This window comes from Condylura cristata, unplaced genomic scaffold (genome assembly GCF_000260355.1).
Source record: "Condylura cristata isolate star-nosed mole 26May11 unplaced genomic scaffold, ConCri1.0 scaffold00008, whole genome shotgun sequence".
NCBI lineage: Eukaryota > Metazoa > Chordata > Mammalia > Eulipotyphla > Talpidae > Condylura > Condylura cristata.
The window spans coordinates 22047459-22188924 of NW_004567109.1; the positions used below are offsets into that span (position 1 = coordinate 22047459).

Consider the following 141466-nt stretch of genomic DNA (forward strand, 5'->3'; position numbering starts at 1 on the left):
AGCAGGAGACATCTTCAAGTCTGCCGTTCCCCCAGTTTACAGGTGGGGAAAATGAGGCCAGAGTGGAGATGAATGCGTCTGAGCGGAGATTTGAAGTTTATCCTAAACTTCAGGCAAGATTTCCTTCTTTTTTTAAAGATTTATTTATTTATGCATACAGCTCTGGGGTGCAGGAGCAGTGAGAGGATTCACCAGAGACAGAAAGAGGAGCAGAACAGGAGACATCTGCTGTGCCATGTGGGTCACCTCCCTGGCCGGGGATGGAACTCACACTGCAGCGACTGTGGCTAGCTTCGCAGTGCTGCGCCTTCACCCGTTGGGTGACCAGGGAGGGCCCAGGCAAGATTCCTTTCTGCGGCAGAAGCTGTCTCTTTGGTATCACCCACAGCTAGTACTACCACTGCTCCTGTTTCTATTGTTACCGAGGGTGTTGTTACCACTGTCTAAGAGATGACAGACACACATCATCCCCCTGCAACCACATATGCAACAGTTATTCTCACCCCATTTTACAGATGTGGAATCCAGGCTTAGCGGTAACTTTCCCTGTCAGTAGGTGGCGCTGTTGGGGGAGACATCCAGAACCTGGAGTCCCAGGGCCGGAGGTCAGAGCCCATGTGTCTGGCCTGGGCGGTGAGGCTGCTGGTGGGGGTAGGAGTCGCTGGCCTGCTCTGAGACTTCGCCCCCTCGTAGAACCCAGCTGTCTGTTCCTACAGCCATGAACTGGCCATGTGCCCTCAGCCAGTCCCTCAGCGTCTTGGGACTTTGAGGTCTTGTCTAGGGATGGAAAAGCAACACAGAGTGTCACAGGGTTGGCATAGTGAGTAACAGAGTGTGCTGGTAAGGAGTTGGTGCTGAGTAAAGGCACAATTTAGCCGCCTAATTTCTAAAGTGAGCAGGAGCCTGTGGTGGGGCACACAGGCTGCTTCCCACCCACCATCTTGCAACTATGGCTGCAGTGAAGAGCTTTCAGTTCTCTTGAATTATTTCCAGAAGGTGACGTCGTGGGGAATGAGTGGTGCCTGGGGTCAAGGGCATGGGCACTTAAGCAGGGGAGCAGCTTTCCTTTATGGGCAGAGCTCATAAGGCCTTAGCCAGAGAAGGGGGAGGTGTAGTAGAGAGTACATGGTTTTGGGGGATCTAACGACTCGAGTTCAAGTGCCCCCTCCCTATCTCCCTTTGTTAAGGTGAAGGATGTCCTAAAGGAACTCTGCAGAGTTTTGTGGACTCCACCCCTGAGTCCAGACTCTACCCCTTACTCCAGTGATTGGAAACTACAACTCCCAGCAGTACCAGGGAGAGAACTGCGACGAACTAAGGGCGGAGCTAAGCAGGCATTCTGGGACTTTGGGGAATAAATAGGGCGCCATTTTCTACAGTGCTCTCTTGCTCTGGAAATGGCTCTTGGGACAGTGACTGGGGGCTCTCAGTTTGTTACCAGAGCTCCAAGTCAGCCGAGCTGGTAAGATATTCTAGTTAGCTTGTATCTCTCTCTTTCCCTGGGTTGTTCCTTTTCCTTTCTCCTTTTGTAAATAGACCCATTATTGACCCTTTTGTGTGCATCTGCAGTATAACGGAATTTTAAGCATGCAGGTGAGGCCCCCACAGACAGGCAGGCCAGTTCACACTGGGGTGCCCTGTAATACCTTCCCTGGGACCTTGGGCTGGTTATGGCCCCTCTCTGGACCTGCACTATAAGTGGAGGTAAGGAAGCCACCTACTTTTTTGAGGCTAGTATGAGGAAGAATGGCAGACCTGTGCCAGTGTCCCCCATGGGAGTGATATTGACAATGGGCCCAGCAGGTAGGGGGCTTCCAGGGGACCCCTGGAAGTCAGGCCTAGAGTGAAGCTCCTCCCTTTATGAAGTAGGTGACCTTGGACAAACCACCTGTGCTGTCTGAGCCTCATTCCTCCTCTGAGCTGTCACCTCCCCAGAAAGACCTTCCCTAACCACTTTACCCAAAATGGCGCAACCCACCTCCCATCTGCCCCTTCATTTCTCCCATAGCTCTGGTCACAATTAGCAGTTATTTGCTTGTTCCTTGTCTGTCTCCCCCTTCCAGAATGTAAGGCCCATGAAAGCAGGGTTTTTCTTTTCTGTTTTGTTCCTTGCTGCATCTCCAGGCTCTAGCACAGTGCTGGCATATAGTTGCCACTCAGCAAATAGTTGTTGAATAATGGATGGACGGATGAGCAATGCCCCTGAGGGAATTACTAACTCTAACCCTTCAAGGGTGTTAAGAAATGAAAGGAGACATATGGTCTGCCATATGCCCAGACTAGCACATATTAGGTCCAATCAGTGAGGATGGAACCGCCATGCTGAAGAAAAACCACAGCCACCTCTCAGGCCTGTGGGGAGGCCAGAGGGCTTAGCACATCCACAGTGTGGCTCCCACGGCTGGCTCACATGGCACCTCCTGAGCGTGCCCGGCTCCTTGGCAGGCTCCAAGCCTCCAGCTAATGAGTTTGCACTTGACTGGTGCCTGGAGCAGGCCACACAGCCCAGGCCCGCCTGCCCATCTGAGGTACACAAAGGTCCTCTCTCCCTGCCTGCCTCCTGCCTTTTTGTCAATCCCTAACAGCTGAGGTGCTCACGTCCATGCTCCGCTTTTGCACAGAGGGGCCTAAGGCCCCCCGTGGACTGGGGCAGAGCATTGACTCTAGACACTAGTTCTAGGATCAAGTAAGTCCCAGCTCTGCCCAACTTCCCCGGGGGATCTGGGAGACAGGGCGGTGTCATGATCGAGTCTATGGCCTGCTCGATGGAACCCACCTATGCGGCTCACAGCTGTATGAACCTGGGCAAGTCACACAGCTCACCCTCCTCCCACATGCCCATTTCTTTATCTTTAAAGCAGGAAGAGATTCCAGGAGGGGTTGAGGCTATACAGGAAGCGCGACTCCAGCACATACGTGAGAATGACTGGGGACCCCTATTGTGCCCAACGTCCGCTGTCCTCTCAGCTGGTAAGGCAGGGCTTCCTAGCCACAGCACTATTCACCTTAGGGACAGGGTCTTTCTTTTTGTGGAAGGCCGCCCTGTTCTGTAGGATGTGCTGTTGCTCCCTGGCCTCTGCCAACCCAGTTCCCAGGTGTCCTGACAGCCGTCCATTCCTTGATTTGCCCTGGGAACCCGAGATCCTCTCCCGTGATCTGTATCATTATCAAACGACCTTGGCCTAGAAACACATGCTTTAAAATGCTCCCACCGCCAATAACCTCCCCAGTGTGGAGGACCCAAGTATCTCAGGGAATTCTGTGTCTCCGAGGACATAATGACTTCTCCACGGAGAAGAGCCAGAAGCTGTAGCAGGCCCGAAACTTGAATACCTGGGAAACTTTTGAAATATTTACCCAGTAGCATTTCTTTAGAGCAGCCCATCTTTCTTCTGGAAAACGCAGGCCACAAGCCCATAAGCTTGCTCACATCCTGCTTTGCCCCCCAGGCGCGACCATGTCCTCCACCTCCTTGTGCCCAAGTCAGCCCTCTACACTCTTTCCTGAGCATCCCTTCCCCCCCCCCCCGCCTTCCAGGTCTGACTCTGAGACCCCACCTCCCAAGGTTCTCCCATCCCTCCGTCAGGCTCTGCCCTGCCCCAGACTCCAGAGCCAACCCTGAGCTCACCCACTCTGTCGGAACACACGTCTGCCCAGCATGGCATGGGGTTTATTTATGAGGCTGTCTGTCTGCCCCCAGTCCCGGGAGCCCCGGGGCAGGGCCCTGTCTGATTCATTGCCCGGCGCAGGGGCTGGCCAGCGCTGGGGAGTGTGTGCTGAGCAGTTCTGACGTGGGTTGGCTCGGAAGGAGGCATGGTGAGGTCTGGTTGGCACAGAGGACTGGCCCAAGGGTGCTGGGGACTTACTGATGCCAGGGCTGCTAGAAAAGGCTGGGAACCTTCTCGGTGGTTCTCCCCCCTTCTCAGGCTCACTCACCATTCTCTCCCTGTCTCCCTCCTCCTCCCCTCCATCACTGACTCATTCACTCAGTAACTTCTCTGGCTTATTTATGTATCTGCTGGCTTCTTCATTACACCTTCTCTGGGGGTGGGGGTGGGGTGCTCATTCATTTACTTCTTAAGCCAACAAATATTTCCTGAGTGCTGATATTATGTTCAGCCCTGCCCGCTAGAAGCCCCGGACACCCAGAGAGAAACTGGCCCTCACCCCAGTTCTGAAGACCTGCTACTCAGAGTGGAGGGGAGGGACACAGTCATATACATAGGTAACTGCAGGGCAAAGTAAGAGGGTCTGTGGTGGAGTAACATTCTCTGGGAATGCACAGCAAGTCTCCCTGACTCCAGCTCACACTGTGCCCTGGGTTCAGGGCTGGAGTCCGGGAGACTTGCTGTGCTGGTGTCACAGAGGGGGTGGCATTTGAATAGTGTCTCTGAGACTATTAAAAATTCCTAAATCAGGGCTGGTGACAGTGAGCTTGGTACTTGGGAGGGGAAGGAGGGAAGATGACCTTGGTAGGAAAAGACACCATCTGTAGGACTTGGGGACTGCCTGACTAGGTGACTGGTGAGGGGAGGGAGGGCCAAGGATTGTGTTACCCCCTACCCTTGTACCCATGTACTGATTCACAAACATGCATGCAGTGTCAGCTGTGTGCCCTTTCCCAGGGGCCGGGCCAGGAGACAGAAGTAACACAGACCTTCCCAGAATCTCCCAGAAAGTTTCCCCTTACATCCCAGCTAGAGCTGCAAGCCCGCGCATGCAGCCTGGAGTGCACCAGTGCGTGGTTCTTAAACCTGGGTTTCTAGCCATTACCACAACAAGCAGGTGGGAGGCCACGACCCAGTCCCAGCTGCTCTGGACTACAGTTGGGGTCAGCTTCGCCTGAAGCACGTGGGTGATGTGAATTTCACTATGAAAATCGGGGTATTTTCACAAAAGGAGCAGGGAAATAATAGATGGGAATAGTAGACATCACCCGCTCTAAGGCAGTGAAAGATGATTTGTCTGTAGAACTTTACCATCAAGAGCAAATCCGAAAGGAAGAGCATGAGTTTTATTCTCAGGCACAGGTAGAAGTAGTGTGTGATGTAAGGGGGATTCCTGCCCAACTTGAGGGGAAGTAGGCAGGCCTTTCACTTCTCAGAGAAACCTCTAGAGCACTGGAAAAACAGATTTGGAGGAGGCAAGAATGAGGCAAAGAGGCTGCTTGAGGGACCCAGTGCCCCACCCTCTCTCAGCCTCAGCCGTGGAGGGGATGTGGAAAGTCCGTAAGGCTTCTCTCCTGGTCATCGCCTCTGCTGTCAAATCTCCCTCTGGTTTTGGCTAGAAGAGCATCTGACATTGGATTAGTGTCCATCCTGATAATCCAGGATGGTCTCATATCAAGACCCTTGGCTCGTATCTACAAAGACCCTTTTGTCAAGTTACATTCACAAGTTCTGGGGGTTAGGATGTGAACACATCTTTTCGGGGAGCAACATTCAACCTGCTTAGGCAAAAGAGAAGACCAGGGACAGCATCCCTAGACACACTTGTCTCCTGTGTGATGGGAAAAGGATACCTCAATTTCCCAGCTTCCTGACGATGGGAAGAGACAGGAGGCCACTGAGAGCTCTGGTGGGTCACTTGCCTGTCAGGACCCTGGACAGGGACACAGTGACCCTGAAGGCTCAGCCAGACCTCAGGGGATTTGCCCTTGTAACCCAGGTTGTCTGGAGCTTCCATCAGTCTTTGCCCAAGAAGAACTGACCTGGGTTCCACCTGCTGGGCAGGTGATGGTGGTGAGAACAACAACCAGGGTTTGGAACCGAAAGGCTGACATACTCCAACAAAAGGGTGACAGGAGATAAGGGAGCAGTCCCCCAATGCTCCCCTAATGCTGTGAGGACAGGACACCCTGTTACTAGCTGGTAGGTCCTTTCTTGGAAAGGAAACTCTGTTTGAAGGGGAAAGAGCTGATAAAGGACTGAAGTTTGCCTCAACTTCATTCCCAAAGAGATTGACTTAATCTTATTTGCAAACGGTTCATTTTCCTCTTCACCCCCATATCTTAGTGTAAATAATAAACCTCCTACAATGATAGGTAACTCTTAAATGGTCATGCATATACAATATGTATCATTCTTGAAGTTGCTTTATAAAAACACTCCAATTTTTTCGAAGTCTGTGCAAATTACCTTTAATGTTTCATGCATTATAGCCTTACACATATGACAGTGTATTTTAGGATACTTTATGTATTTTTCAATCTACATGCTATAACTTCTTTAACCAGACCACTGTTGATGGACATTCTGGTAGTTTGTTGAACTTAACTGAGTTAACAAATGTATCCGTCAAGCAATGTGAAACATGCCACTAATATTGGGGTGACAAAGTGCAGTAATTTCTTCCTTTCCCCTGAATTTAATTAATTTTGATCTCCTGAAAATGTGCAAGTAACAAATATGCCCCAAATTGTCAGGCATAAAAATGCACCATCGCCATCTCCAACTTCTAGAGCATTCTGTAAAGTCAGGTGAAGGGCAGCTTGCCAAGACATAGCCCTTCTAGCATGAGTAACATTCTGAACTCTTGATCGTAAACTTCTGGCCACTTTGTACTGTCAGTTGTCACTTCTCAGAGAAGGGCAACAGGACAAGACTCTGCCTCATTGCAACATTCCAGTTGCAATAGCCCTTTAGAAAGGACTGCCTGCATATCTCTGTGGATTGCTGGGAAATGAAGGCACAGAAAGGGCTTACCTGCATTCTTACCTAATGTTTTAATCAGAACCCTTTAGAATGCAAGTGATAGGAGCCTAGATGAACAAAACATAAGCAAAGCAAGGAATGTGCTGATTCATGCCAATGGGAAGAATGGGACCTTTAAATATGGCTGTCTCCAGATGTTTATGCAATGCCATTAAGGCAATCTCTCTCCATCTCTCAGCTAGGCCTGCCTCTCTTTGTTCATTTTTTTTCCCTCTGGGCATTTTTTCACCCATGTAATGCAAGATGTCCATCAGCTGATACAACCCCAAATTTATAACTCGTGATCTCAGAAGTGTTTCCAGAACCTCTAGTATAAGTCCCAATGTTCAATCACTGTGTTTTGGAGTTGGGAGTTCTGGTTGGCCAGGTATGGCTCATGACCCCACACCCCTGCCTGGGCATGTGGGGAAGCTGCCTTACCCACATCACACTGACAGAGCGTGATTAATGGGGGTGATAAGGTTAGACTGATGGCCGTCCATGGCCTCTCTCGTGGTTTCACCTCTTTCTGTAGAGATGATGTTTGCTATTTGGATACAGAATTGGGTATGGCTGGTCTCCAAACCGATAGCTATGCAGAGCTGCTGGGCCCTGCTCAGGCCTGTCTTAGATACCCCCTTCCCAGTCCCCTCAGGCTGAAACAGTGGTGGTGGGGTGCCCATCCAAGCCTACACCTCTGGACTCAGCTTTTCTTTAACCCCTGTGTATGCTGCATGTAGGGTGCACACAAACACAGCTTTCCTAGCCAGCATGGAGCTCCTAGAGGAGTAATACAGTCTGGATTCTGCTGCTACTTGAGCCCTTCTCAACAGTTCAAGACACCCTTGACCTTCGCTCAAGGCCTTTTGTTCAGGACCATCCTGGGAGTCAGGCCATGGACTCTAATTCCCAAGCAGTGGCCGAGGCCTCTGCTGCCCTGGGAAGCCCCTTCGGCCTCAGTGTCTGGTCGGGACCCATGCCGGGTTTGCAGCCTCTCTGCTGGGAGTAGTATCTGTGTGTTCTGGTTTGAGGAGATGTTCTTTGAGGATCTGAGAGTCTGCTGATGAGAGGCCTGGGTCCTGGAAGGAGCAGTTCAGATGTCTGAAGAGCACAGTGTAGCTTGGGCTTCTGAGCAGAGAGGCATCTAGGCCCTTCTGGATCCTCCAAGGGGCAGCCTTCCCTTACCCCTTGCCTTCCCCACGTAGCCTCAGCCGGGACAGCTTCTCCCTGCAGCCTTCATCCATGCAGTTTCCCTACCAGAATCTCCTTTTCTGCCCAGTACACCCCGTTCAAGCTACAGCTGCCCTTCAGTAGCCACTTCACGCCAGCACCGGTTGGCCGTGACTAGCATGTGGAGACACGTTGTGAGGTGTGCGCCTCTCCGGTCAGCATCTCCAGCTCTGCACCTCAGGGCCTCTCTGGAGCCTGGGCAGGCTGTGCTGCCACTGTGTCTGGGAGCTGGCGCCTCCCATGCCTTAAACTAGACCTCAGTCAGTGGCGGTGAGCTGGGTGTAAAAATCAAGTTCCTTTGCTCCAAGAGCAGGAGAGCTCACAGGTCCCTAGTCTCCCTGTGGGATTTAAGTCCACCTGCCCAATGAGGGACCCTGTTTGCTTCCAACACACACTGAATTCAGGGGCCTCCCCATCCTGTCTCACCTCCTTCCTCCTGTGAGCTTTCCTACCATCACCTGCTCTTATGGACTGAATCTTGCCCCCTCTCATTCATTCATATGTTGAAGCCCTGAGCCCCAATGTGAGTGATTTTGGAGACAAGGTCTTTAAGGAGATAATTAAGGTCGAATGAGGTCATAAAGGTGGGGCCCTAATGTTATAGAATTGGCATTCCCATGGGAAGAGGACGAAACACCAGAAATCTCTCACTCTTTCCCCAGGCAGGCACAAAGAAGAGGCCATGTGAGGACACAGCAAGGAGCTGTCTATAAAGCAGGAGGAAAGGTCTTGCCAGGAATGAACCCTGAAGGCACATTGATCTTGGACTTCCAGCCTCCAGAACTCTGAGAAAATGAGTCTCTGTTGTTTAGGCCACCCAGCCTGTGATATTTGTTATGGCAGCCCTCGGAGACTGATACACCTGCCAAGTAAACTAGTTCCTCTCCAGGCCTGATCTCTTGGCCTGCTCCTAGGGAACCCAAACTAAGACAGGTGCTCAACTTCATTATGCATCAGGGGAACACAAATTTTAATCAAAATATGATGCCATTTCATACCTATCAGAATGGCTAAACCAGTGCTGGTGAGTGGAAGGGCTGTGACATACAGCTGATAGAAGTGTGAAGTGATAAGCCATTTCAGAAAAATGGCAGTGTCTAATAAAGCCAAAGATTATATCTTATGACCCAAGAATCCCATCCTTCAGTACCCAGCAGAAATATATATGTTCATCAAAGATCAAGTGTAAAAATATTCAAGGCAGCACTGTCTGTAATAACTTCTAAGTGGAGACAGCCTAAATCCTATCAAAAGTGGAATGATTAAATAAAGGTGGTATGCTCATGCGTTAGACTATTATACAGCAGTGAAAAAGAAGAAACTCTGCTATATGGGTGAATGTCAGAAACACAATATTGCACAGAAGAGGGACTATAATAAGATTTAATTTACATAAAGTTCAAGAGCATAATATTCCTAAATCATAAACTAACATCTTGATGAATTTGCACAACTGGAATACCAATGGAGAAGCTGCTAAATGAAGAAATGGAATATGACAACTATGCCAGAAATCCTTCTCGTATCCTCTTTCACTCCCTGATTCCCCAAGGGAAACCACCTTGCTGACTTCTAGTACTATTAAAACTGTAGAGAAATAGAATATTATGAAAACTACTCTACTTTGGTCATTTTGCTTGTGATATTGTCCACTTTGCTTTGTGTAACTGAAGTTCAATTTACTATTTAAGTCTTGCTGGTCTTTGGAGTAGTTTCCAGTTCAGAACTATCATAAATAGTGTTGCTATAAATATTCCAGTACATATTGTTTGGTAAACACACGTAGGTGTTTCTTTGGGAGAATATACCTAGAAGTTGAATTGCAGGCCGATTGCTACTTTTTATTTCATGTTCCCTCTTCTGCTATCCTGATCTCTACTTAGATCACGAAGGCTGCCTCTAGTTCTCCCTGCTGACAGAAGTCTGTGGGTAGAGATGCTAGTTTTCCTCTATGCTGAGCACGCCTGCCTACGTCAGGTGCCAGGAGGATCTAAGAACTTCTGGAGGCAGTAGGATCAGGTCACAGGCCCTTGAACCTCCTGGCCCAGGTCCCAGCATTTCTGAGGCCAAAGGTATCCCAGAAGAAGGCAGATTACTGAAGGCCCAACCCCTGCTGCCCCATGGGCCAGGTGTAGTTAGGGCAGTGGGTGAGCCTTAGGTCAAGACGGGGCCAGGCAGGGCAAGGCTGGCATGGACATGGCATGGCCCAATCCAGGGTCCTCCGGGGAGGGAGGGTGAGTCGGGCAGGTTCCAGACCCCTCAGCTCACCAGAGTCGGGCCTGACTTGATTCGCACCTGCCTGCTTTTCTCTAGGCCTCTGTGATTTCTTGTGTCAACTCCAGATCATTTTCTTTCTCACCATGCTGAGGATTAAAGGAGGTTGAAGATGTTTATTTAGGGCCAGTGGGGCATTGTCAGTTCATTTTACAGCCAAGGAATTTGAAGTTCAGAGAGGTTAAGAGACTTCTCTGAGTCACACAGGATCTGAGTCTAAGTCCCTCTGTTTCTTAAGACTTTGCTTTTTCCACTTCAGGAAGCTGCCTGCCTTGGGGTTGCCTCAGTGTGTGATTTGAGTGGATTAAGTCAGAACAACTCCCTGTATTAAGTTATATTTCTTTCAATGTTTTAAGTTTCCACCATGAACTTTATTCTTCTGGGTTAAGTAATGTGCTTTACTAAAGGTGTGTAGGGATGAAGAATAAGATATCCTGAACATTTAGTATACAGATGTTTGCTTGGAAAAATTGGAGAGCAGGAGCCCTCACCCAGGCCCTGAGCTGTTTGATAAGTTGGAAACTGAGGCCCAGGAAAGGCCACCAAATCACTTGGACTCACATTAGGGTCCTACCTCAGGCATCCCTCCTGTTCTACCTGGAAGGAGAGGCAGCTGGAGGTCTTAGCGTTTTTCAGCTGTGGTCCTCCCAGGGTCCTGCCACAATCTAGGTGTCTGAGGCTGCTTTTGCACAAGGGAGCTGTGGTCTTGGGCCCTGAGATAAGTGCAACCTCCTGTAACTTGCTGTGCTCATACCCACAGCACACAGAGCCAGCTCCGCGTCCTGACCAGACGCTGTGCACAGCCCTGGGGCTACAGCCGCGACTCCTGCACACAAGGGCTCCTGGGATTGCCCCGGACTTCTGTGGAGCTGCTTTTGAGCCTACACATGTCTCATGGCTTTTAAGACAGGATTTCCTTTGGAGCAAAATTCTCTTGGCTGCCAAGGCACTCAGCGCCCCCATAGCTGCTGTCCCTCTGTCTTGGGTTGGAGCCACTGGACATAGAGCTGAACTGGGATTTGAGGGCAAAGGGTTGATTTGTAAGGTGATTCTAGGCCATCACAAGGGATGTAGGAAGTGCGACAGAGAGGGCCAGAGAGGGATGTCAGTGAGCGCAGCCTGCAGCTGGGCTCGGCCCCCCTGGGGAGCTCTGGGAGTTGGTTTAGAGCCAGCCTCAGGCTCTAAACCCCACACAAGGTGTGAAGGAATAGGGCATTAACCACCTCCCCTGTCCTTACATTGTACTGAGCCCCAGGGAATGAGCTCTGACTGCCTTGGCCTTGAGGAGCTCCTGGGAAACACCTGCAGAGTGCCCAGGGGTGTGGGTGGGGCTTGCAACCCTTTGCAAGAGACCTGAGGAGACCTGAGGAGAAAGCCTAGAGTCAGAGGCCTGAGTCCAGCAAGCTGCTGACTCATCTCCTGTGAGTGTCAGTCTCTGCATCTATAAAATGGGACTAAAAATACTGCTTACCTCCGAGTGTGCGGTGGGATTGCATGCGATAAGTGTTGTGAATGGCCGGGGGTGGTGCTGGTACCGGCATGGGCAGCGGGTGGAGACTGATAAATCGTGCTTTCTCTTCTTTGTCTCCTCCTGGGCAAGGGTCAGGCTGACTCACCCATTCTGGGGCCACCCCGCAGCCCGCTGTGTTCCAAGTACCCTCCTCCTCTGTCCTCATCTCTCTTTATCTTTACGCCTTTAAAATCAAATAGCGGCTGATAGCTGAGCCAGAGCTGAGCCAGACCTGGGTGGGCTCCCGAGACTCAAGAACGCCTCCCGCCTCTCTTTGACCTGGAAGTTCACAGTCCAGTTGGGAAGACAGACAGATGTGTGGCCAGGTGGTAACACGAGCGAGAGTTTTGCCAAGTGGGTGGAAGTTCGTGCGTTGGGACTAGGGCAAAGAGAGAATTTGAGCAGCGAGAGGCGTCGAGGAGCTGCGGGTGGGTGAGGGAAACGATTCTGAGGGTAGAAGGGAGGTGAACAGAGAGAAGTGGGCAGATGTCAGGGCTTTTATTTTGAGGTTCTTTGCAATAGAGGCCCCAGGTCGTACGATCACCCCCAAATCACATGAGGAACTGGAGGCTGAGAGTAGACATATTTGTCCAGCTGCTCTCGTGATGGCGGGGCTGTGATACACACACTCCTTACCCTGAGAGAGAGAGAGAGACAGGGGGCCACTGAACCCAGGACAATGACGTCCTGGGTGTGGGGTGAGCCTTGGAGAACAGGCAACGTTACTCTCACACACCCAACAGCATCCGGGGGCTGGGGTAGGAAATTCACCACTTTCATGATTTTTGTTCAAATTTCATATGAAGTTTGCATCTATGACAGATCCACATTTACTCTTAAAACAAGGTTTATAATGACTTACTAATTCCTAAAATAATTAATAGACCTGTAAATAAAACAAGATGTTCAGAGTTCATACAGCGAGAAGGTCCCACTGCGGCTCAGAGTGAGCCGGGGAAGGGGGACCTCTGCAGTGTCGTGGCCCGCAGACTGATGGGGCCCAGCTGGGGTTGTGAATCCTCTCCTGTGTGATCACACCTGCATGTTTCCACAGTGGCTCTGCCCCCATGCACACTCACACTCCTTTAGCTCCATGCACGAGCATGCACACCAGTGTACACCCAGCCGACGCCTCTCACACCTCACGCACATGTTCTCACACAGAGACGCACACAGCACCCCAACAGGTATATCGCTGGTGCATCCCCACACTCAAAATCACAGGCTTTCTGGCACATCTGCATCCTAACACATGCTCGTGTGTGTAGACACACATACACGCATGTAAATGGTTAAGTACACGCGTGCACACACATGTAAATGGTTAAGTAAGTAAAATCTGTCCGCGCTGGAGATAAGGGCGAGTGGTTAAAGCCGAGAGAGGGGCACAGCCCTGTGTTGTGGGCTGGGAAGATGCTCATGGAGAGAGGAAAGGAGCTTGCAGGATGAGAGATCAAGTCTCTCGATTTCTTATTTTAAACACTTCTAAAAAGTTAGATGTAAAATCTGAATCCATTGAAAAATACTGCATGTTCCCACTCTTGGGGTGGTTACCTAGAAATGAGGAGGCAGGGGGAAGACTTACTTTTCATTCTAGAAGCTCCTGTATTCTTTACATTCTTCTTCTTTTTAGCCACAAGCTTTTGGGAACATATTCTCATACCTTTGTCATTAAAAACAGAACACATTAAGATGTCTCACCCTGTCATTTAACAGGCAGAGGCCCTGAGGAGGCAGCAACCTGCCCAAACTCACATGTGACCTTGCCTGTGCCTCAGCCCTTGACCCCACCAGGGATCCTTCCTCTGCCCCTGTGGCCGGGTGTGCGTGCAGTGCTTCCTAGGCGGGAGTGGGTGGAGAAATGGACTCTGGGTTACAGGCTAATGATGTGCAGCAGAAAGAACACCCCCCAAAGTGGGGAGACACCCCCTTTCCTGCGACTATCACTGTGTGCCAAGCTATCAGTCCTTTATTGCTGGGTGTTCTGGCACCCTCCTTTTAACTTGGGGCTCTTCTCAACAGCCTTGACTCTGCCACTTCCTGCTGCCAAGTGCCATCTTTTGCTAAGTGACCAGTAGTGCTAAGTGACCCTGCGCCTCCTCCTGGCTTCCCTCTGTCTAATTTTTCAGTCAAAAGGAACACACATTTGATTCAAAACCCCTCGGGGCTGCTTGCTGAGGGTGCTGATTGACACTATCTTACTTTGATGGAAGAGGCTGTAGTGTGAAGAGGTCAAGGTCACTCTCTCCAGGGCCATCTGCCATCCTCCTCGGGCAAGCCCACGCCGCCCCCCCCCACGACCGCCCCCACTGCTGCTCTAGAACTAAGTGACTGGGGTGGAAAATTAGGTAAAACATCTCTGGGTCTTAGTTCCCATGATGATATAATAGCACCTTCCCATAGGCTTGTTGAAGGCCCAATTAAAGAGCTTCGGTAAAACTGTGGAAACAATCTCCATCAATGGTCAAATGGATAAACAAATGTTCACGCCTTACAATGGGTTATTATGTAGTCAAGGAAAGGAATGAGGAATCAATACGTGCCACCAAAGGGGTGAACCTTGAAGATTCTTCTAAGTCTTCTTAAAAGTTCACATATTTTATACTTTTATATGGAACGTCCAGAATGGGCAAATCCAGAGAGCCAGAAAGTAGATTAGGAATTTCCAGGCACTGGATATGGGCAGTGCTAAAGGCATGGGGCTGGGGTGGAGGAGCAAGGAAAACTACTTGGAATTAGACAGTAGTGATACTAATTTCATGAATCGACGAAAAACCACTGAACTGCAGACTTCAAAAGGGTGAATTTTATGGCATTCGAATTATATCTCAATAAAAAGAGGTAGCAAAAAATTAAGAATGAATATAATAAGTACATGCAAATATGCCGAGCAGTGTTATTTTATTGGTGAGCCGCTGGACAGGTGTAAATAGGCACTGAGTGGGTGACAGATGCAGTATGGTCCAGCTTTAGGGTGATCTACTATGGAGCCACGAACAAAATCTTGTTTTGAAAATTGCTCAAAGTTCAATGGAGTACCTAGACAGGGCTAGCAGAGGAAGTGCATGGTGTGGCTGTTAGGAACGAACTTCGGGATAACCTTGCCAGGTCAGCCGTTCATCCTGCGTGGAAGATGGGAACCCAGGCTCGGAGCAGGAGCACGATGTGGCTTTCCCACCTTCCTCTGCCGCCGTGTAGGAAGGTCAGAGCCTTAGTTTCAGGTCACTCCTGGGGTCTTCCCTGGCTCAGCCACTTCCTGTGGCTAGGAAGTTCCAGCCACGGTCCAGCCTGCTCCTGCACCACTCCGAGCTGCCCTAGACCTCTGTGACCCTCCTATGTGCAGGAGTTTAGGAGTCTCTGGAGATATGCAGCCTCAGCTCAGTGTGTTACTATGTTCCTGGACTGAGCACACATGGCAGAGTTAGATGACAGGATTGGACCCCGTGGGTGGAGACCCCACAAGACAGATTTGCTTCCTATGCATCCCTGAGTGTGACCTGTGGCTAGGGAGGGCCAGCCCCATGGGAGCCTCTAGAGGAACAGGTCAAGCAGAGGCTAGTGGTGTGGCTGTTCCCCTCAGGTCCTACTCCTTTCAGTATCTGGGGGCCCCAGCCCCTTTTAGTGAAAGGACATGCCTCCCTGGACCTCGATTTCTCCTACTGAGCCAGCCCAGTGTGATGGTTATGACACGCTCCTCTTGGGGCTCAGACTGCCTGCAGCCCCCAGCTCCCCTCCAGGTGCTTTCTGTGCATGGCTCTGGGTACGGAAGTCACCTCTCAGAGCTTCAGTTTTCTCATCTGCAAACGGCACTAACAGCACCCACCTCACTGGTCTTCACAGTGATTAGATAAGTGAGTTCCGGAGTTCAGCACAGGGGTTGGCACACTGCAAGGCTTCGCCAAGCCTTCGCGGCCCGTTGGCCAGCGCTATCGCTATTACTGTTCCACTGGCTGTGAAGAGGCCAGAGGACACGTGTGCGCCTGGAGGTGAAGGGCTGCCCCCTGAGCCCCTGTCTCCCAGTCCTCCACACTCTCTTCCGCACTGAGTGATCGACAGGCTGGGCCGGTGGCGTCCTGGCAGGCCTGTCCTGGCAGCTGCTCCCACAAGGCGAGGCCTCTGAGCTTCGGAGAATTAATTAGGCCACATTCCTCTTCCAGGGCTCCTGGCGGGCCCGCACAGAGCCCCCTTCTGAGCTGCTGAGGGCTCTTGGCTCAGGTCCCTGGCAGGCCGAGGTGAGCCCCACACTGCTCTCCACTGAGTGGGGCTGGGAGGGTCCGGGGCAGCTGGAAGCACTGGTCAGGGAGGGGCAGCGATAAGCCAGCTGCCTGGGTCTCCCTGCTTAGCCACCTTCCCTGGCTCCCCGTCACTCACGTTCAAATTCCTGGCACTGGGTGCTCTTTTCAGTCTGGCCTATGCCTCTGAGTCTCTATGCTCTGGCCAGTGGTGCCTTATGTCCTTACCCTCCACAGTGATGCCTTTTCCCTCACCCCAGCACATGCCAGCCCTACCCACACCCCAAGCCTCCCCCCACCCCCTCCCGCCAGCTCAAAGGGCTGCCCCTAACACGGCCCATCTCCTGTCCTTCACTTTGCCAGCCTGTGAGTTTGATCTTGAGGCTTAAACTTGAAGGGCATTTCGGGGGTGGTGCTGTTCTTCTGGGAGACATTGAAGGGCTATGGTGGGGGTGATAACCCAGACTCTGCCAGGTGCTCACACTTGTCCTGGTGCTCGGGAGGGCACTGCCCATTCCCTGCGCCCTTCACAGCCTTCTTCATGATGCCACCTTCTTTTGCTCCCTCTTCTCAGTCTTCACTTAAGCAGTTCTTGCTGCTTGGAACACTCTCCCCTTCACTTGACTGATCCCTTTGAACTTGGCCCAGGATACCCTCCAGGATTCCTCCACCCCATGGACTCTATCCTGGTGTCAGGTCCCCTATCAGAGTCAGGAGAGCATAGACGCTTAGCGCTAGGTTTAAATCCAGCGCCGCCATATGCTGGCTGTGTGCAAGCTGAGCAAGTTCTAGAGCCTCTCAGTTACTACTTGTGTGACATGGGAATAATAACGACAGAGCTTGCTGCCTAAGAGTGTTGTGAGGAGCCAAGGCATTAATATGCAGAAAGTTCTCACTGAGGGCTCAATAAATGTTAGCTGTGCTATTATTTTTATCTTAATATTTAACAGTGTTTTCCTGAAGGGCTCTCCTCTTGGCCTGTGAGGGCAGAGGCTGTGTCTGTCTTCCTTGCAAGAGTCTCCCGAGAGAGGTGATTATTCATAATTGTTGGATGAATGGATGGCTACATTCCAGTGATTTATTGCCTTGATAGGCAAATAACTTTTCAGAACTGAAAACCCAACAACCTGGTCTCTATTTTTAGTTGGGGGGTGGGCAGGGAGAGAGAGAGGGAGAGAAAGACATTCCTTGGGGTTCTTTTCTGAGTGAAGGCAGGGGGTGAGGCATCCTGGGGGGAGGGAGGGCTGGGTCTGCCTGGACCTGTAGCAGGCCACTTTGCCCTGGATGTGGGGCCCGGGAACCTCTCTGCCTCTGCTTCTGTAACCTAATATATTCGGATGATCCTGTGCCCCCTTCTGGCCTTCCTTGGCCTAATGTTCCAGTCAAGAGGAACACACTTGATTCAAAAAACCTCGACAAAGCCTACGTGTTCATGAAAAAGACAGGAAAAGGAAAAGATGAGCTTCCTCAAATGTTGACACCCTTCCCAGAATTCCATTTTTGCCTCTCGTATTTTCCTCTGCTTTCCCTCGAACTCTCCCCTATCGTCCTCACGCTTCTGGGGCTGCAGCTACCTGGAATGTGACTAGAAGCAGGCACAAACTTGGGGTGCTCATGACCCCCCACCCCTGTGAGTGTTTCATCCTGTCAAGAGAGGCGTGACTGAAGGAGGCCAGAGCAGCCCCTCAAGAGCAGGTCCGCACCAGAGACTCCCAACTCCAAAAAACAAAAATCTAAGGGCTACGATGTCGGAGTGCTTTACCCGCCTCGAGCTTTCTCGCTTCCCTTCAATCATCATTGTTACTAATCATTCTGGTCGCTGATCTTTGAACCCTGGTCAGGGCCATTGGGCTCATGCCAAGGACACTGATGCTTGCTTCCCGGGACTTCCATACACTAGCAACCAGGATCTCCTCATCTTGCCAGGCTCTCCATCCCACCTGCCATCCTGGGGCCGCCCCACCTGGCTGCCCAGCCTGGCCATTGGCCGGTGCGTTTGAGTTTCCAAGGGAACAAGGTCATTTGCTTGGGATGATGGATTGCCAGGGAGCAAGTTGCCCCTAGTGGCAGAATCAGTGGAAATTTGAGAGGGGTGCTCTGGCCTCAGGTCACAGTAAGCCAACAGGCTGACCCCACTCCACCAATTCACTACCTGAGATGCACTGGGGGCCCCTCAGGCCAGTGGTGATCTTGCTTCTCTGCCTCCTGTCTCATTCACTCCTACCCAGGGGCTGGCTTGCAAAGCCCAGTCTGATCAGGTCCCTCTCTGTTCATGGAACTTCTGTGGCTCCCTACGGCCCTTAAGAGAAGGTCCAGACTCCATACTTCAGCTTCCAAACTTCTCTGGCTTCACACCCAGTTGTCCTCTCACCAAGTTCCCCTGCATGGGGTCGTCCGTGGGAAGCCCCTTTGTCACTCCTTCTGTTACCCCTTCACCCCCCCTCTCCCTCTGTCTAGAAGCTCCTCCACAGTTTTTCTATTTACTTGCATCCTACTCATCTGTGAAGCTGAGGGAGTAGAGTCTCGATCCAGGGGTCTTTCTCTGACTGCTTCCCACTGCAGCCTCTCCTCCTAGGCCCCTTGACTCTAAGGTGGCCTCTGTCATGGCACAGTCACCTCTGGTGGCCTGAGCAGGGTTGAACCCAGCACTGTCACTTACAGTTTTAGGGTTCACACCAGACCCTGCGTAGGGAAGGGAGGCTCCCAATTTACAGATGAAAAAACTGAAGCTCAGGAAGAAAAAAGGATTTGCTCAGGGTGATCCCCGAACTTAAGCAGCAGGTGATTATTTCATACACACATGCCTGTGCACACATGTGCCATAGGCTGGCTCATGTCCTGGCATCACCACTTACTTGTTGCGTGACTTTGGGGAGTCAGAGGCCTTTTGGGCATCAATGCCGTAATCTGTAAAAGGGGAGCCCTGAAAGTACCTGTGTTATAGTGTTGCTGTGAGGACGAAATGAGTTATGCTGGGTCAAGTGCCAGTTACAGTGGAAGTTTAATATCTGTCAACTGTTTTCTTCCACGAGGGGATCTGGGCTGACTTCATGGGTCTAGCAAGATCAGAGCAATGTATAAATATTTTTCAGCTGTGGCTGTAGGCCTCAGTTTGCCCCTCCCAGCACGTGCCAGCAGGAGGAACGGGAACAGCTGGCTCGGGAGGGGACTTGGCAAACATGGCAGCTGTGGGTCCAGGTGGCTGGCAGCGGAAGTGTTCCTGGCTACTGGTGAGCTCTAGGACTCAGGTGGCTGCTTCTTGGGCCTTTCAGGGTGGGCCAACCCGGTCCTAGAGCCCTGAAGCTTCTTGGGTCTGAGATGCATTAAAACCGCCTGGCAAGGTCCCACCCAAGGCTCAGGTGAGGCGTGAGGCCAGGCTGTAGTTCCACCCTGGGCCACTAGGGCAGCTCACAGTCTTGGACTTGGTCCAGCACAGCCCTCCTAGAAGGACTGGCTCTAGGCCACCCAGCTCTACTCATGGACAAAGCAGTGGGGGGCAGGGTGGGTTTTGGCACCTGCATACTCTTGGCTCTTTCCACACATGCTTAGTCATCAATTCCTGGCCTGATGGGTATGTAGGACCTGGAACCCTGGGTGTCAGAGCTGTGAATGGTTTGTCTAGGGGTGTGACAGGCAAAAGCCCAGAGAGGATGGGCCGGTAGCCAAAGATGCCCAGCAAAGGTGTGGGGAGTGGAACCCAGGGTTCTGGCCGCCTGCTCCAAACCCTCCCTTCCTGTGTCCCCCTAACTTCCTAGCAGCCCTCACTCCTGCCTCTGCCAAGACAAATGGTATACCAGTGTACCATTTCATTGTTTATTACAAACACGAGTTCACAGGTCAATAATTGTGAATCTAAAAAAATACATTAAAATAAATAATTGGAGTTATCAAAGGTCTTAGAGCAAATAAGTTATATACAGACAGGTGAAACAGAACAGCCCCTCGTCTCTAGGCGTGTCCCCGGGGTATGCGGGTACAAGGATGCTGGGGCAGGACAGTGGGAGGGCAGAGGTGGGGGCCAGCCAGGACACCAGTCCTTGGGCAGCACAGCCTCCAGGGCTGGCTCAGGCGTGATGGTCCACTGTCACACGTCACTCCGGGCTGGTAGCCGACACAGGACAAGTCTCAGGATGGGACCTCTGGGCGAGCGGGCTCTGCACAGTTCCTTCCAACAAGGCTGTGGGGTGAAAGCCAGTGGGCAGGCCGCTCTGCAGGTCGAGGGCTCTCCTGGGCAGTGTGAGGGCATGGAGCTGCTTCGTGGGAAGCGCCCTCACGGGGCGAGGAAGCCAGAGCTTGTGCCAATCCCAGCAGGCCTGGCCCAGGGAACAGGTGGAGGGTGTCTCTCCAGCCCAGGGCTGCCCCTCCTCCTGGCTCCACACAGGTTTCCTTCCCAAGGTTCCTCCAGCTTCCCGATGCTATCTCTTCCTCCACCTGGAGTGTGTGGGCCTGTGCTCCTTCGCTGCCACTTGCTGTTGCCTTGCAAAGCGGATCTTGGCGGTGGACATTTCCCTGGAGATGGAGAAGAGTCAATTTAGTATCTCAGGAGATATGGTCTGACCAAGTGTTCCTGGGGAGTGGTGGAGGCAGTAGGGGCCGGGACCCTTCATCATGGGTAGCACAATTGACCCTGGAAACAAGGTCTGCACTTCCTGGACAGTCTAGGACAGGCCTGGAAGCTTCTCTGCCTACAGGCACAGTTGTCAACACCATATGCTGCTGGAGTGACCAGACAGCCAGGAGTAGGCCAGTGTCTCTGGTGACCTGCCTCTCCACCCCCTTCCCTGTGCTCAGCCTGGCCACCTTGCCTGCACTCAAGCTCTGCCTGTTAAAATTCTCCCCATTGTCCAAGGTCCCGCCCGACATGGCCCAACCCAGACAATGGGGTGCTAGCCGCCCTTTGCACCTGGCCGACACTCTGGCCAGGTCTCTTCCAGGTGGTTTTATCCTGGCCCAAAGTGCTCTAGCCTGGGAGCTTCAGTTCCCCACTGTGAGGCCTTGGGCAAGTGTCTCAACCTCTCTGAGTCCCTTTCGTGGTCTGTCAAATAAAACAAGGCTGAAACTGTTGTGAGTTTAAGCTCAGGTTGACAAAGCAAGTTTTGCCCACAGTGAGTGTTATACACTGCAACGTTTATCTTAATTTTTCTTATTTTTAGTGTACGACAATTCCCAAGTATATGCCTGGCCTGCCTTCCCACCTGTGACCTGCCTCCCCTCTAAGAGGGAGCTCTCTAGGGGCCACTCCGGACTCACACTGACCAACGAGCCTTCAATGACACCAGGAGGGCCTTGGCTGCCTGCTCTACTTCCTTCTCGTCAACTCCTCTAACTACACAGCCTCTAACTTCAGACGGCATTTGCTGTCCTCCTTCCCAACATAGAGCCCCAAGTACCGAGAAGCTAAGCGACAAGCCCAAGGTCACCAAGCCTGGCAGAGCCAGGGTTCTGTTTCTGAAAGTTGCCCCATTAGCGGCCCCATTCTGCTGCTCAGCCACGTGCGGGGTTTCTGCGCTCAGCTCCCGCCGCCGACGCGCCCTCCCGTGCGCCCCTGCTTAAGCTGCTGCTGCTGGTCTGCAGCAGTGGGGCCGGAGAGGCCTGGGTTCTTGGCTCCCTGAATGCCAGCTGTGGGAGAGGTTCCTTTCAGACACAGACTGAATGAACACCCATGGCCCTTCCACAGCCGTGCGCCCTCAAATCTTCTCAAAAAGATCAGACCCAGTAGCAGCAAATTGTATAATGTGGTGCAGGCTCTAGGCTCAGCAGATGCTAAGGGCTGCTGTGTGGCCCGAGGCCTGGGGCAGGCGCCTTTCTCTCTGAGTCTCCCTCCTCTCAGCTGCTCAGTGGGGACCCCCGTCCTGCCCCACATGGAGAACAAGGGGAACATGCAAAGCCCCAAGGAGGCTCAGTCAAGTGGGCCCTCCTCACCTCAGCCGCCGGAGGATCTCTCCCGCCGTGGTCCTTGTCTTGCCAGTCTGGAACTCATCTGCAGGGGACTTGGCCCTGGGGACGGCCGTGGCTTTAGACCTGAACAAACAGCATTGGGGCCCAAGTGAGGGGCTGCCCAGGGCCCCGAGGCCACCTGGCTGCAGGCCCGGCCTACCCCCCCAACCCCCGCCCGCCCTCAGGAGCAGATCCATTTCCACCCCTTGTGCACCTGGCAACCTTCCTTTCCCAGGCGGGGTGGGGACCGAGGAAAACTGAGCTACCGGGAATGTGTTCTTAGCCTCAAAAGAGGCAGCTGGGTGGCTGGCCTTCCCAGAATCTGGCCACCTGCAGCGGAGTGCTGTTCTTTGCAGGGAAACTGAGGTAGGGGTGGAACCTCAGCTTGAGCCCCAAAGGAGGAGCTTCTCGGAAACAATCACGGTCACCAGAGGTTTGGGGTTGCACAGCCACCTTCTGCTTTCCCCCAAATTCTCCAAGAGGAGGAGGGCTGGGATAAAGCCTATCTCTTATACAAATGGGGAGACTGAGGCCAGAGAATTAAGAGATTTGGCAAAGACCCCCAGGAACCTAGGGCAAGCCTAGGATGGTACCAAAGTCTTTCAACTCCAGAAGTTATTTCTTCACCAAGAAAATTCCAAAGTCCCCCCCAAGCCTCAGGTCTGAACTCAAAGTCCAAGCACAAGGTGACAAGATGGAGACTGAAGGCCCAGCTCTCGGGACCAGAGGTGTGGCTCGCCAGGATGAGCCTTTCCCCTCTGTGGGACTGACCGCGGCAGCGACAGGAGAATCCTCCCCCAGGAGTAAGGATGCCAGTGCTCTCATGATTCCCAGAGTCACACTGGGAGGGGCTCAGGCGACTGCCTGGGGTGGCACTCTGAGAAGCCCCAGGCCCAGGGAAGCCTGTGCGTCTGGCCTCTGCGCTCCCAGACTCCATGGTCCCCAGGGGAGGACGAGGCCAGCAGCTCCCTGGCCCCTGCTGACTGGGTGCCCACCTACCAGGGCTTTCGATGGCAGAAGGTGGCACAGGCGGAGTCCCTGGCACTGGAGCACTCGCAGCGCCTTGGCAGGGAGCGGCGCCGGCGTCTTGGCGGGTTTCCCAGGCCGTAAGGAGCTGTCTGTCTGTGGGCAGCCAGCCAGCAAGGTAGTGTTGTAGGGTGGAGAGAGAGCGAGAGCGAGAGGGAGAGAGAGAGAGGGAGGGAGGATTAGATAAACCATGAGCACTGGGGAGCAGAGACTGTCCACGCCGCACGTGATGGCCTCCCTTGCCGCCCGGCTGGCAGTGACTAGTGACTGGACCTGATCTCAAGAAGTGTCTCCCAGGAGCCAGGCGGCCCTGGACAAGACCCCTCCCTTCTCTGGGCCCTCCCCCACCCTCGCTGGCCCTCCCACCCCTTCCAGCATGGGGAAGAGGGGGAGAAAACATGCCCCCCCCAAGCAGGGAGTGGGGGGGTCCTTTCAGCCCTTCTTCTCCTCTCAGACAGCAACAGGAGCTGATGGGGCCAGGCTGGCCCCTGTTCTCAAATTTGGCTCTCAGCTGACCCTGGAGGAAGGGGAGATGCTCCAGCGCACACGAGTAAACACCTAAGCTGCCCCCACCTGGTCACCGCTTGCCGGAAGAGGTGGTGACATACATTTGCTTGAGCTCTGACTCAAGCAGAGCGAGTGTGCATGAGTGTGTATGCACACTCGAGTGTGAGCTCAGGCGGGATGGATTTCAGGCCAGAGTCTGGCCAAGGCATGCCGGGGGCAGGGCGAGGGCTCTGTGGCCGGCTGGACCAGCACCCCTGGGTGCCAGAGCTAATTTTAGACGATGTGGTTGGAGTTGTGATGACTCCAGGTAGACCCAGCACGCAGGGACTGGCAGGGTTCCCGCCCTGAGCGAATGTTTGGTTGCGGATTAGCTCCACACACGCTTACGTGCAGGGCTTCTCTTGCCTTTTGCAATTTGGGGAAGGAAAAAAAAACACACACAAACACACACAGAAACTTCAGCATGAAGTATGCAGTGGCCTGGAGGCAGTGCGGGTGCAGACAGAGCAGGCAGCACCAGGCGGCTACCCCAGCGCTGCCAGGTGACACAGGCAGGCTTCCCGTCTGTCATTTGGGGACAACTGCAGTATCTGCTTCTTGGGGAGGATGGGGCTTCCCGAGATGATAACGCGCGAGCAGTGCTTGGCAGAGTGCCTGGCACAGGGAGACATGGGCGCTGTCGTTAATCATGTTATTCTTGGAAGACCACGCAGAGGAAGCGAGCGCCGCGTCCTCAGACCTGGAGGGAACTTCCACCTCCCACTCGTCCATCCTGTGTGACTTAGCGGGAGGCACCTAACCTCTCTGAACCTCAGTATCCTGATCTGGAAAATGGAGCCAATACTTTCCTACCAGCCTGTTGGACGAATTCTCGGAGATCCCTCTCAATATTGTCCAGGCAGCCCCCCCGTGGGGGTTGAAACAATAACCCCACTTGGGAGAGTTGTCCTGGGCCCGTAGCCTGCCAGCATGCCAGTGCAGCACCCCGTGCCCTTTACCCTAGCAGCCCCGCCTGGGTTCCCCTGCCGCTTACCCTGGAGTGTTCACCCAGATGATGTCCAGGTGGCAGAAGTAGACGCACTCCTTGTCGAGCCAGGAGCTGCAGGAACAACGCCGGGGTCGCAGGTGGGAGCCTCGGGCATGGGGTGAGGGTGCAGGCTGATCCTGGGGGGCAGTGGCCTGGCCCTTGCCTGCATGCAAAGAGGGAGAGGTGAAGGTGGGTCAGCGAGCCTGGCACAGCGGGGGTCGGGGACCGGCTGGGCTCCTCCTCTTGCATAATTGAGGAAGTTGGCACTCGCTGCTCAGGAGCTCTGGGCCAGCCTGGGGAAGCCCCAGCAGCCCAGGTGGGAAGGGCTGGCTGCTGCCCTGTGCCTGCAGCACCTCTGAATTGCAGACCCCTCCGCTCCCATGCTGCCCCGGTGCGTCCCCAGCTGGCTTGCTGGGGACAGGGGGTGACACCAACAAACAGACCCAGGGGCTGCTGCAGCAGGCACGGCCAGGGCAGCTCACCTTCATGCAAGGCCACTAGCAGGACAAGAGCAACGGAGCACCAACCGGTGAGCGCAGCGACCATAGCGATGATGGAGCGGATGAGGGAGCGCAGGGGCTGGAGCGCGCGGGCTGGACGGGAGCGCAGCGTTGCCAGCGTCCTACTGCCAAGCCGAGTGATAGCTTATTAGCTGGGTGCCCTGGCTGCCTCTTATAATACCAGGCGCCGCTCCGCCCCTGCCCGTCCAGCCCTGCCCCGCTGCTGCACCGGCGGGCAGGGAGCCAGGGACACCGCCTCCTCCCCGGGCGCCTGGCCCGCCCCAGCCTCTCTGGTGGAGGGGGGAGGGCGGAGAGAGGGTGGAAGGCCGCTGCTCCTCCCTCTGAGTCTGGAGCACCTCCCCGAGTCCTGAGGCTCCCCTGCAGCTCTCAGTCCCACTGGACTTCCTAAGGCACCCCCAAACTGCCTGGTGCCTCCTCCCCCACTCTCTCTGTGGCTACTTCATGTCTTACCCTGTGCTAAGGATTTAGAGGGGAGGTCCCTTGAGCAAAACCTCCCTCCTCCCTCTGAGGAGACCCTATTACTGCTGGGCTGAGGATACTCCTCTATTGTGTAGGAGATAAAAGGCCTGCTCAAGGCTGTGTGGCCTTGGGCAAGAAAGAGCCATCTCTGGGCCTCTTCTCTCAGTGAAGGACACATCTCACGCCTGATCTCTGGCTAGTCGGGAGCTGCCTCATTCTTACTTCACCCGGAAAGTGTCCACCCCCACCCCTGCTTCCACTGCCCACCTCCGAGTCTGAGGACAGGAGTTCTGGTCCCCTCCAGAAGCTATCAATTGAAGAGCCAGGGTCAAGGACACCCCTCCTGGGCTTCTGTTTCGTTGCTTGCAGAATAAAGCTGGGGATGAGGAGGGGGATATATAGGTGCTATTTTTAAGCCTGTGTGGCTCACAGGATCTCTTGAGACTAAGAAGGTAACTTCATAAACCTTTCTAGAAAGATAGCCGCCCCCCCCACCCCCACCCACAAAACAACACTTGTAAGGCTTCATCTTGGACATCACAAGATGTCTTGACTCATCTCAGCGGCTATTTTCTGCAAAAAAAGGGCAAGATGCGAGTGTTCAGGAGCTCCTCCCTGGGGATTAGCATTCTGGCCCTGGCCCTTCTGCTGACTTAGGAGTCTGGCCTTGCTGGAGAGGGAGCAGGACGCTTTGGGCCCAGCTGGGTGGCTTGTGGTGATGGCAATTACCCTCTGCTCCCTCGTTGGCTCAGAGTCCACTTCCCGCAGACTTCTCTGGTCCCTGCCTCCAGCACGACAGGAAAGGCCCTCTTATTCCCGCATCCCGTTCCTGCAGGCCTGACTCATGACTTGGGCTTATCTCTCCAGCAATCGAGGTCCGGGATTCCAGAGGACGCTGGCCAGGAGCGTGCCTGGCACACAGTTGAGGCCCTCAGAGTGGCACTCTCTGCAGGAGAGGGAGATGACTTAGTAAATACCCGGCTTTGAAATAAGGTCCTCGGGAATCCAGGCTGCCCGATATCTGTTTTCAGCAGATGCTGTTCGTCATCTATGAAGGGGCCATAGGTAACCCTAAGGAACCGTCAACTCTGCTTCTTCCTCAGGCACGTTGAACGCAGGCACGTGTGTGCCACTGCCAGTGGGGGCAAGAGCAACCCTCTGTGCTCTGGGTCAGGTTGCAAAGGAAGAAGAAAAAATCATCCTGATCGCCTACTGTGTGCTCAGCAGGCTTTCCTGTCCTCGCCATCACAACCCCAGGGCATCGCGTGTCACCTGGGCATCGGCCCGTTGCTGCCTGGGAGGCTTGGAGAGGGGCCGCCTGACCAGGCCACAGTCTGCGGAGGCCGCCAGACTTGGTCAGCCCCACAAACCGCGGAGACACCCCTGGCAGAGCTCACAGCCCTCCGCTGGTGGTGCCTCTCTAAGAATTTAGAAGAATATTTCTGGAATGAGGTGAGCAATACCCCCAGTCATTTCTATGAGCCTCTGAGAGAATATAAAAATGGCATTAGGCAGGGTGAGGGTGGTGATAGGGGGTGGATAGAGAATTCAAATTACTGAACCGTGAAGAGAAGAAAGAAGAGAAAGCAGGTCAGCAGGGAGAAGGAGGGGGTCAGGGTGGGGAGGAAAACAAACAGGGAGGCAGATAAAGACAAGCAGGGAGAGGAGGACAAGGAAGCAGAGCGTAGCGAGGAGAAAAGACCTTGGATTTGCCAAAGTAAAGGAGAAAGACCATCCAGATGAGAGCGGGGCTTCCAACCGTCTAATCTTTACACAAACGTGAAGTGCTACCCTGGACGACAATAGGCCAGAGGCTCCGAGTCTGGGAAACATAATAGAAGAATTAAACGGGCCAGGAGACAGGAGCCTGCAGTGTGTGAAAGGAGGTGACGAGAGAGAGCAGGGGCTGCGTCTGCCCAACAGGTCAGGGCGGGAGCTGCGAGGCGACTCGCGTTGCCCAGTCCCTGCCCTCAGCTCCAGGGGGCAGACAGGAGCCCGAGAAATGGAGAGGCTGGCCCGGGGAACCTGAGTGTGCTCAGGTCCCAGGGGTGAGGCCGTTCCGGGAACAACGCTACTCCGCTGGCCAGTGTTGGTTTCCAGGTAGAGAAAATTAAACTGAGTTAAAAATAGCCAGCTCCAGCCCCTGGGTCTTCTAGCCTAGGGCCTGATGGTCACCTCTGCCCCTCCGGCAGGCCCGGCTGGTGGTCTCCTGTGACCCTTCCTCCCCAGCCCTTACCAACTGCCTCAGCAGGGCCTCTGGCTCTGGCCCTGCTATCTCCTGGGCAGGTAAAGGCTGCAGGTCAAGGGCCAGGCTTCTCTCAGGGTCGCTGTCGGAATGTGGAAGGAATGGATTTGCACACCTAAGAATTTGTTCCACTTATGCTTGGTGCTAACTCATTCCACAAAAGAGGTTTGTGTGGGTTGAGGGTGGGGAGGTGGCTGGCAGAAGAGGGCAGTTAAAGAATATTTCGGGGTGAAATGCTGTGCCCGAACTGCCTTCTAGAAATCCTCTTCAAACTTCTCTCCCACTTGGTAGTGGAGATAACGCAGCCTCCAAAGGAGGAGCATCTTGCTGGCGATGGTGTTGGGCCCGGCTGATCTGGTCGTGTTCTTGCCTCTATGCCAGCAGGGCTTGCGGGGGTCCGAGCTGAGCCTGAGACCTGGGGACCCTTCACAAAGAGTTGCCAGGGAAGGACCCCACTGGCAGGAAGTCCTGTTCACTGGGTCGGGGCTAGGACATTCTTTGGTGCACCCCAAATCTCCCTCTGTAACCCCCATATGGAGAGTAAATAGGGTCTCACCAGGTAGCTTCTGGCAGCAGGAATGAGGATTCAATGTCTTGGTGATGGAATGGGTTGGAGCAAGTGCCAGCCCTCCTGTTCATGCGTGTGACCTTGACCTTGTCCCTTCCCTGGCTTCCCTGTAAGGCTTTCCTGCCTTTCCATTGACTGCAAGGGATGCTCTCAAGTCTGCCGGCCTGTGGCATTCAGATCCACCCCCTGAGTTTAGAGCTCTTCCAATTTAAGCTCTGAAGACTCTGGCTTCACAAGTGACTCTCGGCTCTGGCGCCCCCCTTGAGTTCCTCCCCTGGAAAAAAAAAAGTCATTTCCCACTGCCAGCTGGTCCCACCAGGTTTCAGGAAGTTCTGTTTGCAGCCCCGACAGGAAAGGACACAGCGTCTGGGTTGCAGGCACGCTCCGTGCAGGCAGCTTAGCAGAGCGAGCACCTGGAAAGGGGCTGGCAGGGGAGCTGTCTGGGGCCCTCAGGGAATACAGGGGCCTGGGGAGGGTTGAGCCCTGGAGGCAGTCTGAGTTGGGGTGTTGGGACATCCTCATCACTGCTTGCCCCCAGGCTGTGGGTCAAGCAGCCCCCACTTGGGCCTGGGGCCACACAGCCTCAGGGCCTCTTTCCGGTGGGCAGTCTGGGCACCCTGCCATTGGGCACAGCTCACCCTGCGCCAGCAGGGCCTACCGCCACCCACACCCTCGTCCCCATGCCGAGTCTTTGCCAGGGCAGCCTCAGCCCTGAGGGACCAGCTTCCCTGGTCTGCATGGCTTCCTCGGAGGACACCCCTTGTTAATTCTCCTCCTCCCTCCACCTCTGCCTATTTAGAAGGATTTATGTCTCCCACATAAACTGTGCTTTTTTTTTTTTTAAAGGTTTATTTATTTGTGCATACAGAGCTGGGGTACAGGCCAGAGGCTCAGGGGCGGCGAGAGGCTTCACCAGAGACAGAATGGGGAGCAGAACAGGCAGATGGACGAAGTACACTGCTGAGGGGAGCAGCGGGCGGGTCAGGAGAGGTCTGCCACGCCATGTGGCCACCTCCGGGGCAGGTGGGAATCGAACTCATGCGGAAGCGGCTTTAGATTCTCAGTGCTGCGCTTTAACTCTGCGCCACCAGGCAGGGCCCTAAACTGTGCTTTTAAAGAAATAATTCACGTGTCCTGTTTACTATTAATCTAAGGCAATCAGAACAGGGTCAGCGAGGTCCACGGAATGCTGGAATTTCAGCTGAAAGCAGATACGGTTCAGTCAAGGCACCCTCATAGAGGCCCTAGGAGGTTTTTTATTTATTTATTTTTAAGGCCACATGAGTCTTGCTGGACTTCTTGAGTGAGAAAACGAACTCTGGGACTTGACATATTCTGGATCTGAAATTTCTGAGTTCTCACCAAAGTGCAAAGGGCCTAGTCTCCCACATGGCCTTTTTTGGAGCGTGGGGTAGCATGCATTTAGTATTTAATATAACTCAAGCCCTGTGCTAAATGGTTCGTGTCCATTATCTCCACTGACTCTCCCTCAGTGGGGGTAACACGAGTCCCTGCTTTATGAAGGAGAAACTCGAGGCGCATGACTCGCCCTGTGCCAGAATGCAGCAGGGTCAGGATCAGAAAACAGACCTACGTAGCTCCACAGCCCGAGCCACCTAGCCAGTAAGCTCCCGCACGCTTCCCGCCCCTCACTCCCACCCCCGGCTCACACGGAGCATGGCTCTTCTCCAGTGGGCTCCTTGCTTGCTCCTGCCGGGTGGAGAGCCGCTGCAGGCTGGGGTGCCGGGCCCCGGGGAGGCAGTCTCCTCTGCGAAGGGCCTGACTCCCCAGCAGACCTGAACATGGCGCAGTCGCTGGGCTTGCTCATCACCATAGACATGCACAGCGCTTTCATTTTCACCAGATATCACAGCAGTATACCGAGAAGAAGCTGGGTTTATGATTCACACTTGACAAATGAAGTTTTCTAGATAAGATTCTCACTTTGTAGATAAGAGTTCACTCAGGGTCACACAAGAACAAGAAAGGAGGCAAGGCTTTCCCCTTCTATCCATCTGCCATGGGACCAGCAACCAACATCACATATATCCAGTAAACCTCCATCTGCTCACGTTCCCCTATGTCCACCCTCCACCCACCCCTCTGTTTCAGTCTCCCATGTCCCCATCCGTCTGTCCACCTACCTGTCACCTTTCCTCCTCCCTCCCCCCTCTCTTTCCTCCCTCTGCGCCTCCCTCCCTTCTCTCCTCCCATCTATCCTCCTTCATGAAGATGTGTTTAGAAAGATTCCAAGTGTCTAAGCTTGAAGAGTATTGAATGGCCTGTTACATTTGGTTATTTCTCAGAGATGTGTATTTCCCCAGTGAGAAGATGAGCTCCTGGAGATATGGTCTTCTCTGGAATCCCCACCAGCCTGGGCACATGGTCCCTACCCAGTGCTGGGGTAACATGAAATCTACAAGATGGCTTTGTCTCACCAAAGTTTATCTTTGCATGGACACTCCTTCTGAGGAGGGAGGTTCAGGCCCCCTTCCTTGCCCCGCCTGATATACCTTCAAAATGCTTTCATCTTTAAAAAGAAAAATCAGAGATGGGGAGGTAACTTGACTAGACCTACATGAGAAACCGAGGAGCATGGAGGAGAAACAGTCCACAAGAGGTCGCCCTGCCAGCCCATAACAGCTGGACTCTTTCATCTCTGAAGCTTAGGCCCCATCCTTGGGGGGTTGAACCCTAACCTTCTCCTCCATCCCACCGTCACCACCAGCCAAGACATGCAGCTGGTGGTTTTCCAGTCACACCCACTCTGTTGCCTAGAGCCCATGTTTTCCAAGGCGCACCCAGCGCCCCACCAAGAGGCCGCCTTTCCCCTCTGGGAAGGGGTGAGCCACCGGGAGGCCGGGCCATGTAACAGCACAGCACATCATTCTGGAGTTAAATGTCAGCTAAAAATAAGTGCCCAGTGCCTATATCATCAGGGTACGTTGGTGCCCAGCAGGCAGGCAAAGTCTGGGGTTCCTGCTCTGGGTTCAGGCTGACGTTGCTGAGGAGAGGTGTGCCTGGGGTACCTCCTTGCCTAAGGCCTTAGCCAACCTGCCCTGCTTCAGGGATCCTGAACCACAAGTGACCCAGGGGCTTACGGCTGGGCTGTGGCAGGCAGGAGGGCGGTCAGAGCCAGAGCTGCTGCCTGGGGCTGGCTCGGGTGTGGGGCTGAGTCAGGGGCCAGCCTACCCCTGGAATCTCTGAGGCTTGGTGGATCTGAATGTCAGCTTCAAAGCCCTGTGACTCAGGTTCAAATCCTCGCCCCTGCCCCGTGGTCAAATGCCCAGCTCTGTGCTGAACAGAAGCAGTGTGGTAAGAGGGTGGCCACTCGGGGGTCTGTCTCTGTTGCTCAATAGCCACGTGACCCAGGCACACTTAGAGAGACTTTCTTGAGTGCCAGAGGTCACATATGTTGAAGAAGAAAACTCCCACTTCACAGCTGCTGGGAGGCTTTGTGGCAGAGTGCCACAATTGCAAGGTTTGCCTGTGGCTGGATACAGAGGCTCTGTGAGCCTCTCTCCTCTCTCCTCACCCCACTGCAGGATGTGTGTGGGCCTCTGTGTAGACGCATTCCTGGAAAGGAGTGGAGTAGGCAGGTGTGTACAGGGGCATGGGTGTTTACAAAGACTTATGCCATCTGCTCACCATGGGCCAAACCCTTTATAAGTGGTCCCTCCACTTCTCTGGGTTACAAAGTGCCTTCGAGGACATGTGGTTACTATATTGTGCTTCACTCACCCACCTTGACTGAGACACGCCCACAGTGCCACACCAGACATGGAGCGCTTTGAGACTTGGCCATAGTCGTCTTCACCTGAAGACCGAGCTTTCACCGGAAGTCTGATCAGCACTGAAACCTGGGGTCATGCCAAGTGTCTCACCAAGTCCAAGGGCCCATTTGCCATCTGCTTGGGGGTCCGACCCTCCATAGCTGTCTTTCTCCTCTCATGTCATTAAAACTGATTTGGCTGCCCAAGAATTTAACCCACTGGGCTGCAGCTTATTTCACTCCCTGGGTAAACAGAAGACTCTCTTGTCTCTGTCCCTCTGCATAAGCCTGGGCCTCCCATCCTTGGTATACTCTGCCCATCCTTCAAGGCCCATCACAAAAGCTGCCTCCGCCGGGAAGCCTCCCCAACTGCCTCTAAGACATGAGCACTAACTCCCCTGGACACTCGCATCAATGATGCTCAGTGAGAACCACTTCTGATTTGATCTCATCTTGTGTCTCAAGGGGCTTGGGGCCAAGGGCTCTAATTCTGGTGCCAGGCTGAGCTGGGTTTGTACCGCAGGCCCGCCTCTCCTCAGGCGCATCCTCTCCTTTCCGTGAGCCTGTTTCTTCATCTATCAAATGGGTGTCACCTCGGTAACATGGCTCTGGGAGGATGCAATTAGAAGCAGCGCCATGGGCGGCCACTATTCTTACCACTGACACCCAGTTACAGAGCAGAGCGCTCGTCTATCCCACAGCACAAGTATGGCGGAGCCCCGATGTTCCCATGGGACTTGGATTCTCAGAGGCTGGTTGGCTGCCTTGTGGTGGTCAGGCTTCAGGCTCCAGGCTCAGGGCCATTTTCATTCTTCTGCCCCAGCCTCTGTCCCTTCATCTAGGTCATGCTCCCTTAGTATGTGCTGAGGTGGAAAGGGGAGGTCGGAGCTTCTCCCTGGGCCCATTCTTCTGGGTCCCTGCGGCTCCGGATCTGCATCTAGAGCTGAATGGGATGAGATAAAGACTCCACTGATGGAGGTGGCCTGCATGCCCTGTAGTGTGTGCTAAGGGGACGCTGTGGCAGGTAGGACTCTGTTGCCAAATGAGTTTCCAGTAGGGCTTCCAGGTGGGCACATGAGTGCTGTGAAACTGGAGCTCTGTGAAACTGTCTCTGAGCCTGGGCGGCAAGACCAGAGAGGTGGCTCTCAGGCTGGGGAGAGGGGATGCAGGGGCGGGCTGGGGTTCAGTGTCCAGCTGGGTGGCAGCAGGAACGCCCCTCTCCTGTGTGAGCGCTGGCGTCATCCTCCATGAAATGAGGTGCTCTGTAGGTAGCCCAGAGATGGTAAATAGAGAGGTCAGTCCCAGCACAGACAGACCTCTTTAGAGAACCTTCTGGAGCCTCCTGGGAAAGTCTGGTACTCAGCCTGCAGATGGTACTGGGGGACCTCGGTGCCCAGGGAGCTCTTCTCTTGTGCTGCCCTATTACCAAAGGGAGAACCATCTAGTGCCCATTTCCCCATCCTTCTGGAAGCATCCTGGCCTAACTGTGTGCCTAGAAGCATCCTGGCCTAACTAAGCATCAACCATACATGTCCACATCCGGTCTCATGTGTGACACTGCACAGTCTTCAAGCATTAGCACATTCATCACTGCACGAAGGCCTCTTCTTACTGCTCCCATTTTATAGCTGAGCCGCTCGAGGCTAAGGCAAGTGAAGAGGCTTGTGCACAGTGATCCTGTTAGCCTGAAGTGACATGCAGAGGCCCCACCTCACTACTTTTACCCTCATTTTTCAGATGAGGAAACTGAGGGATCTTGCCGGTGTTCATCCACTTGGCAAGGAAAAAGCTGGATTCGAACCCAGGTCAGTCTGAGAACTTGGTCTGAGCCAGAGAGTCCCCAAAATCAGGGCCTGAGGTTGGTCTTAGACCCTGAGTCTGAGCACGTCACGCCCCCCCCCTCCCTGCCCCCACCTCTACCCCAGCCTTACTCCTGGGCTATTAGGAGAGAGGAGGAGGCTGTTTATGCAGTGAGCCTGGTATGGGTGGTGAGGTGAGCAGTGACTCAGGGTGGGAGGCCCCGAGCAGGCTGGCAGGGAGTGGGGGCAGTCCAGGCCAGGCCATTACTGGGGTCCCGTGGAGGAGGAGGTTTGAGGAAGGCAGGGCTGAGTCACAGCAGCGGGATGGGACAGGGAGATGGGATAGTCCAATGACCTCACACTTTCATCCATGCCTGGCAAGGCGCCTCGGGCCCAGGCAGGCCTGGTGGGCCCACCCCAGAAGGATATGCATGCCCGTTCCTTGGCTACCCATAGCCAGGGGCTATCTGCAAGACCAGAGGGTCTCCTGGCAGGCTTTCTGAGGCCTGGTGTCACTGGAAATCCAAAAGTTGCTGGGTTGGAGAAGTAACTATTGTAGGACACAGAACAGAGACACAGAGACAGAATCTTAGCCTACTTCTTACTGCGTGACCTGGGACAAACCTTTCCAGTTCTTGGAGCTTTGACTTTCTTCCCTATCCTGTCTCACAACTGGTGAGACTCTTGTCAGCCATGGTACATCTGTGTGTCCTGGGGAGTGGGAGGGAACGAGGCAGCCAGCCACCACCAACCAGGAGCCCTCGAGAGAGAACCAAGGGCTATATAACAGATGGGCCCTTTCCACCCTCAGATGCACACACCAGGGTCCTGGCTACAAACTGTGAGGACTTAGGTGAAGGTCTTCTGATTTTGCCCTCAGTTTCCCCATGAATTAAATAAAAATAATAAGTCCAGCCTTTCAGAAGGAGGCTGCCATGAGTTACTGAGTGCTTCCACCAGGACCTTGGGCCAGATATTGGAGGAGAAGAGAGCAGAACCCATTCCTGCCCAAACTCCACCACCTTGCCTGCCTGAAAGACATGCCTGGCGCCTTGTGAGGCTGCCCCCACCCACCCAGAAGTCTCCAAGGCTGGGCTAGAGAAAGGATGGGGCTGCCAAGGTCTCACAGCAGCCAGCTGAATGGACCCACCATCCCAAAGGGAGAAGCCTTTATCTCCCCAGATAAGGGTTCCTAAATGGATGTGGAAGGTCTCGTGGCCTCAGACGTGGGTGAACCCTAGGGGTGAGCAGGGGTGGGCCACAGCTGGCCTGGTGCAGGCTGACCATAAAGCAACCATTCTCTGGTTCACCCTCAGCCTGAGTCAGCCAGGGGCTGCGGCCGCTTCTAGTTTCTGAGTTCATCGCTCCCCTCCCCTCCTGCCACCCAGCCTTGGAACCCAGGCCTGGGGCACAAGGCAGGTCGGTAATAACGATCTGGCGATAATGACAGCTGCGTGAGTTGCTGTGCCCACGTGCTGTGCATTCCCTCTGCCTTCATTCATTTGATCCTCCAGACAGGCCTGGAAAGCAGGCAGGACCGAGCCTGGGAGTGAGCTTCAGAGAGGCTGTGGAAGCTGCCTAAGGCCACATGCCAGGAGCAGCAGAGAAGGGTCCCAGGTCCCACAGGGTGCCACCTGGGAGACGGGACAGGGGCCATCCTGGTAGGGGCTCTCCCACCTCCTCATTTTCTGGTACTGACAAGGGCAGACCCTCAGGGCATAGGGAATTCAGTGGCCCCTAAGGAGGCCCAGCCCTGTGGTCCGACCTGGCTAGTGACCCCGGGCTTAGCTTGGCTGCTCTGTGGACTTTGGTGTTGCCCAAGATGACCATGGCGGGTGGAGAGGGAGGTCAGTGGAACCACATTCTACTTTTCCCCCCTTTTCCCAGTCATACTTGGACGCTCACTGGTAATTCCCCCATCAACCGCTGGAGGGCGCCCTTCTGCAGGCACCCAGTTTGTAGGAGAGGGGACTGGAGGTTACAGGTGATGTGGTGAGGTCTCAACGAAGAGAAAGGGCCATGCCAGGAGGGGTCCACGGTGTGCTAGATGCTAGACGCTACAGGCTTGTCATGCAGAGGCTACGCGTAGATTCTGTAAATTTACAGCCCGGGTTCAAATCCTATCTGCACCTGCCAGCAAGTCACTGTCTGTGCCTCAGTTTCCCTCCCTGTAAAATAAGGATGGGGTCTTCATAAGAAGTAGGTGCGACAACTCGTTCCAAGTGCCTCCTACTGCTCCAGGCGCATCCCCAATTAGCAGGTGGGGAAAGCGAGCTCCAGGGCAAGCAGCGCCCTAGGGAGGGATTCCCCCAGCGCTCCCTAGCTCCTGCCCCCTCCCCACTGGATGGCTTCTAGGGAGGGATTCCCCCAGCGCTCCCTAGCTCCTGCCCCCTCCCCACTGGATGGCTTCTAGGGAGGGATTCCCCCAGCGCTCCCTAGCTCCTGCCCCCTCCCCACTGGATGGCTTCCCGTCTGCCCCCTGCCCAGGCCTTCGCGGGGGGTGGGGTGGGGGGGGCAGGGACTCCTCTCCTCTTGGTCTGTTGCCTGTTTCGGGAAAGCCTAGGCTGGGGGCCAGGGGCAGAGCTGCCGCGGGAGCCGGCGGCCAGTGAGGAAGCGAGTTGCGGCTCTGCTGGCGGCCACGCAGGCCCGCCCTCTTCTCGCGACCAATTTTGGGCAAAGCCGCGGCGGCGGCGGCAGCGCGCTACGTGACGGCGGTGAGTCAGCGCGCAGGAATGCGCTGGACGCTTTGTTCCTCCATGTGCGCTCCACGAACGAACGTGCTGGGACCGGGGCGCGGCGGGGCCTGACATCACCGCGGGCTGCGAGGCCACGTGCGCCCCCCACGTCAGGTCCCAGCCCCAGGTCGCTGCTCCCCACCCCCCGCCCCCACGCCTGGCCTCGAGAGAACCTCTGGGGCTGGAGCCTCTTCCTCGGTGCTTCTGGCTCCCTATCTATGGTCGTGACAGCCCAAGCCCCTTCGTGGTGGCGGTGGGGCTGTTCCCTTCCCTGTGTGGGAGAAGGAAAGGGCCGTGAGTTCCAGCCAGCTGGCTGTGTGTTCGCCCAAGCCCCTTGCCCTCTCTGGGCCTGGGCCGGCTCGCCCAGAGTTGTGCTGAGTAGTGAGGGCTCCGGCTTAGATGCACTTTGGAGAGGAGCGCAGGGCCTCGGCAGCTCTGGGAGCTGCGGGGAGCCTCGCAGGGCTCAGGTCAGAGCCATCTGAGCAGACAAGGCTGAGGGGTGGGCACTACCACCTGTGGCAGCAGGCTCAGAGGCGCCAAGTCCGGCCCTAGGCCACGCTGAGTACCACAGGAGCCACAGGGACCTGGAGCGTGGGACTGGGCCCTCCTTCCTGCGGCACGGACCTCTTTCTGGTGCTGCCGCTGTAGCCAGGACTGGGGTGAAGGAGCTCTGAGGCTCCTCAGTCTGTCTGGATGGGCTCCCCCACCCCACACTCTCTCCTTGCCCCCTTTCCTCACCCACCAGGTCTCAGACACCAGCACCCTGCCCCCTCGTCCTCCTAAACCAGTGTCAACAGGCAGGGCTGACCTGGGGGGTCCACTTGGCCTGAGTGTCTTAGGTCCTCCTGGGGGCCGTGGCCGGTGTCCCTCCTGTTCTGGAATTCTTTGGTTTCTGTCCCTCTTAGGCCATATATTCTAGAGGGGGCCGTGGGGATGGTCTCTTCTCCCCAGACCTGGCCTTGCTGAGGCCACCTCTCTCCTGGTGATGCTCTCTTAGTGCCTGCCCGCTCTTGCTACCCTGACTTGGCCCTTATCCAGCCTCGTTGGCCCCCAGTGATGGGCACTGGCAGAAGACGCTGAAGTCCCCACTTAGCTCTGCCCACCCCTCCCTGCATGCTGGGATACCCACAGGCAGCGTAGCTGTCTCCTGGGGACAGCTGACACGCAGGAACTGCCCTGGCGGCACAAGTCCCTGCAGGTGGCACAGCACTTTCCTGGCTGGCAGCATGCTTAGGCCTCTCTGGCATACTCTGTGACAGGGCCTGAAATGTCCCCAGACGCAGAGGTCACCCGGCACAGTGGTTAGGAGCTACATTCTGGGGACCCAGGTGGGTCACCCCACCTCTGATTCCACACCTGTAAGTGGGCTAGGGTCCCCGAGCACCCAGGGGTAGTGGCATGCACACACCTCAGTACATGGTGACCATTGGGTCACGTGTTCTTGTGACTTCCATATTGTCCCCATCAGACCCCCCCCCCCCCGATTTGAGTTGGTAACAACACTCCTACACTCCTATAGGTCGCCAGCCTGGCCCTTTGCAGCTCACACCAGGCCGCGGCAGCCCCGGGAGTGAGACAACCCTGCTGCACAGCCAGAGCGGGCAGGCAGAAGTACCTGATGCCTTAGGAGAGGATGATAGTCTGTGAGGCCCTTGGCCCACAAGTCCCAGAAGCTCAGAGGACAAGGGTGATAGATGTTGGGGTGAGGAGTGTCTGCACCCCCTACCCCATGCCGGCACAATTCCTGGCACCTGAGGGCCCCGCCTCAGCCTGGCACTCCTGCCCAGATTCCTGTGCGTGTGGTTTTCCCTGGGCCTCTCCCTCACGTCCGCTGGCAGAGCATCTCCAGCTGTCTGCATTCCTCTGCTGTGCAGACGGCCACCTCAGGCCAGCCTGGCCAGGACACCCCTGGGACTGGGAGCATGCGTGCAGGCAGAGCGGTGTAAGCACACACCTGCGGGCACCTGCCTCTGCCTGAGCATGGTTGTCAGACGTGTGAGTGGCTGCACCCTGTGTTTGGGTGCAGGGACACCCGTGTGTGCGGGGTGCGTGGGGAGGGGCCCAGGCACCTGTGTCCATGAACACGCATGCAGCCTGAGGGGTGGGGGGCTGTTGTGCAGGAGGAACTCACAGATCCTAGGGGTCCCACTGGCCTGAGGGCAGCGGGGTGCATGCTTCCCGCCCCCAGGGTGGGACCTGAGGCATGTGTAAGCCTCATACGCCTAGTGTGGTCTTGTGCAGTGCAGCAGCACTCAGGCCCCGAGGGAGCTGGAAGAAGCCAGAGAAGGGCATCAGGCTGCGACCAGGCCTGGGGAACCTGCCTGACTAACGGGTAAATCTCCCACCTGTTCCTCTATTTAACGCGCATCATGCCAATCCCAGGAGGGATCAAAATGAACATTGAAGCTTGGAGAGGGCTGGGTACTTGCCCAGGGTCACGCAGCCTGTAAGTAGCGAGCCAACGTTCAAATCCTCATCTGCCTGATCCTAGAAGCTGTCAGGCAGAGCAGGAGAGAGCAAGCTGCTGCAGGCGCCATGTGACCATGGAGACATGTGAGCTGAGCAGCCCAGGACTGTGCCGTTTCCTGGGAGAACAGGAGCCTGGAAGCCCCCACTGAGATCCCTCGTATCCCCACTGCCTCGGCTGGATAACCGCAGTGAAGTGGGTGGCCCCCAGCTCCATCCTGCATGCAGGGAGGCCCAAGGGAATCAAGGGCTCAGTGCACCAGCCTCCATGTCCCAGAGGGAAACTGAGTGAGGAGTGGTCTAGTCCTGGGCCTGAAGGCACGACCCCAAGTGCCCCAGGAAGCCCTGCCTTCGCTGGCTTCTGTGTTGCTGCGGCCTGGCAGGCAGCGCCCTACTCTCGCCAGGCCTCAGTTTCTGCCCCGCCCCAGAGAGCAGGTAGGAAGGGCTGTCCCAGAGCTTCCAGGTGGGAAGTCCTGGGAGGAGGTGGGGCAGGCCTGGCAGGAGGCACCGAGTGGGCAGGCAGGTGAAGGTGAGACTGGGCCAGGCTGGAGTAGAGGCTCGGAGCCGGTTTTCCCAGGCTGTCTGAGTAATCCTGTGTCTATATTTATCTCCTTTCTTGGGTGAGCAAACAGAGGCCGATGCCAGCCTGGCCTTCCACCCCCCACGCCGGCACGTTTCCTTCACCTGCCAGGTGGCCCTGGAGAGTACCACAGTGCTGGCCCCAAGCTCAGCTTGGCCCACGTAGGACCCACAGGATGCTTGAACCCAGTGGCCTCCGTGACAAATCTACTGTCAGTAGTGGCCAGAGAAGATTCACACTGGCCCCTGCCAATGTGGGCAGCGTGGCCACAGCCAGGGCAGTGGTGATGCCTTAGGGGCTAGGGAAGGACCTATTCGACTCAGGAACAAAGGGCCCCTTGTTGCAGATCAGACTTCGGTTCTTCATCCCTGCTTCAGTCTAAGGGGCAGCCCCTCTCCCTCCGGGATCTGAAATCCTTACAGGGGCAGGAAGTGGCCTAGATACAGGCTCTGGACTTGCATCCTGGCACCCTGAGCTTGAACAGATCACCTCTCTGACTCAGTTTCCTTGCTTGTCAGATGAGGCCAACACTTCCACTTTCCAGGGATCAGGAAAGCATTAAGTTAGAGGTGCTATAAACAGAGATCAGTGGCTTTGCGGGGAGGGGCTGTCCCCACCTGCACCTGCCACCCCAGCCTAGACTCATGAAGTGCCGAGGCACACAGTGGGGAGCATAGATGTTTGCATGCATGCACAAACTGAGGAGCACCCTTACCTCTTGGAGGCGCATACAGCCTTAGCCCCAGGATGAATCAGATAAGCTGGCACTTGGGCCCTGGGAAGACTGTAAGGGTCGAACTTTGCTGAGACCCTTCCCAGAGGCAGATGGAGCAGGACAAGTGGTCAGTCGGGCCAACACAATGGCTGACGGGAAGAGAGGCGCATCTTCTGAGACAGGCTCAGCCTGGGCCAGGCCCAGGTTCCATCATCCCTGACCCCACTGCCAGAGGGCCCAAGCCCTGGTCCCGGCCTCTGACCTGGTGGTGCCACCTCCCTGACCTTGGGGAGCCCTGGGCCTGGTGCACGTGCACCGCATTCCTGCTTACTCCCAGGCTGGATTAGGCAGAGTCCGAGGACGTGCCGGGCTGGCAGGCTCACGGGCGGGGCGGCTGCCGGCACTGGGGCTGCCCTCTGCCGGCTCGGGACTGGGCCGCGGCAAGGCCTTGTATGGCTCTGGCAGGTAACTCGGCCGGCGGCACCCATTGGCTGAGCTGGCACTCCCAGCTGGGGCTGCACGGGCCCCAAACCACGGTAACCAGAGCCGCCGGGAGCTGGTGGATTAGCGTGCCCGCCTGCCCGTCTGCCTGCCCGCCACCAGGGCTGCTCTTTTCCTTTCCTAAAAAGGCAGAGCTGGGTAGGAGAGATGGGCAGGGCAGTTGAACTTGGGCCTGGGGGAGAGGAGGGGTGCAGGTGGCTCTGCCGAGGGTTCGGGAATCCTAGCCTGGCCTTAGGCCAAGCTCCTCCAGGCTCTGGACCTCAGGTTTTGTATCTATAAAAGGGGGCTGTGGGCAGCTGGGTCTCTGTAAAGTGGTTGAGGCCTGATGGGACAGGGGGATGATGGCACAGGTTGGGGGGGGGGGTGCCCCAACCCTGGCCCAGGTTCTAGGCTTGTTAGCAAAGAGGTTCAGATTCCCTTTCCATGGGAAGTCAGCCATTTCCCAAGTGTGGAGACCCAGCTTTAAATCCTACTCTTGCTCCTCAACCACTACAGCCTCACCTCTCCGAACCCTCATCTTCCTCCTCTATCAAGAAGAGGTGATGAGCAGCCCCTCCCTTCATCCACGATGCCCCAGGTCTTAAGAGCAGCCACCTTCTGGACCCCTCCTGCCTGCACTAGACTGCCCCCAGCAATCTCCAGGAAGAGTGTGGTCTCCAAGTCCCATGGTCGGGTTCAGGAGCATGCGCAGGAGCTCCAAGCCCTGCAGACCAGCTGAATCCTGAATTGGGGATCAGGCCAGGCTTGGCTAAGGCTCCAGCAGCAACAGAGAACAGCCTAAGTCCCCCACCCCAAGGTTCTGGGTCAGCTGTAACTGGGGTCTGTGACCTTGCCTCTTGGCAGGATGAGATCTTGAATGCAACGCTTTGTCTGTCAAATGGGAGGGAGGTGTGTGCATAGGAAAGTGACTCAGGAGCTCTAGATAGCACCCAAGGGAGAACTGGTGGCCTGAATGGGGACTGAAAGCCCAGCAGGGCAGGCAAGCCTTAGACCCCGAGGTGGGCTTTTAGGAGAGGGCAGGGGCTGACCTTCAGAGAGGTCACATAGCCTCTGATGCTCTCAAGTTCTGGAACTCAGGCCCTGGCCCTGCTGGTCCACCTCTGCTCAGCCCCAGGTGCAGCTGCCCAGCGTGGCTCCGTGGCCCTGCTGGAAGGCAGGCAGGTGCTAGGGAGGACCCACAGCCTGGTCTGTCTCGGGTCCCTATCTCTGGGGAGAAGAGGCAAGTAGTCTGAGACTCAGGGGCCCCCAGGGCTGGAGTGCAGGATGAACAGAAGGGAGGACTTGAGGGCTCCCAGAGGAGCTGCCTGGAAGCCAGACGGGACTGCTGCCCACTTCCCCTCTAACCAGGTGTGCGTCTTTGGCTGACAGGGTCTTTGGAACTTGTGTTTTTCTAGTGGGAACAGTAACTAGCATCTTTCCAGTGGTCGGAAGGGCTACAAATTAGGCTGTGGCATGCGGGACATGGGGTCTGCACAGACACTGTCCCAGGCCTGCTGGGCCTTGGCTCTCCCCGGCCTGGATCCCGGCTCTTCCTGAGCACTCTGCCCGGCGGCTGCTCCATAAGTGGTTCCGCATCTTTCCTCACTCTGTGATGTCAGGCGCCATCTTTGCTCCCGAGGCCTCTTGCAGACCATTATTTTTTTTCATTCCCTGCCCACACAGTGAACTGTTGCTGACATTAGCTCCTCTCCCGGCACTTCCGAGAAGTTCTAGCCTTGAGTGACTGCTATTAAGGCTATTTACAAATATCTCTGGTTGTGGCTGTTAGGCCTAGCTGTGTCACTTGCTTTGGCCAATGAAATGTGAGTGGAGGGATGTTGTTTCCGGGTAGACGCAGTCAGTGGTCAGTGCCAGGAAGCATGGCTCCCTCCTTCCCTCTGCCTCTGGCCCCGGCGCATAGGACAGAGTGTTTAGAGTCTGCATCACCAAGGGCTGCAGTGAGAACTCTGCTGACCCAACTGCAACAACTGGAGGGGGAAGCCAACTTTCGTGCATTCAACTTGAATTTCTGGGGCGCTTGTTTCTGCAGCACGATGACACTGATACACTCTGACTGATACACTCTGACTGATACACTCTGGCTCCTGGCTAGATCCATCAGCTGTGATCTCACCTGCCACCTGCATGACGCATGCAGCACCTGAGACACCAGCTTCCTGTCTCTTCTTCTGCAGGGTGCTCTCTTCCATGGAACCCGTACCTGGGCCCACACTGCCTGCGCCTCTATTGTCTCATTTCTGGAGTAATGAGCTAGGTCAAATCACAACCTTCCTTTCTTGATTTTTATCCCCATTCACTGTCACTTGACCACTGGCCTCTCCCCATTGTCCACCCCTCCTGTTCGTTTCCTTCTGAGCCCTTGGATCCAGTGGCCCATAACCTCACCTCTTCATGTGGCAATACCCCCAACTCCTATTCGCTGCGTCCTTCTGTCCCATGGCCTGACTGGACCCCCACCCTGGACGAGTCTACCTGACTGCCCATCCCGTGCCCAATAGGGCTCCGGGAGACCACGCACTGAGCAGAAGCAGCCCTCAGGCTTGGTGCTGCCTGGTGCCTTCTATTTCCTGGGCTTTCTCCTGTTTCCTGACGGTTCATTCACACATTCTCATGTCTCTGGTCTTCCCGCCCTGCAGCTTCCTCCTCCCCTCTCTGCAGGCGGCCTCACTCTGTTTCAGAGAATATTCCCTGCCGTAAGGCTGTCCACTTGCTGTCACTAAACAGACATGCTGACTTTCCTTTGGGTCCCACAGTGGGAGAGTGTCTGCCTCTCCTAATTGAGCTTGATTCTGACCACATCATTCCCATCAGCCCCCAACATACTCAGCTCTCTTCCTTAGACCTCATGCCCCCTCTAGCTACCGCCCAGCTCCTCTATCCTCACCCCCAGGCTCCTGGAAGGTGTCCAGATTGCTGCCCCACTTTCCTACTCTCTCCTTACTCTTCACCATCACCTCTCCTTCCACTCAGCCCCATCAAACACCCAGCAGCACCCATGAAGGCCTGGAGCACAGTGCCCAGCAGTGCCTGGCCAGCTTTTCCCAAGGCCAGAGGGGACTCCTAGTTGCTGAAACAGACTCTCTTAGGTTCTTAGTGTGAACTTGCAGGCAGTGTTTGACTCAGGCTCCTTGATTGTCCATCCACCTCTTTGGCCCTTGTGGTGACTTCTCCTCCAGGCAGGCCCTTTGCAGTTTTCCAGGAAAGGTCTCCAGGGTGAGTCACAATCATCCTACTCCCGAGCCTTTGTTCTCTCCCCACAGCAGTTAAGGCTGTGACAGAGGATTAATGACATCATTATTTGCTTAAGGATGGTTCCTCCCATTGGAATGGAAGTTCTTCCAGGGCGGGACTGTGTCAGTTTGGCTCAATCTTGTACCCATGGATGGTGTCTCACTGGCTCCCAGCACACAGGGTTGAATACAAAAGGTAGGGACCCGCCTATCTTTTTCATCTTTGTAATCACCCTGTGCATTGAGAGATGCTAAGAGTATTTGAAGGCTTACTCTCTTCAAGCTCTCTTAGCCACCCTGATAGTCAGCACCTCATCTAATCCTCACACCCTAAGAAATGAATGCAGACCCCAAGCCACATGGTGTTGGAACAAGCCTCTACAGATTTAGGAGATGGGGGGCCCAGAGAGGTTCTGTAACTTGCCCAAGATCACATAGTAAGTAACTGTGTCATGACCTGAGTCAGAGGGTAACCCCCTCCCCACCCAATTAAGTCCCCATCCTAATCCCCAGCACCTGTGAATGTGATGAGTCTTTGCAGATGTCATAAAGTTAAGGACCTTGGAGACATGTTTAGAGGAGAAGACAAAGGGGAAGGAGACACCAGAGAAGGCAGTGATGTGGTAGCAGAGGCAGAGATGGGAGGGAGGGAAGCCCAGGGTTTTCCACAACACCCAGACGCTAGGAGCACGCATGGAGAAGATCTCCCCCAGAGCCTCCGGAAGGACCAGATCTGCCAACACCTTGACTTCAGACTTCTGGCCTCCAGAGCTCTGAGAGAAGAGCGCTGTAACTTGACACTATCTAGTTGGTGGTTCTGCGCTGCAGCAACCCTAAGGAGTAAGAAAAGAGCCCACGGCACGTGGCAGCGGCCCTGGTGCCCCGTGGGTGGCCGTGGGCACAGGGCTCCTGGGCTGTGTGACCGCGGCCTAGTCACTTGCCGCCTCTGGGCCTAGTTGTGCTGGAGCTCTGTAGTTAAACTGAGGTGAGAGGCCAGTGCCCAGCTCTGACATTCTACACCCTGAAGAGTAAGTAGGAGTCGAGCAAGCCAGGCTGTGTTGGGATCTTCAAATTTATTCCAACGTGCTGTTTTGTTTTTTTGTTTTTGTTTTTGTTGTTTTTTTTTAAAAAATACGCTCTGGCTGGACATAGCCAGAGCTGTAATAAAGGCAATTATTATACTTGTAAAAACTTCTCATTCACAGTACAGATGTAATTTACAACAAAGGTCACACATCAATACTGAGCATTTTTCTCCTTTTGTACACCACACTCTGTGCTTTAGACCTGCGTGGATTTTTTGTGGATTTTTTTTTTTTTTTGCACTGCTATACACCATACTGACATTGCAAGATGCAAGTGTAGAAACTGGAATTTAAATAAAATTACAGGCAAACTACCCCATCCATGTGTGGCTGCTGTACATATCTACAGTACAATTTTTGGAATGTATTGCCGTTTAAGAACATAGAAACTCTCTACAGACAATGTCACATACAGAATACATACACCTTTTAGAAAAAAGGCAAATATTTATCTTACAGAGAGCATGTATCTTACATTTGCCTACACATTTCTCTTCTCTTCTTAACACTAGATTTAGTAAAGTGATCTGAAGTGCCGAAGCGGTTTGCTAATGGAAAGCAGACTGGATTCACGATACAGAAGCAGAGTTTGTGGAACAGGCCTTCTGGAACTTTCTCCCCTGGTCACGGCTGTTGATCTGTCCCCAAGGATGGTGGCCCAGGCAGAACTTTGCTTTAAGAGGGTTTGTCTGGAGAAAGGACCAGCGAGCAGTTCAGCTCAGACGTATTGCTTGTTCTAGTGTGAAAGGGCTGGATGAGAATGGAGAAGGGGCTAGAAGGATCTGGAAGCTAATTCTTTCCGACTTTCTCCACAGAGGGAGGCAGACGGACTCTGGGTCTAGAAGCTGGAAGTCATGGAAGAGGGACAGTGGGCAGTTGTTGCTGTCAGGTTCCTGGAAAGACTCAGTGTTCAGAGGAGATATGAGCTGTGAGTGGGAGAATCTCTGCGGCAACAGGAAGCAGGGAGAAAGGAGCCCTGGAGAGGAAGAGGGTGAGTCCCAGAGTGACCCCGAGATTGCCACGGGTGAAGTGCGTCCTGCAGTGGGTGTGAGGGACAGGTGGCTCCGAAGCCCCTGCCGGGGGGAGGGTTGGCTCTGACACTTCAGCAAGTTGACTCCTCTCCCCCACCCCGCGCCCCCCAGCAACACCCGAGACTAGAGGGGGCAGCATTAACTAGCCGAGCCATCTCTGCACACCCCAGCAGGGATCAAACTGGAAACTCAGGGGCAGGGGACTGTGGCAAGACCTGGAGCACGGCCTTCCAAGTTGTGAAGGTGTATGTGGGCCGGGGCTCCGCGCTGGGGGAGCAGGAAGACTGGCAGACAGGGTAGAACTGTGCCAGGCCACCCAGCCCCGCTGATGGCATGGCATGGAGTCCCTCCCCAGGACATCCGTGCTGGGCCACACACCCACGCGGTGTGTCCCTGTCTCTCCAGCGACTCCCGCCTCTGCTACCCCTGCTTGTGCCCGTGGGCCCCAGTGACCATGAGGATTTCTCCCTGCGGCCTAGGATGACTAGGTTTCCCAGGAGGGAGTACAGGGAACCCACGTCCAGGAGGTGCAGGGCCAGGCGGAGGGGCATGATCACCCTCAAGGTGAGGGGCTGGTCCAGCAGATGCCCAGCCTGCTGCTTTATAGGTCTGAGGCTGGAAGATCTTGCCCAGAGTATTACAAACCTGGGCTGAAGCAATGCCCTCAGTCTAGCAGCCAGGTGCCAGGGCTTGGGGTACCCAGTACTGGGCAGCCCAGTAGGCCAGGGCTGGAAGGCCAGGGGAGGGGAAGCTCAGGCTCCTCCCCACTTCCTCCCAGCCAGGGAGTGCCAATATGGTTGAGGCAGGACTTGCTGCAGGATGGGTGCAGGTCCTAGAGGTTGGGTCAGAGAGCCAGGAACAGCTGGCTAAGCCCATTGAGCAACCTGGAGCCCCGCCGCCCCCTGGGGCCCCTTCCCATCACCCTCCTCTCTCTCGGCTTAGCTCTAAGAGAGGTTAAAGGAAGTGAACAGGTGGTCTGGCTGAAGACCGGACCTGTGGCCAATTTGGCTACCCAGCAGGTGCGGAGCAGGGGGAGTCCTGAACTAGCAGGAGGCGGAGTTAGGACCAGAGACCCCTGGAAGCACCCCTGCCCTCCCCGCTTTCTTACGTCCTGGCTGACAGCATCAACAGTCAGAAGCGCCCGCAAGGCAGGTGTAGTACCACCCAGTGGAGGCCCAGAGTTGGCTCCGGAGGCCCCGTGGCCAGAGAGTGGCATCAGCTCCCGGTCTGGGTGGGCTCACGTGGTCCCTGTGCTTTCTCCCCTGTAGGACAAAGAATATAATTTCCGGAAGTTTGGGGATAATCCCACTTCTCCCTCAGCAGGGTAAATACGCTTGGGGTGTTCATTTCTGGGCCTATAATTTTTCTTACAAAGGAGTTTTCACCCCAGGAAATGCTGGGAAACTTCTCGAAGGTGGAGAGGGGGATGTGGAAGGAGACAGGCTGGTCTGGGTGGCTTTACAGAAGAATTCAAATTGCTCAGGACTATGAAATAATTCTCTAGGTCCAGCGAATCCGAGGGGCCTGGGACAAGTATAAACATCATCTTAGCCCTCCCTCTCTCTTGCCTTTTATTTTTTTAATGAGATTTAAGCCCACAAACAGGCACAAGAGGGTCCTACCAGGCATGGTGTCAGGACATCCTTGGGACAGTGTGTGTGGGGTCGAGGGGGCCAGTCCTGCTGTACAAAAGGGACTGAGATCCCTGCAAACGTCCAGCAAAGAGGAAACAGCCCTTTCGACCCCAGGGACCGAGCATGAAAGCTGAGCCTTGGCCTCTGGCACGGCCACGCTTTGCACCTTGAGCTGCGCACCCCGGGCCTGGATCCGGCCGCGTCAGCCCTGCGGGCTGCTTCTAGAACAGGGAGCATGGCCTGTGGCAAGCTCAGGAACCAGGAGATGAACCGAGGGCTCCTTTCCCAGCTGGGGCGAGGAGCAGGGGTGCCGTGTGCAGTCACGGGTGGGATCTGGGCACCCACTGGCCCAGCGCCAGGTGGGTCCTGACTCAGACACCGGCCATGTGGGAGCCCTGAGGCAGGCAGCCAGGTCCCACCTTCTACCTGCATCTCTTATTTGTGATGAAGTCCTGGGAAGGCAACATTTTCTTGTTCTTGGGGGAAAGTTGGATCTTTCTGAGCCTGTCCATACAGGTGAGTGGGGTCTTCCTGCCTGGTCCATGTCCCTCTGCCTGGGGCCACTGGGCTTTCTGGGCTGGTGACAGGGCTGACTACTAGCCAGGGTGGGGTAAAGCAACAATAAATAGGAACCATGAAGATCTGTACATAGGAGAGCTTGCGTTTATATTTAATGATATATATTTTAAAATTCTTGCTTTTTTCCTCCCTTAGTGCATGCCCTTTCCCTCTGTGATGGGCTGCCTCTGGCCAGCCTTGGAGGGCAGTGGCCACCACCTACATCCTTTTTCAAAAAAGCACAAAATATTCACAGCCTTAAACTCTTGTGGGTTCTTTTGCATGTGTGTGATGTGTTTTGTTTCTTTTCAAGCAACAGAAAGTATAGAAAAGGCACAGGTAACTGCATACGTGGAACGACGTCACAGATGAGGGCTGAGCAGAGGCTGCCTGGACAGGTGGACAGATGGACAGGTGGCAGAAGGCGCTCACGGGAGCAAGGCGAATTCAGGAAGTTGTCTGGAAACGTCTGTTGCTGAACACCGGAAGCCAGAAGCTGAAGGGGCCGGAGAGAGGCTACGTGTTTGGGGAGCCCCTACCCTCTGGCTGGCGCGGAGATGCCCCAAGCTCCCCACTTCCTGAGGGCTCCGGGGAGCCCTGACTGGTCCTGGGTTCCCCAGAGAGGTTCCTCCTCCTCCGGGCAGGGAAGCGAGTGGCAGCCTCGGCCAGGCAGCCCACGGAACTGCTTCGGTCCAGCGGTGGGACGGCAGAGGCCTTGGGGTGAGCCGCCGTGTGTGGTGACTCCAAGCGGGGGCTCCAGGACGCTGGCCGGTGGCCCTGGGGTGGCCAGGCCAAGGCCTCGGGCGGGGTACAGGGTCTGTGTGTGGGCTCTGTGGGCACCTCAGCCACACGGGGCCCCCAGTCAGGAGGCCTGCCCAGGCTCCTGCTAGTCCTCTCTCTCTCCTTGGGGTAGTCCCTGTCCTCCAGCTCCGAGGAGAGTGTGAACTTGGAGACCTTAGCCACGGGGGACACGGAGGCAGACGAGCTCTCGGTGGGACTCCAGCGGCCTCGCTCCTGGGCCTCCCGGGCCCCTGTTAGGTCGCTGCCGCCCCCTGAGAAGCCGCTGACCCAGGCCGCAGCGGGGCCCGGCAGCAGGGCAGGGTGGGCCCCCGGCCGGGCCTGCACCATCTGGATCCCACCGATGGGAATCAAGGGGCACGGGGCACGGGCCAAGTGCTGGGAGTGCAGAGGGAGGTGGCTGAAGATGTTCTCCTCTGTCCGGGATGGGGAGTGGCCGTGGAAGTCATGGGGGGCGGAGAAGGTTCGGGAGGAGAGAGGATGAGCAGGGCCAGGTGAGCAGGAGGGACTTCGGGACTCGGCCTTCTGCTGGAGTCAGAAAACAAGACAGGGTAAGGCTGGGTTACCTGCCGGGCCAGGGAGAGCCGAGGTCTAGGGGCGAGGAGCGGGCACCTCGGGGCACAGAGGAAGCCCCAGCTCAGCCGTCCCGATCCGCAGCCCAGCTCCCTTCCCGGGTGCTGCCCCTTCCTGACTGTGCTGTCTGGGACAGGCTCAGCCCAGTCCCCAGCCCCCAGCCCCCCACTTACGCCGGCTTCACAGCCTCCCTGCCTCCGGCCAGCACTCCTATCCCCAGAGGAAGGCGCTGCCCTGGCCAGCCCGGGCTCTGCTGCCCTCCAGGCCCATCTCTCTTGGCTGACCACCTCCCTTGTTCCTGGGGTGGTCTGGACCCCACTTTAGCACTGGATGTGAGCTCCTACTCCAGGCTCTTGACCTCCTGCTGCCACCAGGAATTTTAACATGCCCCCAAATTAAAAAACCAAGCCGACATTCCTATATGACACCCTTCTCCGAGCTGCCTCTGAAAGCGCCAGATGGTACTGCTGCTGGGTCCTGACAGTGTGGCGACAGTGAGGCGCTGGGTGGCAAAGCTGCCAGCGGTGGTGGTGTCAGTGCTGGGTCACCGGTGCTGACCGGGACAGTGTTGATGGCAGTGATGGGAATGGTGGTGGCAACGGTCACGGTGATGGGACAACACTGATGAAGCTGGTGGGGACACAGTGGCATGGCGGAGTGTCAGGGTGGCAGCAGGGGCCAGCACTGATGGCTGGACAGGGCTGGCATGGGCTGTGCTGTCTCTGATGTGCTGGTGCAGATGTTGGGGGGCCGAGGGTTGTGGCTAAGTCCACCCGTGGCTCAAAGCGCGGGAGGGTGGTATAAGTATTTGCACCCACATTCAAGGCCACGCCACTTGCCAGTGTAGACCCCGGACTGGATCCTGGTAGCCTAGTTCCAGAGTCCATGCTCTGCTGCTTTCACGGCAACATTAACTGGTTCCTGGCACCCGTGTTGGGCCTGCAAACACCTGCTATCACACGTGACCCCCAAACTGGCCGGGATGTTCGGGTCCAGGCCTGAAGCCTTGGGAAGTGTACTTGTGGGTCTCCCCCTGACCCCACCAATAGTCCTCCCACTGCCCGAGCACTGGTAGGAACTGGGGCAGGCACTTACCCACGTGGGGGTGCAGGTCTCGGGGCTTCTGCCAAGGAGCTTGTGAGGTAGAGGCGCGGGCAGGAACAGAGCCCGCGGGGCCAGCCCTGAGCCTGGGCCAGGCTCACCCGCCGAGGGGCTGCTGGGCCCGGCCGAGGTCCACTTTCCTGGCAGCGCTGACAGCGGTGGTGACTCAGTCTGGCCCGGAGACCATCTCCTGGTGGGCGAGTATCTGGGGGGGCCTGGGTCTGTGGCACTCTCGCATTCAGGGGGTAGATGCCTTCCTGGGGGGCGGCAGGTGAGCGGAGATAGCTCAAGTCTTGGAGCTCCACAAGGATGAGGCCGTGTCTGGGTGCCAGGAGGGCTTGGGGCTGCGGCCTGTGACTCTCGGGCCGGTGAATATCGCTGGGGAGACGTGTCGCTCTTGGTTAGTGAGTGTTTGTGGATAAGCGGTGGGCGGCTGGCCGTTTCTTTGCTTGGGGACCACGACCCTCTTGGGGACGTCGTCTTGGGGCTCAGGGCCAAGCCTGTGTCCTTCTCCGTGGGGCCTGAAGGGGCCAGTCCCGGCCGGGGGAGGCACAGGATGCTTTGGCTGGATGGGGAGCAACTGCCAGCTACCGAGTGCTTGACTTCTGAGACCGAGCTGCCCTGAGTGGCCTGGTCACCAGAGGCGCTGTCTGGGGGCCGAGGGCCCTGAGCAGGCGAGGAGTCTGGTGGGCCTGGTCGAGGCACCTCCATGGACGTTCCAGAAGGCTCGTCCTGGCTCTCCTCTTCCTCCTCATCCTCATCTTCGTCCAGGTCTGAATCTGAGTCCGAGTCCTCCAGGTCTGAAAACTGGTGTTCGGCCACGGCCTCTGAGCCCTCTCGCCCTTCCAAGTCCTGGAATGGGTCGTCACTGGTTCCTGCGGGGAAGACAGCAGACTCAGGGTCACGCCTGCCCCCAAGGCAGCCCCTCTCTCCACCCCCAGTTTCTGGTCTGCAAGTAGCCACTGCAGCAAGGTTGTTGAGAAGATGCGGGATATAGCAGATCTGAGGAAGACTCTGTCAATAATCATGGTGAACAACTACAGTAACTACCTTATCCCAGGTTCAGGTCTAAAGGCTTCACATGATTCATTCATTTAGTCCTCAAAGAAGCCTGTGAGGTCAGCACTGTACATATCTTCATGGTACAAATGAGGAAACTGAGGTAGGCGAAATTAACTTGCCCTGGTAAGGTACCTACAGCAAATAATTCAAGGTTTTTTTTTTTTTCCCCCATTACTAACTCAGTGTTGGCTCCACCATGTGCAAGTTACATCATTTTGCTGTGCCTCAGTCTCCCCCTTTGTCAACTGGACATGATACTCTCATCCCACAGGATTTACCCAGCGCAGTAAATATGCCCCTAGCACACAGCCAGGGCTCGAGTAATCATGGTCCCTCTTAATACATCCATGAAATCTGCTATTTCAGGCATGCTGGCCGAGACAGTAGCCCTGAGCTGCAGTCAGCCTGAAACACATCTGCCCATGTGGCCGGGAGGCCGCTGGCCGCTGTGACGGCAGCTGGCAGGTGACAGGCCCAGGCCTCCGTGCAGTGTTGGCTGAGCTGGCCTCGGGCTATAAAGCAGGCCCCCATCCAGCTGCTCTCGTCCAAAGGCGCTGGGCCCCTGCAAGATCCGGGCAGCTCCCAGCTGGGAGCGTGGGGCTTCGCCAGAGCAGTCACTGGTGCGGCTTCTCTTGAAGCAGCCCCAAGCAGCTGGGTGGCCTCTCACATGCTGGGCACATCTGAGAGGGGCAGCAGCGGAAGCCCCTGCTAAGCTTGGCCCCCCTGGCAGACTCCTGAAGGGCTGGGTGTCCCTAGGTGGGCTGGAGTGTGATGATGTCAGTCAGAGTGAGTGACAGAGTGAGTGCTGGTATCAGGGCTGAGCCAGCCCAGCTCACTCAGACACGTCAGCCCTCATCCCGCTACGGACCACAAGAGCAGGACCCATAAGCTGACGGTGCAAGCAGACTTCCAAACCCCAGCCTGCTGACCTGCCGAGGGGCCAGAAAGCCAGCACTTCCAAAATGGCTCCACAGGCATCAGTAAGATGCAGGGGATGGGCAGCGGGCGTGTGCAGAAGGCTGTGTGTCAAACACCATTGGTGGAGCTGGGGCTGGCAGGCAGAAGGCAGGGGGCTCTTGGCAGTGGGAGCAGGTGAGGTGAGGCCCTGGGGGGTGAGGGCGGGCCTGGGGTGCAAAGCACAATGCACGTTTGCCCCAAGCATTTATTTCCCTGCACATAACCTTAGGGGGGCCAGGAATTCTCCTAGCCCTACCCCTCATTTACATAAGGGGAGATCCAGGTCCAGAGGGGGCCAGTGTTCCCCAAGATCACTCAGGAGCAGTGGCTGAGTCAGAACTCAACCACTGTATTGTGACAGGACTCAGCCCTGTCTTATGACACTGCCAGTTTAAAAATACTTTCTACACATCGAGAAGCCGGAAATGGTCTGGGTTGGAATCCCAGCTGCATCCCTTCCTTGCTGTGTGGGCCTCCCTTGTGGCACAGGGGTTAAGTGCTACGTGGTGCTGGATAATGTACTTTCTGTTTCCAGTTTCCTCATCTGTGAATGAGTGTGAGGGTAATAAAAGCCTGATGAAGCTGCTGGGGGCGACGGTGAGGGTCTTCCACCTATAAGTGCCCAGTAAGCCTCGGCTGTTCCCATCCCAAGGACCCCACCATCTCAGCAGACTGGTAGGTCAGAGGCAGTGCTATGAGGGTGGCAGTCAGGACTGGAATCTCCAGGTATCCTGCTGGGAGGCCTCTTAAAGACCCTTTCACTGAAGACAAAGTGATGGGAGTTGAGGGTTCCCCTTTCCCAAGCAGGTTTTGCCAGGCCCCTTACATCTGGCTCCTGCAAGGCTATCTGGGATGCCCGTGTCTGGGAAGTCCAAACTCAAGGCTCCCGGTGGAGATGCCGGCCACTGATGGGATCACCACCAGGACACCACAAAGCCAGCCAGTTCTGGGCCTTCACAGGTGACCTTGCGGCACACCAAGAGGTCTGACCACACGGTGGCGCTACTGCTCAACCTCGCTACCCAGGGAGGACTGCAGCGCCCGCTGGCCACCAGGGGGCAGTCATCCTGCAGATGTAATTTTGTCTGAATCTTACTCATTATGGAACTGATCATTCTGTCATCCAGGCTTAGGCCACAGCCTGGGAGTTACCCTTGGTTCCTCATTTCTTCGGCTCCCCCCTCCACCTTCTCCCCACAGTGTGTTAACAAAAGATGCAGGCTGTTTTTCTAGAATGTATCCAGAATTGGACCCCTTCCCCCATCTCTACTCAGCTCGCCTTTTCCAAATTAACTTGCTGGAGCGCTCACTGACCTCAGCTTCCCCTGCGGGGGAAGCCCTTCCCGGACTCTGCCTGGCTCCCTGACCCCTTGCCGAGGCGCTCACCGCCTTCCAGTCTTCACTTGTTCTCTGGTCTTGCACCATTATCCTCATACCCTGTCCTAGTGCACCTTTGTTGAATGCCCCGTTCCCCTCTGGCACCAGAATGGAAGGAATGCGTGGACTTCGTCCTAAAGTTGGACTTCTGGCTCATTGGGAAACTGAGGCTGGGAGAGGGGCAGGGACCAGAGGGGGATACCTACAGTGGTGCCAATTGCAACATGCTAGCCTCAACCCCCACCCCGACTCCGGGCTTGGCTTCAGCGGCCACACCAGCCCACCAGGCACTGGGGTGGGTCAGCCAGGGTGAGAGACATGAGTGCCTCCCCCATGATGAGGATTCTCTGAAATGGCCTGCTGTGCACACTGTAATAAGTCTGGTCATGCCAACTTGATTTGGGGAAAGAGCCCCAAGTACATTGTGTTCTGCTCAATAAAGTTGGTTTAATGAACTAAAAGGACCTATGGCCTAACTTTTGCCAGACTGTAAATGTATCTCCAAAATAGAAAAGAAGAGCAGAACACGACAGAGGGCCGGACAGACACACATACGCCTTTTTTAACCCTGACTCTGATTCTAGGCAATATGGTCAAAGGTTTGCCTGGTGTAGGCCACCCCCTGCTGTGGGGTCTGGCCCTCTATCTGCACCCCAAAGCCCCTTGGGTCTCCTCTCTGGGTGCTGAGGGAGGGGGGCTGCCCAGCAGGCCACCGCCGCCTTTGAGTCACCTCCTCTGACCTGTCTACTCAGGCCTCTAGCTGTGGATGGAGAACAGCAACCGGAGTGCAGTGCTGGAAGGGGGTGCGAGGGGGCCCTGGGAAGGCTGACTCTGGCTCTCTTGAGGGCCTCGCAGCTCCGAAAGACCCTGGCGTCAGGCCAGGCCACAGCCTGCAGGTGTGACGTGGCTGTGGAGCCTATGTGCCTCAGTGTCGTTGTGCAGATCTGCTGGGGTCGCCTTCAGAGCCTGCCTGACAAATTGTGGCCGGTCAGCCGATGTTGCTATAGTCACTCATGTGTTCATTTATCCAGCGTACATAACTGAGCCCCTGGGAGTGCCGGGGGGCCACGTGCACAGTGGTCGGACCACAGTCACAACGGCTGTGCAGCACACAGGAGGCCTGGAGGGATGATGCCTCCGTGAACACAACCTCTGTCTCCCAGCGAGGGGGAGACCGGGAGGACAAGGCCGGGGAAGAAGAGGAAGGGGAGGGGGAGAGGGGGCAGGGGGAGGGGGCAGAAAGGAAGCAGAAGGGGAAGGAGGAGGAGCGAGTGTGGAGGGTGCGAGGGAGATGGGGCGGAGGCCAGGTGGCGGTCAGCAGTCCATTACCTTCTTCGGCTTCCAGCTCCTCCAGCACCCCCATCTCTTGGCACTTTTTGCTATGGGCCTTCGACTTCATGTGCTTAGTCAGATTCCCTGGAAGGAAATGAGAACTGACTCAGGCTCGGCCGAGGGCTGGGGGCAGGCCTGGGGCACGCAGAGGCAGTGCCTGGCTGGCAGGCCATGATTTTCCAGACCCGTTGAGACCTGGCCAGCTGCAGGAGCTGGGCAGGCCCGGGGCCTCCCTCTGCCCAGGCTCTCAGGCTGGAATATGAGGCATAGATGTCATTAAGGCTGTGCCTGGGAGACAGGTGGGGGGCTTGGGGCCATGAGGTGACCGAGGATATAATGAGGAAGTGACATGCTGGTTAAAAAAAAAACAAGCAAGAAATTAAAAGACAATTTATGTGCAATACGTTTTTCCTGCTTTTGGTTTTACTTAAGTGGGTGACCGGCACCAAGCAGGAGTGTCAGCCAGCTCAAACACTGGGACTACAAAGGCCCCATTAGCCAGCACGGCGGAGGCTCTGAGGTCTCTCTTCTGGCTGAGGAGACATCTGGGGCAGCCCACAGGGAAGAACCGTAGGGTTTGGGAAGAGGAACCAAAGCTGCATTAGAAATGGAGCAGAAGGTGGAGGAAAGCGCTGGACAGGGACCGGGGGCCACAGCCCTGGGCTTCATGAGGAGTCATGTCCCTTCCCGGGGAATTTTTCCTCCAGGTCCCCGTGCTGTGCACACACAGTGGGGTGCACACAGGGAAGCCTGGCAAAGGTTCCGCCAGGCTGCACACCTCCAAGGCCCTCAGGGAGTAACTGAGAACGGGTGGTCAGACCAGCCCCGCGGAGCAGGGTGGCCGCTCTGTGGCGCTGAGACCAAAGTAGCAAAACCTCCATTCCCCCCTCCCCCCACCCGAGTGCACAGCACTTGCAGATGGGCGCTGTGAAGGAGGGGTGCTGCACCCAGCCACCCCGAGGGGTGCGGCCAGCTGCCTCAGGGTGTTCTTTCAGGCTAGCAGCCACCTCCAAACACGCTCACGGTGGCTCTGCACCTTGCTATATTGCTCTACAGTGGTCCACATATCAATTACAAGTCCTCTGAGGGGCTCCGACTCACTCATCCTATTCACTGGTAAGTTTGGAAGGATGGACACCTGGAATATATACGCACGGGGGCGGGTGGGTGGTGGGTGGATAAGAAACATGTGGAGTGAAGAAGGACGGGGTGGCGACAGAGGAGTGGGCTCCTGGAGGAGATGCTGACGGCAGAAAGATGAGCACAGGAGAGTGGATGGCCTCAGTAAACGGGCAGTGAGAGGGAAATGCGTCAGCAGGGTTAGCAGGACGGAGATCTAGAGAGGGATGGAGGCCGGGTGGAGCGGAGGGCAGGGCGGCTGGGCGACGCTCTATAAAGGCGTGGGCGAAGGACGGGAGGGGAGACGGCCGGATGGCACCAGGACCCGGGAGCACCGGGAGGACGTGAGAGAGACGGCGGGTAGGATGCGCTTGCAGGACATGACCGTGGAGGGGGAGCAGAGAGAGGTGGGCAGGGGTGCTTGTGAATCACTTGCAGAGTTTTAAGGGAACGTCTTAGGGTGTCACTGAATGGGTAACGGGAACTCTAAGCTGGGGTTCACCGAGGTGCGCAGGCGCCGGCAGCGGGGATGAAGAGGAGCTGTGTTTCCTCTCATTAGTGCTAGCTCTGCGCTGTCAGATCAGCTTTTCCTCCCATGACTGGACAGACACCTGGCTATTCTGCTCCTGGCGAAGGAGCCACTTCCAGAGTCATCCCAGGGCCAGAGGGCCCCCGGCAATTCCTATGCCTCTGCCCTCACAGGTGTGAGCAGGACAAGAGGTGCTGGGAGGCACCAGGGGTCCCCATGGGCCGGAGACGCTCACTCCCCCCTGAAGGTCTGGAACCGGCCCACTGTGCCCCCGAAGACCTCAGACCACCGAGGACTGCGAACACCTCTCGTTCTGGCTCGGCCATCATCGAACGTTTCAGCCCGGAAGGTTTGGGTCTCTGTTCGACCCAGTTAGGTGCCGCATGCGTGCAGTGGCCAGAGCAGGAACGTTCTTTCCAACACAGAAGCAAAGTGCAGGAGGGAACCTCGCCGACCCTGTGATTCACCCCGCTGCAGACCCCGTTTCCCTCCCCTGGTCTAACTGAGCCTAGGTGACGCCGTCACTGTCTCAGCCACCGGGATGCTGCGGGGGCGCCCGCTGACCAACGCCTTAGCCCCTCTAGAACCAGCTCTCGGGGCTGCTTGCTCCACACCGGCGGAGTCTAGGGGCTTGGCGGTCTTGGGCCTCGGTTTGAGCTTGGGCTGGGCCCTCGCTCGCTGTGTCGACTCGAGGTTTCGTGACCTGTAAGACCCAGTTCTAGCAAATGCAGCCATACCTACCTGTTGGGGGTGTTAGGAGAGTAGATAAGATAACGCTGTAGAACAGACGCCCACCACGCTGCGCCCCTCCCCATGGCAATTACCCCTGACCGAGGACCCGGGACCCAGCCACACTGAGTGGTGGGGGTGAGAGGAGAGATGCTGAGATGAGGCTTGAGATGCACATGACTTTACCATTCACGTTGGGCTCAGGGGCTCCCAAGGGAAGACCCCAGGGAGCCTCTCCTCTGCCCCCACCCCTGGAGCTTGCAGGGAGGAGCCAGAGAGGCTGAGGTGCTGTCTGGTTAGGCGCTGTGGTTACAGGGGTGACACGGGGTGAGCAGGCCCAAGTGTTCCCCAGCACCTCTCCCACTTCCCCTCCCTGGGCCTCTCCCCTCCTTGTGACTGGGGGGAGGTGACCAAGTAGCCGCAGGGGTCTTTTTCTATCTGAATGCCTGTCAAGGCCTTGGCTTGGCAAGCAGAATCCATAGCTCCCCACATCTGTCCCAGCTTCTCCCCATCCCCCGCGCCCCGCCCAGCCCCCACCCCGGAAGCCTGACATTCCTGGAATGAGGAGGAAAGACAAGCAGATGGAAAATGATGAGACTCGGAGGAGGCGGCATTTCCCTGGCCCGAACCGGCCTCTGACCCTTGCCGGCCTGTTCGGCTTTGCCTGGCCATCTGCCGCCACCCTGCGGCCCACTGTGCCCAAGGCCCGCTCACACCTGCCGTTTCTCTCCCCTGAGGCGATGACGAAGGGGCTGGCCTGGCCCACGCTGGCCTCTGGGAACCTCTGAGAAGAGAAAGTGGCACCCCCAGACCTCCACAGGTACCCCCGGGGGGCCTTTTCTGGCCCCACCCACTGACACGCCTCAGCTAGCGGGAGGGCCAGAGCTGCTGTCACAACGTCTAACACAGAGACGGAGACACAGACAGGCAGACAGAGACGGACAGGAAGGGCTGGCCCCATGGAGCCAGGCAGTGGTGACCGAGGCCCAGGGACCACCAGGCCGGGCCTCAGCGCTCAGGCGCCCTGCCTGGGCCAGAGCTGGAGGGGCGGGCGGAGACGGCGGCAGCCTGGTGGGGCCGGCAGCTGGTGGCCCACTGCTTCGGGAAGACCCAGGCCCGGCAGGTACAGGAGTCTCACTGTCCTGCCCCTTCTCCCCACTCCCCTGTGTGCGGAGTGAGCTTTCTCAGCTTCAACTGCCAAGAAACCAGCCCCTAACAGATCCCTCTCTGTAGTCGCGAAGTTTGAGAGTTCAACCATTTCAGATTTGCTCACTGCTGATTCTAGAAGGCGTTTTCTTCCAGAAGGCTCTATGAGCATTTGAGGACGAGCTCGGCACACTCCCTGATCACTGAGAGCAAAGCCCGGGGCCTGGGCGGCAGGCAGTGTGGAAAGCCCGCCCACCCCACGCCCAGCGCAAGCTCAGGTCTGCAGCCCTTCTGCCCCGGACAGGCTCGCGGGACCCGCCGGGGCGCCGTGCTGGCTTGGAGGAACCCAGGACGGGGCTGGAGAGAGGCTGGTTGCCTTCCCATGCAGCATGGGGTATTCCTGCCAGAGCTCCAGGCTGCTCTCAGACCAGCAAAAAAAGGACCAGGTCTTTTTTTCTCCAAAAAGGCAGAGGGGTTTGGGTGGGGACCCTTAAGGGAAACACGGAACTCAGCCGATGGGTGTTCTGATCTCACGGAACCTGTGGCACCCAAGGTGACAGGTGCGACCCAACCCAGGCCACCTGACTGGAACCTTTTGCTACTTCCAGAGAAGCAAGGGGGCTGCTACAGAGAGGAAGATGATGGGGGGTGAGAACCCCAAGACAAGGGCCCTGGTTTCTAGCCACAGCTCTAGTGTTAACAGTCACCTTCATTTCGTGGGCCCTGCTTCTTCCACCGAGCACTTCCTGGTTGAGTTAAAGGCTGTTACCTGTTAGTCGATTATTCTCATTGCTCTTCCATAAAGTTCCAACTGACTGCCTAAGCCCAGAGGAAGGGGGGCTGGAGGGACCACGGCAGAGTCCCTGTGCAGGGCTGGGGCATGCTGGGCCGAGCAGCCCTGGGGGTGCAGGGCTCCAGATGCCCTATCCAGGTGCAGCACCCTGGAACACTGTTCAGGAGGCACCAAGAGAGAAAGGAACAGGGCAAGGAGGATGGACATCTTCACTCGGACCGAACGCCAGGTGGGAAATCTGAGCTCTACTCGAGCACTGTGGTGAGAGGACAGGGCGGGAGTCAGGAATGGGAACCAGCCAGCGGCCAGGGCTGTGGCAACTGCTCCCTGACCAAAAACAGAGAGAATGGAGGGGTCAGGCTGCAAGAGGAGGAGGAAGTGAGGAAGGCTGAGGTCTACAGGGGCCTCTCAAAGCTTCTCTTGGTGTAACAGCTTTATCAACAGAAGGGAAGTCGACAAGCGGCAAAGCCCAGTGCTCTCGAGTCTGTCCACTGAAAAACGACGTGGCTCTTGAGGGGGCTAGCCTGGAGGCCCTGACCTACTCACAGGGAAGACCCTTCTGCCAGACCCTGGCCCAGGAATCTGCGAGGCACAGAGGCCAGAGCCTGCAGGGGAGCTGAGAGCCCAGGCCCCTCTGAGGCACCTGGCCTGCTCAGTCACCAGCGGAGCCGCCGGTGGCGGCCAGAGGGTGGCAGAATGAGCAGAGGAGGACTCAGCACCCCAATCTGCACCAGGGTCCTGATGCTGCAGCAGACGATGCACACCCTCACGGCCTGGCCTTCCTTTTCATGGCTGACCGCTGAGCTGTGCTGAGCTGCTGTGGGTGGGGTGTGGCCTGGAATGACGGGCTAAGGGGGAGAGCTGGGCCCTGAGCTGACCGGGCAGAGGAGCCCGGTGGAGCAGGAGCGTGGTCTGAGTGGCAGGGCGGTGAGGGAGTGAACCCTGGCATGAATAGTGACGATGCGAGTGTGTTCAGTGGCTTGAGTGGGATGGATTTCCAGATGCAAGAGTGAAGTGACAACTGTCGATGAGGGAGCTCATCAGAGTGGTGGATAAAGGGCTCAGGAGATGAGCAACTGGAGGGGGCGTTGAGGAGACAAACTTAAACCAGGTGCTGTGCACAGGGTGCCACCGGAGCCCGGGATGGGGGGCAAGCGTGTAGGTGGGGGGCCGGGCAGTGTCCAGGAGCACGGGCTGGGCAGCCATGGGGTGCCTCAGCCCAGTCTGAAGCCGGCTGCTCTGCCCCTGGGGAGATGGGGGGTGTCCAGGCCTCAGGCAGTGAGGACTGAGCCCCTAAGCTCTGTGCTGGGGCTCCCAGAGGGGAGCCCCCTGCAGCGGGCAGGGCAGCGCCCAGCCGACTGTCTCTTACCTTTGGTTTTAAAAGCAAAGTGACAGTGCTTGCACACATAGGGCCGGACGTCAGTGTGGGTGCGGATGTGTTTCTTCAGCATGCTGGGCTTCTTGCAGCGAATTCCACACTCCTCACAAACATATTTCCCTCGGCCACGGCCTCGCACATATACATACTCTTCGTTTGATTTGTACCTGTGAGCAACAGGCGTCATGGTAAAAGAAAAACAGGAGGAGAAGAGGCAGGTCCCCACCTCAGGAGGTGCCGCGCTTCCTAGCTGGCCCAGGCTGTCGGGCGCTGGGAGCAGAGGCCATGGAGCAGACAGCGGCTGCGGGGGCGAGCGCCCTGGGCACCCGCAGGCCTCTGCACCTGCCCTGCCCTCAAGACGGGTGGGGCTGCCCTTCCTCTCCCTGCAGGGATCGCACGCCCTGGCGCTTCCTGGAAGGTGAAGCCACAGGTACCAGGTGGCCTCTGTTCCAGAGCTGGCCTTGGCACCAGTATCTGCCCACAAAGAGCAGCCACTCTGGGCAGCCAGGTGAGCAAGAGCGTAAACGGCAACAACCGCAGCAGCTGCCACTGACCGAGGGCTCAGGCTTGCCGGGCGCATCGCTGACTTCGGTCACAGTCGCCAGGAAGGCCTTCACGAGCCCGAGTTCCAGAAGACAGCCAGACGGGGGCCGAACTCGGACCTGAACCTGCCTGCCCTCAAGTCTGTTCCCCTCCAGGAGCCATAACAACGGCGAAGCAGTTCTCTCGAAGCCAGCTGGCACCCACATGAGGGGCGCAGGGCTGGCCTTCTCCTGCCCTCAGAGCCAGAAGCCAGGAGCCAGGCCCAGCCATGTGCTCTCTCCTGACCCATCACCAGCTGAACTGCAAGTTTTTAGGACCCAGGTTCCAGCTCCCTGGCCTCTCACATGGCTTTCGGAATCAGCTGGCATCCCAGGGAGGTGCCAACAGCGTTCTGGAGCCTCTGGTGGGCAGAGAGGCTGGCTCCCTGCTGGGCCCACTGAGGCTCCCTCAAGAGGCACTCATCAAAAGGCCTGTAGGTCACTGCTATATTGTTGGGGTGTGGGGGGGCGTCTACCGAGGTGACAAGGCGCCGGGAGGAAGGCCTGGCCTAATTCCAGGGAGTCCAGGGAGAGCTTTCTGCCTCAGCAGGCCTAGGGACGAGAGCCCGAGGTCCTTGTGGGAAAGTGGCCTCTCGGCCTGCTGCACAGGCCTCCCACAGCCAGCCAGACACCTGCCCACTCATCCTGGACCACATGCCCCTGCCCGGCAGGCTTGGTACCGAAGCTCTGGGACTGAAGGGCGGGGTGGCTGGGGACAGGGATGTGGCAGGGAGATGGCCAGCAAGTGACAGCAGCTAGAACTCCATCCTGCCCTGTTGGGGTCATGAGCTTATGACTGAGACGGTGCCACAGGAGGGGCTTGAAGAGGGGCGTCTACGAGAGGCGGCAGGCGGGCAGCGCTGAGCGGGCACTACAGACAGGACCTGCACATGCTCTCACTGCACCACCTCCCCACTCATACGCAGACACACTCACCAGCCCCACACACCCGCGCACACTCCTTACCCCACCCCCCACACTCAGGAGAACTCCCGCCACACTCACGCTCACACACACGCTCCCAAACGCTCACACACAGCGACTTACACTTGCAGGTTGACACATACACACCGACATACACACCCACACGGCACTGCTCCACCTCCATGTCGTCTCACACCCTCACATAGCTGCACACACCCACATTCAGTCACAGCACACTCACACACACTGACACACGTGTTCACCCTGAAACACACACTTTCACACTCACTCTCACTCCTACTCTTGTGTCTGGGCTTCTCTCTGGGCTCAGGCCAACTCGGAAGCAGCCCCAATTTCACCCCACATTTCTTCTTCCAGAGCAAGCTTCATCCATGTGTGTTCTTCCAGAGAGGAGACACGCATGCACACACACACACACACACACACGCACATACACGCTGCTTTCCAGGAGTGCAGGAAGAGAGCCTCACTTTTGGCCAGCCGGTGCCTTCAAATTGTGTAAACCCCTCTTTCTCCACTTCACGGGCCCTTCCAGCAGGATCAGGCAGGGGCTCTGATCCATGCTAAGGTGCCATCTCTGGTTCAAGGGGGGAACCTGAGGCTGTGCCAGGTGCTGGGAAGAAGAGGGAAAACACGGGGTGGCTGCCTCCCCCGACCGCTTTCACTCCTGAGCAGGTGGCTTGTATCCGAACCAGTCACCTATGCCGACATTTTAACTCTCTGTCCCTCTGTCCGCCTGGGGCCAGGTCTGAGGTGGGGTGCCTTTTTCCCAGCCTGGAGGAGAAAGAAGCCAGGATGGTTTGGGTCTGTTTGCATTGAAGGTTCCATCTCCACCTGACCACCAGCTTCCACTCAGCCCTGCTCTGTGGGTCCAGAACACTCCCTCCCCTTCTCTGCCCACCAAGAAGCATCCTTGATGCCTCCCTTCACCCCACCACTGTGGTGCGGGCTTGAGGTCTGCTCCCCACTGGCCTGTGGCCTTGGCCACTCTATTTGGGCCAACTGAGAGCAGGCACTGGTGTCCATCTCTGCAGTGGCTGTCGGCGGCCATCTGGGTGGGGCAGGAGTCACAATGAGGGAGAATGGAAGTCGGATTGCTCAGGTAGCCCAGCAAGTCCCTGGCTCCGGAATGCCCAGTAGGGGGCGCCCCTGAGAAGCACTGAAGCACCTGTACACAGCTGTAGAGCCCAGGGACTCAGGAGGGCTGATGGAGACTAGAAGTAGGAGGATGTCCACTCAAGAGTGTGGAAATGAGAGCAGGACAGTGTGAGGGCTGAGGGGACATCTGCATAGAGGGACGACCACTTGCTCAGCCGGCCCAGCAGAGGCCTCTGGGCAGGGGGCCAGGAGAGCATGCGTTGGTGGAGCAGGCAGCCTGCACGGTCAAGGTCACGGAGTCCTGCTGGATGGCCACAGGACTCGGACCTTTACCATTGTCTCTGATTTATAGAACAGTGAACCAAGATCCACAAATTCCAGTGACGTGGCTAAGATTACCCAGCCAGCACCCTGCCCCTGTGCAGACTTGCAGCACAGACACTTTTAGGTGATGTTGACCGAGGTTTCCTTAGCAGCACCCTCCTTCTCCAGGATTCCCGGGCCTGTCACACCGCAGATAAACAAGAACAGCCTCATTCTCCACCCAGCCCTTCCTGAAAGGCCGCCAGGGCTGGGTGGGACCCACAGGTGTTGACAGCTGTAGAGGCCCTGAAAAGAGGCAGGCAGGAAGCCAAAAACCATGGTGGGGCCCTGCCTCCCAGGCCCTGCTCCCTGCCGCCAAAGCTGCCCTTCACCTGGGGGAGGTGACCGGCCTGTCGCAGGCTACAAGGCAGCCTGTGAGGACAGGCCTGGGTGCCGCCGATGCCCAGCTCCAAGGGTGGACTGTCTCACTGAGCCTCACCTCTGCTGCCCTACAAGCCAGGGGCAGGTGATCTGGGAAATGTTTGGTTTCATTCTTAAAGAAACAGACTCGCTGCTATGGGTTTCAGAAGGTCTTAGGAGGACTGGGTGCTGCTGAGCAGGCCCAGCATACAGGCTCTTGACCACGGCTGTGGCCCACCTTCCCCTGCCCACTCCCTCTCCTCTTCCTGGCCCGAAAGTAACTTCCTGCTCTGCTGCCTGGGTCAGAGGGTGTGCCAGGCTGCTGGAGGGGTATGGAGCTGCCAGGACCCCTGACGGCTCTATTTTCGTTCTTAGACAACAACTGGAAAATGTAAGAACTCAAAGAAAAGAAACCGTAAACAACCCCTTGATCAGGCAACCTTACTAGCTTACTAGCTTCAGCTACTAGGAAGCAGAAGGCGAGGTGGAGTGTCTGCTCGGGGTTGCAAGCAGCTGACCCCAGGGTGCCCCTGTTTCGGGCAGCCTCTGCAGCTGCTGACTCTGTGATGCTGAGCAGCCCGACTGAGCAGCCTGGGGCTGGAGCTCCAGGCTCTTTGGAGGCATTGCTGAAACCTGCAGCCTCCACCAAGCACAGGGGAGCTCTGCGCAGAGCCCCCCAAGGGGAGGGCCATGCTTCTGCTCCAGTTTCCAGGGAGGGGTGTGCAGGGATTGAAATGGCATTTCAGGCAAGGTGCGGGGTAAGGTTGCTCGCTGTTCCTGGACCGTGCGGTGCATAACAAAGACTCAGCACTGGAACCTCTGTGAAGTCCTGAGCTCCCTGTCACTAGTCCTGTCCCCCCAGAGCCCAGCCCAACAGGCCAACAGGCCGAGAGACTGACGCAGGTGGGCTGAATGGCGCCTGCTGCCCGGCACACCACAGGAACAATGGCAGTGTGGCTGTGGCTGAATTAGCTTGTTTACTCCTATAGCAGTGCTGTAAAGCGGGTGTGTTTACCCAATAAATATTCCATATTTATCCCAACAACTCAACAAGTGTGTGTGTGCCTGACACTGGAGGGGCTGGGCTGGCCCCAGGACTGACCAGAGCAGAAGGGCACGGAGGAGGGAGCAGTGGTGGGACAGTGGTGTACTGGAAGTCAGGGCACAGTCGCTCTTGGAAGAAACCTTCGAGCCAAGTGTACGTGAGGTTGCCAGATCGTCCAGGTTTTCAAGAAACCCACAAATCCAGATTTAAAAAAAGAAAAAAAACTAATAATATTAGTGTGCCCTGAAATAGCTCTTACGGGTGCCAGGCACTACTTAAAATACCTGCCTTGCATTATTACCTCATTTAAACCACTGCGCAGCCCTATGAGCAGGGGCTCAAATCACCCCACTTAAGCAGCAGAAAGTGGAGTCACAGAGAGGTTAAGTAACAAGCTCAAGGTCACACAGTCAGTAAGTGCATAGCTCCAGAACCGGAACTCTGGGTACCTGTCACACAGTTCTGATGCTTCATTACTCTGCAATATGGACGAAACCCTTCAATCACTGTATTAAATACAGTGTTTATGTTACATAAAGTAGGAGGAGGGGCAGAGCTAACCCAGAGCTAAACTTCTGGCTCAGGGTAACTTCCCCAAGCTCGCACAGCCAGTAGGTACATGTCGGCTCGTCAAGCCCATGACGTTTTTCTCCACCAAGCTGCGTTTCCTCTTAATGAGGAGATGAACTCGTGGCCTCCAAGTTACCTTCCTAATCTGAGATTCGATGAGGCTACTCTGCATGCCTATTTTTGACTTTTTATATTTTATTGTAATACTCTCACCTTCCTCCAAATTTGGCTATTTTAGAGGCCTGCCAAATATCTGATTTGATTACGATCTCATTGGCGGATACGCTTTCCCCAGGGGCAGGCAACTGGGGGCTGATCATTCAAAGCAGGAGGGGCACGTGAGCACACCAGGGGGCCTGGGCCAGCGCCCACCCCCACTCGGAGCCAGCCGTGTCCTGAGGGCTCAGGCGAGGGCCCAGGGGTCCCTGTGCCCTGGGAGGTCTGGCCACAGCAAGCTGGCCGGCTTATCCACGGCGACACGCTGCTCAAAATGAAGGCACGTTTGTGGGGAGAGGCACGAATCCAGGAGGCACAGCCTACCAAGCTGTGTCTCTGCTAAAAATATTCAGTTGCCAAGACATTGAAAACACACCCTGCCGAAAAATGAACTGGGGAGGCTGAGCTGTGGGTCACGGGGGAAAATTACCCTGGCTTCTGGACACATCCCAGATGCTTCTTTGGTTGGGGTTCTGCAGAATGACATGGAGTGCACCATTGGGGGTGGGGGGCCTGCACGGTGCTGTGGGGGCCCCGGGGCCAGGAATGCCACAGCATGTGTGTTACGAAGCACAGCACAGCCTCGGCGGCCAGCAGCGTCTATTTTAAGCAGCTGTTGTGTTTTTCCTCAATACTTACGAAGGCCTGGTCTGAGCCTGAGGCTGGACCAGGGCCAGAAATCCAAAGCTAAACAGACTCTGACCTGCGTCTTAAGTGTATGTTACAGGTACTTAAAAGATCGTAAAGCAAAAGAAACAGTAGCGCAGAGAATGGGGTCCGTGCTGTGGGGGACCAGAATGCCAGGCAGAAGAGATGCCTTTCACCCTTTCACCTGGGTCTGTGGGGGTGACCTGGCCACACCACCACACTCCTGTCTTGTGAGCCCTGGGCGGCCCAGGGTGGGGGACAGCGTGGGCCTGGACAGGTGCTGTCACTGAGTCCAGCTGCGGCTGCGGCAAGGGAGGTGGAGAGAGGACACTGACTTGAGCCAGTCCGCGAGGGTCCACTTTCTGTCTCTGGGCCAACAAGCAAGTTTCACTGCTGTGATTCCTGCTGTTGGACACCAGCCAGCAGCGTCCACTGCTGGGGAGGCAGCAGCAGCTCCGGGGTCCGGCGCCAGTCCAGCTCCAAGGACTGGAGGTGCCTTCTAGGCTAAAGACACCGGTATGATAAGGGAGATGCTGTGGCGTGACTTCTGCATGACCAAGTGCAGGGTCCTGAGACCCACCCAGGGGACGCCGTGCCTGGGCTGAAGCCAGCGTGGGTCAAGGATGCTGCCAAGGCTGTGTTTCCGGCCAGACTGTAAGATTAGGGAGGCAGGCAGGAGGCCAGGGCTGGGCGTCTCGTGCTCAGAGAAGTGAACTTGCCAAAGAGAAGCAGACACCTTCATTGCAAATGTTATATGGAGCTCCTGTGGCCTCCAGCAGGCCCTGGCCTGCAGGATTCTAGAAAAATGATCAGAACTGTGTCCAGGAGTTACGGGGAGCAGCGGCTGAGCAGTGAGATTCCGGCCCTCCTCCACCCATGACTTTGAGTTTTTCAGAGTGGGCCTCTATACACTGAACTCTAAAGAATTCTGTATGTTTTATAACAAGCTGAAAATGGCTGTTAGAGCATTCATGCTCTCATGCTAGGAAGGGCCGACGGCAGGGGGCGGGGGCTGGGGTAGCCTCGCCCGCAGCCTCCCACGGTGCACACACCTCTGGCACCCAGGGATCAGTTTCCCTGTCCCTTTCCCCCATTAGGCCAACGCTCCACTGTGCCCCCGCCGCAGTCGGAGCTCTGGTTAGCGCAACTCCTCTGGCAAGCGGCAGCCTCCGAAAGAAGCCACCTGGCCCAAGACACCTCTCCCCCAGGCCCAGCATTTCCATATCCTCAAGCAATCCCACGGACTGACACCGGGCCACGTCCAGGTCGCCCTTCCTAAGCCCGGATGGCCCATAGCAAGCAGGGGCCCTCGGGCGGGGCTGGAATCCGCTCTCCTGGTTCCTCCAGCCTCATTTCCTTGCTTCCCAGACAGGAAACAGGTCAGAAATGGAAGTGGCCAGGTCCTGGAGATGCCCTCTGCCTGGCTGGACCGTGGAGACTGCGGTTCTGAGAAGGCTGCCACCCGCCACTGGGCCCTTGCTATGTGCCAGGCTCTGTGCCAGTTTTTTCCAAAGGATATCTTTGCTAATCTTGTCAACATCCAGGAGTACACATCTTACTCTTTACTAAAAAGCCAGTCAGACAGACTCAAAGGTGCACTCTTTGCTTGTGCTTGTCATTGAGGTGTGTTTACTCTATTGTAGGTTTTTTTGAAAATGGGAATTGCATTGCAGGAGTCTCATTCCTGGGCACAGAGTGTAGGAATTGAGACTGGCAGGCCATCTTGAGCCTATGTCTTGCAGTCAGTATGGAGTGGGGAGGGTGTTCATTAGAGGTGGGACAGGCAAAACTGTGCTCAGAAGCACAGCAGAAACCAGAGGGGAAGCAGACTAAAGCCCTCTACAGTTGCATTCAGACTAGTGCGTATGGCTATGTGGCTATGCGTGGCTGGGCCATGAGGACCTACGAGGCCTTAGCACTTCCTGCAACAGAGATATTAAAGCACCGAGGTCAAGGAAGATGAGAAGAGGCTGTGGTGGAATGAAAACCCCGCAGAGACTGCAAGGTGTCAGCGTTGTGCTACTAACTCGACAGTGGCAAGGCTTTTCCAAGCATCTGAAGGCATGGGGCCACTTCCAAGAGAAACTACCCCTCGCAGCATGCACAAAGGCTGGGATCACCAGCAGCTGAATAACACGCCAGGAGCGTTCAGGCCCCAGATTTACAGCCTCAAATCCTAAGGAGGGAGAAAAGACAGGCCATCCTATTGCCACACGATGATAGGAACACTCTCTCCTGTGCCCTGAGTAATCTGCTCCCCTCCAGCTGCGAGGAGAGGAGAAACCTGCCCATGGATTCCTGAGATCAAGGGTATAGTCATGGCCAGCCTCTGGGGAGACAACTCAGCCAACAATCAGACCCAGGACAGGGAGGAAGATCTTGGTTCGTTCAGTGAGCTAAGCAAAGAGCTAAAACCTCAAGAAAAGCAAGCTTGAGTAGCAGTGAGCTCCCCATCAACAGCAGTGTTCAAGTACCAGATAATGATCTCTCATATTTGGGGCAAAATAGATTTCTATGCTGGGTGGGGGCTGGACTTGGGTCTAGTGGTTCTAGCTGGAATCTGAATGGACACAGTGGCCACGCTGATGCTTCAGCCACAAATAGCCTTGTAGGTGAGCGGGTGGGGAAACAGGAAGGAAGGGTGTGGTCACGAGCTGGGGTGACCTGTCTGAGGTCACACAGCCACAGCGTGGTGAGGTGGGATTGGTGCGTGTCCCTGGGATGCTGCAGGACGCAGGACCTAGGCATGTGGGGTGGGGGCTGGGGGTAGGGCCACGCTGCCAGGTGCAAATCCTGCCTCACCCCTGCCAGCTGTGTGACTCTGGGCAAGCACCTGGCCCACTGTGTGTATGGGGGTGCTACCCAAAGCAGCTTACAGGTGGCTGTGACTGTGGGGTGGTTTTATTATTATACCTCCTGACTATTTTTCCAAGGCTGGGTCACCCATGCCCACAAAAGCCCTATTTCTCTAGCTCTTTTTATAGAAATGTGATTTTCCTACCTCAAAGGGGGTGTTCAACAGGCATGCTATTTAGGGACACTTTTGTGAGCCCAATGGCTGTCCCTGTGTGACCAGTGAGTCTGTGTGGTGCTGTCCTTGACAGTGTTTGTCCACCTCCCTCCTTTCTCTGAACCTCCACTCTCACCCCCAGCAGTGGCTGGCTACTAAGGCCTTCTCAGCGCTCTGTCCGCCTGGAGTGCTTTCCTTCCTTACCCTCCTTTGATAACGTCACCTTCCCCACGGCTCAGATCTGATCTCAGTCCCTCTGAAGCTTCCCCCAGCCCTGAGATGAGTCACGTCCCCTAGTTATATATATCTTACTAGGGGCGGGTAGACCAGCAGTAGAGATTGGGGTTAGAGCAAGAATTCCAAAGGCTGAAACCAGATTCTGTCCCTTTTTAGCTGTGTGACCTTGGGAAAGTTCCCTAACCTCTCTGTTCCTCTGTTTTTTCAATTATAAATGAGGGTTATGTTCTACTTCTTGACCTACAGGTAACTGAGCATAATTAGTTCCATAGGTATATTCCTTTTGTAATGCTCATGGATATTTACTTAGATATGGATTGTTCCTTTGTAAGTTTCAATGTAAAAATTATAAATGTAGCATATAGTCATAATTTAGTATAACTTAGGTACTTAAAGCAGTCCTTAGCACACAGGAGGAGCTTAATGAATACCCATTCACTCTCTCAACATTTTGCTTTGTAAGCACTCATCACAGTTAGATTTATTCTTCGACAATGTAGGGAAAGCCAAGTGCTCCAGTTTTTGATAGGTTGAGAAGCCTGAAGATATCTTCCTCCTCAAACTGAAAAGGTAAGCCCATGGTTTGGTGCTGAAAGGTTGGTGGGTCATTCCTGGGTGATAATATCCGGGCCAGGTGGCAGAGCGAGCTGTCAGCATGGTGAGGGAACTCTGGGCCTCTTTCACTTTCTCCCCAGCCAGACCAGGTGTGCAAAGGAACCCAAACAAGCTGATGGGGACACTGAAGCTCCTGGCAGCTGCCCACAGCCAAGGCGATGATGGCAAGGAGCAAACTCCAGGGACGGAGATGGAGTCTCTGACCCAGAACAGGGGGACATCCCAGCATGCAGACTTTGACGCTGAACTCACAGAGGAAGGCGGGGTCAGTGCCCCCGAAGGCAGATGGTCCCCACGACGGGGTGCTTGCATCCACGCACCCACTCGGAGCAGCTTTTGAAGTGAAATTGGTAGGATGGAGGATCAAGGTCCAGAAGAAAACGCAAAGGCAATAAAAGCTTCTGCGAAGTCCCCCAAACTGATTTATATCAGGATGACAAAAGTACAAAAAGGGGAACAGCTTTAGAAAAAACTCCAAGGTCAAGAATAAAGGGACGTGGTTTTGGCACCTGTAGGCTCCCCTTGAGGGTTGGTCAACTGGACCAGGTGAGATTTAAATGGATAAAGTGACCTTTCACGAAGCCACTACCTTAAATGTGTGAGCACTCCAAGATGTGGCCAAATTAGTGTCCTCTCTAGCAGAATATGGGGTCAAGGGGTCAGGGCCCTGATACCCGAAGAGTCTTGCTGGCTGCTGTGAGCTCCGACCGTTGATCATGTCTCATCATCCCTTCAGTGAAAACGTTCAATGCTTTGGACCTCCCTTAGCATGCAGGAGGAGCTGGCCCTTTGCAGAGAGCTGAGAAATGGGGCTCTCAGGAGCTCTTTGAGCCCAGGGAGCCTTCAGAAATGCCATCTCTGTGAAATCTTGTCAGAGACTAGCAGACACACTGGCCAGGTAGCGAGAACACTCATGTGTCCCTGGCAGGGACAGGTGCTGGCCTTGAAAAGGAGGCAGAGACTGCCATGGCCGCGGCTCTTCTGGGATCCCTGAGCGTGAGTGAGAGGAGTGGAGAAGCTGCTTAGAACTTCCTCGAAGAAGCGTCTTGCTGACTGGGGGAGGCTCCTTCTACAGGTCTATCTGCTCTGCTCCGTCCGTCCTCAGTCTGCTGGCCTCGCTGTCTTTAATCCCAGCGCTCACCCTGAGCCTTTATGCCTCAAGAGTAGAGCTTCCTTATGTTCTGCCAGACAAAGCAGCACCTTTTTTGACTAGAAGCCCATGTCTCTATGGTCAAGACAAAGAGGAAGGTCTTCGGGCCAGTGGAGATGTGGCAGATGCTTTGCTGGTGGCCAGTGAGCTCTACACAAGTGTTCAGCCACTTTCTACACTGGACAGACAACAGATGTTTGATACACACTGGACATCTGTGGCCTTACAAAGCAGCTTCCTAGTTACAGGAACTCATATACCTGGCTAGACCTGAGCAAGGTGGGGAATATCATTCTCCTTTTTTCAGATGAGGAAACAGAGGCTCAGAGAGGGGTAGTGACTTGCCAGAGGTCACACAGTCAGTGAGCAGCGAAGGAAGGGTACCAGCCCTGAGGCTCCTCCCTGAATTAAATAAGCAGCCCTCTGGACCTGCGAGCTGGAGACGGAGCTGAAGGGAGGTCTCCAGCATTCGGGAGGATGAGGGGAAGGGGAAGGCTGCCTCTCCACGCAGCTCTACCCCTCTGTGGGCCCCAGGGAAGTGCCACCACCACCACCTCCACGCACAGGCATTCATGGGGTCCACGTGGGGTCAGGCCATGGGCACATGTGGGGGCAGGAACACATGGGGGGGAGGGTGTCACCAGGGACTGACAGCTGGAGGCCACAGAGAGGAGGGCACCCCACATAGTGGCGGTGGGCCATGAAGGAAAGAACACAAGGACCTGCAGCTGGGTATGAGTCCCAGCTGTCCCTCACCACCTGAGCAACCATGACAGCTCCTCCGCCTCTGGGCCTGGCCCTGTCCTCTGTGGGGTGGGTGCCTACGCGCGCATACCTGTGTATACCAGCTAGCAGGGAGGAGGGTTAGAAATTATATTTGGTGCCTCGTGCACAGCAGCCACCACTCACGGCCCCGCTCTGACTGCTGACTGGGAGGGCAGCGGGCAGCAGGAGAGGTGGCTTCAGACGGAACAGGCTCCATCCCAGGGTGTCCTGCTGCGCCAAGGCAGAGGTTGAACAGCTTGCCTGAGGTCCCTCCAGAGTGCTCAGTGAGGATCGCAGGGGAGAACGCAGGTGGTGCCGGAGCGGGGCTCAAACAGAGGGCACTGGTGAGCTGCTTCCTTCTCCCTCCACAGCCAGAACCTGGCATCCCTTGGGGACCCGGAGTAGTAAATCCAGAGATAGCAAAGCTCTTCTCAGCACCCAGAGCTGATGGGGAAGGCTCCGAGGATCAAAGCAGAACTCTCTGGAGGGTCTGACAGGATTCTCAGGACAGACACACCGGGAAGTTTTAAAGAAAGGAGATCCCTGGAACCTGAGGGTCTGTGATCCCCTCTGAAGCTCAGGGGTCCGACAGGGCCAGCAAAGTGGACACTGTTGAAGCCCAGAGAGGGAACGAGCTTGCCCAAGGTCACACAGACATTGAAACAGAGCCAACACTAGGAGCCAAGACTCCTAGTCTTGGGGGGGGGGACTGACGTGACTGGACATGGTCTCATTTCAGATGACCACTTGCTCCCCAGGCATTTCCCTGCACTAGGCTGGGTGCCCAGGAGAGAGCTGAGTCAGCACGCAGTGTCCCCAGAAAGCACGTGGGCAACTCTCCAGCAGGCTGGCCCTGCCGGGACCAAGTGTCATTACAGCTGCTATTTACGGCGTGCGTAGTGCCGTTCCGGCAGCCGTTGGCAAGAAGACAGCCCTGTGGCTGGAATGAAGTCCAGACGGGACGAGCACTGGCTCCGAATGACTGGACCTGAGCAGTGCCTCTGACATTTCCTGCAGACCTACTCGGGGTCTGCGGGGAGTGGTAACAGGTGCCTAAGTGTCCTCCACTCTCCCGACCTCACTGCAAGGCCCAGATTGCTGTCGTGTCCCATCGATGGAGAAACTGAGCTCAGAGAGGCCCAGCGGGCTGCCCTCAGTCACACAGCCAGGGAGCAGCGCCATCTCAACTCAAGACCCCCAGACCCGCTGCCCACACTGTTTAGCCTGCACCTTTAAACCACATGGACGCCCCCTGGCTGTGGGCAAGAAGGTGGCTATGAGGGAAGTGTCCGTTTGAGCAATCAGTAAATAATGTCAAGACAAGTAAGAGGAGCCCTGGCTGGGGAGGGGAGGCGCTGTCTAGCAGGCAGTGCCAGGCAGTGCCAGGTACCTCACTACCTCCATGGGGGCGGGGCGGAGGGGGTTTGCCCTGGGCTCCCCAGACTGGAGGACTGTGGGGACTTGGGGGAGAATAGGAGGGACAGTGAAGTTGTGCAGAGAAGCTGCAGGGAGGGGAGGACTGGTTTGGCTGGGGCGGGAGGTGAGGCCCAAGCTTTGCAGGGCGCTTTGGAGGGCACCGGGGAGCCAGCCGAGGCTGTTTCTGAGCAGGCGCAATGACTACTAGATCGTCTACTAGACAGCTACATGGTCATCAAAGCTTGGGAATTTAAAAACTGTTAAAAATGCACAGTGTTTACCACTTACAGCACTTTTCATTTATCTATTCCCTCTTTGTCTTCACAAACTTTAAATGGTAATGCTGCCTCTTCCATTAGATGGAGAAAAGGATGCAGGGGCTCCCCCAGCCCCCACTACCTGGGACCCTCCCCAGCCTCCCCACCTCTGCTGTTGCCCACTCACTGACACCCCCTTTCCCACTCTAGCCTCACCAGTACCTAGTTCCCTACTTTTTGATCTTTGCTCTTCTCATTTCCTCCATCTGGAACAATCCTTTCCCCTTCCCTCTCCCAGGCCTCTTCCCCCTCCTCAGAGGAGCTTCTGGAGCATTGCCCAGCACCGGGGAGGTGCCAGAAGCGGCGCCAGGAAGTACGCAAGCCTGCGTCCAGGGAGCATGGCAGGCCACGGCACAGCACCTGTGCGCACCGGTCCTCAGAGCAGCCCTCTGCCACGCCCCCACAAGCCCTGCCCCGCTGCCCAGATGAGACCGATGCCCCAAGGTCACACCCAGCAGGTGGTGCAGCAGGACGCAAGCCCAGGTGGGCTCTGCAGAGGCCGGGGTCCCACCTTCTCCCTCCTGCTTTTACCGGCCCAGGTACACCCCTACCTCCTACTCCATCAGGCTTCACGTCTGGGCCACACCTCAAGGCTGTTTTCTCACTGACTCCATCCCTCAAGCCTGGAAGGCTGCGCTCCTCCCTCACCCTCCAGAGGAGCAACTTGCACAGAGGGGCTAAGACCTTGCCCACTCACACGGCCCGACAGGACAGAACCCAGGCCACGCAAGTCTCTCAGGCCCCAGACAACGCAGAGCGGCGTGCCTGGCCTCCAGCTCGGATGGGGTATCCTCCACTGATTCCACAGAGGCCCCCGGAGATGCTCCCGGGACACCTGTTTCAGAATCGACACATCCTGGCCCCCCAAGACTTCTGAGCTCAGCCACAGCCTGTGTGTGTGTGTGCCCACCTTCCCAGATTCACAGTCACAAACCTGCAGGTTTCGTGGGCTGGGCACAATTTCCTAACGCACATTAAAATCAAAAGGATTCGCCAGGTGCTGTCTAAATTCTCGGCGGCGTGTGCCGCCGTCGGTGGGAACCCTCAACCAGAGGGCTGCAAGGAGGCAGGGCAGGAGGGGAGAAGCCGCGAGCCGAGGCAAGGCGGGAACAAGGCTCTCCAGCAATTCTTGGAAGGATGGGGCAGGCCAGGGACGGAGCCTCAGGGCCCAGCCAGCAGGAGGAGTGTAGACAGCCAGGCCTGTCTATGGAGCCTGATGGATCCCCAACTGCCTCCTCAGGGACCTAGCACTTGACCCCTGGATCCAGGCTTCTCATTGTCCTAGAGAGAAGACGAGGAGCCTGGACTCCAGCCAGTGCTGGCCTGATGCCAGGCGGCCCCGGGAGCTGCCTGCTATGTGCTGTCCCCAGCTGGGAAGGCCAGGGAAGAGGGGAAGGGCACCCCTGTGGTGAGGACTTTCTCGACAAAGCCCCATTATGTTCAGAGCAGCTTCTCCCCTATCAGGTAAGGGCTGGACCTTCAAGAGGGTGGGACAGCCTAGAAGGGGTTTAGGAAGAGCCTGTCCTGCAGCAACCAGACCCCAAGGATGCCTTGCTGGAGTCCAGACAGGGAAAGCCCTCCAGCCCAGGGGGCTCACGGCTGGCCTGAGCCTCCTCCCAGCCCCGGGTGGTGGGGGGGCTCTCAAATCTCTGCTCAGCTGAATCCCCAGGGGAACCTTCATCCCCTTCCCCAGCACCCCTGGTCCTGACCCATTCAAGCCACTGCCTCGCACTCTGCTCCACAGGGTTCCTTCCTCTCCACTCTGACCCTGAGGATGCAAGACCCCTATTTGAAAGGGTCTTGCCACTCACGGGGATGGTGAAATGGTGAATAAACCTGCTCAAATATATGTCACCACCAACACTCTACAACCCTCAGAAAAATCCCAGTTCGAAAGTCTGATCCTAAGCTCTGAGGGAAGAGATGGCCTGCAGGTGGCCCAGCTGCTGGAGGTGATGGCTTTCTGGAAGTCTGCAGGATCTGGTCTCCTCTTGCTAGGGGATGAGTCCCCTTCCTTCTGAATGAACCTGGCCACACTGGGGCACACACTTCCCCGGCCCCTAGAAGTCCCATCTCTGCAGAGCCTGCCAACCAACTGCCCTTGACCTCTGGGCCCCTGTGCTGCCTCTGCTCCTTCCCGGCAGAGGTGGCCTGCCCGCCCCTGGCTCCTGCCCCTGGGAGCCCTGGTTGGCTGGCTGCCTTCTGGCGCCAGTCTGCCAGGCACACTTGCCAGTGGGTCAGAAGGCCTTGCTCATCGCCTGGCTTCTCTGTGAAGCCCTGTCTGTTATCTCCATGTTCCCGGGTGTCTGAAGCCTGGCACGCCCACACCCTGCTACCCTCCCCTGCCTGATCTGGCTTCTGCTGGCTGCTGTGCCCCAGATGCCCCCCGCCGACTACCCTGCCGGCTGGGCTCAGTCTTCTTCACTCTGTAAGCCACCCACGGTGACAGATGATGCTTGTCCAAAGCACAGATCCAAAATTCTGTTTGGAGTTCAGGCCCCTCTCCTCCTTTGGTCTATTGCTTCCCTCCCTTGACCTTGGCTGATTCACTTTTCCAGGCCTTGGTCCTGACAGATTTTATCCCTTTTAAACTTTTCTCTTGATTCCTGCCTTCTTGTCTTCTTTCTTCTAAGCTAAAGTGGTTCTCTCTTTTTTTTTTAAATTTTAACTTCTTGTTTTGACATAATCATAAACATACAAATAGAAAGTGAAACAGTTTCTTTTTTCCACAATGGTTTAAGAGCAAGTAGCTGACACAATGTCCCATTACCCCTGTCCCATGCCAGGCTTGTCCTGCCTGCTCAGGCTCTCACTGCCCAGACATTGTCTATTCCTGTGAGGTTGCCCTTCTCCACCTGCTTGGATTGTAAACCCCCCAACTGGTCCCTTTATCTTATCTCTTGACCCCAAGAGATCCTCTGGGGATCAGCTCTTTTCACAGGCACTGAAGGTACTTTAATTTTCCAATCTATACCAGCTCAATCGCCATGTTCTGCCATCAGCAAATCACCCCAAGTAGGTACAAAGTGATTTCTCCTCCATTTATCACATAGTCCCCCCTACTTTCCTCCTGTCAGCATGGTTTAAGGTGGTCAGCTTGAGAGGCTGGCTGGAGAGGTGGAGAAGTGCAGCCCCACAGGAATAGACAATGTCTGGGTAGTGAGAGCCTAACATGCCCTCATGGGCCAGTTTCCTCATGGACATGGCAAGGAATTTGGATCAAATAATTTCTAGGGACCCATTTCATAATAATATCAATATACTTTAATTGAGCACTTATTATCCTCCATTTTATAGGTAGGTATTTTATAGGTAGCAACTGAGTTAATCCTCATGCAAGCCCTTTGTGATGTAATTACTGTTATCATCTCCACATTTGAGCCAGGAGCAGTTACACAACTTGCTGAAGATCATAGGGTCACTCTGAGAGACCCAGAAATCCACACAAGAGGTCTAGCTTCATAGTTTACACTCTACCACAAATGTCTGCCAGAAGCAGGGAGACTGGTATTTTATCCTTCATTTGAAAAAGTATTTATAGAAGTAAATATTGATGTTTCATGGTAGAATACAAGGTCAACTTACCCATTATACCCTGGGCACTATAGCATGTACATCCAAACTATATTACAAATCTCTAGTAATCAAAACAGTATGGTATTGCCATAAAAATAGACATAGAGGTCAGACAGAATCGAGAGTGAGGAGATAAACCCACATATATCTGTTGAATTAATTTATGATAAAGGAACCAATAATATATGGCAGAAAGAAGATAGCCTTTCAATAAAAAGTGTTGGGGAAACTGGATAGCCACATGCAAAAGAGTATAAACAGCATTTCCTTGAATTCCTAATAACCTTGAAGAAAAGGTATATTATTTTTCCCATTTCCCAGATGAGAAGAATCACCATACTGAGATTAAGTGACTTTCTAGTGAGTGGCATAGAGGGGATCTGAACCCAAACTTGCTGATGCCAGTCTGTGCTCTTATTACCATGCACTTGTACTATCTGAGGTGTTTAAGATACATGTTATATTCAGAGGGCAGGGAGTGAAGATGCCACTCATTCCCTGGGACTTGCAATGGGGTAGAAAAGCATGTGCCAGGGTCCAGGCAAATGTTTCATCCACCTGATTCTTAAACAGCATTGAAAGGCACCTCTACCGCTAGAGTGGAATGGCACCCAGAGGCACCAAGGAGCTGACAGAAGGCACAGAGGTGGACCAGCAAAGGTGGGTGGCACATGGCTGGAGGGTTTCAGTATCTGGGTCTGAGCCTTTACCCTGTAGACAGCAAGGAGCTGCTGATGTTTGGGGGGCAGACATCAGCAATACCCTCCCTCCAAGAAACTCAGACCTTAGGAAGAGAGCAACCATCTCCTCATTTTTCTAAGCTTATGAGGACAGAAATCCTTGTAGAGATTTGGCATCTCATCTTCTTTTCCTCCTTATATCTATGCCTGTATGCATTCAATCAAGCAACACCCACTGCCCAATTCTGGGCTCTGAAAGGAAATTCTTGCCAACAGACTTTTCATCTCAGGCAGGGGCACACTGCCAAAAGCTCCCACCCAAGAGGGGGTACCTTGCTGGTAAGCTCAGAATAGAATCCCTGACCTTTAGAAAAGGTCAGCTTCTCCTACAGGGGAGACAGGGCCTGCAATTGCCTTGTGGCTCCCTTGCCTAGGCAATCCCCTGTCCCTGAGCAACACCTTCTTGTGGTGTTGAGTGCACAGCTCTGTGATTTCCAGTCTCCAACAGAGCTTTTTGGCTGACATGAACTAGAAGGACCACCCAAGCCATGTGGGAAGCAGGTGTCCAGGGTCTCCAGGAAAGGAGTGGCACTGCCTGCCGCAGAACCCCGGCCTGGATGCCAAGGCCCAAGCCCCTCCCCCGACCTCCAATTCAGGACTCACTGCTGTACCTCCACCCCTACAGGGGGTGTCAGTTCAAATAGTGCCCAAAGACAGCAAAGGTGAGCTGCCCGCAGATTGCAGCCAATAAACTTCAGGTGGCTCCTAGTTCAATCCCTCATCATCTCACAAGCCACCTGTCAATTTTCCTCTTTGCTCTCACTGTCCACAGAGATCTGGCATGTGCCTCCTATTCAGCTGGTAGAATCTCTACAGTACGTAATGCATGTCTTGTGGCGAGACGTTGATGAGGTGAGGATTTAGGGGCTGAATTAATAATAAATATATAGGACGTTAAAGTGAAGTTGCAGCACACACAGACATCACTCCTATCCACAGGGCAAACAGGGAGTTGCACAGGAAGAGCGGGCACCTTGGCTGATGGGAGCCCAGCTACGCGGGGCACCTCTAAGAGTGGAGGAGGGCAGGCTGCCCATGCCACCGTGGGGAAGCTCCGGGTCACTGATGCCCAAACCACTGTTTAGAGATAAGGAGGTAAACTGCATAGTCAGCTGAGAGAGGACACTTATTGCTCATGAGGTGGTGGGGGAGATGAAAAGTATTATACTTTCCACAGCAAATTCACAGTGCATGCGGCGCTCTCTGTGCATGTGTGACCTTGATAACAAATGGTGGGAGGGATCACTCACTGCTTCTGAGAGGCTGCTTCTCTCCCAAGAGAGAGCAGGAGAGCCAGCTTCCCTAGGGAGGCCCCTGTGGGACTCTCCGGGACAGGAAGGAGGCCAGGCCTCAGGCGGACACTGACCAGGTACCCGAGATGCTGAGTCCTCGCTGAGGCTTTCAAGGCCTCGCAGGTGAGAACCTCCCTTCCACCCCTCCTCTCCACACCCTTCCGCCCCAGCCTTGGGCTCCCTGCTGGAACCGGAGACAGCACCTGCCTCGAGAAATGGATTCTCCTTTAAATTTTAATAGGATGCATTTAGGTCTTCCCTGACTGTCCCAGGGCTCTGGGGACTCGTGGGCATACTCACACACTCAGTCTACTCCACAATCAATATGCCTTTTCGTTTCCATTTTGCTCTTTGCTTTTTTTTTTTTAAACTGTCCATGACTTGGGTTTCGTAGTGACATAATCAGCTTTCTCTAATGTTAGAGTAAGTATTCCCTGGGAGGTCCTTGGAGCACTTTGGAGAGAGATGCCGGGTCTGTACAGACAGTTGGCCTGACTTGACTATTTAACACTGATATTTTTATGGGGGGGATCACCTTTAGAAAGGAAAACACTTTTCCAAGAATCTAAGTGTTTCCTAAGAACAGGAATTCTCTGCTCTTGTTTTCAAATAGCCATTGATAAATCTATTGTTGGGTAAGACCTGAAGTCCACAGGCCACCAGGATGGGTGAAAAGATGCCGGTCTGGGTGACAGAGGAGGGGAGGAGGGCTGTGGAGGTCAACAAGTACAGTCAAGTCCTTATGGAGTGCTATTTTTAAAAGGGAAACAGAAAAATTTGGTGATTTAGAAGCTCTTCAGTCGAAGAAGTTTTTTAAGACTCTAAGTTTGCACACACTGAATGAGTCAGCCAAGAGAAAGTAGTTGCTAGAGGGAGGTACTAGGGCAGTGACAAGAGGTGGGACCCCATGTCCTCTGACAGGAGTGTAGCTGGGTTTCCCTTAGCTCAGCCACCGAGTCCTCAGCTGGTAGGGTCAGGAATGGACTTCGGCTAAAGGCTTGCAGGGCCACGGGCCTGTCCGGGACAACCTCCTCTCTGTGAGTCACCAGCCCCACCCTGGCTGGCCTGGCCTGTAACTGGGTTTCTGTTCCACTGCCCTGTTTTCCAGTTCCAAGTTGAGGCTGTGTTGTCCCTCTAAATATGACCCACCCCTTTCTGAATAGCCCCCACACCCGCCCCCGCGGGCCTGGCTTCCCTGTCTCTCACCATTTGAGCTCATTGTTCCCTTTCCATCTGAGCGCTGACACCATGTCCCCCAAGCCCTGGTAGACTTGGATGACCACTTTGGGCAGCCAGTGGTTCCTATCAACTCCAACCTCTTCCTCTCCCATGCCAGCAATTTGGGCTGAACTCCAAGCTTTCCTTGCAACCACTGAACTTGAGTTGAGACAATGTAGTCATTACCCTCGGTGAACAATATAACTTTGTGCATATGAAAACAACATCCCCCAACAAAGGAATCCTTCTAAAACAACCAAGGCAAATGCATGCATGCCGGTGAGACAGTTAACACATCCCTAACGGGGGGCACCCCCAGAAGGCTACCTGCAGAACATGCTTTGCTCAAGTGTGGAAGTGATGGGGCTATGCACCAAGAAATCAATCAATAGGAATGATGCACAGTTCGCAAAGCATGGCCCTGAGACTCAATTCAACAGGAGTTTGGGGTGACAGCAATAGCCCCACTGATATGCCAGAAGTAACACAAAGAAATCGGAAGTGTGGAGGGCCCTAAAAAGCTCCTTGGGGGAGGCGGTTGAGTTCTGCCCTCTGAAGCCTGAGAAGATGTACAACAGGGGTGGGTCAGAACGATGTGGTTGGGAAGATCAGGCTGATGTTAAACTGGATGGTGTAGATAAGGGAGCCATTGAAGACTGTTGTGCAGCAGCGAGACTCAGACAGAACCCTGCTCAGACAAACTGATAGACACTGACATGGGGGTGGAAGGGGGAGACTGCGCCATGGTGCAGGGAATGAAGAGAGACCACATTTGAGACCTAGGCCACGTTGTGGTGAACCCCATAATGGGGACTAGTTGGGAGGGCGAGGGCAAGGGGAGAGGAAGGAATGCAAGGTAACACTAAGGTTTTGACGGTAAAGGGCTGCATCACATGAGATCTGGATGTGGAAGGAGATGCTGTTGGAAGAGGACTTGGCATATGTTGAGTTTGAGATGCCATGGGTCACTCAGGCAAAGGTGCCCAGGAGGATCTCTAGCTCAGGAGTGAGGTCCTAGCTGGAGACCCAAGTCGATGCAACCTTAAAGTGTCCTGCCTTAAAAGCATTCCTTTGTGTTTAGTGTCCCTGGCATGATGACAAGGTCTGAAGTCAGGGAGAAGAAGACTAGACAAAGGAGAACACTGCAGGCAGGTGTCCCGACTAGCCAGGCCCATGAGTCACCCTCATAGCTAGCCTGCCTTCCCCCACCTGTCCGGGTCTCACTGCACCACCCCCCCCGCCCCAACTCTGGCCCCACCAAGGAAGCCCTCTCTGTCAGTTCCAGCCCCAGGAACCCTTCATGATGCAAGTCAGCCCTGGTAGCTTCCACTTCACCACTGGGTCTGGTGCTGCCAACTTAGTCCCCAAGCATGGTGAGGGCAACGTATGGGAAGAGGCTGAATAAATAGCTCTTTTTTGCCACTTGATGCACGGCTCAATTGGAGAACAAGAAGAGTAAGGATAGCTTGACTAGTGATAGAAAACCAAAACCCACACGCCTCATACAGCGTCTCCTCGTTGAGTCTGGCTGGCTGACTTTTTATGAGCGAGATCTATAGGGTCAACAGGATCTATAGGATCAACGGGAGCTACAGGACCAACATCACAAAAGCAGGCTGCAGCTGTGTGTTCAACCCATGCAGGTGGCCATTAGTGTGTCTACCGAATAGCTTTACTCCCCCAGGCACACAGGGAGGTGGTGTCTCTGTTTCTGAGGCAGGCAATGCCATACAGCTTGCTCTGGCCTATGAAATGTGAGCAGAAGCTTCCGAGTGAAGTTTTAAGAGTCAGCGCACAAGTCACCATATTCCCCCAGATGTCTTAGTGACGCCTATGAATACAGCCTGATTGCACCCCCCGTCAAACATAGACTGGAGTGAAATATAGAGGGGCAAGTATGTGTGTGTGAGAGAGAAAAGAGTTTAAGGCAAAACCTTGGTGACGGCAGACGGGTGTCCCAAAGGATGGTGGATCATTGTTTTTTGGGGGGGACCCCCTGGAGTTTGTGTGAGACAAATGGCACTACAGTTGCTGAATGGCAGGTCACATCCTTGGTTCATCCTGGAATTACCAGCAGAGGGTGGTGCCCCAGTCACGTGACAGCCAAAATCGCTGGTATCCTTATGTTCCAAACACACTGAGGCTGATACCAGCCCCAAGGGACCATGAGTGTAAAGGTGTCCCCAACTTGGGGTGGGGTTCCCGTGGGGGCCATGTGACATAGCTGGTGGAGAAAGGCTCTGACCAGCGACACTCCCTAAACCCAAGAAGTGCTCAAATCAGACACAAGGAGAGCAGAGCAAAGACATTGTTTTCATCACTGACAGCGGTGGGGGCACAGGTGGAGATTACCCTGGAGGGAGATAGACGAATGAGCCGGACACAGCCACGACAAATGCTCCTGTACCGCTTGTCAGCAGGACGAATGACCCCTGGGCTGCAGGGGTCCTTTTGCCTGGGCTACAAATCCCCTGCTCTCCCCTTTTGCAGATAAGGAAATGGAGCTGGAGAGGGGAAGAGTGTCTATGTGGAACGAGGTGAGTGGGAGAGGTGCTCTGGACAGGGGTGACACCTGAAAGAGAGGAGAGTCCTGAAACACAGCAGGTGGGACTAAGTAGCAGCCTGGTGGGGTGGGGTGGAAGAGAAGGGTCTCCAGGGTAACCTTTCACCTTTCAGACCAGGTGACAGAGCCTCTAGCAGGTAGCTGGAGCTATGAGCCAGATGGGGCAGAGGCAGGTTCCCACCAGCCACCTGGATGGAGGCTCAGGCTGCCCAGAGAGACAGAGTAGCAGGCTGCCTCCTGGAGCCAGATCTCCCGTTGCGGGGCAAACCTCCTCATGCACACGCAGGCTGCACTAAGGGAATGAGTGCCTCACACACTGGCGAACACCTGGCAGCCCCGCCCCGCCCCACAGGCAGTTGATGAAGCAAGAGGGAAGACGGCAAGTCACCTTGACTAGATGCACCAAACCTGGGACAAGACCTGTGTGGCCTTTAAAGGACCCAAGAACATGAGAACACAGAGACACACGAGGGCGCTCTAAGCAAGTAGCAGGAGAGGAGAGAGCTCCATCCCCAGATGGAAGGAGCATCAGCTCTTCCGTGTCTTTGGGGTAGTTCTCAATAGAGCCACTGTTAGAACATGGGGCAGGATGTGTCTCCCCTGGGGTCAGTGCCCCACTACAGGAAATGTGCCATCCCTGGTCCCTCCCTGTTTCTGGAACCACCCGACTTGCCCTCTCCAGAGAGACCCTGCTGGTCAGAGCCCCAGAGGAAAGCACACTGGAGGCCCTGGGGAGCTTGGTAGGTTCTGCTCTCTCTTCCTGATCGTGCAGAAGAATCCAGCACCAGCTCAACTTGAGCCAGACCCCTGCAGATGCTGGAGAAGCAGAGTCCCCAGTGACGACAGTGCTGCCCGATGCCCACAGAGCCTGCCCCCTGGGGAGTCAGGCTCTCCTCATGCTCACCTCCCTCTAGACTGGGGAGCGTGGGGGGCTGCACTGATTACACTAGGGACACAGACACAGGACCTGAGACAGACACCACGGCACCTGCTTCAGACACCCTTATCCCAGGGGCAGACACGTGTCACATAGAACACAGCTGGTACAAAACTTCCACATAGCAAGTCTGCAACAAGGGACCTTAGGGGCCCAGCAGGTCCCCCTCATGAGTTCTGAGGCAGTCAGATCATGAGGTTCCCAAAGACAAGCACCAAAGGTGAAAAGCCAGGGACGACAGTCTAAATATTTACCGACCAGCGAGCTCTGCGTCAACAGCCAGCGAGAACAGTGTGCCATCAGCTTTGCCAACAGCCTGGTTGGCAAAGCCGGGGTCCCCCCCCCAACCATGGGGGCCCTAGGAGGCCAACGTGGCTGCCTGGGCAGTCAGAGGTGATTTTGGGGGGAACACACACCAAGGTAGACAGCAGTTGGGACTCACCATTAGCCCCAATGAGGGAATCAGAACCCAGACCAACACCTGAGGAAGCGAGAGGCTAGACAGAGTCCAGACCCTTCAGTCCTCAGGGCACACCCAGCGCCCTCCCCCCCCCCCCCCCCCAGAGCCGGCATTCTCAACCAGAGGTGGCCTGGAGACCCACCGGGTGGCGACCACCAGAAGGCAGGTTTGGAACCCCAGGGCACCTGTGGAAACTGTGGAACAGTCTTGCTGCTGATGTGATCACCGCCTCTGAGCACGGACGGGAGCGCCCAGCCAGCCGGCCAGGGGCCCTCTTACCAGCCGGAAAGCAGATGTTGCAAACCAAACAAGATGCTTACCCTCCTTCGAAGATTTTGATCCTCGTGGGCTCCCCTCTCTTGGAGGCAGGAGTGTCCTCCTCCGGCTTCCCTCGCTTCTCTTCTTCCTTTTCCACTCTAGCTATATCTTTCTGGCCTTCTGGGGAAACCAGCGAAGGGAGGTGAACCTGGCCCACCGCGGGAATGACAAAATCATCACAAGTTAAACGGGAATAGTGGGATGGTGCCTCCAGTGGTACTGCGTGCGTACACACTGAAGGTTGCTCACTTAATCTTCACACTACCATGCGAAGAGGTGCTATTAGCCCCCAGTTACGAAAAGAACGAAACTGATCCCCAGAGAGGCGAAGCCTCTTATTCAAGACCACGAGGCAATCAAAGCTGGAACTCCCATCAGGTCTTTCAAGTTAGGCTGCCGTGACAGCCGCCTGCTCTTCCTGTTTCATGAGTATCTAAGCGAGCTCCTAGGGAAGGTCCTTGTCTGGGTCTCCTGCTTATGCCTGCACCCAAAACAGGGTCTGCTCTGAAAGGGTGCTTCATGTGGGGCAAATAAACCCACAGAAAATTAAATCATCCAGTTTTCTATTATAGATCACAAAGTCAAGGTCATCCAATAGGATGTAGGCTCTGGGCTGTTCATTTGAAGGACCCTGTTCTCTTCACAGAGAACCCTTTGATAGTGGTAGGAGTGGGTTCACCTTGAACAGGGAGTTGGTGGTGGGCTAGAATCTGGGACCAAGAGAGCCAAGAGTGAAATTTTTTATTTTACTTCATGCCACTGTCCTTAAGATCATGAGAAACCACATTGTTTACAGACAACAGGAGAACAGGGATGTGCCCTGGGCCTGGCGCCACTGAAGAAACACAGTCCCCCATGCCAGCCACCACATCTGCTCTGACAAGGATGGAATGGAACTGAGCAGAAAGGCAGCTGGTTGGGGATCAGCGATCTGAGCTCTAGCTGCACATCAACCAACACATGCTGAGCCACCCAGACCCTCAGTCTGGGGTTTAGACAATCTTAAAGATTCATTCAGGGTCAAATTTTATGACCCAGTGACTCCCCGGTGATTTCTTCAGAACTGCAGGTGGGGATACGGAAGGACATGCTCTGGCAGCAAGCAGCCAAGAAACACTCATGAATTTCCAGAGCCTGCTGTCTCTGCTCCCCTCTTGGCCTGCCATCTGGGCCAAGCATGGAATGGCCAAGGGGTCTCCCACAGGGTGACGGATGGTTTCTCTCTCACAACCAGCTGTGACACCTGGGCCAGGCAGGAGAAGGCTGATTCTTATGGCAGTGAGAGACTCTATCAGGAAACACTGCTGAATTGAGCACCGGGCCAGTGATCCACTTTGGTTTTTAATGATAGTAGTAAGGACAAGAATAGCTAAAACATTTACTGCATGCCAATGTGTGAAGCACTGCTCCAAATTCACTTTCCATATTATAACTCTTTATTTATGATCTTTATAGCCCTATGGACTAAGTATTAATATTACATTTCTTTTACCAGTGAGGAGACCAAAGCACAGAGCTGTTGAGTAACTGGTCCAAGGTCACCAAGCTAGTAAGTGAAGCAATGGGACTCGACCTGGGCAATGAGGCTCTGTAGTCCTAGCACTTCATCTCTTTGTAATTGTGCATGCGGTTGTCAAAGTGATGCCAACAGAGAAAAAAAGGAAGAAGAAACTGGGGGAGAGAAGGTAGCAGCAAAATGAACTCTTGCCTAAGGGTGGGTTTCTTCAGAGCTTATATATAGAAACAATATCTGTGACCAAACTTGTAGAGAATAGGCTAACCTAGACTTTCATGAAAATGGTTAGGAAGAGAATTAAATTGCTAAGACAGCTCAAAGAGCCTTTTCAGAGCTACTGAAAAGTGAATGGAAATGATGCGATGGCAGACATCATCTCAGTTCAATAAAGAACTTTCTTAAAGTACTGTTCAAAGATGGGTTTGGTTATCCCAGGGATGGTCTCTGAAGATATATGTAAGCAGAGACCAATGATAGCAGCATAATAATACAAAGGCAGCAGCTGTGAACCATGAAGTTACATTAATGCACTAGATGGCTGCCTCCTGATACCAAAGTACCAGGGTATCAAATGGAGTATTCTAAGAAAATGTTTTCAGGTTTCAGCTCATTCTAGAAAGGCACCACTTAAAACAAATAATTACCAAATGCAAGTAAACCAAATCAACTCTCCCTTTTTCTTCAATGGCCTTTTGGTGTTCAGTTGATAAAACAGAGGCAGTTTGAATCATCTGAAAGGGCTATGTACTGAGGTACAGTTTTAAATTAGCCTTTACCATTGGGCAAGTTATTTAATTTTATTATGCTGTGGCTTCTTCATCCATAAAATGGTGATACAGTATCCCAATTTTTGACGTGGTTGGGAGGATAAAAGTAAAGAGCTTAGCACAGACCTGGCACATAGTAGGTATATGAAGAGTTATAATTATAAACATAATTAACAGCACCTTGGGTGTAGCCATAACTAGTAAGAGACCATTGGGATAAAAGTCAGTCATGAGGTTTATGTAAATCTGTAAATCTGATTTAGGAATGTCTATTGTCTAGAGCATCTATGAAGAATACCCAACTGAACTAAGGATAAATTCAACACACAAAACTCATTCAAGTTAAGAGGATGCAATTATATGAGAAATTATAGAATATGATTTTGTTCATTTATTTATATTATGAGTTTATGCCTGATTTGGTCAGAGCATCTGGTCTGAAGTCACACAAATGCACATCTTAAAATTTGCAGTCAGATTTTAATGTCTTGCCTCCAATAAGTGAAAGAAGAAAAATAAGACTCACTGGACTTAGGCAGATTGGGGTTCCAATTCTAGGTTTGCCAAGTCACACTGACCTCTCTCATCCTCTGACGCTCAGTTCCCTCATCTGCTGCTCACAGAGGAAGATGACATTGACTGGACTAAGGGCCCAGCATGGTGAGGCGGTTCAATCAATGAGACCAAGTATTATTTCGCAGTCCCAACTCAGCATCGTGGCCTGAATCTTTAACCTAGCTTTGTCAGGGTATGGAGATGTCATTCACTGTAAAGCCAACTTATCACACTTCAAACTTCCTGAACTTGCAGGAGACTTTATTGGGGTGTAGCTCATCCAGTTAGGTGAGGGACACACTGATAAAGAACACAAATATGCTTCTTGACAAGGTGACCAGTCGCAGCTGAAGGAAATATGGCTATAGTTTTGCAAATAGGACCTTAGAAGAATGTGACTTTAAAAGCTCAGCAAAGACTTTAAACATCAGTGGGGGTTAGAAAAACAAGGTTGCACTTACCTCTGTCATGCGGGGCTTGCGGGAGCTGGATGGCACAAGCCTTCCTGTCTCAGGATGCGGAGCTGTGGCCATGGTGTATGTCTCTTTGCTCACCTTCTGCTTAGACCTCAGGAGGGACAAAGCAGCTTTAGTGGAAACCCCCGGAAGGTTGGGGTTGTACAAACTTATGCACCAACCAGCGTAAACAGAGGACCTCCTATCTGCATGCTGGATGTGATTTGGCTTAATGTAGTTTAAATAGCACCAACTGACATTAGTGGTCGTGTGGAGGCTGGGGAACTGCAGTACCTTCTTTGAGTCCGTACCTTCTTGTGACTTGGCTGGTCTGGGGGATGTTTCAGACAGAGGCGGCAAGCTGGGAGGTGCCAGTGGAGGGAGGTCAAGTTGTTCCTTGGAATCTTCTTTCTTCACACTCAGGGCAGGCAATCCCCTCCGGTGAGGTTTACCAGATGGCTGGGCATAGTCTTTCAAAGTCTCTGAACCTGGGGTTGTCACATGGGTCAACAGGGGTCGACTAAGGGGAGGAATTTCCTTGGGGTCAGAGGGATCTGAGGATAGGCTGGACAGCATTTCTAGCTCCTTCCTTCCCTGGCCTTGGCTGGCCACGTGGGTTTTCTCTGGCCTCTTGCCATCTTCAGTGCTGGTAAGCACCACACTGCATGGTTTTACCAGCTCTAATTTTTCATCTGCCGTGGAAGCTTCCTCTTCCTTAACTCTTTTTTGCTGCTGGGTTTCCATCGTTAGCTCAAGACTGCCAGCTGGTGAAAGGACACGTTTGCTTCCCCCCACAGTTGATGAACTCCCCTCCAGGCTCAATGCACTATCTGTTGTCAGAGAAGTGCCTTTCCGTTCAGGCACTCTCAGGTATGGAGTTAGGAAACCTCTGCTTTTCTCTTCACTGGCCCCAGCTGGGCCGGGCCCAACCTCATACACATCTGTCCCACACACAGTCCCTTTGCATGGCAGTTCCTCAAATTTGGGAAGAGCCATGGTTGCTGCATTGCCTTGGGACTGGGTGACCAGGATCTGGGAGAGGGTGGTGTACATGGCACTCCCGTAGGATGGCATGTTGGTCTGAATGCGGACAGGCACAACCAGGGACACCATGGTGTCTGGACAGGCTGGTAGGGTCAGCAGAGGGGCTGATGTGGGAGCTGAGGAGCTAGCTGGGGGAGTCACAGGGGGCAGCTGAACATCACTGCTGTACTCTGTGCTGGGAGACAGACCAGCAGTTCCTGTTGCCAGTGGGTCCAGACTAGCTTTAATCTGGGGAAGATGACTTTCTACATCACCAGGGACCTGAAGGGTAAACTGGGATTGCAGAGGCAGGAAAAATCCAGAAGAGAGTGCTGAGGAGGTAGGGTATGGCATGGGAAGAAATGAAGGGGGCTGCCGAAAGGGGATGCTGGCTGGGTGAGGCATGAGCTGGGGAAGATGGAGTTGGCCTGGGTGCAGAACAGTAGGCTGGAGAGGAAGTGGTGGGGCTTGAAATAAAGAGGGAGGAAGTGGGGGCATAGAGTACGGCGAGGAAAGGAGGCTAGACATGGCCTGTGTGGAGAAGAATTCTGAAGACTGTCCTGGCTCATGCTGCAAAAGGTGCTGGAAGGAGAAGAGGGAGACAGGTGGGGGCAGATGTGGCTTCTCATGGAGGGGGAGCTGAGCCATGGGGTGGTGGAACACCTGCAGAGCTTCTGTGTAGGGTGGAGTGGTGCCCAGTGGGGGCAGGTCCTGCACCTGGCCCTTGCCTCCTGGGTGCCCACTGTGTGAGGTGGCCGCTGAGGGAATCTGGGGTAGTGAGCTTTTGGTTAAAGGTTTGCTGGATGAGGGCTTCGGTTCCTCACTCTCCTGTCTTGCCTTGGGGGCGGTCTCCAGGTCGGTTTCTGGAGGGCGGCTCAGAGAAGCCTGTCTCACCAAGAAGCATTTTCTTCTTTCTGGCGGGGCGGCGGGTGCTGCTGGGGCCGCTGGGGCTGGCGCCGGAGGGCCTGTGGAGGACAGGCTGCCATAGTCAAATGATTTGCTGCGCGTCTCAGTCATGTGGGTGAGATGGGAAACGTTGGGACTCTGCTCTGAGGCTGACCTCCGCATCTCTCGGGGGTGCGTGTGGTGGCTGGGGACAGTCAACATGTGGGAGCCCAGGAGCTGGGAGCGTGTGTCTGAAGAGGGCCCGGGGGCATCTGCTTTGCCATGGTCATCCCTGTCAAATGAGGCTGAGCGGCTGGAGCCGCTCAGAGAGACGCCGCTCTCCTGGCTTGGGCTGCGAGACAGAGGCGCAGGGGACTCAAAGCTGGACTCTCCCGACGACTGGGCCATCTCCGCTAGGCGTAGTCTCTTCTTCTTGGGTGGCAGCTTCTCAGCTGGGAGCTGGGCAAGCGTCTGGCTGCGCTGGGGCCACTGGAACTCCTCTGTCTTCTCGGGTTCCTTGGGGGGCGGTTCAGGCTCTGTGTCCGGCCGGTCGGGTTCCTCCGTCACCAGGATCTCGGGAACCTGAATGTTGGGTTGGCGGACCAATTTGGGCTGCAGGGAATGAGCTGGGCGTCCATGTGGGGTGGGTGGGGGCGACGAGAATGGGGCTGGAGACTTGTCTTCCCCTTCCAAGCCACTGGGCTGCTCCAGAGAATCGGACTTCTCAAAGGAGCTGGTGTGCTGGATGACAGAAATTTCTTTGGACGTTGTTCTCCTCTCTTTCCCTGATTCTGAGCCGGACCCTGGCTTGGGAGTCCTTGGTTGGAAGCCCGGGGGTCCCTCCAGGGAGGGCACTGACTTACTTGGTTCTGCTGGTGACTTGGTGGACTCCAGGGGCAGGTTCCGTGCAGTGTCCGGTAACCTGGGGCTGCCAAACTGGCTTTTTGTCGACTCGAAGGCCGGCGGCTCTTCTTCGTCCCCGAGACTCTTCTCTTTTCTCCTCTTCCTCAGCGGAGTGAGCTCCAAGGTGGTGCCCAGTTTATAATGCATCATCTGGGACCAGGGCTCATGCTCCGCCTGACTCTTTTCGGTTTCTGAAGACGGGTGAGCACCGGCAGAGACGGGCTTTGCGATCTGGAGCTCTGAGCAGTAGTATTTTTTATGGGCTTCATAGTTGTCCCTTTTCTTGTACCGAGCACCACAGATGTTACATTCATAGATCACCCCTTTTGTTTTCAAACCCTTCTTGGTCTTTTTGCTGAGTTCGCTCTCCTTGGGCTCCGGTTCGTCTGCGGGTTTGGAGGCGGTGTCTTTGCTACTTGGCCCTGGCTCCTCGGAACTGTACTCTCCCCCCAAAGGTAGTTCGATGGCCGGCTGGCGCTTGAGCATCCGCGGGTGGGAGGTAAACGCTTGACTGCTGTGGCTCAGGGCTTCCGAGTCGGTGACGTGGTCATCGAAGGAGTAGCTCCCCCGGAAGGTGGGATGTGGGGTGCTGAGGGTGCAGGCGGCAGAAGGCATCGAGTGGCTTCTCAGCAGAGGCACGGGGGGAGTGGTGCTGGGCGGGTGCTGGAGGCTCAGCAGTGATTGTTCCGGTTTTGCTTTCTCACTGTGGGCCGGGTCCCGGAAGAGGCTGGATTTGGGGGACTCCATGCTGCTGCGCCGGGACAGCGAGCTCCTCCTTGGCTTCACACTGTCTATCTCGCTGGTGTCGACCACCGCCTCGTTGATGGTGATGAGCTTGGTGATGTGTTCGATCACCTGCGTCCGGGGCACAGACAAAGGCACCAGGCTGGGCTTGTCTTCGGTGGACAGGGGGAGCAGGGGCTGGGCGGAGGTGGCCGTCAGCATGGAGGTCCGCTGCCCGATCCGCCCGCACTTGCCGAAGATGATCTCGGTGTAGGACCTGGCGTTGGTGTTTGGGGGGCTGACCTGCTGCTCGGCGCTCTCGGAGCGGGAGAAGTACCCCGACTCCGTGCTTCCTTTGCTCCCTGGGCTCAGAAACGCCTGCTCGTCCATCACCTTCTTCCTCTCACTTAAACGGAGGGCCAGCTTTTGCTTGATAGTGTGAGTGTCTTCGGGTTTATGGCTCAGGGAGGGTTCAGATGAGGGTTCAGAAAACTGAGTGGGGTCCTCAAGCGATGGGGCTGTGCTGGACTGGGACAAGGAACAGCGTTCGTGGCTGGACCCGTGGCTTCCGGAGCTGTACAAGCCGCTGGACAGGAGGGGGTGCTTAGGCCGAGGGGAGAGCCCTGTGGGGTGAGTGGACGCGGTGCCCGTTTCCTCTTCTGAGTCTGTGCTTTCTCCCTCCGTGGGTTCCTCAAACTCCTCCCCGGGGATCCTCTCCATCTCCAGCCCTGGGGGATACATCTCACTGCCCATACCTGAGGCCAGTCCGGCTTTGATGCGGTGGGCATGGGACTTCCTGTGCTTGTAGAGGTTGCTCTTCGTCTTGAAGGAGAAGCCGCAGGGGCCACAGGGGTAGGGCCTTTCTCCCGTGTGAGAGCGGATGTGTTTCTGGAGCACGCTGGGCTTGGCGCAGGGCCGGCTGCAGTACTGACAGATGTACTTGCCTGGCTTCTGTGGTTTCCTCTCCTTCTTGTGGGCCTCTTCTGTGGGCTTCAAGGAGACCTGGGAGGGCCGGGGCACAAAGACTTTGGGGATGCCCGGCATGTCCTCGGCGGGGAGGATGGAAGCATGGGAAGGGAGGAGCTGGCTCTGAGGGTGGAGCCCGGGGGTCACGAAGGAGCCCGACGGCCCGGGTCTCATGGGGTCGACCAGCTGCCACGTGGACCCCTCCAGGAGGTGCTCAGGTTTGCCGGGCGACATGAATGCTGGTGTTAGAGGGTGCTGCGGCAGCTGCGAGAGGTGGACAGAGGCTTCGATGGAGGATCTCTTGGGGGGCTTCTGCTGTGGGCCCGTTTTCTCCTGAGAGCCTTCCCTAAGAACTGGTGAGGGGCCCGGGAAAGGCTGCGGGGCTAGGAGCTCTTGCAGGGGCCCCTCCTGGGTGGGGGCCGTGCTGCTGCCTGGGTACTGGGTGCTGGACGCAACACTGGTCTGGACGGCCTCTCCTTTGGTCAGCCGCTTCCGGGGACTTCCCTCCACCTTCTTAGTGCCCTTGACACTTTGTTCAGGATCCATGACCTCCAAGGAGATGTCAGATGCTATTCAGGGAGGGCCAGGGCAGGCTGCATTCACGAATAATCCAAGTGTCCCAAGGAAGCGTCTGGCTGTGGCCACATTGGTCAAGAGCTACATAAGCCAAGCCCCAGTGGCTCTGGGAGGTGTTTTTGCAAGTGTCACTGGCTGTGAGTGGACTCGGACCAGGTCATCAGGGCCCAAGCTGTTCACCTGGGTGAGGCATGGCCCTCTACTTTGCAGACAGAAAACGCGCCAGCACTTTCTGCCTGAATGTCTGGCGTGGAAACGTCACGGAGAATGTCAATGCGGCCATTGTATTGTTTCAGTTGGCAGTGGCAAGTGGCCCCCCATGAGTCCCCGCTGTGCTATGCAAACCGTTGAAGGCTGGAGAGGTCCATGTGCATGGCCCAGTCATCCCTGGTCCCGGCACGAGAGAAGCCACGCTGGAAGCTGAGGGGACTCCGCCCTCTTCTCCCCTGTAGTCCCGTGATGGAGATCAGAAGCCACAGAGGGGGAATCACGCTCTTCTAGGTGACGAAGGCACATACATGGAGATACACACACAAAGAGAAGACAGAGTTACTGGGGTTCCTTCCTAGTCTGGCAAAACCATTGAGACCCCTAAAAGGTTCGCGAGGAGACTCAACCACAGGTGGGGGTCCTGGCTAAGCCACTCAGAGAGGGTTTCAGCTCCTTAAGTCCCAGCGGCCTAATCTGTGAAATACATAACTTTTGCATCAGTGGTGCTGCAGGCCCACAGTCGGTCCGAGGCCATACGGCTTGGCTGCTGCTGGACAGAGGCTGGCAGTGCTACCCCTGGGGCAGAGGGGCCAGTGCGGTAGGACTTCCTGGGGGCAGACTACCCTCAGTCTAGCATGAGTCTCTCAGGCCCTGGATTCTGAAGGCGTCCCTGAGGGGCACTACTTGTGGCTTCACCCCCCTCGCCAACCCACATCACCAGCCGTGTTTCATGGCACAGTCGCCTGCCCTAGCCTGCCCCAGTCTGCAGGCTCACAGGCTCATGGGGCTGTGACCACCTGGCCCTCTGAGCAGTCTCTGGGAGGATCATTCTGGCAGCTTCCTCAAACTTTTGCCGCCTTTCCTGAGGCGGTGCCTGGAGGATGCCCTGGAAATAGCTCCAGGGAATCCTTGCCAAACCGAGGTGCAAAGTTCGGAGTAGAGCCTCATATGAGAGTTCTCCCTGGGCCAGCTGCAAGCAGGCCGCCTTGGCTTCAGGCTCAGCTTCCTGGCCTCTGAGTGCAGCTCGGGGCCCTTTTCTCCAGGAGCAATCGGAATTCCAAAGCCAGAAGCCATGACATGTAGACTCTGTCTTGTCTAGCCTCTTTACTTTATAGCACAGGAAACAGGACCACAAATGGATGGGAGCCTAAGGTACCACATACCTGAGAAGCAGGGCCAGCACCTGAGCCCAGGCTGCCGGAAGCCAGAATTCATTCAGCCCAGGGGTCCCAGGCCATCCTGAGGTCTGGGCGAGTGACTAATGTCTAGTGTCTCCCTCACTGTAAGCATGCCCAGAGCCTGGCATCCAGACTCTCTTCGTGCTCTAGCCCTGTGCTTCAGTTGCTGATGTAGACTGACAAATTTGCTCTTTCTACCGTCATAGGGCGCACAGGAAATAAACAAGTCTGAAAGGCTCACATGTAGCCTCTCACATACTGTGATAAGCAAGGGGTGGGGGGCACTGGGAGTTCCATCTATCAACTAAAAATCATATCCTTTAAGTGTACTCCTTTCGTGTTTCCTTCCTATCTTGGTTCAACAAATAATTCAAGGCAAGTATAATTAAATAATATTGATAGAAGAATGACAAAGTTTAAACAAATATGGTAGAACTTTACATAAGAATAAAAAAATTGAACAAAGGAAAATGTAAATAAAGAAGAAAGAATGCCTCTATACCAATCAGAAAGGTTTATAATGCTTCTATAGTTCAAATGTGTGAGTTTCCTGGCAGCCAAAGGAAAAAAAGGACACATTGTCCATTACAGATGGGAGGTGGGCTCTATCAGGTGGACAGGAGACCAGCTTGAGTCTAGACTAGGGAGCTTGGGTGCCAACCAAGACTGAATTAAGACAAGGCCAGGGGCCTGATGGCTCAGAGGCGTGGGGTCAATCTGACCCCAGGCTTCAGGGGCTTGATAAAGTTCTTAGCCTGTAATTTGGTCACAGGTGTGTGCACACATGTACACACACACACCCCCACATGTCAAAGACTGGTCAAATCTTAGTGATGGTAGTAAAATATACTGATCTTAAATCATGAAAAAAGCAACATTTCATCTGCGATTTGAGAGCTGGGAACCCAGTACAGAAGGCCCAGGTTCAGGAAGCAAGAGCCCTGCAAAACCAAGGCCCCTTCCCCTTCTAGTAATGTGTGTTCGTGTGAGTGCCCAGATGGCACAGAATTCTTCATCTGCAAAGAAAAGCCAAAGTGGGTGTGGGCTCAGATGGTCACAAGACACGTAGATGTGAGGTCGTAACAGGGTCAAGAATGAGGGGGCAGTTCTGGCTGGAATGCGGCAAAGACCGAAAATGTCTCCCATTAGCTGTTCCCTTTTCTTTTAGAAATCGAAGCCCCGAGCTCCTGCTGGGCCTGCGGCCTCCCAGTTAGACCATGTTTCCACCTCCCTTGCAGTTGGTGCCAAACACAAGCTGATGCACACAGCTTGCAGGTCATGGCCGGAAAAAGCCACACTTGTCTCCACTTCCCCATTTTCTCAGGAAGGAGGGAACATGAAGGAGAAGGTGGTGGTGACTCAACTCAGACCACATGGACAGAAACACGACCCCAGGGGATGGAGTGGGAGGGGGGGAAGGGAGGGGGAGAGTGTGGTGGTGAGAAAACGGGATGGTGGCCTAAAGCAGAGTCACTGCCCACCCACCCCCTGAGAGAAACACATCTCCTATTTTAAGTCAAACAAATAAGCTGGTGGTTCCTTGAGGAGCAGTTGAACAAATAATACCAACTTATACAGAAAACTGGAGTGTCCAATGGTCCTGAGGAGACAAAGATGAGCTGAGAGAGCCAGGCCTGGGGACACTGGACTACGGGAAAGCAAGCAACACTATTAGCATATGGGCCTAGGCGGCAGGCCAGGCATGGGCTGTGGGCAACACAACAGCCACTGAGTACTGACTTGCCCGCAGTGACACGGTTCAGCGATTCCAAAGGCAGCTCGACCACCCAGAGGCCGGCATCTGAATCCACTTCCTACCTGGAAAGTCTCCCCATCAATAAAAAGGGGACAAAAAAGCACTACATGTGGTTTCAATGGAGTTCACTCACCTAAAGTTCTTAGAAAGGAACTTGGCATGTAGTAAGCATTTGAGAAATAAGGGCTGTCACTGGGGAAAAAATCGAGGTAGGGAATTCTTTTTTCTGGAGGCTCTCGGAAAGAATCTACTTTATTGTTTTTTTCAGTGTGTAGATGCTGCCTGCTTTCCTTGGCTCAAGGCCCCTTCCCTCTGCAAAGCTGGCAGGGGCCGACTGCATCCCTCACCTAGGAGTCACTTTAACCCTCACTGCCCTGCCGCCTCATCACTTACAAGGCTCCTTTGATCATATCAGATAGCCCAGCACCATCTCCCACATTAGTCTAATCACAGCCTAAAGTCCCCTGTGCCATGGAAGGCAACTATGCAAAGCCTGCTGGACTCAGGATGTGGGTACCTTGGGGCCATCACTCTGCCTATCATTATGGTGTCTTACGTTTTTCAAATCTGTTTCTTGGTCTCTAGTTAGACTGAGAATTTTGCATAAGCTTATTAACCAATCATTTCATGCAGGAAATTTATTTTTCATATCCTTTAAATACAATGAATTATATTTTTCTAACTGGCTATGTAACATGCAATTGGCTATGTAATGTACAAATTGGTTTATATAATACAATGCAAGATATATAATATCTTTTGATACTGGGGACATTAATTCTTTATATTCCCCTATTTATCATTACTCTATAATGTTCTTACACAGAAAAAAAAAATGTTTCTATGTGGTCAAGTGGATTATTGTCAATCTTCCCCTTTATAACTCTTCAGTTTAATGTCCAAGATTATGTCTCCAGTTTTCTTCTGTTTCCTTTAGGAGTTATCTTTCTCTTTCCTCCTTTGTCTACCTTCCTACTTCTCCTACCTTTCATCCTTCCTTACTCCTTCCTTTCATTTCTCCCCTTCCTCCCACACCCAATCCTATTCTCTTCCTTCCTTTCCACTGGCATCCTGTCTCCATCCAGCATTTATTTATGACATTTTTATGAAAGGAATTAGATGAAGGCAAAGCTTAATTTTCACACATATATGTATATTTTCCTGTCATTATTAAGTAGTACACCTCAGCCCACAAAAATGTCCTGGGACGTCTGAAAGACAGATTCTAGCCCCATTCCAGATCTGCTAAAATAGAATCTCTCAGAAAAGGGCCCCACCTGAATCTGACATAGTTTTCTACAGCTTGGTATTTGGAGAAACTGATGAGATTCCCCTCCTGCCTCCTAGAACTGATCATCTTGCCTCTCAGTTCCCCAACTGCATCCCGCCATTCCTGTAGGATGATGTCTCTTCATTTGCCAACCTCACAGGGCCTTTCCCTCTGTCAAGTACTCTCCACAGCTCCCGCCACAGGGAAAACAGTCAATGACATTTCGGTTACAGCAAATGAAACCTTTTTCCACCCTGTGCTTTCACTTTGCATCAAACCTAACTCACACGCTCGTGACCTCTTTGCGTCTACATACTGCATCTGTGCAGGTGGAGAGGAGTCTGGGAATGCTTTGCTTCCCATGAGGAGAACGCTTGAGCAAGGCCTTGACCTGGAAGAAAGTGGTTCCAGCCCAGGTGGGAGGAAGCACACTGCAAGCACAGGCTGGACTTTGTTGCTTCTCCTCTGGCTATGGCTTTGGGATTCCTGAGCTCTGATGTGCAGGCAGGGGCTCCTTACTGGGCTAGGGTGTGTTCAGGGCATGGGAAGGCATTACTCTATAAGCCTTCTTAGACTTTAGAAGGACAAGCCCCAAACTGTGAAGGCTCAGTTGTACCAAACAGATCTAACCAAGCCAGAGAAGCACTGACTCTCAGAAAGAGGAATAAGGCACAATCCAGTTCAGTGGGGTGGCCGAGCCATGCTGGGGGGTTGGATCAGGATCTGGGGCAGCCAAGCCCTCCCACTATCTGGCCGGATTCACTCATGGAAAATAGGCACAATCGAGGCTTAAACGGGTTGCCTACATTGGGAAGAAGTTTTTTGCTAATACTGTAGATCAAATAGCTTCTCTGATAAGCTTGAGATATCTGTCATGGGTCAGTCCTATGGCTTAACCAGTTCATCAGTATCTTCCTGGCAAACTTGTTTTCCCCTGTTCTGGGCAGCTTCTGACCTTATTCATCTTTGCATTTCCAGTGTCTGCTGCTGGACTCAACACAAGCAAAATATTTTTAAAAACACTTAAATGAGCATCTACTATGTGCTCGAATAATACAAAATATTAACATTTCAACCTCATACATCTCCTCATATGTGTGAGGTTGAAAATGAGGCTCAGAGAGGTGAAGCTAGTAGCTTCAGATGATACAAGAAAGAAAAGAGGTAAGATCTGAACCCCCATCCCGGTCATTGACTGGAAAACCCGGAGAGCACTGACCTTGATGAGAACAGTCCAGGTAGACTTTGCCTTTTCTCATTCTCTAACTCCTCCAGAGGGACTCCCAGGCTAAGCACACACAACTCCACTTGCACCCAAGTGTCCTTCTCACTTTGATCCTGTTAATCTCAGGACTGAATTTCTTGATAAATGCTTTCCCCAAGCATGTATCACCAACGTCAGGGGCTCTCAACTCATTTCGCTTGGATGACTGACGTCTCTGTGGCCCTAACTCTCCTTCTCTTTCCTCCCTTCCCCCAAGGACACCCGCCTGGCAGCTGAGGTCACAGTCCTAAGACTCTGGGTAACCAAACATTATTCCCAATAGCCTTCCTGTTCATGTGGGTTGGCCTTGTATAGAACTTGTTTACCCTGTCACTCAGGAAAGTATCTCTAGTGTTTAAGTCTCATACCCAATGAGACTGAAAATGAACCGAGACCAGACTATAGTTTCCACTCAGTGAAGGGCTGGTGCAACCCAGGTGCTTGTAGTTAGTTAATCTACTCAAGTACCTACTATTATGGATCTAAGTATCTAGCTACCTCACTTTCTCATCATTTATTTATATCACCTTGTTCCAGTAAGGATTAAAAGTGGCTTCTGGATAGAATCTCAGTGAGCTTCTGAACTTGACCTGCTTATCTTAAATGGTCCAGGAAGTGCTTGTGGGCAAAAGAGCTCAAGGAAGAACAAAGCCTGAAATGAGAGTTGGGCAAGGTCAGGCAGGCTTGCCTTCTGGTCATTTGCATTCTGGTCATCTGCACTCTACTCTTGTTGCAGTGGCCTGTTCCCTTGCCAGGTTCTAGCAAGTCTGTAGCTCTGCAAAGTGGCATTTTGTTTCTACACAATTGACTACAAAAATGGCACAGTGCCTACAGCTTGGTGGCCACTATGGTCTACTGTGAAGACAATATGTAGAACATACTTTGGTACACATGCATTAGAACTGAGGTGAATGTCCAGCGAGAATGGGTGACAAGGTACATTCCAAAAATAAACAATGAAAAGTAGGGGCTACTTATGTCTCCACCACTCTTGCTCACACAGCAGGATGGATATAACTACAGTAGTAAAAATACACCAGTTATAATGATCACCACAACTCAGCCCTTCATTTTTATTCACTCAGCCTGCAGTCACTATATGGGCCTTCTCAATGTCAGTTCAGAAACATGAAAACAGGCCCTTTCTGGTGGCGCAATGTGTTAAAGCACAGCCCTACAAAGCTAACTGCAACTGCTTCAGCATGAGTTTGATTCCTGGCCAGGGAAGTGACCCACAGAGTACAGCAGACCTCCCCTGTCTCACCTGCTGCTCCCCTCAGAACTGTACTTTGTTAATCTGTCTGTTCTTCTCCCCTCTCTGTCTCTGGTGAATACTCTCACCGCCCCTGCACCTCTGGCCTGTACCCCAGTTCTGTATGCATAAATAAATAAATCTTTTTAAAATTTTTATTAAAAAATATGAAAACAGACTTAATTTATCGGTCTTATTATAAAGCTGCAACAATCAAGACAGTGTGATTCAACACAAGGAGAGACCAAAGATTATCAGTGGAAGGAATAAAGAAATAGACCCCTCGTATGAAGAAACACCAGATTTGTAATTAAGGTGTTATTGCATTTGGTGGGGGAGATGATAATCCTTTCAAGAAGTGGTACTGAAGCAATGGAATATTCATATAGAGGAAAATAAAGCTTGGCCCCTACCTTCATACCATACACAAAAATTAATGTGAAAAGGATGACTGATATGAATATTAATGATTGAATTATAAAGTTTGTAGAAGAAGACACAAAAATACATCTTCATGAACTTGGGGCTAATGGAAATTTTGTGCACAGTTCACAAAGTACATAATCGCACAATCATAAATTGAACCTCATTAAAATGAAAAGCTCCTGTTCACCAGGGGATACCAACAGAGGAGTAAAAAGGCAAACCACAGATTGTGAGAAAGATACTTGCAATACATAATTCAACAAAGGACTCATCCAGACTATAAAAATATTCTAAAAATGAATCTAATTAAAAATGGTCAAAGTTAACTCAAAATGTATCAAAGGCTAAAGATAATTGCTGAGACTATAAAACTCTCAGAAGAAAACAAGAGGGAAGGATACATGATACTGGTTTCAGCAATGATTTCTTGGATATGACATTAAAAGCATAGGCAACTGAAGTAAAAACAGGAAAACTGTATTTCAATAAAATTTAAAACATTTTGCACCAAATGACATCATGAACAGAGTGAAAAGGATGGGGAAAATATTTGCAAATCATATATACGATAAGGAGTTAATAGTCAGAATATAAAGAACACCTGTAATTCAAGAGTAGAAAGGAAACAATGACATTAATAGATGAGCAACGAACTTTTGGGACATTTCTCTAAGATAAAGAAGCAGCCCCTAACAAGCACAGGAAAAGACACTCAGCAGCAAATCAAAACTACAAGATGTCACTTTGCACGCATTGGATGACTACTATGGAAAAAAACCAAAACACCAGAAAATAGTAAATGTTGGTGAGGATATGGAGAAATTGGAATCTTTGGGCACTGCTGGTGGGAATGCAAAATGCTGCAATCTCTATGAAAAACAACATGATAGTTTAGAAAAATTAAACAGAATTACCATATGCTATAGCAGTTCCATCGCTGGGTACATATCCCAAAGAATTGAAAGCAAATATCAAAGAGATATTGGCACACCCATGTTCACAGCAGCTTTATAGTGTCTACTGGTGGATGAATAAACAAAATATGGATGAATGATGGAATATTCCAGCCTTAAAAAGAAAGGAAATTATCACACGATCCACAATATGGATGAAACTTGAGGGCATTTCCTAAGTGAAATAAGCTAATCACAATAAAGACAAATCTCATATGATCCCACTTGTATGGGAGACTTAGCACAGTCACAGAGACAGAAAGGGGGTGGAGAAGCGGGGGAGAAGGGAGTGGAGAGTTGTAGTTTAATGAGTATAGAGTTTCAGTTTTGCAAGATTAAAAGTGTTTTGGAAACTCACCAACACTGCACAACCATGCAACTATTTAATATGATTGGACTTAAATTAAACATGGTTAAGATGGTTGACTGTATGTGTATTTTGATCACAGTTTTAAAAAATGGCAAGAGAGTAGGACAGGTACATTTGAAAAGTGGTTATCTAAATGGCCAATAAACCATTTACCATTACTCATTGGATATTACAAGTTAAGCTCACTGCACATTCACCAGAATGGCTAACCCAAAACACACCGATACCAAATGTTGGCAAGGAAGTGGGGCCCATGAAACCTCCTTGTGCACTGTTGGTGGCAAGGTAAATAAATACAACCATTTGGATGATTGCCAAAATCTTCAAAACCAAACACACACCTACCCTGTGACCCCAAATCTCCACTCCTAAGAATATACCATCCAGCGATGCATCTATATGTTTGCCAAAAAATACAATCAAAAGCATTCATAGTAGCTGTATTCTGAAAAGCTGGAAATAATCCAAATGATAGCAAATAGAATGGAAACACTGGAATATTCACACACGAATTAGTAATGGGGTGAGAGACATAGTTACATATATGTTGCCTGGGTTTTTACATACATCTGTGTTTATACTTCTGGTTTGCACATACACAGGTTTTACACAGATATATGTATCTTCTGTATGTCATGCCACAATTTAAAGCCTAGAAGAAGAGAGATGCAAACCAAAACAAGGAATATAAGGTGAGGGACATGCTAGAAGCAGGTTCTGAGCACAGATGGTGGGGGGACCCACTGGGGTGGAGGGTGTGGACTCACCAGGGCAGACTGAGGGGTGGCACACGGGGCTCTGAAGGACAAGCGGGCCTTCACCAGCTCGCAAAGGGGAGCAAAGGGGAGTCGTGTGAGCAATGGCAGCAGGATTTCCCTTGGGGAGGAAGCTTGAGTGTGGGAAGGTGGGGAGCTCAGGGAAGCTATGGCGTCAGGTTTGTAGAGCACGTCCGTGGGAGAGGAGACCAGGGACGAGACCCAAATCAGGTTTTGGAGTTCTCGACCCGAGGAGTTCTCCACGCACATTTGCCCAGAGGCTGAACGGGACTCTCCTCGTTGGGACGCATGCAGCGTGGCCGTGGGGCAGGACGGCGGGCGGCTGAGGCGCCGGCATGGTCTGGGGGTCCTGTTCTCTCAGTCGTCAGTCTGAGATGCTGCACCCTCAGAATTCAAAACCATCCTCCCTCAGTTATGGTCCTGACACTGCTATAAAAACGGAGGGAGTTTCTGTCCTTGTACAAGTGGGATAGCTTCAAGATTCTCCCTCCCAAGGAAGAATGGAGCTGCCATCGGGGGAAGCCAGAGAAGACAGGAGGAGGAACAGGCCTCGGAGGAGGCAGGGCAGCAGGGACAGGTGGAGATGCAGATGCAGCCTTGTTTGCTTCACAGCCTTGGGCTTGGGGACAGGGAACGAGAAACTTGAAAGAGACGAGGGTGAGGAAGCCGTGGGGAGCCTGACAACAGCAATCTAGCTTCACTTTTATTTGATTTTGCTCTTTCCCTTCCAGACGGGCCTGGTCCCCCTTTCCTGTGGCTCCTGGCCATAGGCTGCCTTGGACTCGTGGCAGGCTTTAAGGCCTAGTGGCCCTGCTTTGGCCCCAAACCTGTTTGACTGGGCACTTACTCATGAGGGGGTTGGGTAATTTTGGGTGTTTCATGGGGGAACTATTTCAACTATATTCTTTCTCTTCTCTCTATTGGACACTATTGGACGCTATTGCATACTAATTGTCATAAAGTTCTTTTTATTGAAGGTCTTGTGCATCAGCGTATGCTTTGTCTTTATGCAGTAGATGTTAGAACCCATTTAGTACAGGCAGGTTTGATGGTCCCGGGGTGCCCCTCAGCCTGTCTGCTAACAGAGTTACTTCTCTAACATCCTTCCTTTCTATTCACAATTTTTGATAGTTATACGTTTTTGACTATTCCGGCAGGTACCATTAACATCTTCAAACAATATGCTTAGCTTGCTCGTTTCTGGTCTGTCCACTTAGGTAATGTCTATTCACTTCCTGCTGCAAACAATGAACAAATGTGTACACACCTGCTCCCCACCTCTTTCCTTGGGTCACCTTCACATTTTTGCTAGCCATATATTGTTATGTGTATATCCTCAAGTTTCATACTATTTCTATTCTTTTCTATATTATAATGAAATCTCTAGGTTAATTAAAAAAAATTGAAGCTAATAAATAAATAATATGAATGTGAAGACAACATTCCCTGGGAACCACTTAATATGAATGGACATTTACAAGAGGAGGAAACTTAATCCCATGTGACTGAAACCTTGTCACAGAAGAAAATTCTTCTACAAATTAAGAACCAATGACTCTTCCTACAAAGTATTTATAGCTTCCTTCCTTCACTAGTTCTTGAATCTCATGTCTTTTTTTTTTTTTGGATTCCATCCTCTCAATGGATAGAAGGAACTCCAGGAGGTTTTGCTTACTCCCTCAGAAAATACAGAAAGTCGAGTGATTCTTTCTGAACTCTTACATATGAAAACATCTTTCTTTGCTTCCCAGGCTTGAGGGGATGAATAAAGTAAAAATCAAGTACTTTCCTTGATGGTCTGACATTTCAATCAGATGCATCTAAATACTCCTTTTCACTAATTCCTGCCCTAAATTTAGAGAGCTCTTTCATTTTAAAATCTGTGTGAGTTTCTTCAGCTCAGGGAAAATTTCCTGTTATATTTTTGACTGTCTATCCTATTTATCTCTCTGGAATTGTCTGTGGTCTCTGTTTCTAGATCTCCTGTCTGATGGATTCTGAGGGTCCTGGTTCTGTCCTCCACAAGTCTGATATTTTTCTTCAGGCTGTGCATTCCAACCACAAAGGAGTGTAGTATTTCCAGAACATATGCCATTACCATTGCTCCAAATACTCTGTCCCTCCTGGATATGACGCAAGCTTTTCAAAGTCCTTCCAAATCTACTATGGTGGCAAACTACATGTGCCAACTTGGCTGGGCCATGGTACCAAGACCCAGAGTAATTTGATTAAACATTATTCCATATGTCCATGTGTATTTCGTAGATGAGATTAAAATTTAATTCAATGGACTTCCAATAAAGCAATTACTCTATATTGTGAGTGAGCCTCATACAATCAGTTGAAGGCCTTTATAGCAAAAGACTGATGTGTCCTAAGCAAGAAGGAATTCTGGCAGTGGATGGGCTTTTGGGTTTGAGCTGTAGATCTCTAGGTCTGCAATCCACTGACCCACCCTGCAGATTTTTGGATGTGCCAAGTCTCCATATTTATATGAACCAATTCCTTAAAATAACTTTCTCTACATATCTATTTATATGCTGTTGCTTCTGATTTTGGAGAGGTCTGTCTAACACGCCGCCCAGACATCAAATCCTCCAGACAGCGTTCTGAGACCCACTACATTCAATCAAAAACCTCTGTATGTCTCACACTGTGCTGTGATTCATTTGTTTGCAGGCTTTCCTCCCCTGCGAGGCAGATTTCTTTTAGGCCAGGAGCCTCTCCCACACACCACTGATCCCCAGAACCTAATATAGTGGCATACAATAAACGGAGCTTCTGAGCATTCTGAGTTCAGAAGAAATGTTTGTCAAAGGGTGGATGAATTTGTGTGAATGAGAGAGGATCCAGGCAGGTGGCCTAGAGGAGTTTTATTGAGCAGAGGAAGTCACGTCAGACCCCTGAAAGGGACCCTATAAGATGGGCCAGAGGTATGATAGTGCTTCCCAAAAAGCAGGCTCACAGCACCACCCATAAAGGCAGGTCAGAGACAGCGCCTTGTCAGTTCTGTCCAGGGGAGGCTGGGAATGTGGGGTGAGGTTGGGGGAGGGGTAGTGAACAACTGGCCCAGCTCCTCAAGTTCCACCAGTGAACTGACTTTAATCTAATGCTTCATGGACTAGACCACAATTTCTTGTCAGGAATTATCACTTTGGGTCCCAAGCTGGGTCTTCCTTTTTTGTTGACGCCTGGGGCCTAGACACACTTGGCGGATGAACTGTGTATGTCCTAAAGGGGATTCATTTTCAGTCTTCTAGAACTGGTTTCCCATCCTCCAAGCTCTCTTGCTCTGCCCTGATCAAGAAGATGCTCTCAAGTATGATTTTCTGGGGCTACATTACCAAAAAAAAAAAATGAGTTAGGATGAGAAAGACAAGTACTGGATGATTTCACACTTATGTGGAACGCAGAGAAAAATAAATAAAAAAAAAAATCCAAACCAAAACAAAACTCTTACAAGCCACATCCAAACCAAGCCAGGTGGTTTTAAAGATTTTACCCTGCAGTAGGCCCTGGGCTGGGGGTGAGACAGACACCTGTGTTTCCCACGCTCTGGCACAGGTGGTGGGTTGCTCAGTGCATTGTGAACAAATGATGCCAGTCCAGGAACTTCCAGGCATGCTGCTCAGCCCCTGAGCCCTCAGTCTGCACCCAAGAACCTGACTGTCTTTCAGCCCATCCTCAGTCCTGTCTGTACACAGGGAACCGGGGCGGGCCTGTTGCTGTGAAAAATGAACTCGCCAGCACTTAGAATCACCCCCCCCATGTGACTCTGGGGGACTTATGCTACCAGCCCTGCCCTCATCTTCACTTTTGCATCTAAGGAGAGAGGCAGAAGTGAAATCCTGGCAGCTTTTCCCTTTACCCAGTACCTAAGAAGACCCAATGGCTTTTCGTGTTTGTCTTGCAGAAATGAGGCAGCCTGCTAGCTCTTGTCCTGCTACTTTGGCAGTTGGCAATAGAGCACTTCCGCCCAGGACACAGCGGGGAGGCTCTGGGGCACCCAGGGGATGCCCTGGGGAGGGAGTGTGCCGAGCAGACAGCAGTGCAGGGCACTGAGTCATCTCCGGGGTGCCAGGCAAGGCACAGCCCCGTTCTCTCCCTCACTCTCTTGCTGCTAAAATGCTGGGACTCCCCACTCCCTTCCCAGGAACACCAAATTCTCCCAACATGCCCCAGTCCTCCTCTCATGGGTTTCCCAGAAGGTTTTGGCCCAAATGAGATGTCTGTTTTCCAAACAGGATCACACCCCCTGCATTCCTGCCCAAGCCAGTCAGAGCTCCCAATCTTGGAGCAGTCACTGTCTGAATTCTCAATTACTTACGTCGTGCATGGAGCTGGGCTCCAGACAGTTCCAGTGGCTCTCCTCACTGTCTTGACTATTCCACATATTGTATCTCCAGCTACAGATTTTAGAGAGCAGGGCTGTGTTTTATCACCTTGATAGTCTCCATGCTTGTCACATAGTAGGTACTCATGGGGCTTGGGAGTGAATGAATAAATAAATGAAATTATATTGGTGTGGAGCTTTAGCTAATGCATAGTATATAGCAGTCACCTTAATTCCTTTCTGGACAAAATGGCCTATTAATTTCTAAAACCAGAGAGTATATTCATCTGCTAATGAATAGAATTTCCAAAATTTTGTGTATCTCTGCCCAAAACATAACTTTTGGAAGCTGCTATATTAGCTGATGTCTAATATATTGTAATTCACATTCCTTAACATTGACCCCTTTAAATGTGAGATTCAGTGGACGTTGGTGGATTCACAAAATTGTACAACTGCCATCATTATCTAATTCCAGAACATTTTCATTCCCCCCAAAAGGAACTTTTACCCAGCAGCTGTCAATCCACATTCCCTCCTCCCCAGTTGGGGGCAACCACTAATTTATCTACTTTCCAGCTTTATGAATTTGCCTATTTTGGACATTTTATATAAAGGAAATCATACAAAATGTCATCTTTCATGTCCCACTTCTTTCAGATAGCATAATTTTTTAGTTATTTGCTTTAGAAATATCCATCTTTTATTGTTTTTCTCAGAGTGCCTGGCCCCCAGGGATTCTCAGGCCAACAGCCTGTGAAATCACACAGGTTGGAGCCAGCCACCAGCAGCTCCCAGGAAAGCACGGGGTCTGGCCACAGATGCAGGAGGCTGGACAGTGTGGGAGACAGACAGAACATCACTATCACAGTCAGGGCAGCCAAGGGCCACGGCAGAACCAGTGGTCAGGAGCCAGTACTTGGTACTGCACTTGCAAGATTCCTTGAGGCTGGGGGCCCTGAAGTGTAGTCAGGAGGACCCAAGGGAACAGCTATTTGCAACCCCAACTCTGGTGGGGAGAAACTGGTGTTCAGGTCACCAGCCCTGGGCCTGCCATTCTGAGTCTGAAGGGAGATTCCTACTTCTGAGAAGGCCTTCAGACTCAATGGGAGGCATGTGTCTCCAGGGCTTCAGTGGTTCAGATTTGGGAGTGCAGGACAGGTAATAGCTACCCAGGGTCCTTTCAGCAGGGAAGCAGCTCCTGGCAGGAAACCCCAAGAGACTGAACAGAGCCCAGAATGCTTCAGTCTTAGGCAGTTTGAGCATGACTTGATTGATTCATTAATTAGTTCATTCCCCTTTTTTCCCTTGTAATTTTAACTCGTTTTATTCCATGGAAGATCTGACATGGTTTACAAAAACGAAACATAGGAGCACAAATTAAAAATGACAAATGGAAGACAGAAGGTCTAGACAGAAGGGATGGAAGAACACAGATAAGTAGTTTAGAAGGCCCCTGGGTGGCTCTCTTCGGGCTCGGGGTCAGAGCACAGCTTCCTGGCAGTCCAAGAAAGAAGGATAAAACTGTCCATTCTTATTCTCAGCATCCTGATGAGAAACACAGGCCCCTCAGAAAAAGCAGTGCTCTCTTGGCACTGAGATCTGAAGGGCATTTCTCTCATGCTGTTTGAAATAGGGAGCCATTCATTAAGTCACTCAGCACCTCTGGGCTCCGGCCTGGGGGCAGTGGCTAGGTACACGGCTCTGCCAGTGCCTCAGAATGCCAGGTGAGCCCCGTCTTAGATCCTCAGCTCTTCCTTGCGAAACACTGTGCCATTGGGTGGCCCCGCTGCAAGTTTTGTCAGGACCCATGTCATCTTTACTGCTATTTTTGTAATATTTTAAGTTATACGGGCTTGAGATGGACATATTAAAACATAGTCTTGTCCTAAGCAACAGGGGTCATTGGTATAACTGCCAACTATAGGTTTTTATTGAATTAAATGCATGATAATTTAAATGAAGACTATCACCAGTGTCCTTTTCAATTCCTGTTCTATTAGTGGTTTATTGTCTGCACCTGGGAAGTAGCCAGCCTCTCTACACAGGGCAAAGCTCCCCTCAGCTCCTCCCCACGATGGGTGATATAGACAATTCCTGGAAAAGCTCTGGCTTGGGGTCCCACACCCATAGCTGCATCACACACCCACATCACAGAGCTGGAAGGCCCTCGAACAGCACCCAGTTTGAGGCCCAAGTGTCAGACACATGATGTCTGACATCCATTTGAAGGCCGAGGTGTGAGGCCAAAGGGAACAGAAGGGACTTGCCCAAGTCACAAGACTAAAGACAGGGCAGGTGTCAGAACTTCCCAGCCATGCTTTGTCATCACACCACATGAACGGGTGAATATTTATGTGACCAAGGACTGAAGCTCACTGAAGCCTGGAAATAACTAGACTCTGAGGACTGTGGCCTCACCCAACTTCCCACACAGAGTAGGAACCATGCTGTTTCATCCCCCAGGGTGAAGCAAGCACCAGCCCTCTTCTTGACACATAGTAGGTGGTTGAGCCAGCATGTGAAAGTCAAGATGAGGACAATGGTGACCTGGGAGGAAGGGGCCCGCGGTTGTGGGAGGCTTTCTAGGGGCTCCCACTGTACCCATTGAAGTTTTTTTTAAGAGGGATGGTGAGTGACTGCAGTTTGTTATTTTATTGTCTGTGTTGCTTTTGTTGAAATGTCTTTTAGAACTTAAATATACATGAATAAATCGAATAAGCCTTGAGCCAATGTGCTTTCTCTCTGCTAATATAACTCCTATCTCAGAGACTGTAAAGCGGGAGAAATGGCACTGACTTCCACAACAGGGAACCCCAGCTGGGACGGGAGAGTGTGAATCTGAGTGTGACTGAAAGTGACCAAGGGGAGTCCTCTCAGACTGGGCGTGGCGCCACTGGCGTGATCCACGCAAACAGAACTGGGTCTGGGGAGACACTGAGAGAACCCCACCTGCAACTGTGTGGGCTCCACTGAGGAGCACCGCAGCCAGGCACAGAGCCTTTCTGGAAAACCAAGCCATCCACCAATGTCTTCATTCCCCACCTGCAAAAAGGATATGACTTAGCATATGTATTTAGTGAACAATGGGCGGTTTTGATGAGTCAAATGCCAGGACCTTTGCGATTGCCAAGCTGGGTCCATCAAGTCTCCCAGTCAGGTAGACAGGGGTCATTGAGGGCACTGGGGAAACACCCTCCTCTCCCCACCCGCCAAACCTTAGGACCTCCCCAAGGGCTGCTGTCAGGAGGCCACGCAAGACCTGAGGTAGCTGCAATCATTCTTGTGGGTTTTTTTTTTGGGGGGGGGTCAAGTAGACACTATTTTTATCAAAATGGGATCATCCTATGTTTATTTCTCTGCATCTTGCTTTTCAGTGGACAATCTCTAGGTCAAAGGCCAACGATTTTGAGCAGTTAGCACGTAGTAGGCACAGTTGTAAGCACTGAGAAACATCTCACTGATGCGACAGATGCTGTCTGTGAGCGGGCACGGAACTCAGTGTGTAAGGGGCTGGATCCAGGTCTGAACCCTCGTTGTCTGTCTCCAGACCGCATTCCTAGCCATGAACTCTGACACCTTTCTGAACAAGGGTAGAATTTGTCTTATTCATTTTTATAGCAGGATTTCAGGTCACAGTTGGATGAACACCTTCAAACTTTCCTTACTGTTGATTTTTCATATATATATATATATATATATATATATATTTGCCACTGGAATTTTGAAAGGAATAGCTTTTGTACAAGTGTCTCTATAGACCAGAGCTATTGTTCTACAGACCACGTTTCCCCCAGTGGGGGCTGGAGGGGCTGTGTGCTGTTGGAGGTGTCATCTAAGGGTGAGCCGCAAACATTCTCACTGGTTTTGATCCCGGCCCTTTTTCCCCTTGTCTCCCCAAGTTCCTCTGACAACACACTTGGAGGGTCCAGATAACTTTTACGTGCAGCACCCTCGGGGGTACCCTCCTTGTTGCAGTAAGACATGCAGTGAGCGACGGGGTGTTTTCTGATCTCACTTGTGCAGGAGGAGAACCGAGTAGGTAGTGCCCAGAGTTCTTATCCTCAGCTCCCTCCATGCCATATGAGGCTTGCTAAGAAAGAGCACACTGGGAGCTGTTAAACACTACTCCATTAACCCCAACCCCAGAAGACATGGAGCTCACTCTTCACTCAGAGAAGATACCAATGATGCTGAAGCCAAGAAACCTTTAAACACCTTCGAGTCTAATGTCTTATTTCACAGATGGGCCCTGGACGGCAATGACCAACCCAGGTTCACGTGTGGGGTGGGGTGCAGGCAGCCTTTACCCCAGCTGGGACAGAGTCACGGGAGGTGGTGGGTGCTTTTCTCCAGCTTTCTCTGCCTGCTGGCTCCTAGGAACCGTCTTACTAGAAAGGCATAGTGTAAATATTTTGCTAAGCAGCCAAGAGAGGAAACTTACCCAGGCTGACTGCCCTGTGCTGGGCACTGGCCATGGACACAATGCTCAATGAAGGCCATTATCTAGGGAGGGAGGGCTGTTTGTTCCGCTGCAGGATGGTGCCAGAGCCCGGAGCCACCAGGCTTGCCACTCTGGCTGCCACACAGTAGAGTCTCCTTGCACTCAGCAGACTCTGTGGTTATGCACAGCCGGGCCAGGAGGTTAACTCTCCCCGGACAGGAGCCAAGCCTTGTTCCTTCCTGCCTGAGTGTGTCCATCTGAAAATGCTCAAGATTGAGGGCCTCAGTGTCTGCAAAAAAGGCTCAGGCCTTGAACCTGCTGGTTTATTCCAACGGACGTGGTGTGCCTGGCCCTGGAGCCCCTGGCTTCCTGCTGAAGCCTGAGCCTGCCAGTGTCTGCCTGCTGTGCCCTGGACATTGCTCTCAGCCTTGCCACCCTGCCTCCCAGGCGGTGCTCCTGCCAGTCCCTCTGCCTGGAAGGCTCCTGCCACCAGATCTTCCCTCGCCCTTTCTCAATCAGTGGCCCGCTATGAACCCCTCTTCGTTAGTATAAGCACAAGCCCCACCTCATGTCCTCTAAGCCTCCCCGGACACCTCTAATCCAGGCTCCAGTAGTGAGCTTGCCAGCCATAAGAAAGCTGGGAAATTACCATCTAGCCAAAGTCCCACTGTGCAGTTAAGGAAACTGAGGTGTAGTGAGGTTCTCTAGCCTGACAACGTGGTCAGTGAATGTGAGCAGCAGCAGGGCTCACCTCCCCGAACCCTGGCACCTTGTACCCCCTCTGTAGCAGATCACATGGGATCGCCTCCAGGCTGTTCCCAGAATGCACCACTCCCCACCACCTCCACAGTCTCCGAGATCAGCTCCTCCAACAGGGCCAGTACCCAGGCCCCTGCAGCCTGGTGATGGGCTCTCCCCCAGCTCAGACCTCCAGTGACTTCTCAACTGTCTGCCTGCTCCAGACAGTTGACCCCTGCAGCCTCCTCTCCTAACCCAGCGCCCCATCCACTGCACCATCCACTGACTGGTCTCTTGGCTGTTCCCTACCACCAGCAGCATCCTGGCCCTGCTCGGAATATCCTTCTCTAGACACCACAGTGCCCATACCCTCGGGTCTCTGCTTACATCCCACCCTGGGGGTCAGACCCCAACTGGACAGCTAGGTCCTCTACGGGACTGGTCACCTCTTCACATACTATACATTTTCCACAAGTCCAAGATAACATCTTTATATGTATTTCATAGCTAATACATTCATATATTTACCAGCATCCGATACAGCATGTAATAAGGTGATAGTGGATTTGCTTCTCCAGCTAGAACATAGCTCCGAGAGGCAGGAATTTATGTCGTGTTGCCTAGAACAGTGGATGGCACCTTCTGTGTAGGCCGGGCTGGTTTTCAGGATGACCCACCTCTTAATGGGCGACAGTGGTCCTGGTGTCATGGTGTGTGTGTGTGTGTGTGTGTGTGTGTGTGTACATGCTATGAGTAGGGAAGTAGGGATGAGATTGGGGGCAGATGCAGGATCTGTGAAGGAGAGATTCTACAGGCTTCAGGGAGGCTCCCTGGAAGGCTTCCACATGTTGCATTTTTAGGTTCTTTGGGAGCCACCCAGCCTTAGCGTCCCCCACCCCTCATCCTCAGCACAGGTGGAATGGCTCCAGAACAGCACATTCACAGATAGAGCCACAGAGCTGAGCAGATGGGGCTGTGAGGACCCAGGCTCAGCGGCATCGCCCTGCTCGGGGCCCCTAGAAGCTGTAAGCCTGGGAATCTGAATTTCTAACAGCTCTCCAGTGGGTGACTCATAGACCCGTTTGGGCTTGGGAGCCTCCGCTGAGCTCTTCTGCACAGAGTGTTAGTCCCAATGATGAGTCACTGTTGATTGGATGGGGGAAGGAAGCCGAGATAGACACAGGAGAGGAAAACAAGGCTTCAGGCCACAAATGTGCCCCTGAACCACGTGGACCAGAACCCCATGGAGACAAGTCTGCAGGACGTGTTCCGACAGGTGGGCAGGTGATTCAGGTTTTCACCTCCGCTCCCACACCTGCAGCTCCAGCAAACACAAACTCGTGATTAGGGTGTTACTTTGATTGACATTCTTATTTACCCGTGGCATAATTTCTTTGAGGTTGGCTGATTTTATTCTAAAGAGGAGCCCAGACTGAGTTTGCTGGGTGACTGGCTGCTCGAATCTCCCTCTCCTCAGTCGGCCGGGGCCAGCTCGCCCCTCCACACATGTCCCAGCCCCTTTCACCCGAGTGTCTGTCCTCCAGATGCGTGTGCTCATCCCTTAAGTGCCGGTCGTTGGTCCCCCACCTCACCTCTCAAATTCCTTGTCTCTCTTATTAGCAGTTTCCACAGCTGCTCACTTTGCCTGTTCTGACACAGCACTCCCTGAACGGTCATCTTTAGCTGCTGACATCTTAGCATGGCCAGCACCTTGACTCTAAATTCAACATGCTCAGCTCCAAATTATCTCTTCTCCTCTGCCTCTGTGCCACCAATCCCCTAAACCTCAGAACTACCATCTTAGCACCATCAGAAGCTCTTGGGAACCCCACTATCCTCTGCCCCCTGTTACCTATCCATCCCTCCTCTCTGGCCCTCGTTTGTCCAATGCCACCTAATTAGGCCTTATTGTGTGCCAGGCTGTGTTGGGCACCAGGATCATCAGCCAGGCCTCCCTGCTCCCTTTGTGGAACCTCCAGGACTACCCCAGGCCCCAAAGCTGTAAGAGGAAGCTAGCCCCAAGCTAGTCAGTCCCACATCTGCAAGTAATTTACTTTGCAGTGTGAATGGTCCAAGTGTGACCTTGGGCAAGTCCTTTGCCAAGTCTGAGCATGGGTGTCTTCTCTGCTCCAGGAGAGGATTATTCACTCCTGCCTCTCCTTACTCCTGCCTGGCTGTGATGCCCACAGGTGACATCAATCAGAAGAACACTGTACTCACCACCCCAACCTAGTACAACCTCCTCCCTATAGACCTTAACCCCTGCAGCCTCCTCCCACCAGCCAGAGGCAGGGCCCCAGATCTGCATTTTAAAGGAACACTGGAGGCAATTCTATTGAGAGGTGGAGGAATTCAGAAAATCCAAATTCCCTCACCATTCCCGAGTCCCTGATCAGATCCGAATTCAGATCTGGGTCCCATCAGCTACTGCCTGAGGGCCCGTGGCAGCAGGCAGGCTGGTCTGTGTACTCCCTGGCCTGATCGTTCAACCCAGCCTGCTCTTCACTAGCCATTTCCCAACAGAGAAGGGCCCCCTAACCTCCCCTCTCTGAAAGTCTTTTCCCCACCCTTCAAGGTCCAAGTCAGATGCCTTCTCCTTCTCCTTCCCCCATAAAGATCAGAAATAGGGTCCTCCCTGGTGGCGCAGGTTAAAGCACTGCACTAAGAAGTTTAAGCCGCTTCCGCATGAGTTCGAGCCCCCCCTGCCCCGGAGGTGACCACATTTCTTTCGTGGCAGACCTCTCCTGACCCGCCCGCTGCTCCCCTCACCAGTGTACTTCGTCGATCTGCCTGTTCTGCTCCCCACTCTGTCCCTGGTAAATCCTCTCACCCTTCGCATCTCTGGCCTGTACCCCAGTTCTGTATGAATAAATAAAATCTTTTTTTTAAAAAAAAAGGTCAGAAATATCACTTGGCATGGGTGCCCTTTCCTGCCAGGATTGCCAGCTGGCTTTTTACCTGGTGACACCCTAGCTTGTTAACCACAGGGTCAGCTCCCAGAGGGAAACCATATATACATGTTTTACAGCGATTTGTGTTCAAATGCTTTTTGAACATTTAGAAAAACCTAAACAGCACACAGCACCCCAGTGGCATACAGAGGGGAAGAGGAGAGCCTCTCTGGGTAAAGCCAGTGGTGCTGGCTTGCTGGAACAGTGGAGAAATAACAGGGCTTCTAACACCAGGGGTGAGGGGCACAAGGAAGGAAGTTCATGCAAAAGGATTAAAGGGTGTAGAGTGCCTGAGGAGCTCGACAGAAGCCAGAGAAAGGACAGAGAAGGATGTGGCTGCACATAGGTCCCATTCCACAGGTCAGGGGCCAGTGAACCCAGCCACGCCCTGCATGCTTTTGTTAAGGTGAAGGATGTTCTAAAGGAACTCTGTACTACAGAGTTTTGTGGACTCCACCCCTGAGTCCAGCTTTCTGGACTCTACCCTCTACTCCAGTGATTGGAAACTACAACTCCCAGCAGTACCAGGGAGAGAACTGCAAGGACCCAAGGGCGGAGCTAAGCAGGCATTCTGGGACTTTGGGGAATAAATAGGGCACCATTTTCCACGGTGCTCTCTTGCTCTGGAAAAGGCTCTCAGGACCACATGGCTTGGGGCTCTCAGTTAGTTTGTCACCAGAGCTCTAAGTCAGCCGAGCCAGTAAGATATCCCTCTCTCTTTCCCTAGGTTGTTCCTTTTCTTTCCCCCTTTTGTAAATAAATTTGTTATTGACCCTTTTGTGTGTGCCTGCAGTACAACTGAATTTTAAGCGTGTGGGTGAGGTCCCACAGACAGGCAGCCCAGTTCACACTGGGGTGCCCTGTAACATTTTGACTCGTGTCCTTGACAGAGTCCGGGATCCACTTCACGACCTCAGAGGCAGTAGCCATGAGAGAGACTGCACGGCCCGCTGTGCTTAAAATAGCTCCTACTGGCCAGTCTCTGCCAGAGGTGTTGGAAGCTATTGGTGGGCTGTCAGCAGAGAAAACATGGTCAAATCTGTGTTTTCTCTTTCTGTCCTGCTGGTCTGACATAGGGGTGGGCTGGGGCAGAAAAGCCTGTGGGACACAGAGGGCGCTGGGAGGCTGCTACTGCAGGTCAGGTGGGGGTGCCTGTGAGTAGCATCACTGGCATTTATCAAGATTATGAAGAGTTGTGCCTTTCCACACATCCCCCCTTTATATAGCAAGTGCAGAAAGGGCTGTCGCCCCCATTTTACAGACATGGCACAGAGTTAAGTAGCCTTCCTAGGTCACCCAGCTGGCAGACCCAGGATGCAAACCCAGCACCAAGTTCAAGGTCTTTGGGGTCAAGCATGTTTGCTTGTTGACAAACTCCTTTGAGCTTCCCTGAAAATGCACAGAGCCCAAGTCCTCTGCAAGAGAAATTCTACCCTGAGTCAATCGGGCAGGAAGTGGGAGGCAGGAGTGTGGCTATTTTGGAAAAGCGACACAAAAAACCACGAAACTTCCTACCTGTCCCGTCTTGCTCCCATCTGTCCTCGGAAACAAGGCTGCCCCTCTCTTAGATAAAAAGGTGTTTTTCCCCACACAGCGGCTGTGCTGCTGGCGGTGGGAGAGAGCACTAAGCTTAGCACATGTGCGCTATATTTAAAGGGCTGTATAAACAAACAGGGCTATGTGAATAAGACAAAATGAGGTCATCATTTTAAAATCTAAAAATTTTCTTTTCTATGGGGTAAGCAGCTAAACCTCAGAAAGAACTGGTGCTTTTTTTTTTCCCCCTCGAGGCCTTCTCTATCCCACTGGACCCTAAAGCCACCAGGCTGGCCCCACCCTTTCTTGCAGCCACTGAGGTAAAGTTGGTGGCTGGAAGCTTGGACTCCTGGGTTTTATTCCTGGTTCTGTGGCATTTGCGTTGAATGTCCACCCCCAGCCACTATCTCCTTGGAGCCTTGACTTCTGTCCTCATCCAGGCTACTTGCATTGCCCAAACTCTCAAAGACCTCTTCCTGCACAGCCTGGCTGGGCCGGTCAGCCCAGCCAACACCTCTGCAGCGCCCCCGTGTCTCCCCTGCTCAATGGCCAAAAAGCTACTTACATGCTCCCTCCCCACCTCTTCACCCCCCTTCAATTGATCTGCACATATTTTAACTTTTTCTTCTAGACTCTTCTTCCAACCTGATAGCTGGAAATCACTAGAACAGTCCTGGAGAGCTGGACTAGGGAGCATTAAGAAACACCTCAAGTTCTGGCAGGGGCTCCCGAAGCTGTTCTATGTTTTGGGGGTCCTTTTTCCACCATGGTAGTCCCCCTCCCTGCCACCCACAGCCTCCTCTCACTTCTTTCTTCTCCCATCTTTTATTACCTCCCATCTGCCTCTCTTCCTCACTCTCAGCACCCTGGGCTCCTCTGTTATCCTGAAGCACAGAAATGAAATCCACCAAAAGCGCTGTTTTCAAACTTTGTTCTATGGATGTGTCAGAGGACCTCTAACAGCTATGTGAGACTTTTAGTCTAAAAAAGAGCACTTGACTCTTCTGAAAACCACTATGGAAGATGGACCAGCCCATTCCAACATGCTCTGTGGCCCCTGAGCAACAACCAATCTGGGTACAGACCTTGGATCACCAAGAGGTGGTAACCCTGGATTTAGTGATGAAATGTTCTTGAATGAGAAGGAGTAGAGCTTTCTGGGTATCTTCATGTTGCTGTTTTTAAATTTAAGACGATACACATCTATATAAACCACACAAGCACGTACATACGAAAGTTTTCTATTGTACAAGAATGTGTTATATGGATCATTACCAAGAAATCATAAAAGGCCATGTGCTTCTGAGCATTGCAATAAAAGGGATTCAAGCTGTTGTTTGAAGAATGCAAACCAGAATCCCTCTAGCCCTCCCCAAATGTCCACAAACCACTAAGCTGAAGACAGACCATCCTGGCTGCAAGGTGAGATGATAGAGACCTGTTGGCACCATGTCACCTGACTTTTCTCAATATTGAGCAACCAAGTGAAGCAAAACAGCTGATACAGGCCCTCCCTGGTGGCACAGCAGGTTGGAGCACAGCACTGCACAGCTGGCTGTGGCTGCTTCAGTGAGAGTTTGGTCCCCGGCCCCGGAGGTGACCCACATGGCGCGGCAGACCTCTCCTGTCCCACCCGCTGTTCCCCTCAGCAGTGTACTTCCTTGATCTGCTCCCCACTATGTCTCTGGTGAATCCTCTCATCCTCTGCACCTGTAGCCCAGTTCTGAATGCATACATAAATAAAACCTTTAATAACAAATAAAAATAGCTGATAGAGCCACACGACGGTCACCTCGTGGCCAACAAAGTTCTGCTGAGGACCAAATAGTTTTGTCTTTGTGGAACAGATAGTCTCTGTCACAGCTGCTTGATCACAGAACAGTGGAAAGCAGCCATAATTCTTTGTAAGTGAGTGGCAAGGCTGTGTCCCGACAATACTTATTTACAAAACTCAGGCAGCAGCCTGGATCAGATCCACAGGGCTAACCTCTGATACGGATTCTGCAGACCTCAAAACAGTCATTGTTCTACTGACAAACTTTCATAATGAGGCTGTTAAAATCCAAAATTAAAAAGAAAATGTATATTAAGCAACATAGCAAACAACTACTTCTAAATTGTTATATATATTTGGGCATTCCATGCCAGCTTTGAGTATTAAACATGGTTTCTAAGACTATGAAAGTTTGGAAACTACTAGCAGAGAACTTTGCTGCTGTGAAAGTGATTTCATACCCGTTTTCAAACTAGGTTTGGCTCTCATTACTTATTCAGAAATCACATTTGTTCTGGAGAAAGCCCCAGTCCGGGGCTGTACTGAAGGCGGGTGGAAGTGGATGACTTCCCTGTTCTTAAATCATTCTAAACAGAGCCATTCACAAGCCCCTCCGGGTGTTGGGGGCCCTTCTCAGCACAGGGGCCTGCAATACTACTAAAGGCTGGTGTGGCCACAGCCTGACTGTTCTACCCACCTGCCCCTGGGTTGAGCCTTCTATCCTGTTCAGAGGCTGACCAGTTCAGCTCTCTCCTTGTAACTGGTAGGGACTGTGTCGGCGATGGCCCAGACACCACAGAAGCACCGAGTCAGTACCCCATCAACCACAGATGCCTTCCCTTCCCAGAGAAGTGCAAGGGTGGGGGCCAGATTTCTTGCTGGGACTGATGTTTCCCTCTGGGCCAGCCCCATCCCCTACAGATTCTTTCACACTGCTGGCAGAGCCCACATGGATAAAAGATGATTTGAGAAAGAAGCAGGGAAGGGTGCCAAAATAGAGAAGTTTTCCCTAGGAGGTCTCTGGCATCCCTAGGAGGTCTCTGCTTCCACCTAGATCAAGTATCTACTGCACACCTGGCAGAAAAATCCAGATTCTGCCCTGAGATGGTATGCACACAGGGAAATAAATGCCAAGTTGAGGCACAATGAGATAGGCCAGGATGCCAAGGCGGGGAACCCCATGGGTTGACTATGGTGTCACTGATTCCTAAAATGCAGGTCTTCCTGGGGAAGGCTGCCCTGGATGCTGTTACTGACTTTCTTGGGGAAGCTGCTTCGTGGAGAAGAAAGGGCTGGGTCGCCAGAGCCCCAAGAAAGAGCTCCTACCCCTCCCCCCCAACCAAGTTGTATCAGAATCAAAATACAGCTTCCTGGGCCTCTAACCCCAGAGTCTGCTTTGGAAAATCCAGCAGGCCAGGAAATCAGCTCCCCGCCCCCCTTTTTAACCAGGCACCCCTACCCATTCCCCGGGTGATTCTGATGTACTTCAGACAAAACATCCAAATATACATTTCTGACGTGGAGCCTCAAACACCACACACCTGACCCAAACTTCTAACTTGAAACCACAACCCCTACCTGAAAAGCGTCACCAAAGCGCGGGTGCACACACACACACGCCAGTGCTGGGGCCCTCCCTGGGCCAACTGAGTCAGTTGGGGTGGGGTTCTAGGGAGGGTTTAAATCGCGGGTGATCAGTGGAGGGGGGGCGGAGGGATGTGGGGGGTGGAGTGCAGGGTGGGGGTGAGTGGGAAGGACGGTAGGGGAGGGGGAGGGTCAGACACCCTTACAGTTCTTTACAACACAGAGGATGCTGAGCAGATGCTCGAGGTCCTGTGACTAGGCAGTGGGTGGGAGCAGGCTCTGCAGACAAGATGGCTATGGGGGTGGCAGAGGGGAGCAGAGGTCGGCTGGAGCTCTAGAAGGCAGGAGGACACAGGGACGCTAACAGGTGGGGAGGCTGGCTCCTCGGAGAGGCGTTGTTGCAGGAACAGATGGAAACCGAGGAACGGGGTGCTGGGTGCTGGGGCAGGTCTGTGCTGCTGAAGGCGTGAGGACTTCCAGCTTCCACAGAGGCTCCAGGAAGGAAAGAATGAGGATGACGGCAATGTGACAGTAATAATAACACATCGTTCTGAAGAGGAAGAGCGCTCACAAGCCACGCAGGAAGACAAAAGTGGCGCCCAGCAAGCTGCTTCTTACCTGTGCTGCAGACACCACTTTCGGTGGCCGAAACTAAAACGCTGTTCTCTTTGAAAACCAGCGTTCATGTCCACTCCTGCTGCAGCGCCCGCCTCTCACACTCTGCTCCTCCCTCTGCAAGGGAGAGCTCGCCTGGCCAGTATCTCTTGAGGTTCCTCCATGAACTAGTCTGAGGCCTCTGGGTCTGTGCCTGGAATTCTGCAGAGAACAGGGGAAAAACACGGTCAAAGACTTTGCTTGGTCAACTTCTTTAGACACAGGACAGTCTCTGCTGGGCCCCAGGAGGTCCAGGCCCCCACCTCCTCCCAGCTGTGCTTACTCCATGTCTCTGCATCTCATTTAATTAAGGTGCACACTGCTTCTTTAAACACAATGCTAGCCTACACTTAGCGGACTACTGCACAGCGTAAACGCAATTTTATATGCACTAGGAAACCAAAGGCCAACAACTTGCTTTATAACAGTGGCCTGGACTGGCACCCAAAACATCTCTGGGGTGTGCCTGTCACCCCCCAGGCCTGTGAATTCAATGGATTTTACTCCCATAATGAGGTGACATGCAAGTAGATGGGCTTGTCCTTTCTCTGGTTGATCACAGAGGAGGAGGTTGTGGAGTCAAAATCAGAGGGAGGATTGATGCGTGCTGCTGCCACGGAGATGGAGGGGCCCCCTGAGAAGGACCAGGGTGCAGACTTCCTGCCCCCAAGACACCCCTTGCTGACAGCCAGGAAGAAGAGTGGACCTCAGTCCTACAATCACAGGACCTGAGAGCACTGAGAAAGCAGAGTTTCCCCAGAGCCTCCAGGTGTGAACTCAGCCTGTCTTGACTGCAGCCCTTATTCCCTGACTGTAGCCCTTAGCACAGCATCCAGCCCCCACACTTCTTTTCTACAGAATTGTGAGCAAATAAATGAGCCTTGTTTTAAGCTACTATGTTTGAAGTATTTTGCTGGAGAAATGAAAGAGAAACAGCAAGAGAAAATGAAACAACCTGTAGAAAGGAACTCACTTTGGGCTTGGGTGAGAATTCAATACCATAATAGGGAGAGCACAGCGCATTGCCCCCAAATACTAAGCAGAACAGAGCTTTCAGAAGGCGTGGCCCAGACCAGGAGCTCAACACACCTCCAGGTGAACAGCTGAAGGAGGGTCAGTTTTTGCCCCTTGTAGCCAGGAGTTATGAGGGTCAAATAAGAAAACACAGCGGAGAGGGTGTCACGAGCTGGAGAGGCCAAGTTGTAGCAGATTGTACTGTTCATCCAGAGTGCGGTCACGGAGCCCTTTAAATCAGCGAGGTGATGGTGTGACCCGCCATCGCCACCTGCACTCTGGCTTATCCGCTGGAGGCACAGTGTGGCGTGAAGGCTGAGAACCTGGGGCCAGGACGCCTGGTTCAAGTCCCCGTCATTGCATGCATTATCCCTGATGCTCTGGAAAATGGCCTTGCCTTACTGTGCCTGGAAAGGGGGCTAGGAACGGCATGTTTACCTGGGGTTTCCATCACGTGGTAGGGTAAAGACCCAAGGCCAGTGCCTGGCACCCGGCACTGTGTGGGCATTCCCCCATGCACCAGGAACAACACAGGGTTATGTCACTGTACACAGGCCCAAGGGCACCACCGCCTCCCTTCTCTTGGACACATGCTTTGGCGACCTCATGTCACTGCTGACCCGATGCCACAGACAGGCAACCAAAACCCCTGTGCCGTCCCCTCCCTTCCACGCCTCCTGCTACCAAAACTCTAGGGAGCCTGGTCCCATGCCCGGGGGACCAGCTTTGTGGCTCCCGACTATCATGTCTATTATTCCCTGTCTCTGTTCTCCAAACCATCAAAACTTCTCCATCACATCTAACCTCACACCCTCCAATAGATTTCAATTATGAATAAAACATCATGCTCTATTCTGCCCAGGGCAGAAACTGTGTCGATAAACATAGTCCACAATTTCCCACCTCCCAGCCTTTGCTCAAAGGTGACTCTCTTGCTCACAACTATCTTCCTGGCCAAAGCCTGCACAGTTGCCCTCAAAAGTTCAACATGCGGGCCCTCCCTGGTGGCGCAGCGGGTTAAAGCCCTAAAACAAAGAAGCTGAAACCAGTTCCTCATGAGTTCGATTCCCGCCTGCCCCGGAGGAGATCCACATGGCGCGGCAGACGTCTCCTGACCCGCCCGCTGCTCCCCTCAGCAGTGTACTTCGTCGATCTGCCTGTTCTGCTCCCCACTCTGTCTCTGGTGAATCCTCTCACCCTCTGCATCTCTGGCCTGTACCCCAATTCTGTATGCATAAATAAATAAATCTTTAAAAAAAAAAAGTTCAACATGCTTCCCCACAACTGGACTTAAATGCTGCCTCCCCAGAACTCCCAGAGCACACCTGCTGGGTTTCTTAAATAATAGAGTCCTCTGTGCACAGCGACTCTAGGGTCTCTGTGGACTGCATGCACCTCGGGCGGGGTCAGCCTGGCCACCCCCACCCCCAGAGCCTGGTGGGGTGTCTCACACAATCAGTGTAGAACACTTCTCCTTAGGACCCAAGTCTATGTTCATGCCTTTAATAGATGTGAAATCAATGCCTATTTTGGGTCAGGCCAGGTAGTAAAGTGCTGGGGATCAAAGATGGCAAAGATTCAGTCCTTAGCTTCAAAGGAAGCACAGTTGGGGGTGGAAGAGGGTCTGGGAATCAAAGGCAAGCATTCCAGTGTCACTAGCTCTAAGCCACTACTACATGGTGAAGGCATCGAGAAAAGAGAATCAATTGCGATGAGGTCCGAATGTGAGAGCACAGATATTTTAAACAAAGGGAGCAGAGCAAATAGACAGGAGACTCCAAACTGGCTGAAGGTTCAAGAAATCACATGCCATCTGTATAGCTGGAGGCAAGGAGCAGAACAGCTCACGAGGGAAGAGTTGGGTGGGGCAAGAGCTGGACACATGAACCAGCCTGGATTGGATCATTCAACTGAGTGAGGTCACCAAATCGCTTTAATCGTGAGGTAATGCGGTCAGAACAAGGGTGTGCTCGAGGAGAGCAGGGCAAGGTGGAGAGGAGCCCCACGCTCCTGCTTACCAGTGAGGCCAGAGGCACCTGAAGGTTGCTCCGGGCCGCAGCAGCAGGTGGAAGGACCTGTGGACACACGTGCCTCTGGGTTCCTGGGAAATACTACACATACCAGAGCCTCCACATGGCAGACCAAGCCCATTTATTTACCTCTTTTCCACCAAACACCACTGAAATAAAAGAGGGATGAACATATAATAAAGTCAGTTGACCAGCTGGCCAGCAAGCCCAAGGAAAAGCAGAGCGTGGGTATGACAGCAAAATAAGCCAGCCTGGCTCAAAAGGAGAGTCCATGTGCCCAACACCAGGAAACCCAGAGGCCGCAGTGCTGGGGTGGGGCAGGCTAGACAGACTTCCTGATAGCACGGACAACGAGGAATCCCTCAGACGCCCAAAGATACAAAAATGGGGGTCGGGGAATGGAAACCACCCACCCCCACACCTCACTATCTTCGTCAGTGTGACTCTCTCCAGGATACTCTAGCCCTAGCAACTGGCCTGACTGTTGCTGACAGAAACAGAAAGATTTATCAGCTCTTTAATCCACGGCTCCAAGAAACCCTAAATTCGTTGCCGTTCTTCAAAATTCCTCCTCACATTTCTACTAGTCCCAGACGTTTGTATTTCTTCCCTAATCCAGACCACACTCCACACTAACACAACCATTTTAGAGGAGACTTTTGACCTCCAGCAAAGCCCCACTGGGCCTCCCTCTTCTAGACAAGCCAAGGCTCCACAGGGGTAACATTCTCCTAACCCAGGTGAGCTATAAACTCAGATTTGTCTCTGCCAATCACTACAAAAATGTTGAGGTGCTCATTGACATTGGACTTGACATCTGCATCGTTAACTGCTAGAGGGCAACAGAGCAAAGATTACAGAGCTCTGAGGAAAAAGGGTTGAAACCCTGAGATCAGTTACTCAGCCAAGTCTCAAAGCCAAAGACAGAAGTACTAAAAATAGTGAGCCGCCCACTTACCTTAGACAATTACTCAAGGAATTCTCCAATAAAATAGAAACTCTATCAGAATACGTAATTCAATAAAGTGCAAGCAGGATACACAGGAAACAGTGATGAACAATAAAAGGAGAAAAATGTACAGTCAAATCTAAAGAAATGTTAATCAGCACGATCTCATGTTGAGAGCTAGATACCATTTAATATTTGATATTAACAGTTTCAATTTTTGCTTTAAGGGTAACAATAGCTAGATGAAAAGTGAGACACTGATCTTTAAACCACTGTGAGTAGAGGGGAGAAATAAGAAAATTCGAGTAATTTGGAAAGAGTCAGAAAAAGAAACTAAATAGGAAAGAAATGTGTGTCACAAGTAAAAGACATACAATAAGATATCAATAAATATGTGATTGTGAATAAAGTGCTCTACATGAAGGCAGGAGACTAGGGTGGGTACAAAGAAGTCCAGCCATATGCTGTTTGGAAGTAACACATTTAAATTGACAAGGAAAAACTAAAATCAAAGAAATGGCAAAAGGACCTATCAGGCAAAATGGCAACAAAAAGCACACAAGAAATCATCACCATCAGACAAAATACGAAGATGTTAATACGATAAAATGGGGCATTTGTAATGCTCATGGATCTGTTTTTCTACAGAACCATAAAGGACAAGAAACCACAAGAAGGTGAAAACAATAAATCCCTGGCGCATAGGAAGCACACACAAAAAAAAAGGAGAATTTGGAGATAGTAAGTTTAACTTCATATATACTCAACAAACAAAAAAAAAAAGAGAGAGAGAGAGAGAAAGCACCCTATTCTCAAATTTTCCTGTATCAGACAAGAAGAAAATCTCAAATTCCAAAATGGACACCATAGTCTCAGTTCTCAATACAATGGAATTAGATTTAACAGGTAGCCAACAAGCAAACTATGTGCATGAAAATTTTTAAATGTTTTCTAGATAACTCGAGCCAGGAGACAGCAACACAGATATGTCAGATGCTTATAAATGGAGAACCCTACTTTAAAACTCTGAAATGCAACCAAACCTGCACTGAGAGGAAAATATAAACCTTCCTGCTTTTTTTGGTTTGTTTTTTATTTATAAATTCAGCACTGGGTACAGGCCAGAGGCACAGAGCTGATGAGAGGATTCACCAGAGACAGGGTGGGGAGCAGAACAGGAAGATCAACACAGTACACTGTTGAGGGGAGCAGCGGGCGGGTCAGGAGAGGTCTGCCGCGCCATGTGGGTCAGCTCCCGGGCTAGGGATCAAACTCGTACTGAGGTGGCTGTGGCCAGCCTGCAGTGCTGCACCCCAACCCACTGCACCACCAGGGAGGGCCCCTTAATGCTTTTATGATAATACAAGGATGAGTGAAACTAAACAAATTAAGCATCCAACCCGAGAAACTGAAAAAGCATAAAATAATCCAAAATAACCTACAAGGAAGAAATGAATAAAGTTGAAAATAAAAACGAATAAATGAGAAAAGTACAGCAACCACAACAAAAGAAATAGAAACGGGTTCTCTGAGACCAAGACAGTGGACAAACTGTTGACTAATGTGACCGGCAGCCAAGAGCAAAATCACAAATGCCAGTGAGCGGCAATGCCAACACGCATCTGATCATTTTTGTAAGGGTAAGAAAATTTTATGGCTGACCTGATGTTAACGAATTTGAAAGTGGGTGATTTTCCAGAAAATTATAACTGATAACACTGAAGAAGAGGAAAAAAAACAAGAAGTGACCGATAATGAAAGGAGAAACCGAAAAAGCTTTCAAAGGCAAAGCTCCAAATTACTGGGAAAGAAATATATTATTTAAATAAAAGATCTGGGCTTCCCTGGTGGCACAAGGGGTTAAGTCTCAGCACTGTCAAGCTGTCCACAGCCACTGCAGCACAAGTTCAATCCCTGGCCAGGGAGCTGACCCACATGGCACAGCAGACTGCTGTCTTGCCCACTGCTCCCCTCAGCAGTGTATTTCGTAGATCTGCCTGTTCTGCTCCCAACTCTGTCTCTGGGGAATCCTCTCATACTGCTGGACTTCTAGCCGACACCTCAGTTCTTGTATGCATGCATAAATAAAAATAAATCTTTAAAAATAGTAAATAAATAAAAAGAACTGTGACAACTGATGGATGAATATTTACTAACTATTCACCAAATATTTATTAAATAAGTATCTGATGTGTGCCAAGACACTGAAGATCCATCAATGAACAGGACAAAAAAGGTCCCTGTCTGAGAGTCTAGCCAAGAAAGAGAGACAATAAACAGGTAAGAAAAGTGGTATGAGACAAAAGAGATACAAGGTGAGGGAGTAGGGAGAATTCTACTTTAAACAGAGTATATGCACTATGCTCACAACAAAATGTATCAGCAAGTCCATGAAAAACACTAGGACTATTAGAATATTTGTGTAATTTAATATTATTGGCAAAAAAAAAACAAAACCAGACCATGGTATTCTTAAAAGAAAAGCTTAATCAACTTGACTATAGAAAAAATATCAAGCACTGCGCATAACAAAAGGTCCCATCAACATTTGCAAAGCAAATGACAGACAAGAGAAAAATATTTACAACATAAATAACAAAGGGTCAATAACTGTAAAATATAACAAGCACCCGGGAGCAATAAGGAAAGGCATAACCAATAAAGTGGAGGAAATAAACAGATCATTATTCAAGAATTGAAAAATGTGTAACAAAGATATGAAAGATTCTTGCCCTGACTCATCAAAGGAATATATGTTTAAAGTCACCTTTCCCTCATTTGATTGGCAAAGAGAAAAATGACTGAAGGAGAGGTGGTCAAAGTTTTCACCAAATTTTTTAAGAAAATTTATTTATTTGTTCATACAGAACTGGGGTACAAGTCAGAGATGCAGGGGCGGTGAGAGTATTCACCAGAGACAGAGTGGGGAGCAGAACAGGCAGACTGCCTGACATGCACTGCTGCGGGGAGCAGCAGGTGGGTCAGGAGAGGTCTGCTGTGCCATGTGGGTCATCTCCAGGCCGGAGATCGAACTCACACTGAAGCGGCTGCAGCTAGCTTGCAATGCTGCATTCTAACCCATTGCACCATCAGGGAGGTCCAGTTTTCACCAAATTTATAACCCAGCAGCTTCAGCAGGGCACACACACAAACACATGGACTTCACCTTCCATGAACATGCTCACAGGTGCACATACTGCAGCACCACATTGCCCAGGGAACCTGAAAACAACCCGCACATCCATCCTCAGGAAACTGGTTCAGTGAGTGTTGATAAATCACCCACTGGAATCCTGCTAGGGCAACTCTTTTCAGTAAAAAGTAAATCTATACTCCTGCCTTTGCCACAGAGCCTGTGACTCTATGTGTGAATCTGGGCCCCACACTTCTTGAGGTGACCTCCTTCACTCCAAACAAGTGGGGCTCACTGTGGCTTGGGCCTTCTTCCACACAAGACTTACTGAGGCCACGAGCCAACAGGCAGTGTCTGGTCTCACCAGGGTGCATACACTCTTAGCTGCGACGCACACTGCCTCTCAATGGGATGGTGTCAAAAAAGAAAAATGCCACATCACACACACACATGTCCCTGGAAATGCTAGGAAGCGCCTGGATGACAGATACCAGGCTGTCTTCTGGCCGAGGGGTGCAACTGTGCATTGGGTGGGGTTTGAACCATACATTTTCTCCTTTTGACATTCTAATACCTGAGCATCTATCACCTTTATAACATAAAAATCACGATATGAAGATGATATAAAAGTGTCTTCTTTTCAGAAAACAGCAGAATAAGAGAAGACGTACTTGGGCAAGAAGGACCCAGATGCACCATGGTGCCCACCTAGGCAAGAGGACAGGGCCAGCTTCTCTGGAGCCCGCTCAAAGCCACGCAGAGGGTGGCCCTGTCTCCCTCAACCCACCCTTTCTGTGGAAGTAGAACCAAAGAAAGGGTCTCAGCACAGCCTCCGCTGAGTGGTGCCCCCACATCTGGCCTGGCACTGAAGTCGGCATCACTACAGGGCAAGTTCAGCTGATGAGGGGTTAAAGAAAAACCCTGCTGCCTGCAGGGGCTGCCACCCTGGCTCACAGTGCAGCTGCCTTCTGAGAGTTGGCGAGAAACCCGGCGTATTGGGCTCACACCCTCATCCCAGAGAGGGTGGCAAAGGCCAGCTCTGAGCCAGCCCGGAGCCCTGGCTCCCTCCTGACCAGCAGCCTGTCCCCACTCTGAACAGGGCCTCTGCCGATGGGGCCAGCACAGGCATGAGCTGAGTTGGAGCTTCTTGGGGCAGGGAATTGTGAGACAAATTTTTCCATTTTCATTTCTGATATCATGGTCTATAGTCACTAAGACGGAATGCAGGACACTAGGGTACATATGGCAGAATCCCATGGAATAATCTGGGTGAATCATGTTGGGTTCCTGAGCCATTGGGAAAGAAATGGAAGAATCGTTGGCATGTCTCACTTACCGGACATCACACAAGCAGCCTGGGGCAGCTTGGGTTCTGATCCTGGTTTCACCTATTCATAGCTGTGTGACCTCAGCTGAATTACTTAACTTCTCTGAGCTTCACTTTCTTCCTGAGTAAAAAGTGAAGAGCATCACCCCTTCTTGCGTTTGTGGTACAGATGGGATGAAAGAAAGCACATAAGAAATCTAGCAAGGACCCAGCAAAACAAGAGGGACCCCATAAATGTCTGTGCCCCTCTTTGCTTACAGTGGGGGAACTCCCAGAGGCCTTCTCTCTGTTGACCTCTCTTCCTTATGGCTCCTGTTTCGAGATGGGCTCTTGGAGGGTTCCTGCCTCTGTCCCTGTGGCCAGGCTTCAGGCTCTCACTTTCTTGGGGCGCTCACCTTTGCTTCACATGCCTATACTTCAGTCTGAGAATGCTGCCATTCACATCAGGCAGCCCGGAGGCTGCTTCTGGGTCCTTGGTTCCTGGCTGAGTTCTCCAGACAAGAGACAAGGTGGGGAAGGGGGAAGAGTAGATAAGCAACAGGATTCAGAGTCTGTGTGGACAGGACAAGCTTTGAGAATACTTGGGACATGTTTTCCAGTAAAAGCAGGGTTTTTAAAAATAGAGGATGGCGATACATTTCCATTTGTTTTGAGGATAGACGAAGAGGAACTTCAAGGGCAGAGTAATGAATTCCATTTAGTGACAGGCGGGAACATCCTAGCCCATGAACTCTATATCGAGGTTAAGCAGAAGAAACAGTCCTGACATTCAGGCTGCAGGGAAGGGCTGAGGTGCCGACTGGCACGTGGGGGGCACCAGCTGCGAGTCTGGGAGATCAAAGAGCGGCAAGAGGAGGGCGTGCAGAGGAAAACTTGGGGCTGCAAGGGAGGCTGAGCTGCCGAGAGCTGCCAGGGCTCAGGCAAGGCAGAGGAGCTGCTTCCTGCCACACAGGCTGAGATTAGTGGCGGCCTCTTTCACCGGAAGTCCCCCCTCGCAGGTCCAATTGAGAGCCCACTGGCCTGGTGCATCCGCCTGAGTGACCTCCAGCGTGACAGTCCCCGCCCTGCAGCTTGACTCCAGACGCACAGGTGAAGAGCAGCTGGCCCTGGCTCAGGGTGTTAGAGGCCTGGTAGGGAAGAGGGGCCCTTGTGGCCCTTGATCCCCCAGCTCAGGCTCCTTCCCCCAAGAAGGCGCATGACATCTCCCCTGCGTGGCAGTTTATGGAGACAGAGAGACGGGTAGGAAACCAACACTGGTTAAGGGCCTACCGCGAGCCAAGGCTGCCCCCTCCCTATCATGTCACTGCCACACTGATGGAACAGGCGGACCCGCAGTCACGGCTGAGGGTGGGCGAACACTATCCTCGCGCAGCAGAGGGAGCCCTCCAGGCGTTCAGGGCGGTAAAACGGGGCCGCCTCAAGTCTCAGGGCCTCATCTCCAGAACAGACCGACCGCGCAGACCCAAGAGCAGACTAAGACAGAGTTGACTTTCCAAACAAAGGACCTTCTTCCCCTTCCTCTTTTGGTATTTTCTAATCTGTCAGCTTTACATGTATTCACAATTACTTTGTCTTCAAAGATAAGAAAATCCCACAGCCATTTACTGCAACTTATTCACAGGGGCAACACAGAAAAATATGCTCCAGGAGACCCCAGGGACTCGGAACCTCTGACACTGGTGGGGGGCCGGAGGGGAGGTTATGAATGCCAGTGGGGAAGGCCACCAAATGGGCTTGTGGGGTACATTGTTCTTTTCTGCACACGACTACCGCCTTAGCTGAGAGGGAAGCCCGGTGACCCCAGGCCCTCCAGGGACCCAGCCAAGCTTCTGGTCTAGATTCCAGGCCGCCCCCACTCCTGTCTAGTGCTGCCCCTCCCCCACCCCACCCCCAGCTCAAAGTCTCAGTCAGACAGAAGAGGCTGTGCCAAAGGAAATTGTCTGCTACAGAGCCCTCTGGGTCTGCTCTGCTGTTCTTCCTTTTTTTGGACTTTGTGGCTCTTTGAGTGGGTACCTTTTTCCATAGAAACTTTCCATTGCATCAGTTATTTACATCGCCACAACCTATATGTAGGCTGTTTCAAATCGGTGAACTGAATCAGCCTTGTGGGGCCCTTCACAGCTCACAGGCGAGGAGCGGCTGGGTCAGTCCTCAGAACCAGACAGCCTCTCCGTCCTCAGCGGTCTGATGGGTGGAAGGAGCGAGCCCAACCCTGGCAGGGCCACCTGCCTTTCATCACTCAGTCCCTCTGGAAGCCATTTTTAGGGTGAGATTTGAGAGCATGTAAGAGCACAGGGTCTTAGGTTCAAATCCACGTCCTCCACTTCCTAGCTGTGCGGCCAGAGGCAGTTTATTTATTGCACATCTCTGGGCCTCAGTGAACTAATTTGTAAAAGCAGCACCTTTGGGGGAGACTCAATAAGCTAATTAATATAAACTAGAACACTGCCTGGCCTGAACCCTCAGCCAGCGCAACAGATGCACATGGATACTCTTCTCCCATCACCCCCGCTGGTACCCTAACTCCGTGCTCTCTGCTGGACCCACACACAGCAGGACCTGAACTGCCTCCTGAGCTCACCGTCTCCAAGGCCACTTACTGTCCGGTCAGCCAGGCCCCTGGCCCAAATTGTCCAGTGGTTTTTCCTGGAGAGCAGTCGGTACTAGGACTCTTCTTCACAAAAATATACAATCAGCAGTGTTCTCCTTCAACCTCTGTTCTGGCAAACTACCACGCTCAGAGTTTTCCTGTCTCAGTGCAGCTCTCTGTATTGGGAGTGGTTTTCACTACTGTGGCCAAATCCAACCACATCTGGCCAAGAAAGCCCAGCTCACATGATACCCCCTCCACAAAGTCCTCCGTGCTCAGCCCTCCCTTGGCCAGAGAGAATCCCTCGTTTACAGCCACCTTCTCGCAGACCCCTGCTGCCTCTACATTGTGGCATTTACTGTCTCTGTCCGGTGTGTGGAGTAGCTACCTACCAGTGCTTGTTGGTGTCACAGACAAACCACACGGACTTTGATGACAGGGTCGGGATGTGTGTGTGATTCATCTCCGTATCGCTCACAAAACCTTGTTTATTATTGGTGACAAAAAAAATGAGTGAATAAACACTGCGAGTTCACTCAATTTACTATCTCTGGGTGACAGGGGAAATATCTGTGGGTGTGTTGGTGAAGATGAATCAACCAGTCAACAGTATCCCGAGTTCTTCTCAAAGGAGCCCATGAACCAGGTATCATTCAGGGACCAGCACCCCTAGGGGCCCACCCAGGGTCAGACTGCCTCTTAGCATGAGGGTCCCGAAAGTCAGGGAGCCGTGGCCCACCTCTCCCTCCCTGCCCCCCACCCACTGAGTTCACAGGGGACTGGCTCTGTAAATGCCCTCAGGCCACCAGCTGCTCTCCAGGCTGCACAGCGTGGGGGTCTCTGTGTCCTAGGCAGTGCAGCCCATGATGCTCTGTCACATGCCCCGTGCTTGCTGAGGTGGTTGAAATCCAGATTCCACGGGAAGAGTTGGAGAATCTTCCCATGTGGCCATCTTGACCCTCTCATCTCATCCACTCTCCCTTACCTTGCGCTATATACCTGGACAAGCCACCTTCTTCCAGACTGTGAACCCTTGATCACAAGGTCCCCACTCAGGCAGGCTCTCTCTCGCCTCAGGACCAAGCAAATTCAGCCTCTGCAAAGTGGCCAAAAATTCTGCATGGTCCCTGAGCGTAAGAACATTTTCTCACCTAGAGTCACCTAGAGGACGCGCTGGCCAGCGGGACCTGTGACCAGAGAGAGGCATCAGCCAACAACCTGACCAAAGGAAACAGGAGAACACATCTGCCCCCCTCTCCGAGGGCTTCTCCCCATCTCCGCCTCAACCTCTCGGGTACGTCGCCTGCTGCCAATGCAGCCATCAAACTCCGTAACGTAAAACAACGCTCTCTAGGCTCTTAGAGTTCTAGAGGTCACTGGGCCCTCCCTGGTGGCACAGCAGGTTAAAACACAGCACAAAGAAGCTAAAGCCACTTCCGCATGAGTTCGATCCCCGCCTGCCCCGGAGGTGACCACATGGCGTGGCAGACCTCTTCTGACCCGCCCGCTGCTCCCCTCAGCAGTGTACTTCGTCGATCTGCCTGTTCTGCTCCCCACTCTGTCTCTGGTGAAGCCTCTCACCCTCCGCATCTCTGGCCTGTACCCCAGTTCTGTACGAATAAATAATAATAAAAAAAGAGTTCTAGAGGTCAGAAGTCCAAACTGGGTCTTTGTGGGCTACAGCCAGAGTTTTGGTGGAGGTTCGAAACACCTGCAGGCTGCAGGGAGAAGCCATCTGCTTGCCTTTTCCAGCGCAAGGGCCGACTGATTCTTGGGGTCACAACTCCTTCCCTCACAAAGCCAGCAGTGACAGGGGAGCCTTCCTCACATCACACTGCCGGCAGCGACTCTTCTGGCTCCCCTTCCCCACCTGAAGGCCTCCGACCGCACTGGTCCACGTAGATCTCCCAGGATGATCTCCCCACAACAAAGCCAGCTGAGTGGCCATCACAAAACCATCTGCAGCCTTGGCTTCCCTTTAGCATGTACAGTAAGACATTTACGGGTTCTAGGAAGTGGGTATCTTTAGGGTGGGGGCATTAGTCTGTGTACCACACTGCAGTGAAACATTTCCCCCAAGCACATGGAAAAAGGCTGCCCGGGCAGAGAAGGAGAGAGGGAGGGAGAGAGCAAGATCTTGTACCAGGGGTGGTGGGGGTGGGTGGGTGGGTGAGAAGACAGGCATCCAGACACACTCACCCCTCAACCCCCCAGCAAAAGCAGCCGCTCCTGGCTGCCTACTGAGTGTACATCACCCTTGAAAACACGTCATGTTTCCACACCGAACCAGGCACGTGCAGTTTCCACAGTGACTGCAGGAGCAGAGCCAGAAATAGCCCCAGCGAAATGGAAAACATCCCTTCCTCGGTGCAGCACTCACTCTTCCCATCTCTGCAGCAGTGGGGCACCCGAGGAGCTGGGGTTCTACGTTGGAGGCCCTTCCAGGGCTTGGTGGAGACTCAGAATGTGTGCAGGTCCAGGAGAGGGACCCCGGTGATGGCCTGGCCCCCAGGGGTCTGACTGCAGGCTGGGGCCAGGCACCCTCCCCTCTACACCACCATGGAGAGCCGGGAGTCTCCTATTCTTAGTCTCACTGTCCCCTAATATTCCTGCAGCAACCAACCTCTCCTCTGACCTCGTACCACCACACACTGGGACCTACTGGCTACCCCTCTGTCCCAAGGCTCTCCACCCTCTGATCTCATCCCCACTCCTTGGGCCTCCACGTGTGATTGGTTTCTGAACTGGACCCACAAAGGAAATAGAGGTCCACGGTCACAAATGTTGCTGGGCCCCAACCCATGTTGGAGCCACTCCCAACAGGCTGCTCTGAGTTCCTGCCCTGGGGACCCCACGGGAGAAGCTTAGTCCAAACCCTGCCCCCCCAACTCCCCACCCCCAGCCCCCTCAACCTCACAGACTATTTCTCTTCCAACAAGATCTCACCTGCCTCAGGGGCTACACAATTTGCTGAAATACATAGACCCACAAATGCCCTGTCTGCCCACATCATTCGCTCTTCTGACATGGCATCTCCAGGACTGGGAGCCTCCCCATGGCTGTTCATCTTGATGTTTTGCACACTGTTCTGTCAAAGGCAACACAGTCCTTGTGTTAGGTACTGTGCTAAGGGTTCTGCATGCACTTTCACTTAGCCCTCACCTCAACGCGGCTGCTCTCATCCCGTCCTGCAGAACAGACAGGGAGACTCACGGGAGGGAAGCGACTTGCCCACGGCCATTCTCAGGACGTGGCAGAGTCCAGCCTAGCCCTCTGTGCACTGGGTTCGAAGCTCGAGGCTGTCCCCACCAAGTTCCCGGGGTGTGAGGGGCACGCGGATGATCTATGCTAAATGCTAGATGACGGTCTCCAGTTGGCATCTCAGAGTCTTTGGAAGCTCCAGGCCTGTCCCATTTTATCTCCTTGTACATGTTGAGAGCCAACGTAAGACCTCATTTATGTGTTACAGTGAGGAATGGAGGAGGGGACACGATTTTAAAAGTTTAGAAATCACGACTGTCCCAACCCCTTTCTTATACTGACGACGAGCCCGGGCGCTGAGACCGCAGTGGCTTGCCCCCAGGCAAAGCCAGGGGAGCTGCAGCCCAAGGGTGCAGCTTGCTCCTTCTGCTCCTTGAGGGAACCTCCATGCATTCTCTGCTCAGGCCTTTGCAAGGGCCGGCATGGAAGTTAGACTCTGATGTGGCAGGGGGCCTGGCTCCTTCCTTTACAGTGCTGCACACTTGACAGCTTGGCAGTGAGAGCGCTGGCGTCTCTACTTTCCTGTCCGTGAAGGCAGCCCTAGCAGACTGCTGAGGGGAGGCTCAGCCTCGCTGCGCCTGTGCCCGGGAGGGCGGCTCCCAGCATTTGGCCTGAGCCGCGGCACAGCGAGAGGCAGAGTCTCCTATCCACGCTCAAGAGCCTCGAGCCAAGTCCCAACCTCAACATGTATCACTCCATGCCTAGAGCCGCCCTCTCGACCCTGCATTTTAATATCAAAATATTTCCAAGCCTTGGTCTGAGTGTGACCTCATGTCATATGTGGAAAGGTTGTAGGCACAGTTCTTGGTGCCACCCTGCGTGGCAGAATCCAGGCCACGCTGTCCCTCTGATGCAAGACTTCGGGCCAGAGCCCAGGGACCTGCACTATCCCCCACCCCACCCCCATCCCATGGCAAGCAGTCACCAGACCAGGTGACCGTACAGTCACCTGAATGAGCCACTCTCCAAAAGTGCTCAGTGTGTTTCTGTCAAGTAGGCGAAACCCTGAACATCTGCTGAGCTGCACACGGCTGCTGGAAGACATGGAGGAAATAAGCAATTTTCTCCAAATACATTTCCTGTGAAGTCCAAATGATGGGAATCAGGTTGAAACGTCTAGGACTGGGAGGATGATTCAATCACACCTCCCTTCCCTGTCCCCAAGGAGAGGGGCTCTTCCCAGAAGATGAGGAGACCTGGCTGGAGGGTCATGCCCTGTGGCTCAGGGTCAAATGAAGGGGGACCCTCTGGGGAGCTCCCTGGGGACTCATTCCAGACTCTGCTCTCTTCAGCATCTTCATGCAGACAGGAAAGAAAGAACTGAAATTATGCTCATTAAATCTGCATCTGGCACTGAATTTGGCAGGGTTGCCAAAATTCTGTAAGACCCGAATTAAATTAGCAAATTGGAAGTAAAATGATTTTAAGCAGACATGATGGAATTCATCAGGGCCAGGTGGAAATGAGTGGGGGAGGAGGCCCAGGAAAGCCCACAAGCGGGGGTGGGAGAGCCTGGCAGCAACAGCAACAGAAGGGAAAACCAGTGTGCACACATGACCGAGGTCACGCTTCACCGGGGATGTGCCGTGACCTGGGAGCCCCACACGTCGGGGCAGAGGCTTCTTCTAGGAGGCGGGAGGCGTGGCACACAACAACCAAGAAGGATGGCCCCTTCAAGGCGGCCTAGAGGCCAGGCCCCTGGCACGGCTGGACCGGGACGGGGTGGGCTCTCCAGCCTGCTCCCTGAGTGCAGGCCCCATGTGGCCCTGTGGTGCACCCAGTGGAGGGTGTCCACAGGGCTGGAACCACTGGCTGTTTACTGAGCTCATATTCCAGTGAAAATCCCAGGACAGACTCAGCTGGGGCTGGTGTAGACTCCACCAGGAGGAAGAAGACAGAGGCCTCTCCTGGGGGCTCGCTAAGTCTCAGCACCGTATTAGATGTTTGTCGAGTATCACCTCTCAACCCTCCTCCACTGTAAAGACTATTATTCTTAGCTCCTTTTCTTGGATTTTATTTTTCACTTTCTTTGTTGAAATAATTTTTAAAATACAGATGTATTTAAGGTAAACAGTAGACAAGCTCTCCTCCACCCTCCCAACTCCATCCCGAGGAGTGACCACGCGTTCGTTCAGCAGTACGTCCTTGGCTCTGTGAGCGTGAAACATTTCTACACGGGGACACACACAAGCAATTGTTTAACTTTCTGTATAAAATAGGGGCGTACTGAGGATCTCATACAGAAACCGTTTTTTCAGCAAGAATCTGTTGTGAATCTCCCCCCTCCTCCCCACCAGGACCTGTTGATTCATATCTTTCTTTTTAAATGGCTGCAAAGTATCCCACGGTGCAAAGGCAACATCATTTCAAGCATCGCCCAGCTTGGCTCTGAGGCTCACTGCACTCATGCCATGGAGAGCATTTCCAATTACTCTCGAGCAAACAATGCTGCAAGGAAGCCAGCGCCCTTATACAGATGTAGCTTGGTGCACGTGTATTTTCTATAGCTGGGGAATTGCTGAATCAAACTAGGAATGTGCATTTATAATTTCCACCAACGCTGGTTTAGACTCCCAAGTTCCCTTGACCTACATTATCATTAGATCTTCCTGATTTTTTTTTTTTTTTTTACAATTTTGCTATCTATAGACATTTTAATTTCTAATCCCCCCCCTTTTTTTTGTAGCTAAAACATTATTCACACCTCTATGGATCACAGAAGTTCACTACTTTGAACTATCTGTTTAGTTTTTGCACATTTTTTAACTTGACTTTTTTTTTTCAGTGAGTTGATGGAATCCTCATAATAACAGTGAACATGTAGCTTGCTGTGCACCAGGCACTGCTCGAGCCTCCCCCCAGCCCCCAAGATTCACAGCATTAAATCAAAGTCCCAAGAGGGAGGTGGTAACATCAGCTCGAGACTGCAAGACTGCAAATAATTTGTCTTATATAAGAGATGATGGACAGGCCAGAGCGAGACCAACCATTTCATCCCCAAGTGAGACATCTATGAGGCTCCCCTAAGTAATTCACAAAGATGATTCCCCCCCTTCAAATTTCATACGCCAGTTGAGGAACTGAAGCTCAGTTTTTAACAAAGCACAATCAGAACCTGGAGTCGGATGCTGCACCTTAGCTGGGCCATCGATGGCTCAGGACACGCCTGGAGGTGTGAGCAGGAGGCTTTGGCGTGGCGGCAGGAATCCTGTGAGATGTAACAGCCAGGAATGTGGGGGCCGAGAGGCATGTAGGCCAGTTTACAGGGCTCCCCCCTTTGAAGGTTTGGGGGAAAGGTGTACTTAGCTAGAAATGCTCTCCACATCCAAGCAGACAAACCCACCAACGGGGCAGTGACACGGTCAGTGGTGATGCCAACCTTTCATGTGACAAGCACTCCTGTGTGCTGGGAAGGACCGCCAGGAGAGCGTCCCCCTCCCCAGTGAAAGTCATACTTCACAGAGGCGGGATTTTGGCCTTCGGTGGCATTTTTTAATGAGCTTCTTTTTTAGTTTCAGAACACCAATGTCACATGTGGGTTTCTGGGTTAGAGACCCACCACTGAGTTGTCACATGGGCCTGGTTACCCTCATCTCTACCAAGCACGCAATACTTCTGTCTCCCAAGAGCCCAACACACAGGGGAGGGGGAAGGCTCATTTGTATGCCATTTGCAATTCTTCATTTGAGAAATGAGAAATTAAGTTAACAAAATAGGAAAAATGTGGGAAACTGACATGCAAAAACTAACACGCAGAAACAAGCTTTAGAGTCACAGTTTAGCATTCTTTTTATTTCCCGCTTTGACCTTAGATAACTCTAGTATGTTCCAAAAGATTTCTGCATAAAACTGTAGTCCAGCTACTCATTTCACTCTGTCCTATCTCCTCTCTCCATCTCTCTGTCTCACTCTCCCTGTCTCTCTCTCACACACACACATATCCTCATACACACATATATGAATTTATATGAATTTCCCGACCAACCAATTAACTTGGATAACTACACATAGTAGTCACCTCTAAACGCCCACTCTGCTTTTGCTGAGCATTCCAGTCCACTTTTGTATACTGAGTTAGAATTCTTGCAGAATAAAGATGTTATGTTCTTTCATTTTTCCACCTGCAGCCCTTGTGTTCTACAGAATACACCAGGGAAAATTCAGGACTATATTGCACAAGATCAGAGCCTGCTTAAAATAAAGAGCCCAACTTGGAGTCAGTGACTATTCCTCTGGTTTAAACATTAAACACTTTTAAAAAACCTGATGATGGTTACCTGCCCGCCTGGACACTTTTTCTCCTGTATCTCTGAGTGGCACGAAATGCCCGCATGCCGGGTGATGTGTGGGGTGGCCACAATCCCTCTAGAAACCCTGAGGAGACCAAGTCTCCCAGGCAGGCTTAGCTGGATCCTCTGGCAGCTGCAGAGCAGCTTGGACCCACCACTTGTCTGGGATCAGTGGTTTTCAGCCAGAGTCCCCAGAGACGCACCTACGCCAGCTCACTTGTTTTGTGAATAGGGACTCACGGCAAGAACAGAGCAGCTCTTGGCACCTCTTGACCTTGGATTCTTTCCCTTATACTCGCAGACACTGCACACCCGCCTTAAGACATTAGCTATCATCAAAGAAAACCAGATTACCATTAACGCCGCTTTAGTTCTGATTCTGTTCTCACCGGCTCCTACCACTTCTTCCCAGCCATTAGTCACTGTCATCCACGCAGTCACGTGATATGGCTCTGCGAACCACATGGAAAGGGCATGCCTGGTATACAGCCTGAAATAAAGGTTCTGGGATATACTAGAAACTCACTAGGGCAATCTCTGGTGGGGAGAGGGAGGGTGGAGGGGAAGATCTCCAAAAGAACATCCAAGTGCGTGGATGTTCATCCAGCACTAGTTCATAATTTTGTCCTTTCTCAATGTGTAACTCTACATAGTACTCGTGGGGTGACTGGTAGCAGCAGGGATTCAATTACTTAATAACTCTTAATGGCTTTCCTAAGCCATCAGGAAGAGGCCAGTTAGTAGAAGCGTATGTGAATTTTTTCATTTGTTTTTAAATATAAATTTGACTTTGAAGTCATTTTACAGCTACAGAAAATGATAGAACTGAGCTCCCAATGGCTCTCGCCCAGCTGCCATGAATGTTTGCATCTTATAGAATCAAGGGACCTGTAAAAACTAAGACACCGATATTGGCACATTACTATTAACCAAACTACAGACTTGATTTGTATTTTACCAATTTTCCACTCATGTCTGTTTTCTGTTCCAGGACCCTACATTGCATTCAGTCATCAGTTTACAGAGTCAATTTGTTTTCATGAAATTGACATTTTCCTGTACCGTCTACAAATTGGCATGCTGGGTACCCATGGGCCCTGAAGAAAGAATTATAGTGTCTGACGGGCAGCAGAGTCTGGGCCGTGGTGTTCACTCTGCCCTCTCACTTGAGTTCTGGTCCTGGACTTGTCCTTCCACAAATAGCATCCTCAGATTCCACATCTGACATCTACATACGAAGGTGATATCTTCTACTCTCACAGAGCGCTGAAGGAGACAGTCTGCATGGAGTCCTATCCAGCTCAGTTAATATGATTATGTACTACATGAACTAGGACGCAGTATCCTGTATCTAAAGCGGGATGGCT

At 53.1% G+C, this 141466-nt stretch overlaps 2 protein-coding genes across 3 annotated transcripts; both read right to left on the reverse strand.

Moving 5' to 3' along the window:
- Positions 1-19823: 19823 nt before the first annotated feature.
- Positions 19824-25003, reverse strand: EDN2 (endothelin 2). 2 transcript variants are annotated; one of them, XM_004678862.2, is made up of 5 exons: positions 24918-25003; positions 24442-24598; positions 22875-22997; positions 21861-21959; positions 19824-20447 (listed from the first exon to the last, which is right to left on the reverse strand). In XM_004678862.2, exons 1-5 carry the CDS (start codon positions 24979-24981, stop codon positions 20354-20356), a joined length of 537 nt encoding a protein of 178 aa, XP_004678919.1. In that variant the 5' UTR covers positions 24982-25003; the 3' UTR covers positions 19824-20353. The 2 variants fall into 2 exon arrangements, with proteins under 2 accessions (XP_004678919.1, XP_012577644.1); XM_012722190.1 differs by lacking the exon at positions 21861-21959.
- A 20077-nt stretch (positions 25004-45080) lies between these two features.
- On the reverse strand, positions 45081-121557 carry HIVEP3 (human immunodeficiency virus type I enhancer binding protein 3). Its single transcript, XM_012722313.1, has 7 exons — positions 121471-121557; positions 88968-94534; positions 85671-85816; positions 61220-61395; positions 55532-55618; positions 50801-51681; positions 45081-49660 (listed from the first exon to the last, which is right to left on the reverse strand). The coding sequence occupies exons 2-7, from the start codon at positions 94005-94007 to the stop codon at positions 48851-48853; spliced, it is 7140 nt and encodes a 2379-aa protein (XP_012577767.1). The 5' UTR covers positions 94008-94534; positions 121471-121557; the 3' UTR covers positions 45081-48850.
- Between the last annotated feature and the right edge of the window lie 19909 nt (positions 121558-141466).

What these genes read in the sequence shown, in the direction of transcription:
- EDN2 (XM_004678862.2), bottom strand. Translation starts at nt 24,981, where the DNA reads ATGGTCGCTGCGCTCACCGGTTGGTGCTCCGTTGCTCTTGTCCTGCTA. An exon ending in GCTAGTGGCCTTGCATGAAG is followed by an intron (nt 24,599 to 24,917) that starts GTGAGCTGCCCT and finishes CTTTGCATGCAG; the next exon opens with GCAAGGGCCAGGCCACTGCC. An exon ending in GAGATCCTCCGGCGGCTGAG is followed by an intron (nt 20,448 to 21,860) that starts GTGAGGAGGGCC and finishes CTCCATCTCCAG; the next exon opens with GGAAATGTCCACCGCCAAGA.
- HIVEP3 (XM_012722313.1), bottom strand. Translation starts at nt 94,007, where the DNA reads ATGGATCCTGAACAAAGTGTCAAGGGCACTAAGAAGGTGGAGGGAAGT. An exon ending in GCAAGCCCCGCATGACAGAG is followed by an intron (nt 85,817 to 88,967) that starts GTAAGTGCAACC and finishes GCGGTGGGCCAG; the next exon opens with GTTCACCTCCCTTCGCTGGT. An exon ending in AGACCTGCACCCCCACGTGG is followed by an intron (nt 49,661 to 50,800) that starts GTAAGTGCCTGC and finishes TTCTGACTCCAG; the next exon opens with CAGAAGGCCGAGTCCCGAAG.